The following is a 143,588-nucleotide window of genomic DNA, read 5'->3' on the forward strand; positions in this document are numbered from 1 at the left end:
CCCTGCCCTGGCAATCAGGCTGGGAACCCTCAGTCTCCTACAGAGCGTCAGTGCAGTTATCCTTTTCTTGGGACAGTGTGTACTAGGCTAGCTTTGAACTTGGGTTCATCTCTGTCTCTGCTTCATAAATGCTGGGACTACAGGCAGATGCCACCACACCTGGACTGGGTATTTATCAATTAACAGGTCCCTAAAGGATCTTTGAAAGACGGAGCCGTGGGGAGCTTCAGGAACTTGAGTGTGAAAGTAGTACAGGGTGAGACACTGTGCTGCTCACGCAGATGGCAGTGCGGTGGGAGAGCACCTCACGCTACAGAATGGGGACCAGAAAAAAACAGCTGCACGCACAGTCAGCTCACTGTCCTGAGAAACCGCAACAGGATGAACATCTGGCAGCCCCAGCTGCAACAGGATGAACAGCTGGCCATCCCAGCTGCAGGTTCCTCCTCAATTCTCCTAATTGAACCCTATCCCTTAAAGCAGTGGCCCTCAAAAGGGAGATGACTTTGTCCACAGGGGACATTTGGCAATGTAGGAGACATTTTTGGCTACCGTCACCGTGAGTGGGGTCCAGTGGCATCTAGTGGGTAGAAGGCAGGGATGTTGCCGATCATTACGTAATGCACAGGGCGGCCTCCTACACGGAATTACTGAAAGGCCAACGGTGCCCAAGTTCACTAACCTGTTGTAGATGGGAACTTCTCTCTTGCCCTTCTGAATCTAGCATGAGCCAAGGCCCTTAAAATGACAACCAGGCCAATGTGAACACTGTCTCAAGCCATTGCCACGCTGAGCAGAAAGTCCAGCTCCCCCAGTGTCCTGTAACGTCCAGTCAGTTGCTGGCAGTCTAAGTCCCAGTGAATACAACTAAAGCCGCAGGTCTGTCTGTCTTGTCTCTCGTCTGAACAGACTGTTACTTCTTCCTTAAAGCCAGTGCAACTCCAACTGCCACAGCCAGGAGAGCCACCGCAGCGGCCCCTCCAAAGAGCAGTACAGCCTTGCCCTCGGTAGGCAGGCCACTCTTTGCCCCCCTGGCAGCGATGGCCTCCCCAGTGTGGCTCTTTTTCCTCCTCCCAGATCTCTCCTCGCTCAGCTGAGCGGCCCCTTCCACCCTCTCCACAGCATCGGGTCTCACTGTTACAACTTCCAGATCTTCCTCACCAAGCTCCACAAACACAGACGGAGTGGGGCTGGTTTTCTCAACTCTCATCATTTCTGAGGCTTCCATGGGAGTGACCTGTGGGAGCAAGGGAGCAGTGGCTCCCGGGAAGGCCTCCTCTGGTACCTCCTCCTTCTCCACATGCACGATGTCAGAGTTAGAGGAATTGTTCTCACTCTTCTCTCCAGCCCCGCTGCTATCTAGGCTCTTCACTTCTTCAGGATCCATTGCAATCTGCTGCCAGGACTCAGGCCCGAGGGACACCGGGAGGCTCTCTGTGTGCCAGCTCTGGCTGGCAGACAGTGAGACAGGCAGGCTCTCTGACTGCCAAGACGTTGTCACTGTGGGAGACTCAGGGGGACTAACTTGTCCGGAGTTGTCACTGGGCAGTATATAAATGTCATTGCTATCTTCTGCAATGATTCCAGGGAATTCCTCCTCCTCAGACTCAAGACTAAAGACAGTGCCCTAAAACAGAAGAGGGAGAATCCACACAAAGACTCATTAATACTTTAAAATTTGTCAGCCTAGGAAAAACAATTCTTGTCTAACATAAGTTTCAGAAGTAAATACACTGTCTGGACCGCTACAGTTTCGGAACAGAATGTACCCATCTGAAGGTAAATGTGGAAAAGAGGTTTACTTTTTCTTTAACAAAAGCTGCTTCTACTGGGTTTGATCTCAACACCCCTCCTTAAACATTTTTTTAATTGAAAAAAGATTTCCCATACAATATATTATGATTAATTTTTCTTTCCCCAAACAGTCTCATACTTCTGTCACCTCGCCTCAGCCTTCCAAGTGCTGATATCAGACCTGTGTCACCATAGCCTGCTAAAAGATGGCATTTTTAATTTAAAATTTTAGTTTTCTTGAAACTAAAAGGTATAAATTGATATTCAGTGTGCATCAAATACAGCCAAGACAGCAGAGAGAATGAAATGAGATCTTGCATTCTTGCAGGGATCCCTAGGGAGTGCCTTGCCATGACCGAGTATGTCAGTGCGGGCTTAGACAATGGATCTCTGGGCGTGAGGAGAAGGCAGATACAGAAAATCATGAATGGTGCCAGGGATGGCCTTCAGGAAGGAGCACACCAGCCACAGCACAGAGCTACAAAGGACAGCAGGGAAGAGCTAACTGCTTACTCTGCACGTGTACAGGAGGAGGAAGTTCAGTGTGACTGACAGCTAGAAATAAGGACTTTATTCTATAGCGAATGGCTTCTCACTGAGATCTTTCAAGTGAAAAGTAGGATCAGACATCTGCTTTCCATAATACTCTGGGCCACCTACATGGCTAAGCAAACAGAGGTGCTTGCTGCCAAGCCTTATGACTTGAGTTCGATCCCCAGAGGCCTCAGGGTAGGAGAAAACTATGTATGTATGGGTGTTTGACCTCCACACCCATACATACAAAATAAATGAATACAAGTTTTTGAGGTTCACAGCGTAACACCTCTACTGCCTTTAGCAGGGTGTATGTCTTTAGCAGTGGTGTATGTCTGCATCCCAGCACTCCAGCCTGGAAAACACAGCAAGACCCAATCACAAGCAAAGCAAAGCAAACTTATTTGACTACTGTGCCTGCCATGATGAGGAGCTGCCCCAGCCTCCACAGGGAGATGGGATGAGCAGAGGGGACATGTGTAGTCTTTAAAACAAAATTTGTGAGTTCCAGTCTGAGAACAGCACTGTGCACTGGAAAGTGGATGTCCCGCCTGCACTGCAGATTTCAGTTTCCTCCTAACTAAGCTGGAATGACAACGAAGGCAGCATGGAGAACTAAGGAAAGCCATGCAGGTAGCACACCCCCTTGACTGCGGGTACTGGGGTACTCAGGAGGCAGACGCAGGCAGATCTCTGTGAGTGTGAGGTCTACACTGTGAGTTATGGCAACCCAGAACTTCATAGTGAGACACTCCCGGGTCAGACCAGTGAGCAGACACACTGATACTCAGGACAGCTTGCCTGAGCGGACTCCAGAATCCATGTGAAGGGAGGAGAGGACCTTTCTCCTTTCTTGACTCCCACATTGCACGCTGTGTCATGTGTATGCAGACGACAAAAATTTTTAAAAATCACACCAGGTGGTGGAGCACACTTTTAATCCCAGCACTGGGGAGACAGAGGCAGGCAAAGCTCTGCGAGTTTGAGGCCAACCTGGTCTACAGAGTGAGTTCTAATAAAGTCAGGGATACACAGAAAAATCCTGTCTCGAAAAAAATAAAAAAACCCAACCAAACCAAGAAACTAACAAAACAATGGTATATAAGGAAACAGGTATATAATAAACAATGATTACACATTAATTTCTAAACAATACACAATACTATACAGGAAAACTGGAGGGACCACTAGGCTCTACAGAGAGGCTTCTCGGAAGTACACTGTGATGGCACACCTGCGACCTGTGAGTGATTGCTCTGGGCTGCCTTGTGAGACTCTCTCTCAGAAGCAAACAATAACAGTGTCATCGACGTCATTAGGAGGAGCTTCTGAAGAGGAGCCTAGCCTTCCGGACCTTCCTCTGAACCTGAACCACTGGAAGTATGCAGAAGAGAAGTGGGTCCCCTTAGATTTGGGGAGGTGTTGGTTCAGTTCAGAAAGAAAAGAGATGGAGACCTTTACTAGCTGCTGTGATCGGGTATAGGACATGGAAACTGAGCAAGGGGCCGGAGGGCTGGCTTAGTGGTTAAGAGCACTGACTGCTCTTGGAAAAGTCCTGAGTTCAAATCCTAGCACCCACATGGCAGTTCACAATTGTCTGCCAGTCCAGAGGATCCAATGCCATCTTCTGACTCCTGAAGGCACCAGGCATAAAGTAGCACACAGATACAAATGAAGATAAAGCACCCATACACATACAATTAGATTTAGAAAGTGCAAACCTGGGCTGCAGAGGTGACTGAGGAGTTAAGGACTCAGGTTCAATTCCAAGCACTCACATGGCGGCTCACACCCATCCCTAACTCCAGGTCAGGGGCTTTGACACCCTCTTCTTGCAGGCAGACATGTGGTATGCAGACAAAACACCCATACTCACAAGATGCAAAATTCTTTTAAAAAATGTAAAAGTTAAGCAAGGATTTTCATGATCAATTTTCTTCTCCTTTCCTTTCTTTTGAAAATAGATTCTTCCCTTATACGCCCCAACCACAGTTTTCCTCCTTCCACTCCCCCTTTCTGTGTCTGGGGGAGGGGGGAAGTGGGAGGGAGAATATGGAATGCAGAGAATCATAAATGCCAGGTAGACCTGGGTGGGCAGCATGCACCTCAGAGCCCACAGTGTGATCATTAAGCTTCAAAGGACAACCCCCCCCCCTTAGCACCATTATTCACATGGATTCTTTTCCCAGCTTCAAATCCTGCTGGACCAAAAGAGGCCTCCCCAGATCAACTCCAGTGGGAACACTTTCAAATTCATTAGGCCTCCATTAGCATGACTGTAATATAAAACCCAGCAACATTTCCGGACTTCATTAATAATGAATGCTAACAAAAAGCCCTTTACAACCAACTACCTCAGTGGCAGAAGGCACAATAGTGAAGAAAGCACTAATTCTACCTCATCTCTTTCCTCTCTCAGCTCAGCATCTCGATGCCCCTGAGTACAACATCAATCTCAATGTATTCCTAGTGTGACGCTTTTTGTTGTTGTTGTTGTTGTTAAGAAAAGGTTTTATGCAGCACGGGCAGCTTTGAACTCACTATGTAGCTGAATGGGATGGAGATGGTTCAGTTCAGAGCACTGGCTGCTCTTCCAGAGAACCAGGGGTCAATTCCCAGTACCCACATGGCAGCTCAAAACCACCTGTAACTATAGTTCCAGAAGATACTACACCCTCTCTTCTAGCCTCCTCAGGCACTAGGCACATACATGACAAACAAAAATATATGGATGCAAAACAGTCATACACATAAACAAACAAAATATGCCTTAAAAATGGCCTTTCAATTTTTTTTTCACTTTTTGTGACAGTATCTATGTGACCCTGGCTGGCTGAAAACTCATACCACTAGATTTAAACTAATTTTCAAATTATGTACTTACCGCGTGCATATGTGCATGCGGAGTGTGTGTGTGTGTGTGTGTGTGTGTGTGTGTGTGTGTGTGTGTATGTGTGTGTGTGTGTCCCTGTGCACCGACCCCTGCCACACCACCACCAAGCATATGTATCATGGAGGACAATCGATCTCCATGAATACAGGCCTCTCATTCCACCATGTGACTTCTAAGGATTCAACTCAGGTCTCTGCAGTAGCTCCTCTAGCCACGGAGCCATCTTTCTGGCCCTGCACTTCCTCTTCCTCTGCCTCCTGAGGGCTGGAAATGCAGGCTGTGTCACAAAGTCTGACTGTTTTGTTGGATTTTGTCTGTCTGTCTGTTTTGTTTTCTGTTGTTTTTTGAGACAAAGTTTCTCTGTGTAGCCCTGGCTGTCCTGGAATATGCTCTGTAGACCAGGCTGGCCTCAGACTCAGAGATCCACCACCTGGACCCTTAAAGGTATGCACCACCAGCACTCTCACTCAGCTGGTTTTCTGTTTGTCTGTTTTTTAGGACAGAGATTTGCTCCTTAGCCTAAAAAGGCCTGGACCACACAGCCCAGGCTGACCTTGGGTGTGAGACAACCACCTCTGCTTCCTAAGTTTCCTAGGTGTTAGGGTCCTGGTGTACACCATCCTTACTCCACCTAAATGTTTCTCCTCCCACTCCCCCGCCCCCCCGGACTCTCACACATGTGGCCCTGGCTGGCCTGGGACTGGCTATGCAGAGTAGGCTGGTTTGGACCTCACAGGTCTGCCTGCTGTCTCCAAGTGTTAGAATTTAAGGTGTAAAACCCCAGGCACAGCTTCTAAATGTATCGTAATATATCTAAATACAAGTTTTTCTTTCTCGAACATTTTCTGCTATTACTCTAATAAAGTGAGCCCTATTTCCTTAAGAACTGTTTTACACTATTTGTTAATTGGGCGTGGACAGCATGCCATGTGCATGGAGGTCAGAGGACAATTTGCTGGAGTTGGTACTCTTCTTCCACTGTGTGGGTTCTAGGGATGGAACTTGGGTCAGCAGGCTTTGTAGCAGATGCCCCCTACCAGCTGAGCCATCTTGGTGGGCCCCACCACTTCTCTCTCAACAGAACTAATGCAATGACTCCTGCGTGACTATCAGCTAGTCTGGAAATAAAAAGCACCATCTTAGCAGGTGTGGTGGCATATGCTCATCCCAGCCATGAGCTGGGGCAGGAGGATAAAAAAAGGCTAGAGTTGGGAGTTGGGGATTTAGCTCAATGGTAGAGCGCTTGCCAAGAAAGCGCAAGGCCCTGGGTTCGGTCCCCAGCTCTGGGAAAAAAAAAAAAAAAGCTAGAGTTGAATGGCTGGAATAGCTAGTCTTTTTGAGATCCTGTCTCCAAAAAGAAAAGGGTGCTGGGGATGTGGAATGTAGAATGGGGACAGGCAGAAGCTTTTGTACTTAAAAAGGTCCTGAATTCATGCCCAGTGCCACAAACACACACAAGAGGAAAGACACCGATTAATGGAAAGTAAGATGTCAGTCATGTCTGTCTGGGTATCACTGTGTCCGCTCAGAATATGCTAGCCCTCACTGCTACTCTAACAAAGCCCAGAGTTCCCTTAGGAAACCAACTCTGCCTCCATTACAGCCCCTCTTACAGTCATCATAACCCAGGGCAGAAAACCCGACTCTAATGCATTGTCTACCAGATAAGTAAGGTTCAGTTCAATGTTATAAAATTTAGTGCTGCTAACTATCTGACTCTTCCAGTTAAAAAGCCAAGAGGGCAAGACCATACAATATTTAGATGACACATTATCGTTCCTGAGCATGGCCATGCTTCCCTCTGAAACTAATATAATTTTTAATGTAGAGTGAAAGATAAAAGTTTTAAAGTTGCCCCCCTAGACACAAAGTTTAGAGCAGAAAAAAAAAGAAAACAGGTTAGGCCCCAGAACTGTATGTTCCAAGAAGCCTCTCCTAGGGCTATAGAATGGATAATTACATTGTCCAGCTCAACAGCTTTCTCCCAGAAACTAGCTGACCATAAATCTTAGAGAACAATTTTGAGAAGCAGGAAACAACTTCTCCTAGGAACTAGCAGACCATGAAGTTAAACAATCTGAGAAGTAAGAGACAGCTTCTCCTAGGAAACAATCTTGGGAGACAGAGAGTTCTTCCTTGTGATTTTTCACTGTTATTCTATGACGCCATCCCTGCCCCCTCAGGTTGTGGTTTCTCCCTTTAAATACCTCTTCTCCCAGCCTCTCGGGGTCGAACTCCACTGCCCCTGTGTGGGATACAAGTCTCGACCCCAGTGCACTGGTTGCTATCAATAAACCTCATGTAATTACAACAAGGACGGTCTTGTGTGAGTTCTTGGGGGGTTGCGTCATCCCGAGACTTGAGTGAGGGTCTCCCCACTCCGGGGGTCTTTCAGAGAGGAAGAAAGCCTTCCTCTCTACTCTTAGAGTCCAGCCTTCCCACACCCTCCTCTCTTGTAGTACTAGGGATGGAACCCAGGGTTTTCTTTACATCAGCCAAGCACTTGTCCCTAAACTACATCCTAGAGCCATCCTGTAGCCCTATCTGTCCTCACCCATGTTCTAGGCTCTCTACAGCTCCACATCCACAGCCCCTGTAAGCTATGCTAAACTCCCAAATCTCTGCCCAGGTGTTCATGGATATCAATGCTCAAGTGGGTTGGGGTTGAGGGTGGGGAGGTGCACACCTTTAACCCTGGCACTTCAGCACTTGGGAACCAGAGGCTGTTGAGTTCCAGGCCAGTCAAGGCTAGAGACCTTGCTTCAAAATCAAAAATTAAAAATAAAATAAATAATATGAACTATCAATAAGTTGCTTATCTGCACTATGAGAAACAAGACACAGGCTAGGGAGATGTCTCAGCGGTTAAGAGCACTGACTGCTCTTCCAGAAGATCTGAGTTCAAATCCCAGCAACCACATGGTGACTCACAACCCTCTGTAATGAGATCTGATGCCCTCTTCTGGTGTGTCTGAAGACAGCTACGGTGTACTTATATATAATAATCTTTTACAGGAAGGAAGGAAGGAAGGAAGGAAGGAAGGAAGGAAGGAAGGAAGGAAGGAAGGCAAGATATTCTAACAAGAAAAACTGATTTAAGAAGAAAAAAAGAACAAAAACAAACCAGAGGCTAGGTGTGGTGACACACACCTTTAGTCCCAGGGCTCCAGGGACAGGTGGATCTCTGTTGAGTTTGAGGCCAGCCTGGCCTACAAAGTGAGTCCAGGACAGCCAGGGCTATTACACAAAGAAACCCTGTCTTGAAAAAAACAAAAAGAGAAAGAGAGAAAGAGACAGAGACAGAGACAGAGACAGAGAGAGAAACAAAAACAGAATCAAGAGTCTAAACAGGTAGGCATTTTAATGCTCTAAAAGAAACCGCTGGGGCTCTAAGTTTATTGAACTGGAACTTTCATAAGCGGAACGTTAACACTCTGAAATAGGTTCTGCTGTAAAATGCTGTTGTTATAGTTGGTGTTTGTGTGGTGCTGGGAATGGGCCCCAAGCCTCACACAGGCCAAGAAGGAACTGTACTAGCGAGCTACAAACCCCTCATTACTTTAACAATCCAAGCAAAACTAACAGGAGATGTGACAAGAGGCACTGTTCCTCTTAGAGGGCCTTCCCTCCATCTTAGACGTCCCAGCAGCACGTCCGTGCACACAGCTAGGGAGCTGACAATGTGACTTTGCTTTCAGACCCCCTTACCTTACAACTCATTTGTACTGAGACATGCCAGTTTAGTAAAAATTTACCAAGTGTTTTATATTCTTTTACAATTTTCTTTTTTTCTCTAAAACTTGTAACCCATGGAGATTGTGTGAAGGTCAGAGGGTTCTCTCCTACCACATGGGTTCCAGGGATCAGCCTCAGGTAAATACCCAACCATCTCACCGCCCTTATGTGACTCCTGAAAGAAGGGCCAAGCAAAAGAGCTCACCTTTGTAGTCTCAGCACTTAAGAGTCTGAGACAGGAGGATTGCTGTAAGTTGGAGGCCATCTTAGGCTACACAGTAAGTTCCAGGCCACCCTTTATAGCCCACCACCCCATCTAAAAAAAAAAAAGAGCTCTTCGCGCTGGGGGCCTGTCCATACAGACACTGCTCTGGGCACCTAAGCTCAGCAGAGCAGAGTTAACACTCAAAGCAGTTCTAGAACCATCGCCATCACCTAAGCTTGTTCCTAACAAGGCATCAGTCGCACACTTGACCCTCTGCTTAAGGCCAGTTGAAGTCCAGTTTCTTTTTCCACTATGTCACAGTGCCTCAACTCAAAAGCTTATGGCCAGAAGTAGAGAAAACAGGTTATCCTTCTTCAAGCAAACAGACACAAAAAAAATATAGGAAACTAAATATGGAGATAAAGTATGTTTAAACACATGTAAAGAAGCGTCACTCAGCTTAGGAGATGGGGACTAAGGAGAACTGGCCTAGCCAGGTATTGAGAGACTCAGTGGGGGTTGGGAATGCACTACAGAAACCAAGTGTGGTGGCGCAGCGCTGTGACTCCATCTGGAGAAGAGAAAGGAGAACCAGTTCAAGTCTAGCTTCAAGGAGTTCAGCTATATAGCAAGTTCAAGGCCAGCTTGTCTACAAGAGACAAACAAATAGATTAGTTAAAATTGTATACTGCTTCCTGATGTCTAATGCTGAGTTTAATTTGTTTCAAGATTTTTGTGGTTTTTCTCTCACACCAGTTACACAGTATTTGGCCGGCTTGATGTTAATTTCACCTTTTGTGTCATGGCTGCTGATCTAAGTGCTTATGGGTTTCATTTTCCATCTGAGGGTGGGTGGACAGAATTCCACAGCCCATCCTCATTGGTAAATCCATCCAGGCAAGTATGTCCGCTCAGCTGTGCCAATAAACCTTTACCTTTTATCCTCAGACCTTACACACACCGTATTCCATATATTCAGCCTATAAGATAGAAACAGGACACTGACACCCAAATGCTCTTCACCCCCTTCTAACCTAAAATAAGAAGAAGACAGTGATGGAAAGACCCTCCAGAAGTTAATGTTCATGTAATATGATGCCAAGACCCAATGAGCATATCTCAGGACCCAGCTCTGGGATGGGACTGCAGCCAAGAGGCAAAGAGCTCTTGCCCAGTACATACGGAGGCTCGGATTTTCATCTCTAACACTGAAGAGGGGGATAGGGCTCAACAAAGAACCCAATATAATGACCACCCATACCTACACAGAGTCCCCAGAACTTAAAGTAAGCTGACTTAGTTGCAACCACCTATTTAGTTTAAGATCAACGTTCATAGCATGAAACTGTTGTAAGAAGCCCTTACCCTAAATGCTTCCAAGAGAATCCTTAGTCTAGAGTAAAAACAAATAATCCTTTTCGTAGCTGCTACTCTTTAAAACTGTAAGAACAATCTTCAAATCAGGAAACATAAAAGATTAATATCATTCAAAAATTTAAGACTTTAGATGCGAGTTTACAATAATTTTTCTTCATAATCTAAAACTGAACCTTTTTAGTTTAGTACATGACAACAGAGAAGTCAAAGGCCCTGCCACAGTAGCCTTGAACGACTGCCCTCGGAAACAGAAGCTCGAAATGTAACAGCCCAAGGAAAGAGACCAGTGAGAGCAGAGGGAGAAGGCACCTGTGTGACTCAGTCATAGCACAGCTCTTCTTGCCCTCACTGGTACAGGCCAAATACAAGTCACACTTAACAATGAGGAAACAGGAGCCATAGGAACGCTTAGAGACACACCTAGCTTACCATTTACAAAAATGGAAATTTCCTGGGTTTTCTCTTTCTTTTTTTCTCACTATGTAGTTAAGCTTGCCTGGAACTCACTGTGCAGCCCAGGTGGCCTCAAACTAACAATTATCCTGCTTCTCCCTCCCAAAGTACTAAGATTATTTTTTTAGATTATTTTTTTATCTGTGCCACCAGGGTTGGGTTAGAGTGGCATTAAGAGCGGTCAATTCAATGAGTAACATCAAGTGCCTTAAAGGTGCTTAATGCTGACATCTTGTGTCACAGGACATAGGTGCACCAATCAGTAAGCGACCAGTACACAACCTCAGGCCAGTCAACATTCTTGCACAAAGAAACAGGTTCAGGAGCACCCACTCCTAACTGAGGAGCTATGGAGCTAATGGCTTTTGTCTTTAAGGGTGTAGATCCTGGTAGGTCAATCACACTTCAGCATATGGTCCCACACCCCGCCCAGTAGTAAATGGGCAGCACAAATTGGACTTGATGGGTTATATGTTAAAAAAAAAACAAAAGACGGGGGCTGGAGAGATGGCTCAGTGGTTAAGAGCACTGACTGCTCTTCCAGAGGTCCTGAGTTCAAATCCCAGCAACCACATGGTGGCTCACAACCATCTGTAATAAAGTCTTAAAAAAATTTTAGGGGTTGGGGATTTAGCTCAGCGGTAGATCGCTTGCCTAGCGAGCACAAGGCTCTGGGTTCGGTCCCCAGCTCCGAAAAAAAGAAAAAAAAAAAAATTTAAAAAAAAACAAAAAAACAAAAAAAAGAAAAGACATGAATTTGGAGATAGGAAAGTGAGGGGTGGATCTGGGAGAAGAGGAGCACAGTGGGGGTGGGAGAATGTAATCAAAACAATTATATGAAATTTTCAAAGAATTAAAGAAGAAAAAGGGAACTAGTACCTGATTTTTACTTATATTGTCATCATTTTTTGTGTCAGTGTCTCTTGTAGCCCACAAGCCAGCTCTGAGTCAGCTATGCCCACAAAGCTGGCCTTCGACTCCTGCTCTGCTTGCCTCCACACTCACAGTACTGGGATCATGGGCCGATGGTTTCAGTGCCTCATTGTTTGTGTTTGTTAAAGTTTTCTTTTTTTTTTTTTCCGGAGCTGGGGACCGAACCCAGGGCCTTGCGCTTGCTAGGCAAGTGCTCTACCACTGAGCTAAATCCCCAACCCCTGTTAAAGTTTTCTTAAATTTGTTTGCGTGTGTGTGCGCGCGCGTGCGTGTATGTGTGTGTTCTCTCTCTCTGTATTATGCATGTGTGTGCATTAGTGTGTGTGAATGCATGCACATGGTGGTCAGAAGACAACCCTGGACCCTGGCCCTTGTTTTCTCTCCCGTTTGAGTAGATCTCGTTGTTCCATGCCACTGCAGCAGACTAGCTTCTAGAAACTCTCCTCCACACCCCACCCAATCCCCAAAGCAACGGTGGGAGGGCACCTGTGCAGGGAAGCGCCACCTTGTGCCTATCAGGGAAGACACTGGTTCTCCTCTCAGTCCTCCCCCTCCCTTTCCTTTCTTTCCTCAGCTTTAAGTTTCCAGTGATTCTCACAGGCAGCATGCACGCAGCTTCCGAAGCTGTGCTGGTACTTAAGTCTAAAATTCTTTCTAAAACGTTTTCTTTTTGAGACAGGGTTTCTCTGTGTAACCCTGGCCTTGAACTCACAGAGATCCACCCGCCTCTGTCTCTCAGCGCTGGGATTAAAGGCATGTGCTGCCACCACCTGGCAGAGTGGTCTGATTAAATACGAGTTTATTTATTTGGGGGGGTCGGGGTAGAGTTTTATTATGTAGCAAGCCTGGTACTATGTACTATGTAGGTGGCCTTGAACTCCCAGCAATCCTCCTGCCTCAGCATCCTGAGTGTTGAATGCCCTGTCATATCTGGTTCAAGTAGACAGTTCTGCATCCTTCCTCAGAACCATATGCACAACAAATTTAGAAAATCCTGGAATGGATTCTTTTCCTAACTGACAATTTTAAAGTGCTGTTTCTTTTTGAGCTTCTGACACACAGTATTTTAGGAGACACCTGTCACCTGGCTCGGCAACAAGAAAGTTGATGCAGGTTACATGCAAAAGCCACACTGTGAAACTAAGGCAAAAAAAAAAAAAAAGCAAGCAAGAAGGGGTTAATTAATTAAGGTAGAATGCAGTGATGCTAACTGACTAATACAGAAGAAACACAAAGAGCCACAAACAGGAAAAAGACTGAGGTCTGACTGCAGTCCACCATCAACGATCTATGCTCATGAGTAATGAAAAACTAACACAGGTTCAAATGTAACAGTGTCCCAGACAGATCCTAGCACAGGAAAAAGCTGCTATCCACCTAGAGTCTGGAGTTCGACTATACAAATCAATTTTCAGCCTTGACAAAGGATCACAGCTGCACAAGATGTCACTGCACTGGATGGTTTTCTTCACCTAGACAGAAGTAAATCTAATCTCAGATGAAGGACCGATCGCCTCTGTCAGACTGGCCTGTGGGCAAGCCTGTGGTGCGTTTCCTTGGTGAAGGACTGACTGGGAAGACCCAGCTCATGGTGGCAGTGCCACCCTTGGGCAGCTGGCCCCGAGGACTATAAGAAAGCAGACTGAGGGGCTAGAGAGATGGCTCAGAGGTTAAGAGTACTGACTGGGGGTTGGGGATTTATTTAGCTCAGTGGTAGAGCGCTTGCCTAGGAAAGGCCCTGGGTTCGGTCCCCAGCTCCGAAAAAAAGAAAAAAAAAGAGTACTGACTGCTCTTCCAGAGGTCCTGAGTTCAATTCCCAGCAACCACATGGTGGCTCACAACCATCTGTAATGGGATCTGATGCCCTTTTCTGGTGTGTCTGAGGACAGCGACAGTGTGCTCACATACATAAAATAAATAAATAAATCTTTAAAGCAGACTGAGCAAGCCATGGAGAACCGGCCAGTGACCATCTTTCCTGCTTCAGTTTCCCTCAATGGCCTGTGAGCTGAAATAAACCCTTTCCTCCCCATGCTTTTGGTCACAGTGCCTATCACAGCAATAGAAACCCTAACTAAGATACTTATAATAGAGGGAACTGGGTAAAGACTACATGGTAATTCATTATTTTTGCAACTTTATTAAAAGCTTAAAAGTAGCTGAGTGCTTGCATTTAATTCCAGCACTCGGGAGGCAGAGGTGGTCAGATGTCTATGAGTTCGATCCCAGCCTAGTCTACACAGTTCCAGGACACACGGGGCTATGCAGTGAAACCCTGTCTCTAAACAAACAAACTTTAAATTAAAATCTAATTTTAGCAAACTGTTAAAAAACAAAAACACAAAACTTAGAAATCTGTCAATATTAAGTACTAGGGAAGATAAGCGTCATAAAAACTCATATACTGCTAATAGAGCTCTCTAAAACGCTGGGCACTGTTTCATGAACTGAAGCATGCCCAGGACTCGGGAGGTAACTAGGTTGGCAGGTGTTCACCTAGCATGCACGAAGCTGGGTTCAATCCCTAGCACCACATACACTAGGCATGGAGGCAGACATGTGCAATCCCATCATCACTCAAGGAGGGAGAGGTGGCAAAAGGGTCAGGTGTTCAAGGCCATCTTTAGCTAAACAGAGTCAAGGATAGCCTGAGACATAAGAAGACCCTATCTCCAAAAAACAAACAAAAAAACACAGCTACACCATGACTCAGAAATTCTACTTCCACATATAAAACCTCAGAAATGAGGGGTTGGGGATTTAGCTCAGTGGTAGGCGCTTGCCTAGGGGCGCAAGGCCCTGGGTTGGGTCCCCAGCTCAAAAAAAAAAAAAAAAAAAAAAAAAAAAACTCAGAAATGTCCATGTGCCATGTGTCCCAGCACCTTTAGCCCCAGATGTCTGAGTTTAAGGCCAGCATGGTCTAATACAGTGAGTTCCAGACAGCCAGGGTAATGCAGAGAAATCCTGTCTCAAAAAAGAATGATAGACAAAGAAATGTGCATATATAAGAACGCTCAGACAGCAGTGCGTCTAATAGTAAAATGGAAATACCCACCGACTGGACTACAGGTAAATAACGTGAGAACTTATCCTGCAGCGTTGACCCTCAGGACAGCTGTCTGTCCCTGGGACTTGCTGGCTTGGCCAGGCTGGCCAAGAAGCCCAGGGACCTTCCTGTCTCTGCCTCTGCAGTGCTGGGAGCACAAGTGTACACTCCCATGCCTGATTTTATTATTGGGTTCTAGGGATCAAGTCTGGGTCATCATGTTTGCACAGCAAGCAGTTCAAAGACCATCTCCAGCCTCTAACCGCTCCCACACCCTTGCATGTGTGTTTTTGAGACCAGGTTTCTCTGCATAGCTCTGGTGTCACTCTGTAGACCAGGCTGGTCACAAACTCAAAGATTCACTTGCTTCTGCCTCCTGAGTGCTGAGATTAAAGAAACTCCAACTGTGCTTTAAAACTTGCTTTTTTTTTTTTTTTCATGGAGGAAGGAAGCTAGCTAAAAGGGATCACTGGAGAAGTGAAGGGAAAATGATAAAGGCTAAGGAATGACAACCATAGCATTGAGTGAACCACACAAGTTATAAAAAAATCATAACTTGTTGCTTCTATGTCTATGAATCTGGGCTGGTAGAACGAGATATATAAATTCTCAGCGTGCTAAAAGCTCGGGAGAAACCTCCTGGTGCTATGCTCCCAACACCCCTTCCCCTTGGTACTCTAACCCCGATAGCTTGGGTTCTTCCCCTCCTTGGCCCTTGTACTAGCCACTGGAGCCTTGCCTCTCCTGACCCCCTGTCTAATTCAGTTTCTAAAGCAGCAGATGAGTAGCATTGCTAAGGTCACTACCAATCAGGTCTTGGTTCAGCATCAAGCTGTTCCCAACACAGGGACAGTTATTCTGATGAACCTCTCCCTTATAAAAGAAAAGGGGGAGTTGTTTCACAGTAGGCTGTGAAAGGTAGCCTGGTTCTCAGTTGAGCTAAGGCTCGACACCCCGGGAAACCCTGAGGGGACAGTAGGCATTTCGCCTGTTCCTGGGCACCAGGCCTGTCACGTAGCTACAGCCCCTCCACAGTCGCCTGTAGAGAGGTTTGTGGCCTCAGTCACACAGGAGTAGCACCCCAAGCCCTCCCACATAAGGTATGGTATCCCAAGCTCTCAGGCCAAACCAGTAGGAAGTACCTACTGTCAGATCTGACCCACCCCCAAACTGTACATAAGGATCCTGTCCAGAAGGGACAGAGCCTGAGAGCTTGCTTCTGTCTCTGAGAGCTTCTGTCATGAGAGCTGTAACCACGCCTGAGGAAGAGATCTGCTCTCCCTAAGAAGCTGCCAGAAGTTCCCCGGCGGAGGTGGAGGTGGAGGTGGAGGCAGCTGCAGCAGCGGAGGCAGAAGCGGAAGTGGCAAAGACAATTCCCCTCCCTGCTCGCATTCTCTGCCCTTTGCCTGAGGCCTCGCACCTGCCCAGGCCAGAGATCTCCCTGGAGAGCCTCCAGTACACAGGCCCACATCGAGTAATGATGCTATTCACAAAATCCAAGGCAAAATTATTACTGTCTAAGGATATATATGTCATAATTTTAGCAGTTCAGAAAAATCTGTGCTGGAGAAATGGCCTGGCTAAATGCATGCACTTGTCTTCCAGAGAACCAGAGTTCAATTCCTGCACACCAGGTGTCTCAGGATCCAACACCTGGTGCCACCGCAGGCACTGACAGTCTTTGTCTCAGTTATTTCAGTTTTTTGTTGTTGTTAGCATGAAATATTTCTTGACTAACAACTATTTAAAAGCACCACATACCAATCTACTTAAGTAAAACCCTAGCAATTTAAAATGGTATGAGCGGCCTTTTTTGCTTGTCATGCAGTACTGACTAGACCTACACCATTAAAAAGCTAAACACTAAAGGCCTGGGCTAGGACACAAGTCATCAGTAGGATACTTACCTGTCCTGAACAAGAACATAAGTTTGATCCCCCAGCAAATAAAAAAACTATTTAAAACTTTTAAACATAGGCTTAATTATTCTAAAGAAAGAAAATTGTAAGTAGCCTTACCCAGCCACCTTGCTGAATGATGAACTCTGCTCCGTGCTCCTCCAGATACATCACACCAAACTGTAGCAGCGTACTCAAAGGCTCTTGACCACGCCGTGCCAATTCCAAAAGCATTTGTTGTAGCAAAACTAGAGGCACCAAAATCTTTAATGCAAAGATAAAAACATAAAAAACATAAATTGAAATTCTTACAATGGGTTTTATGTTCAAGCGGAGAAATTTTTAATGCAGGCACACCATCATGGCTATTTCATTCTCACTATGTTTATAAAACATCGACTCCTGCTAGAATTTTTCAGGCTATTATATGTGAATTCCATATAAGAGGGGGCAGTAAAAGTGACTATATAAAAATAACCATGTGCAAACATAATACACAGAAATTCACACAATAATTAATTATAATGAAAAACTACTAAAAGCAATTCAACAAAAACAAATCTAAAAACTGTAGCTGCCCCAGCTGTTAAAAAGAACTAGACTGTTTACATACCCATTACCAAAATGTAAGTCAACACGCACATACATATGCACATACAAATATAGGACTTACAGTGTCTCAGGGAAAAATATACACCAAACTAGTGAGGCACTCGCTTAAGGAACTAGGGGACTGAGGGCAGTGTGAAGGAAAGGTCTCATCTTTGATTCCAGTATTTCTGTACCATTTTTCAAGATAGGGTTTCTCTGCGTAAGCCTGGATGTCCTGGCACTCACTCTGTAGAGCAGGCCCACATCAAACTCAGAGATCCTCCCGCCTCTGCCTCCCAATTGGGATCAAGTGCTTTCTCATCCATTTGAAAACAAGGACTTCATGGCTGTTGTCTATGAGTGAGGTTTCCCACGTGTGGCTCTCCTTTTGCCTCTGTCTGCTGAGAGCTGAGGTTACAGCTGAGGGATCACACATGGCAAAATAATACCTTTTCTAGTTAGGAGCTACCTTATGAAAGTCACTGAAAGTCAAATACGAGGAGAGGCACTATAAATTATGCTTAGTAACCCTGTGGCTCAATACTTAAAATAGTAACTCACAACAGAAACCAGCTAGCTATTCCTTCTATCGTGGTTTGAATATGCTTGACCAAGGGAGTGGCACTATTTGGTGTGTGGCCCTGTTGGAGTAGGTGTGTCACTGTGGCCATGGGCATCCTAGCTGCCTGGAAGTCAGTCTTCTGCTAGCAGCCTTCAGATGAAGATGTAGAACTCTCAGCTCCTCCTGCACCATGCTCGCCTGGATGCTGCCCCACAGTGATGATAATGGATTGAACCTCTGAACCTATAAGCCAGCCCCAATGAAATGTTGTCCTTTCTAAGCCTTGCCTCGGTCATGGTGTCTGCTCACAGCAGTAAACCCTGACTGAGACAGCTTCCTTTCAAAACAAACAGCAGCAGCAGCAGCAGCAAACCCAAAGGGCTGAAGACGCAGAGTACCGGAGGCCCTGGTTCACAACTTAGAAAGCCAGAGACAGAGAGGAGAAGGGGAAAAGAGAAAGGAGGGAGAAGGCAAAGAAGCTACGGTCAGGTAGCCATCTGCACGCAGGCTCTTGTCTCAAACATCAAAGTCTGTCCATGACCTAAGAAGGAATGCACATGGAAATAATCCAATTTCAGTTCCTTGGTGCTCACTTATCAAGGAAATAATGGAATGACAAAGTATTTCCTCAAAAGAAAACAACTTTAAAGTGAGTCCACGCTTCACACTAAATCCTTTAGCTTTTACTTCAGGGAATTTACTTTGAAGTCTGAGTGGAAGAATGCAACACACATCTTCATTTTTGACATTCTCAAAGAACTCCAGGCCTAAAATATATAAAGCCTTTCTTACCACTCATGGGCAAAGGGCTATGACAAGAGTAAGATAGGCGTTCACATAAAAACACACCGGGCTGTTTAAAACAAAACCAAAATGACTGTCTATCCAGCCCCAGTACTGTGCCCTGAGCAGGAGCTGGTGAAGGACGGCTTGGGAATCAGTGTTGCAAACTCAAACCATCTCACCTTCAAAGGCCTCACACGTCTACACTGCAAAGCAGTCAAATTCTCTATAACACTCCATAAACGTGTAGCACTTTGAGGCCAGGCATGCTTAACTTCACATTATCTATCTGGAAATGAACTGCAAACATCTTAGCTTATTTACTTTATGAGCCACTACATAAAATAGCATTTCCTTTCATCTGTTACAAATTACCCCTTGCATATGTACCAAAAACAGCAATGTCATTTCATACATAATAAATGAGTGTAAGTGTGAGAACCTCTTCCGCTCCGTCACTGTCAGCTCTGATCACAGCCCCTCTATTCACCAAAGCGTCAGTCTGTGAGTAATCTATCTGCTCTTCACCCAGCTCGCTCCGCTGCTTCCTGATCTGAGTTTTCGTTGCCACCCTAGCTAATCTTGAACGGCAGTAACCAGAATACAGACGCTTCATTTTATGGGACTAGCTGACATTCTTGAGTCATATCTTAGCAGACAGGAATCATATCCTCTCCTTTCATCCCTCGTGCTATTCTGATTTTTTAAAAGTACATGCATTTATTGATTGGGGAGGAGCATATTGTACCGCGTATGTGCAGGTCAGAGGGCAATGCTGAAGAGTCCATTCTCTCCTCCCACCATGTGGGTCCCAGGTCAAACCCAGTCATCAGCTAGGGAGAAAGCACTCTTACCACTGAGCCACTCTGCTGTCTTGTTTTGCTTAAGAGGGGATCTCGTGCAGCTGAGGCTCACTTTAAACTACTCATCTTCCTACTTACACCTCCCAAGTATTAGGATTACATATGCACCCACACACACGCTTGTGATAGTTATTAAATGAGACCACACCAGGCTTACTCATCTAAAAAACTTTTTTTTTTTTTCCGGAGCTGGGGACCAAACCCAGGGCCTTGCGGTTGCTAGGTAAGCGCTCTACCACTGAGCCAAATCCCCAACCCCTAAAAAACTTTTCTTAATGAACCTGCATTTCTTCGCTTTGTTTGAGATAGGTCTCATGTAGCCTAGGCTGGCCCATAGACCATTACATAGTGAGGACAGTCCTGAACTCCTGATTCCTTGCCTTTACCTCCCAACTGCTGGCACCCATAGCACATCGCTCTGCCAGTTTAGGAGCGCTAGCTCTTAAGCACAGTGTAGACTATGTCTATACACTTAAACTCACTTCCCTACACGAGAAGCATCAAGAGCTCTCCTAAGGAGGGGAAGAACGTCACTCAGCTGGTAGAGTATTTGCTTAGCATGCAGGAAGCAACACATAAAACTAGATGGCCGTGGTTCAAGCTTCTAAACTGGAAGATTACATGTTAATAACTGGAAGCTTAGAAGTTCAATCTCACCCCTGGCCACAGAGTTAGCCTGGGCTAAATAAAATGCTGTTTCGGAAAGCAAACACAACAGAAGTTACTTCTACAACTCATCTATACCCCATCGGTACTCTACATAGTCTAAAACCCAATTACTGCTTAGTACTCTACATTTCTTTTCCTTTTTAATGTTAAAAGAAATACTTGTCTCTTAATTTTTTATTCAGAGTAATCTCCTTGTGGGACAAGAGATTCTGCATATGGAATATATTTTCCTTAGGAATTCTTATAACAGAATGTCTAAGAAACTTTCAGCACCAGAGAGGATGACTTCTATTGCCCTGCCTTTATTCATATATTTACTTAATTCACTGATAGATGGGGCAGAAAGACATTTTAAAAAAATGTGCAGTTTGGCAATAAAAAAAACAAACAAATGTAAAGTGTGTGGAAGAGAAGTTGTAATTCTCTCTCTTTTTTTAATTTATATATTTGTTTTATGAATGTGAGGACACTGTCTGACTTCAGACACACCAGAAGAGGGTATCAGATCTCATTACGGATGGCTGGGCCACCATGTGGTTGCTGGGAACTGAACTCAGGACCTGTGGAAGAACAGTCACATGCTCTGAGTCATCTCTCCATCCCAGAAGCTGTAATTCTTAAAGACAAACGTCCTGCTCTGCCCTGGAGGGCAGGACCCCTTAAATTCAAGGCACCAATTTATGAAAAGGCTCATTTGTTTGAAAAGAGAGCTTGAACTAAGAACACAGTTTAAGGGGCTCCCTGCTCAGAAGCAATGGCCTTGGCACACACGGTGCTGTATCTGGTCCAAGGGGCCAGGCTCCATCCTGAGCTGGCAGCAGCATCCATGGCTTTGCAGGCATGGAAGACAAGATTGAGAGCTCATGAACTCTTGGTCAACGTCTTCCTGAAGCTACTGTGTGAGATGTAAAAGTGAAGCCTCCGTTGCAGTGGAGACCCTGGGACACTGGGGATCATTAGACTTCCACCAAGGAAAGATGCAGGGATGGATGGAGTGGAACCGACTCAGGAAACAGGCTACATTTCTGCAGCCAGGAGACACAGTATAAGACAGCGGATAATCACATGACACGGTGGAAAGCTAATCAAGAGATCCTACACAAGTTACTTAACCCTTTCCTGACTAGTCATCAGCTTAAGTAAATAAATACTAAAACAAAAGCCCGTTGTGCTGGGGGGTTTTGTTCATTAGTAGTAGTGGCCTGCACAAAATCCCGGGTTCCATACTAGGGCAACAGGATATCCTACCCCTTTCCGGGCCCAAAATAGGGTAATACAATGCACTGTATGTTCTTCAAAGGAGAGTTTGGAATGATTAAATGGGGTATGACATGAGATGCACTACTATATGAACTATGAAACACAATGGTATGAAACCTTTAAAAGAACCAGAAGAGGTGATCTATTAGATGAACATCCCATTCTTCTCCAAGACATGTTAACTCACATACCTGGAGACAAATGTCATGTTAATACAGAGGAAGAGAGAAACAATGGGAAACTCAGGGAGCAGGGAAAAGAGAACAGCACACTACAGAGCACACACTTTGAGACACGCTGTAAAACCACGCAGCATCTCATTAGAAATAAAGGAGAGCGATCCCCTTAACAGAGTTTGGATTTATGCATAAGTCAGTGCAAACAGTTCGATGCTGTGCGAGCTAACAAGTCCTTCTATACTTGATTATTAGCACTAAGATTTTGTAAGAGCAAAGATAATGTGGTTAATACCTTATTCCATCCGCTGGCGTGGACTGCAGTCTCCACTGTACATTCACGATATGCCTCATATGTCACTGGCCTGTGGACATTTTGTTAAAAGTCTGTGTTACAAAAAAGGACTAAAATTTCAGATGAATAAATATGCAGACATTATTGTGTGGCTGAACTTTTCGCTAACATGACAGAGATAGTTCAACAGATTGCTTTTCCCCACTAAGATGTGGCTTTTACTATTTGGTATGTGTTGTTTCTTCCCAAAACATTCTCTGTATTGCTGGGGAGGTCATTGTAGCATAGAAGATAAATGTGTATCCTAGCCACCATTTCTTAATTACTCGGCATTTATCTGATAGGACTTCTACATTGTAGATAAATGCCTGAATTACAGATACAGAATCATGTAAAACTTATCTCAGTTAAATGAAAACACAATCCAGTCCTTTTTTTTTTTTTTAGTCAAAAGTCTAAGCCTGGAGTGGTATGGAACATCTGTAATGCCAGCACTCAGGAAGCAGAGGCAGGCAGATCTCTGAGTCCAAGGCCAGCCTGGTCTACAGAATGAGTTCCAAAACAGTCAGGGTTACACAGAGAAACCCTGACTCAAAAAACCAGAGGGGGAAAAGGTATAAACGTTAAAAACGAATAGATAGGTCGTGAAAGACTTTTTAAAACTAAGGCCATAGAGAGGGGGAAACAGAAACATAATAAGTGCTGCCCTCTTTCTTACTTGGAGTCTAATATAAAATCCTGGAAGAGGCCAGGCCTAGAGACCCACGCCTATCTGAACACTCAAGGAGCTGAGTTATAGGCTAGCCTGAGCTACACAGTGAATGCCAAACTGGTTAGGGCTATACAGCAAGAGCCTATCTCAAAATACAAAAACAGATAAAGTAACATGGTGTGCAGAAAAGTGAATATGTCTCATCACCTGCACATTAGTCCTAATCAGACCAAGCCCTAAGTTACTGTAAGAAACCACATCTCACTGACATTTGTTGAAAACTTTAAGCACTGCTATTTTTTTTTATAAATTTAAATCAAATTAAAAAAACATAGTACCAAATAATGTGAAGGCAACAACATCTTAGAAAATAAAATTATCCCTCTCATTTGGAGTAAAGTAGTAACAGATTTGGTATTTTTTGAGTGGAAGAGGCAGAGACAGGCAGAACTCTGAGATTTCAAGGCCAGGCTGGTCTACATGGTAAACGCAGGCAGCCAGAGTAATGGAGAGACTCTGCCTCAAAAACAACACAAATAGATAAAAAGGAATCTAAAAAGTGGGAGGATACTTGGGTTTTTTTTAATAGGTTTAAAAACTCCAATTCCAAAAGCATTTCCTGTTCTGATTACTCTAGAGTGATTTCTTTAGCTGGTGAATGCCTAAGAGCAGCAACAACTACCACTTAGCAATGGCCTGCATGTGAGGCTGTATGTTTACTACTGATGTTTTACATTACTTCACATAGTATCACTTAGGAAGCCTGTGTTAGAGGAAGCTAAGAGACTGCATATCCTAAAACCAGGCCTGGCAAACACCCAGCTGGATCTGGCCCCAACAGCACATTACTTCCATTTCAAGTATTCAAGGACTCAGCCAAGATTTTGATATATGCCGCAAAAATGTTCAGATGCCACACATAGGTAAAAAAAAGTGCCATGTGGCTATTATGCTTAAAATATTAACACACGCTAGATTTCAAAGAGTCAGTAAGAATAAAAGAATGTGAAATATCTCACTAATAATTTTCTGGTTTTTAAAATATTTGACTATACTGATTTAAGACATTAAAATTTTCATAAACGTCATGTTTCATCTTCATGTGACATGCACTGTATCTACTGAACAGCACTGCTGTGATGACCTCAGGAACAGTTCTGATGACACAGGACATTCAGGCACAGGCCAGCATCACCCCACTGCTACAGTGCTGCGGAGAGAGGGTCCCACACCAGGCTTCTGCCCAGTGACACCACAGCCTCATTAGTGCCTGGGTTCCTTTATAAGTCTTGAGCTTTAGGATTTGGGGATTTGGGATTACATGAGAATCCTGTAAAGCTCAGACTTCACCAGCTCCTGTACCACCCACCTACCTATGTCTCCCTGAAGCTTCACGGTGGCTATCAGGCCCTTTCCTTCCTCCCTTCCCTAACTGTGTGGTGCTGCTGTGGGTCACTGAAGTCCATACAGGGAGTCTGGCTGCCTACACACTTCATCATCCTTCAGAATCAAACAGGATTTAAAATATTATATGTAAACACATACATGCACACAAACAGATAGCAGGTTAAAACGTTCATATTTTAATACATAGAGAAGCAAGCAGTTGACTAACCAGCCTTCCCCCTATGAGGTCTTAGAATATAGCAGAGAAGAAGGGGGTACCTTTAGCAATCAAAGGTATTTCATATAAAGAATTTAAGAAACTGCATTGTTTCCAAGGCATTAACATCAGAGCTTAAAATTTTCAAAAGTAAACTTCTGAACAAATTTTACTTGCTACACGACCAACTTCGAAAATAATTATCACTATTCAGAGTTTGGAAAAGGTAAATATTCAACTAAATCAGGTTTGTCTTAAAGTAAAAACAAACTCAGGGCACGATGCGCAAACCTTTACCCTATCACTTGGAAAGGCAGAGGCAAGACGAATCTGAGTTCCAGGCCAGCTAAGACTCCACAGTAAGAGACCCTGTCTGAAAAACTGAAGTCATACCATTCTGTTCTGGAGAGTGGGTGATATCACAGCCAAACTACAAGTAACAAATGAAGAAACTGACATATGAAGGACGAAATGACTCGCATAAAGGGGGCTGAAGGGATCAAACTAAGAGCACTTCCTGTTCCTGTTCAGTTCCCAAGCACCGGTCCTGGGGCCTGTCACTCATGGTCCAGGGATCTCAGTGCTTTCTTCCAACCTTCTGGACATCAACATACATGTACATAAAAATAAATCTTAAGGGGTTGGGGATTTAGCTCAGTGGTAGAGCGCTTGCCTAGGAAGCGCAAGGCCCTGGGTTCGGTCCCCAGCTCCGAAAAAAAGAACCAAAAAATCAATCAATCAATCAATCAATCAATCAATCAATCTTAAACGCCAGGCATGGGGGTGACACATGCCTTTAATCAGTACTCGGATCTCTGTAAATTTGGCCAAGCCTGGAATCAAATGAGACCCTGACTCAAAAAAGACAAAGAAAATAGAACTTTTAAATTTGTAATCTCAACATATACAATATATGAATATTTAAGGACAGAGACTCTTAATGAACCCTGCTCCATCCACCTTTCACTCCTCAGGGCACATGGAGATCAGGAACAGCAGCTCTGCCGAACACTTTAGGAAGCCATGCCGCAAAAGTTCCTGCCTAAGTTTTATTTCCTGGACACTCAGATTGTCCTTTCTACACTTCTAACAAGCTTAAAGCGTGTGTCTAAGGTAGAAAATTCAACTACGGTTTTTCATTTCCCTGAGTATAATTATGAATTTTATATATGCTCACTTTACCAACATATGCAGAAATATGAAAAAACATGGCCAACTATAAACCCTGACTGCATGAGAGTAAGGAACGAACTTACTGCAACAGTGATTGGACCTGAGAGTAAGGAAGGTCCTGACTGCAACAGCGATTGGTGAGGAAAAAATTTCCTCCTAAGTGACCCATTTTTATCAACTCATACTAATTGTGTAATTCGTTAGTAATTCCTTAATGACTCTCACTGAAACATTAGGGAGCTGACCTTTGAACCTATCCTAAATGAAGAGGTTCTATGTTGGCACGTTTGCATTTTTTCACTGGCTTCTCAATTGTAGTGTTCTTATGGCGAGGGCCAGAGTTGGAAGGAACCGGCTGTGGGAGTACAGAAGCTACTCACAGACAGATGGGCACTTCCAAAGGATGTCTACGACAGAGCTACAATTCTAAATTCAGACATCTAAAATACCATGGTAAGCTAATCACACACTAGACACAAACTCTAGACATTATATCTAGACACAGGTGAACACTACACGGGACAGAAGCAAAGAGCGACTGGGACAGGGCAATGGCTCGTGTTTTAGCACAGGACATGCATCTGTGGAAACCTCAAAAGGTCAGTAAAAACCATCAGGTCTTTGGGGATATTTAAATCCCTGCTTCGAGGCAAATCTGGCATTCAAACACTAAGCAGATGCTTTAAGCTCAAGGGAAGGGAAAGTGAGGAACTGCCTCAGGCACGGCCTCAGCCATCAGAAGACCCCGGGAAGAAGCGCACTCCACTCGGCAACGGCAACTCACTGGCTGAGGATCGTCTGCAGCGCTTTCTGCAAAGGTTCGCTCAGGTCTTGGGACACTCTCTCTCCAAGCTGGGCCAAGCAGTCCTCTACGGAGCTTTCAGGGTTAGCAGGGCTGAACACTGGTGAGGTGTGACAGTCAAAGCCTGTGCTGGTGAAGGCTGAAGACAAGGCAAGAGGAAAGACCAAAATTAGTAAGCGGTCCCTGGACTGGAGAGATTGCCAGTGGTTAAGAGCACATGCTGCTCTTCCAGAGGGCCAGGGGTGGATTCCCTGCAACCAGTCCCACAGGATCCAAAGCCCTCTTCTGGACCTCCATGGACACAAGGTACACACAGACATACAGGCAGACAAAACACCCATATACACTTAAAATAAGCACTAAAGGCCGTGCTGCTAGCCTATGGGTGTGCGCCTATCACCTGGAGGGTCTCAAGTAGGACACCTGCCTGGGCTGCACTGTGAGTTCAAAGCCAGTTGGGCTATACAGCAAGAGCCTGTGTCAATAAAACAAAATAAAATAAATCAGCCAGGCATGGTGGTATATAAATTTAAATCCTAGCACTAGGAATAGAAGAGGCATCTCTGTGAGTTCCAGGCCAACCTTATCTACACATTGAGTTCTAAGACAGCCAGAGTTGTTAGACAGAGAAACACTGTCTCAAACCATACAAACAACCAACCAACAGCCGGGCATGGTAGCCTACTGGGGAGGTGGAGGCAGGATGACCAGCCTTGGCTAAATGGTGGTCCAATGAGGATGACCTCAAAAAACCATATTAGACAAAGAAAAGAAAGGAGGTATGTTTATGACAGTCCATGAAAATAAGGTATGTACTGGTTTGTTTGTTTTTTTTTTTTCTATTCTTTTTTTTTTGGAGCTGGGGACCGAACCCAGGGCCTACCACGGAGCCAAATCCCCAACCCCGTATGTACTGTTAAGAACAAGAATTATAAGGTACTTGGAAAGATTAGATAATCACTATACATTCTAATCTTGTCTGGAACACAAAATTGATAGGTCCTAAAGGTTGAGGTCTTTATTGCTTTGTTTTTTTAGATGGAGGTCTCCATATATAGCCCAGCCTGGCTTTGAACTCATTCTTCTACCTCAGTCTCTCAAATACTGGGATTATATACATAAACTACCATTCAGTGGCCTGCCTGTCCATCTGTCTGTCTATCTGTCTGCCTTAGCCAGTGTCTGTTCCACTGTAGTTCACCTGGCCTGAAACTTACATGGCTCTTCGTCCCTCTGCTTCCTAAGTGCTAAGACTATGAGCACCAGCACGCCCAGTTTGTTCATAAGTTTCTATTTTCTCAACTAACAAGGGGCTTATTTATAAACACAATCTATCAGTTGTTTATTGAAAGTTATTAGGCTTTATATATTTAGGAACACACACACACACCAACAATTTAAAAAACAGAGGCCATGAATTTGGAAGAGAGCATGGGAGAGGCTGGAAGGAGAAATGGAAAGAAAGGAAATGATGCAATTACAATGCTTCCAAAAATAAAATAGCTTTTTTTGTTTTGGGGTTATTTTTTTTGGGGGGGGGCTTTTTGTCGTTATTTTCCAAGACAGGGTTTCTCTGTGTAGCCCTGGCTGTCCTACTCACTCTGTAGACCAGGTTGGCCTTGAACTCACAGAGAACTGTCTCCAGCTGCCTCCAGAGTGTCTGGCATTAAAGGCATACACCACCACCACCTGGCTCTAAAATATAACTTAAAATGTTTATTTTGGCACACACACAAAAAAGGGATTAAGCTATGGAGACATTTTCTGATGGGAAGTGAAGCCTGATTTACAGCAGGGATTCATGTGGTACTATGAACCTGTGAACACAAAAATAAATAAATCTTTGGAGGAGGAGACAGCTGTGAAAGTTGCTGCCAGATGTGGTGGTAAACCTCTTTAATCCCAGCACTCAGGAGGCAGAGGCAGGCAGACTCTGTGAGTGTGAGGCCAGCCTGGTCTACAGACAGTGTTCTTGGACAGCCAAGGCTACAGAGAAACCCTGTCTCAAAACAAAAAACAAAAACAAAAAAGGAGAAAAAACAAGAAAGCCAACTAAATGACAGCCACAGAATATGCTCACTGCCTGGGAAAGCAAGAGTGTACAGACCTTCAGAGACTTCTTTGTCCAAGGATTTCAGTTCTTCCTCAATCTCAGATTTAATTTTTAATAAAACTTCTGGATTCAGAGACTGTGGAGCGACATCTAGTTGAACTCCTGAAACAAAGGAGGAGATGAGAGGTTGCTATAGTGAGAGGAACAGAAACCCATTAGGATCCGGCGGCATTAGCCACACTTGGAGGCTGCGGCAGGAGGGTCACTTCAGATCAGGATTGTAGAGCCAGCGGGCATCACAGGGATACCCTATCTTGAAACACCGACCAGGAGACAAAAATCAGACCTATTACACTTAGTACTGAGTCAGAAAACAATCCACTTCGTTATCAAGGCTAGAAGGTATTTTTGCCCAAAAGCAGGTGCCCGGACTCTGACCCCCAGAATTAAAAAACAAAGAAAAAGCAAGAAGAAACAGCAATTAACAGATGTATGTGGGCCTAAGCACCGAGAGTAAAGTCTAACACAGAAAAGAAAGCCCTGATCATTTCTGTCAGAAATGAGACAAGAACAGAACCCAGACACACAGGAGACAGGAAGAGGACGGTATCAGCACGCACTGGTCCCAGCTGGGCATCACGGTGCTGAGATACCGCCAAGACTCTGGCTTCAGGTGAGTTTCACTTCGGTCTCCTTTTCTTATCCAGAACCATATGGCAGGGATCTACCTCATCTCTCCATGCTCTGCATCACAGAGCTCTAGGAAAGGCTGGACTTAGTGGTTTATACCCATATCCCAGTATTTGGGAGGCAGAGGCTGCCAAGCTTGATGCCAGCCTGGTATGATAACAAACTCTGGGCCAATCATGACTACATGTGTAGTGAGACCCTGTCTCAGAAGTAAACAGAGCTCTTAGTAAACAGCAAAAACCTCTGAAGAACTGTGCTCAGCCCAGATGAAGTGTTAGAGCTTTCTGTGACAGGGAGGCGATTCCTGGAACAGGTACCCTCTCCGTTCTTGGCTCTGACTAAGAATCAATGCTAATGTGACCTTATGAATAGCACAGCCTGATGTCATTCTCAGTGTGGAAATCTACAGTATTCCTACTTCTCAATTTATGCCTTGGATTTTTCCATTGTATGTGTGTACAGGGGCGGGGCAATGTATACAAGTGTGCGTACAATCATACATGCACTTGTGTGCATGTGTAGGTAGAAGACACCCAAGGCTGACATCAAATGCCTTCCTTGGATGCTTTGTATTATTTTATTTATTTCTTGTTTGTGTTTACATGTATGAGTGTCTTGCCTGCATGAATTTCTGTATACCACATGAATGCCTGATGCTCATGGATGCCCTAGAACTGGAGTGAGTTGCCTTGTTGTGCTAGGAATTAAACCCAGGTCCTTTGAAGTGTAACGAGTACTCTTTACTAATACGGTATTTTAATTGATTATTTGGGAATTTCACATCACACACCCCAATCACACTCACTTCCCAGTCCTCCTACGTCCATCCCCCATCGTTGTGACCCTCCAAACACACACACAAAAATGGGGGAGGGGGGACACAAGTTCAATTTGAGTTGTACATACACTCACTGGAGCATGGTTAAACTCCCAGTGGCCAGCCCCCTAAAGAAAACTGAGTCCTTTCCACCTGTACCCCAGCCAGAAGCCATCAATTGTGAGACGCTAAACTTCAACATCCTTATCACAATATTTTTTGGCATGTTTAGTGTTTGTTTTTAAGATTTACTCACATTTTAATACATATTATAAAATATATAATTTTATTATAAATATATAATACAAATATACATTACATAAATATATGTGTGTGTAAAATGCATGTGTGTGTGTGTGTGTGTGTGTGTGTGTATGCACACTCTCTCTAAATGTATATATGCCTGCATGACAGAAGAGGGCATCAGATCTCATTACAGATGGTTGTGAGCCACCATGTGGGTGCTGGGATTTGAACTCAGGACCTCTAGAAGAGCAGTCAGTGCTCTTAACCACTAAACCATCTCTACAGCCCCTTACCACACTTTTTTTTTTTTTTTTTCACTTTTTCAGAGCTGGGGACCGAACCCAGGGCCTTGCGCTTGCTATGCAAGCACTCTACCACTGAGCTAAATCCCCAACCCCCTTACCACACTTTTTAAGAGTTCTTTGGGGCTGGGGATTTAGCTCAGTGGTAGAGCGCTACCTAGGAAGCGCAAGGCCCTGGGTTGGTCCCCAGCTCTGAAAAAAAAAAAAAAAAAAAAAGTTCTTTGATTCCTTTTTAGGCTGTTACCTTTGAGGGGTAGGAGGGTACAGGTTGTCACAGAGGCCTCTCTGTCCCTCTTTCTCAACTGTTCTCCTGCCAGCATCAGTGGACACCACTGTGAAAGTAGCTTCTTTCCTTGCCTTTACAGTCAGAGGAAGTGTGGATCCCGGGCTTCTACATAGGAACATCGCAGACCACAAACATCCACATGGTTGCCAGCATCAGCACATGCCTAGGACCTCCATTTGGTTTCCAGTGGCAACATGGACCATGGACATCAACTTGGCCATAGGCAGTGTTCTTAACCACTGAGTCATTTCTTCAGCCCATTCATCTTATTTTTTGAAATAGGGTCTTTGCTGAACTGGAGCACAATACCTAGCCAATGACTTTTGAGATCCATTTGTCTCTGCCTCCCCAGAACAATGTCACTGCATCTGGCTTTTTTTTTTTTCTTTTTCTTTTTTTTTTTTTTTCTTTTTCTTTTTTTTGTGGGCTGGGGACCGAACCCAGGGCCTTGCACTTGCTAGGCAAGCACTCTACCACTGAGCTAAATCCCCAACCCCCTGCATCTGGCTTTTACCAAGTGGGTGCCGGGATCGAGCTCAAGTTCTCAGGTCTGCATGGTAGGCACTTTACTAATAGAGCAACTTCCTGGGACCTATCATATACTTTATTGAGAGGGAAGGGGATGAAATAGAGTTTTACTATATAGCCCTAACTGGCATCTAACACGATCCTTCTGTCCCACATTCCCACTGCTGAGATTTCAAGCATGTGTCATCATGCCTGGCTTCACAGTGCATACTAATGAGCCACATTGAATTAAGGGTGGTGAAGAATGTTTTTATGAAGTATTGTAGCATGAGGCTGGAGAGATGGCTCAGTGGATAGGAGCACTGACTGTTCTTCCAGAGGATCCAGGTTTAATTCCCAGCAACTACATGGCAACTCACAACTGTCTGGAATACCAGTTTCAGAGTAATCAGCACCCTCACACAAACACACATGCAAACAAAACACAAACACATGTAAGTGCACATAAAATAAAAATAAATAAATCACAGGAAAAAAATTTAAAAAATAAGTAACCCAGCATGAATCTGCTGAAAGGTCTTCATTATTCAATAAACAAAATACCCTATGCTTCCTTTTTACCTCACTGCCCTTCTTTTTCTGATGATTATTCCTCCAAGGACCAATTTAAGTCTTCAGTGGTGTTTTTTTTTTTTTTTTTTTTTTTTTTTTTTTTTTTTTTTTGGAGCTGGGGACCCGAACCCAGGGCCTTGCGCTTCCTAGGCAAGCACTCTACCACTGAGCTAAATCCCCAACCCCTTCAGTGGTGTTTTTAAAGAGTTATTTATTTATTATATATAAGTACACTGTAGCTGTCTTCAGACACACCAGAAGAGGGCATCAGATTCCATTACAGATGGTTGTGAGCCCCATGTGGTTGCTGGGATTTGAACTCAGGACCTCTGGAAGAGCAGTCAGTCTGTTAGCCACTGAGCCATCTCTCCAGCCCCAGTGATATCTTTTAAAAGACAGAGTCTCACCTATCCTGGGCAGCACCTGAGTTCACTATAGTCAAGGGTAACCTTGAACTTCTGATTGTGTGCCACCATGTGCAGTTTTATATGGTGTGGGGACTCTTCAGCTACACTTGCCATGCCTGAAGGCCAGTAGAGGACTTTCAGGATCATTTAGGCCAAGACCATACAGCTAACCACTCACATGTCCTCTAGCCCTATATCTGATGCTTTTACACTTTGTTCTGACCAGATTACAAACACTTTGAGACACTCACATTCTTTGTCTAAGACTTATGTCAAACATGAACTAAAGAAAGATACTTGGTGGTGGTGGTCAAAATCTACTGTGGTACAGACCTAAAGGTTACAGTGGATAGAAGAGTTTTACAGAACACAGCCCCATTGCACATACAGAACAGAGTGTTGGCAGAAGACCCAAACAAACAAACAAAAAAACTGAATTTCCATAACTTACACAGGCAAAAAATGGTTCATATATAAATGTAAAGAAATGGGGTTGGGGATTTAGCTCAGTGGTAGAGCGCTTGCCTAGCAAACGCAAGGCCCTGGGTTCGGTCCCCAGCTCCAAAAAAAAGAAAAAAAAATAAATAAATGTAAAGAAATAAGTTATTACTTCTTTGAGGCTACTAAAATGGCAAAAAATTTAAAAAGTAAATTGAGAGGGGGGAGGGAATAAGGGAAGGGGGAGAGAAGAAGAGAGAGGGAGAGAGAATCATCCTGTCAAATAATTATTGAACCTTAGAATATGATAATTTTTGTACACAGACTCAAATAAGAAATACGTGACACCATCTGCCATGAGCTTCTTTCTGGAAGACGTGCACGTCCAAAACATACACAGCCCCACACAGCCCCTACCACCACCAGCAGCCCACACAGTAAATGACATTTTCTTGGTTTCCATATGCCTCACACCCCAGCAGATTAAGGAGAAGCAGCTGATTCAAGGAGTGCCCATTCTCATGAAACTGACATGATGCTGATTACACAGGACAAGTTGTCACACTTGATAACAAGCCGTGTGGAAAGACTACACCAGAAAAAGGCTACTGCTGCTAGGATACAAAAGGCTAGCTAGCTACGAAGGACAGACAGATTCTGATCTTCATCTAATTAATCCTCTCCACCCAGATGTAACTACACAGCAGGGCCAATGCAGCATGAATCCTGTCCACTGAATCCAGGAAAAATAATCCAAAGACAAACAGACATCAGCACACTAAAGTCCACCAACTTCAATCCAAACTAAGAGAACTGTGCCAGCACTGAAATTCATCCACAGCTTTTGAATTGAGTACCACTAACACATTTTGGCCAACTGAATGGACTAAATCAAAGAAAAATAAATTCTGTACCTACAAATCTCCAATCTGAGACATACTAAAATTACCTATAAGAGCAGACTGCAGAAATGGCCTTTTGTTGATCTTGTAGAGAATCTGGGGTTTGGTGCCCAGCAGCATCTACATGGTGGTTCACAACCACTCATGGCTAGAGTATCTCTCTCTCTTAGTATTCTCCTATTGACCTCTGCAGGCACCAGGTACATGTAGCACACATCCATATAGGCAGGTAAAACACTCAGATGCATAACATAACATAAATAAATGTAAAAATGGTGTTTTTCGGCTGAGCATAGTGTGCACACCTTTAATCCCTGCACTTAGGGGCAGAGAGAAATGGATCTCTGCGAATTGGAGGCTAGTCCAGTCTACATAGAGAATTCCAGGAAAGCAAAAGCTACATAGTGAGACTGTCTCTATATTAATTAATTAGCAAATTAATTTTTAAATTAAGTAGCTGAGCATGATGGTATAGTCCTTTAATCCCAGCACTTGGGAGGCAGAGACAAGCACACCTCCTGTGCGTTCCAGGTCAGCAAAGCAACACAGTGAGACCCTGCAACCATTTTTTGGTTTGGTTTGGTTTGGTTTGGTTTGATGGTGGTGGTGGTGGTGGTGGTGGTGGTTGGATACAAGCTAGGGTCATTTGGAAAGAGGTGACTTCAATTGAGAAAATGCCCCCACAGATCAGCCTGTGAGTCTCTGGAACCTTTTCTTGAACAGTGGTATATGTGGGAGGGCCCAGCCCACTGTGGACACTTGTCACCCTGGGCATAAGATCACAGGCTGAGTAAGTCACAAGGAGCAAGCCACTAAGCAGCACTCCTCTATGGCCTCTGCTTCAGCTCCTACCTCTAGTTTTCTGCCCTGTTTGGGTTACTGCCTTGGCTCCCCTCAATGACAGACTGTGTTCAGGACATGCAAGCCAATAAACCCTTTCCTCCCCAGACTACTTTTCATCATGTTGTTTATTTATCACAGCAATGGAAAGTAAATTAAGACCAAACAAACAAATATGAACCTGAGCTAACGTCGACTCCAAGTCTGTAAGCTATAAAAAGCGAAAGCAGCCAAGGGTGGTGGCCACGCCTTTAGTCCCAGCACTTGGGAGGCAGAGACAGGCAGATCTCTGTGAGTTCAAGCCCAGCCTGATCTACAAAAATAGTCCAGGACAGCCCGGGCCAGTTACACTGAGAAACCCTGTCTCAAAACAAAAGAGTAAGAGCAAGAAGCCCCATGCACTGGACTCTCGCTGTCCAGAGAATGAGGTCACTCCTTGAGACTCTGTCTCTGAAGCAATCAAAGATAGCAGATTATATAAAACATACAGAATTTAAGGCTACAAATATATTTATGATATTTTTGTATTTGTTACTTTTTAAAACTAAATCTCACTATGTAGGCCAAGTTGGCTTCAAACCCAGCCTTCCCACTTCAGACTCTAAACTTCATAAGGAACGACAAGTGTGCACCGCTGTATCTCATCCTGTCAAACTTTTGAGAAGGGTGTCAAGGCTGTTCAAATAGAGTAACATTTCATGGTGATAGGAGAATTAGATATTCTAAAGGAATCAACTGACTATTACTTCAAACACACACATACATACACACACACACACACACACACACACACACACACACACACACACACACACGCACACACACACGACCTAAATTTAAGAGGTAAAGCTGCCAGTCAGAGTGGCACTGACCTTTAATCCAGCACTCAGGAGGCAGAGGCAGGAGAATCTCTGAGTTTGAGGCCAGCCTGGTCTACAGAGTGAGTTAGTTATAGGATAGCCAGGGCCACACATGTGAGTGAAAGTGAGTGAGTGAGAGGGGGTTGCACGTTATGAAACTTTAGGCAACGCTTTCTGAATAACATCCAAAGCACAAGAAATCACAGACACACTGAAGCTCATCACGAGGAAACTTTAGTAGTAGGAAGCAAACTGTAAACTATGAAAGTAAAAAGGGCAAATCACTAAAAGGAAGAAGTACCTAGAAACACATTGGGTATCCAGAATATACAAAAAGTCCCTACAGCTCAACAATAAAAGAGAAATAACTCAAAAAATGAAAAAATAGGGAACAGATTTCTCCACAGATACACAAGTGGCCAGCAGCACAAAAAAGTGTGTTCAACACGAAAATGGAGAGAATTAATTCCAGAAAGCTGTCCTAGGAGCTCCATATGTACAAACACACACACACACACACACACACACACACACACACACACACACACACTGCCTTTGCATTTGCACACACACACAGCACTGCGCATGCACACACACACACACGCACACACACACCAAGCATGGTGGCTACACTCCAACAACAGTCTTAAGAGAAGGACCATGAGACTAAATAAGGATACACAGTGAGTTCCAGGCCAACCTGGGCTAGTGAGACCCCATTTGAAAAAAAAAAACAAATAAATAAAGTTTAAATACAGACAAATATGACAAAGCAAATCCTACATCTATACTCCAGATAGAATTCAAAACAAAAGCCGGGATGTAGCTCAGGTGACTGTGTGCTTGAGTGGCAGGCAATAAAGCCTTGGGTGCCATTCCACTGTCACATAAACCAGGCATCTTTGCGTGACAGGATTTCCCTGCTCAGCCATCTCATAGGCTCATAAATCTATAATGCCAACACTCAGCCATAGAGGCTGCAGGACTCCAAGGTCACCTCCAGCTACACAGACAGCTCATGGCTAGCCTGGGCTACATGAGACTTAGTCTCAAAACAACAAGAATTCAAAGCAAAAACTTAAGCAAATATTTGTACATCTATGTTCAAGGTAGAATTACTCACAATAGCTAAAATATAAGAAAACCCAAATTTCCATAAACAGATGACTGGATAAACAAAATGTGGTCTATATAAATAATCTGCCTTAAGAAGGAAAGAGACAGGGGTTGGGGATTTGGCTCAGTGGTAGAGCGCTTGCCTAGGAAGCGCAAGGTCCTGGGTTCGGTCCCCAGCCCCGGGGGGGAAAAAAAAAAAAAGAAGGAAAGAGACACACAACAATGCAAAACACAGGTCACAAAATGATAAACACCTAATATGAAATACCTAAGAGAGTCAAATTCATAGAAAATTAGAAAAATAGCAGGCACTAACAGTTTTAGAAGGAATAATAAGAGGTTATTAAAACACATGTATTTGACTGACACGCTACTGTTGACAAAAAAAGAATTATATCAAGCTGGGCTGTAGCTCAACACATAATTAGTATCCATGAGATCCTGGGCTCAACTGCAGGAGAAAAGAATAGAAATGTCTCTTTATTAAAGCTGTGTTAATGAGCACTGAAACAAAGTAGTCTATATTAATATATGCCAAGTTGAATGCAACAAAAGATACCACTTGGCATATAATATGCAAGGCAGAAGGATTCCAAGTAGTCAAAATATATCATTCAAACCAAGTATGGTAGCTCACACTGCTAATCCCGGCCTAGATCAGGGCCAGCTAAGCTACATGATACTCTGTGTCCAAAAAAAAACGAACAAACAGAAAACACAAAGGAGAAGGGAAAGAAAAGAAACAACACAAACTAGTGCAGTACAGAGACTAGTTCAGAAAAACTGTGGATGAGTTAACTACTCACAGAAAAGTACACCCAGAACATGACTCACTTAGGAAATAATAAAAAATACATAACGTGACAGAAAATCCTCAGCCATGTGCAGTTCCACCTTATGTATTTAGCCACTTCTCAGTTATTGCTCCACAAACTTGAAGCCAAACCCTAACCACAGTGCTATAATAAATCCTATTCACAGACGATTACACAAGGGTGAGAGCTACCTTCAGGAAATGAACAGGTAACAAGACAGCCAGAAGACACTCGTGTTTTCCTTAGGAAGGTTCCTCTAATGCGTGGTGGTACAAGCCTGCAATCTCAGCATACAGAAGGCGTGGACAGAAAGGTCAGAAGCTTAAGGCCAAGTGGCCACAGTAAGACTCTGAAGCTCAGTGGTAGATCGAGTGCTTACTAAGCACAGCAAAGCTGGCTCTGGCTGGCTGGTTCAACTCCGCCGTTCTGGCTCAAACTCCTCTCCAAGCTGACTGACTCAATCTGGCTTCTCTCAGCTTCTTACTGAATTGCTCTGCTTGAGCAATTCTTGCGCTAACTCTGGCAAATGTGTTCTAATCTTCTGACCCCTTCATATTCTCCGATTTCAACTGTGTCTTCTGCATGAACTGAATTCAACCCCACTGTACTGCTTCCTGCACTAACTAAACAGCCTGGTCTAAGAGCGAGTTCCAGGACAGCCAGGGCTACACAGAGAAACCCTGTCTCGAGGAAAAACAACAAGGACAGCTACCAATTTTTAAATGTTAGTTCTTGTTGTTATGAATGTATGTTTGTGCTCACATGTGCATGTTATATATGCATGCCACAGTACATACGTGAAGGCCAGAGGTTCTAGATTCCCAGCCAAGGTAGAGTTACAGGTGGGTTCTCATATAGCCCAGGCTGAACAAGACTAGCCTTAACTACTGATGTTCAGGTAGGCCTCAGCTTCTTCCTCTTTATGTGTGTAGGTGTTTTGTCTGAATGTTTGTCTATGTACCACATGCATGTCTGGTGCCCAAGGAGGCCAGAGAGGGTGTCAGATGCCCTGTAACTGGAGTTGTCTCCAGTTGTGATGTCATGTGGGTGCTGGGAATTGAACCTGAATGCTCTAGAAAAACAGCAGTGCTCTTAACTACAAGCCATCTCTCCAGCGCAGGCCTCCTTCTTGAGTGTTGAAGATTGGGGATGTTTACCAACACACAGCCTTCATGTTTAGGTTTAGTGCTTTATTTCATATGTGTGTGTGTGTGTGTGTGTGTGTGTGTGTGTGTGTGTGTGTGTGTGAACATATTCTCTGTGTGGCAGATGCCCAAGGAGTGTCTACTGCTGTGACAAAACACCAGGACCAAAAGCATGTGGGGGAGAGGGGAGAGAAGTCATTTGGCTTACAGGTAACCATCACTGTACTTCTCATGCCACACTCGACTGGACTACCTACTACAACGGCTTTCCTTGGTCCCCGCAATCTGATACCTACCATGTGTCCTAGAACTACCTTGTCTTTAATAAACCACACTTTATTTCTTTTCTCCCTCCCACTCAAATATACATGCAGACAAAAGACATACATATAACATTCAAAAATTTCCAAAAAATAATTTCCAAAACAAAACACCAAAAACTACAAGACAGCCAGGCCTAGAGGCTCACACCTTTAATCCCAGCACTTGGAAAGTGGAGGCACACACATCTGAGTTAGGCCACTGTGGCCTACATAATAGTCCTAAGACAGCCAGGGCTACATAGAGAGATCCTGTCTCAAAACAAAACAGAAAAGAAATAAAGGATGACTCATGTTTCAAGCCTAAGTAGCAAATGTTGTTTGGTAGGTTTAGTTTTTGTTTGTGTTTTTCTAATTACTGCAAAAACAGAGGCTGACAGTATGTCCTTGAGGACTAACAGGAATATCTGAAGTTCAAGGTCATTTTGGGCCACAATTCTGCCTCAAAATAAGAAAGGGAGGAAGAGAGAAGGAAGGGAGAGGGGTTTTTGTTTTAATATTTAATTTCCTGTTTTGCCTGCATTCATGTCCATGAGGGTGTCTGATCCCCTGGAAAAGAAGTTACAGACAGTTGTGAGCTACCATGTGCATGCTGGGAAATAAACCATGTGCTCTTAGCTACTGAGCCATCTCTAGAGACCCAGAAGGGAGATTAATTTTAAAAACAAAAAATTGGAACAAGTATACAAAATCAGCTAAGAAGGTAGGGATAGCAAGAATTCAAAAAAGCTAACAGAAGAGCTTTCCGAATGCGCCCTGGCCACAGCTCCAGACTTGTCTTTATCAGACAGGTGAAAAGGGGACACAGATGTCATTTTAGTATTTGTTCATAATGTTACAGTTTCAATCTTAGTACTACCAAAAAGAAAGAAAAGAAAATACGAACAAATGAACAGGAAATAAGGGCCCAAAGTAAAATTTAACTGGAACACAGCCACCCTCGTCCATGTGTAGCTGAGGGCTGTTTTAGGGCCAGCAAAGATGACAGCTGCAACCCAGACTCTGTTTCTGGCTTCACTGCTGCTTATCACAGAGCGCAGAGACACTGCTGTAACTCTAACTCCTCACCACGGAGCTCCCACGCCAACTAAGACACCACCATTCTCCTCCTTTCTCCTGTAAATGCCGATGTGTCAAACAAGAAAAGGGGGTTTGAATATTCTGGCTTTAAGGCACAACAGTGTAGGTTATGATGCTGTCAAGAGAAGGCAAAGTGTGGTGTTTAACTACCCTGAAACAACAAAAAAAAAACAAAAATATCACCAAACTATAAAACTCATCAAAATACTACAAATTTACAGAAAAATCAATGATAGAAAAAATTAGAATATTTAGATAGTCAATACCAGCAATATTTATTCAAACAGAAAGAAAGAAAAAAATACCCTGTCTCAAAAGAAAGAAAAAAAGAAACAAACAAACACAAAAACACAAAACAAGAAAGGAAAGGGAAAGAAAACAAGACAACGGAAGCGAGCTTCAAAGTCGTTCAGTTGGCAGCCATGCAAAAAGAATAATTTATGATGTTGAGTTAATTAAATCTTAGATCATGCTATATTTAATCAGACTATAATAGAATTAAACTAGGTATCAGTAATAAAAGGACTACTAATAAAAATAAAATCCCTGGGGGAGGGGGAAAGGGAGGGGAAGGGGGTTCTGGAGGGGAATCCGGGAAAACATTTAAAATATAAATAAAGAAAATATCCAACAAAAGAAAAGAAAAAATAAAATCCCTGAATACTTGGAAGATTAATTAGTATACCTATAAGTAACACAAAAGTCAAAGAGAAAAAATCTAAAGAAAAACAAAGCATTATTTTGATCCAAATGAAAACATAAGCCATCTGCGGCAAAAAATGCATGTGATGATATCACAAGTAGTCAGCAAAGACAGAAGTAAGCCAATCACAGAACAACTTGAGAACCCTGAGCACAGGGTCAACCAGTAGGCCAGTCTCTGAAGCCATCTAAATGCCCCTCAGTTTGTAGACCCTGTAAGCTCCAAAGTTGCAGTAGTCCATCCCTCCAGGACGACGTGGAAGTCTTAAAAGCAGCAAGAGCGGGTCTGCAGTGCTGGGGTAGGCCTCGAATCCTAACACTGAAGACACAGAGGCCGGTAGAGTCGGAAGCCTGATGTACATATCAAGTTCCACACCCGTCAGGGCTACATAGAAAGACCTTATTCCCCAAAACAAAAACAAAAAACATAAAAAACAAAATCAAAAAACAAGAAAAAGGGGACAGAGAAGACAAGATTGGCTTGGTTTTGTTACTTTTGTTTTCCATTGTTAAAAATGTTTTTATTACTTATGTGTGCACACATGCATACATGCGCACATCTCAGCTCCCATGCAGAAGTGAACTTTTCAGAGGTCAGTTCTCAGGTCACTCGACTTGTACAACAAGCATCTTTATCCTCTGAACCATCGAAATAGCCTTAATAACAAACCCACTCAGTAACTAACCTATTCCCAGGAAAACAACCTAAGTTCCATCCCCAGTACTCAATGGTAGAAGACAGCCAACTCTCACAAACTGGCTGTCTTCCCTCCCCCTTCCTCTCCTCCCTTTCTCCTCCTTCCTCCCTTCCTCTCCTCCCTCCCCCTTCCTCTCCTCCCCTTTCTCCTCCTCCCCCTTCTCTCCTCCTCCCCCCCTTCCCTCTCCCCCTCCCCCCTTCCTCTCCTCCCTTTCTCCCCTCCCTTCCTCCCTTCCTCTCCTCCCTCCCCCCTCTCCTCCCTTTCTCCTCCGTCCCCCTCTTCCTCTCCTCCCTCCCCTTCCTCCTCCCTCCCCCCCTTCCTCTCCTCCCTCCCCTTCCTCTCCCTCCCCCCCTCTCCTCCTTCCCCCTTCCTCTCCTCCCTCCCCCTTCCTCCTCCCCCCTTCCCTCTCCTCCCTCCCCTTCCTCTCCTCCTCCCCCCCTTCCTCTCCTCCCTCCCCCCCTTCCTCTCCTCCCTCCCCCTTCCTCTCCTCCCTCCCCTTCCTCTCCTCCCCCTTCCCTCCCTCCCTCCCCCCCTTCCCTCCTCCCCCCCCTTCCTCCTCCCTCCCATATGCACACATCCATATACACAAGCACTCACATGAGCATATGCACCATAAGTAAATGTAATAAAACAATTTTAAATCAAAATGAGTACATACATCATAAAAATTATACTGAAAATTAGAGTCTCTCAGACATTTGAACATCTTACATAAATTTAGTATTCAATACTTGGTTATGAGTTGTTTTTTTTAATTTATCCTGCATGTGCATGTAGGCACAGCATGTTACATGTCTGGAGTTCAGGGACATTTATGACTGGCTCATTCCTTCTACCTACTGGGCCACCCTCAACATATTGCTTTTTTTATTTGTTGACAAGGTCTCATGCACCCCAGATTGGCCTTGGTTTCTCTATGTAGTTATAAATGGACTTGAATTCCTGGTCCTCCTGTCACTACCCGCCAAGTACTAGAATAATGGCATGCACCAACATGTGAGACCATGTGCCAGTCTGGTCTACGGAGACCTTTACTCAAAAAACAAAACCAACTTCTCTTGCTCTCTTCCCCTCTTCCCCCTCTCTTCTCACTCTCCCCACCACACGCTCATGACCGGCCTCTACTTCTCTACTGCCTCTCTGCCTTTCTCTGTCTCTACTACCCCTCAACTCCCCGCCCCATGCCTTAAATAAACTCTATTAAAAAAAAAAAAAAAAACCAAACCACAAAACCAAGAGCAGGACCTGGATCTGGCTGCAAATACACTGCATCTAAGAGGCAGAGGCAAGTGTGTGCCTGCGGGTTTAATACCAGCATGGTCTACACGTCACGTTCCAATGACTGCCCAGGATACCGTAAGACCCTGTCACATGCAGAGGTGAAGAGAATCAACTGCCCACAAAGCTGCCCTCTCAACTACAGCCTACTCCTATAAATTCAGTAACTAGAGCTTCACAGGTTCAGAGAGAGAGGCATTATAGGAGGAGTGGTCTTGTTGAAGGCAATGTGTTGCTGGGGGGAGGCTTGAGCTCTCGGCTCAAGCCAGCTCTCTTCCTGTTGCCTTCAGACAGAGATACAGAACTCTCGGCTCCTTTCTCACCACCATGTCTGCCTTTGTGCCACCATGTTTCCCGTATGATGATGATGCACTAAATCTCTGAACTGTAAGCCAGACCCAATTAAATGTTTTCCTTTATAATAGCTGCAGTGGTCATGGTGTCTCTCACAGCAATAAAACCATAACTAAGACACCCACATACAAAAGAAAAAAACAAATCTTTAAAAAAAAAAAAATAAGCACAAGGGGCTGGAGAGATGGCTCAGTGGTTAAGAGCATTTGCTGCTCTTGTAGAGGCTCTAGTTCGGTTCCCAGCACCCATGTGGTGACTCACAACCTTCCGTAACTCTGGTTTCAGGGAATCCATTGCCCTCTTCTGACGTCTGCATGCCCCAGGCATGCATGTGCATGGTGCACATACATGTATGCAAGTTAAACGCTCCTACACATAAATGTTTAAAGAGAAAGGTAGGGAGGGAGGGAGGGAAGGAGGGAGGGAGGGAGGGAGGGAGGCCAACCATCTGCCTACATTCTCAGCACTTGGGAGACAGAGGCAGAAGTGACCCAAACTAAAGTATAGCCTGGTCTACATAACAAGTTTCTGGACAAGCAGGGCTACATGGCTAGACCCTGTGTCAGATAACGTGTGGTAAAATGGCTAAGGAGCTGACGATGTCTGACAAAAAGCCTAATGGCCTGAATTGGGTTTCCAGGACCTCTAGGGCAGATAGAAAGGGTCAACTCACCAAAGCTGTCTTCTGACCACTGCACACATGTCATGGAATGTACATGCCCACAAAGATACACACTCATGAAACATATAAATTAAAGTTTTGAGATAAAACAAAATGAAAGAACAAACCAAAAATCAAAACAAAAAGCATTAAAAGCGGTTTCAACTAGGGACAAAACATGAGCAGGGTAGGTGACTGCTTGTTAATACTGTTGGCTTACACATCTAAATTACTTAGACACACACTTCTACAGAGCACATCCTCATAATGAGCAATATAACCACCATAAACCAAAGACAGTACCTTGGGGTGAGGGACCTTGTTGTTTCTCCTGAGAGAAAAGTCCCAAGTAGCTGAGAACAACATATTTTGTTTCATAGTGGAATCCTAGAGGCACAGTCGTAGAGGATGAGGACGCCATTGACTTGGCTGAAGGAGCTCCAAGGAGGTCTATTAGGGATGTTGGAAATCTAAAAACAAAAGGTTACAAGCCGATCAACTCCTCCAGTGACCCCAATTACTCCCAAAGTAAATGTCTCAACAGCTTTCTTAATTTACAACTGTTTAATTTCCATATAAACGGTAACTTAATTATTCAAATCAAGAGTAGATTTTCCTTCTTTGGTTTTTTATTCTTTCCTACTTAACTCTTGTACTTGGGGGGGCGGAGGGGAGAGGCTACGTCTGCCTCGGTTCGTGTGGAATTAGTTCTACTTCCACCGTCATGGTTCTGGGAATACACTCAGTGGCCAGGTCTGCAGGGCCAGTGCCTTTACCTAGTGGCCATCTCACTGGGGCTTCCCAACTGCTTTATTTCCACACACATGGCAAGCACACTGTAGGCATCCTGAACGCCATCCCCATTTATGTTTTTTCATTTAATAATCTCAACATATCCCTAACAGCATGGATATGTTAGACAAAGATTAACTCATTTCCCTGGCAGGACATAGCAACCTGTGGGATTTCAGAGAGCCACAAAGAATGCCAAGCAACTTAAAAATTATGGGTCATGGGGCTAAACATGGCTGAGCAGTTGAGCGCATACTGCTCTTGCAGAGGATCTATGTTCAGCCCCCAGCACCCAAGTTGGCTCCCAGGCACACGTAACTCCAGCTCCAGAGGAATCTGAGGTCTCTGGCCTCTGTGGGCACTGCACACACACACACACACACACACACACACACACACACACACACACACAATTTAAAATTAAACTTTCTTTAAATTATAAATTGCTAAGTTCAAAATCTTACATCTAATATCCCACAACTTGTCCTCTGACCTCCGTATTCACAGAGGCACATGCAGGACACATATACACAATAAATAAGTAAAAATATAAGTTTTCTGAGGTCTATCATAGATCAGCCAGCAGGAGCACTGTAGTTTGGACATCTACCTTTCTACTATTTTACTTACTTGTTGTCTGGCTTCCGGAAGGCCAATATCCTATTTATAGAGGTGTTTAGAAGGGGAGTTGCAATGGGCAGTACCCTAACCTTTGCACTCTGGTAGCCTGTCCCTAGCTGAGCCTAATCAGTTCCTCTTGGCTCCAGTCTATCCCCCCAGCTAGCTTCCCAGGAGCCCTACTCATTTTTTGTTATTTGTTTGGTTTTTTGGTGTTTTGTTTTTGTGTGTGTGGGTTTTGTTTGTTTGTTTGTTTTTTGAGACGGGTATGTGGCCCTGGCTGTCCTGGAACTCACTCTGTAGACCAGGCTGGCCTTGAACTCTCAGAGATCTACCTTTAGGGGATTGAAGGCATACACCACCACCACCTCGATACCTAGCTCTCTCCTTCAGCAACTCAGCACTCTTTTCCTGAGTAAACAACTTTTCTATCTGTAAGAGCTCTAATCAGTTTTAGTCTTTGATTCTAGGATCCTACTGGAACCTAATTTAAAACTTTCTATAGAAATTCTCTACTAATTAAAAAATGTTTAGACTTATTTTATGTATGAGTGCTTTGCCTACATGTATAAAGATGTAACACATATGTGCCTTGTTTCAGCAGTCAGAAGAGGGTATCAGAACTCTGAAAGTGGAGTGATGGATAGATGTGAGCTACCATGCTGGTGCTGGGAACTGAAACCACAGCCCCTACAAAAGCAACGAGTACTCTTAACCACTGGCCAACTTTCCAGCTCTCTACATTAAGCTTTAAAAATGTATTATGTGTACACAGATGGAGGTAGGGGATAACTTCAGGGTAATCCTGAGCCACCTGGAAGGCCAGTTTCCCAAAAATTACATCACATTACATTACATTATATTATGATTACTATACTAAATTTATAGTTTATAAAAGTCTCTGAATTGTACAAACTCACATATAAATCTAGTAGTATAATTGCATTATTGAAATAGAAGGCAAGGGGGCTGGAGAGATGGCTCAGTCGTTAAGAGCACTGACGGCTCTTCCAGAGGTCCTGAGTTCAAATCCCAACAACCACATGACGGCTCACAACCATCTGTAATGGGATGTGATGCCCCCTTCTGGGTGTCTGAAGACAGCTACAGTGTACTCATATACATAAAATAAATAAATCTTAAAAAAAAAAAAATAGAAAGCAAAAGCTTTCTTCCCTTCTGTTTCTAGACACTGGAGATGGAACCTAGGGCCCTACCCATGCTAGACATGTGCTTGACTACTGTGAGGTCTTTTCCTTTTTTCTTCTTTTTTTCGGAGCTGGGGACCGAACCCAGGGCCTTGCGCATGCTAGGCAAGTGCTCTACCGCTGAGCTAAATCCCCAACCCAGGTCTTTTCCTTTTTAAAGGATTTATTTATTCCTATTATTTTATGGATGTTTTGCCTGCAATATGCACGTGCACCACAAGTTGTCTTTTGACTTCCACATGTGTATCATGGCACACACACCTGCTCCCCCTCCACGTGTGCATCATGGCACACACACCTGCTCCCCCTCCACGTGTGCATCATGGCACACACACCTGCTCCCCTCCACATGTGTATCATGGCACACACACCTGCTCCCCCTCCACATGTGTATCATGGCACACACACCTGCTCCCCCTCCACATGTGCATCATGGCACACACACCTGCTCCCCCCTCCACATGTGCATCATGGCACACACACCTGCTCCCCCTCCACCTGTGCATCATGGCACACACACCTGCTCCCCCTCCACATGTGCATCATGGCACACACACCTGCTCCCCCTCCACATGTGCATCATGGCACACACACCTGCTCCCCCTTAACCCACAAAAACACATTTAGGAACAAAAGCTTTTTTGAGAAGCACTGGGAGTAGTCTCAGCACTAAGGGGGCTGAGGCACAAAACAAAACCAGACAAGAAAACTGAGCCAATGCAGAGGAAACCTCTCAATCTAGCCTGGAGCAGTTAGAAGAGTAGAAAGAAAACCACAGGCTAAGTGTGGCCACTCCAGCCAAAACGAGGCATTAGGCGTCAAGACCTCGGAGTGCTCTGGCTGGGGTATGTGTGCATCTCTTATCTCCAGGGTCAGATGCTGCTCTATCAGCCTTCACCCTGTTTACCGAACTGTGAGTGTGGCCTAGAGTGAAGACTACCATTGAAAGGACCCTCAGAATGTTCTTATCGCTTCACTACAGATCCCTTCAAATGGTTCTAAGGGTGGAACAGCTAAGGTCTACAACTTGGGAAAGACGTCTTGTGATAAGGCTCTGAAGAGTTCTGAAAAGTGTTAAGGCAGAGGACCTTTTACTATATATAACACTGACAAAGATGAGGAAGACATCAACATCAACTCTGACCTTCACATGCACACACATGCCCTCCCCACTCCCCTCATACATATCCCAGCACCTCAATGGAGCAAAGAAAAAGAAAGGAAAATGATAAAGTGGATGAAAGGTACTATATACAGGCTGGAGAGATGCTCGTCAGCCGAGAGTGTTCAAAGCTCTTGCAGAGGACCCTGGCTCCCAAAGCCCACATCAGGTGACTCTAAACTGCCTGCAATTCCAGTTCTGTGGGATCTAATGCCCTCTGGCCTCCATGGGCACCTGCATGTGGTACGCATAAACGCAAAGGTACATTTATGTACACTAAGAACAAATCCTTTTTGAAAAGTGAAAAGGTACTGTATACCTCTAGCTCTCAGGTTTTCTTTTATTGATTGATTTCCTTTATTGGTCAATTGGTTTTTTGTAGCATCAGCTGGCCTGAACTCCATAGCTAGATCAGATTGCCTTCAAACTCACAGAAATCTGCCTGGCTCTGCTTCCAAATTGCTGGGTTTAAAGATGTGTACCATTATACCCAGCTTTACTTTTTTACTTTCCCTTCCCCCGGGAGCTGGGGACCGAACCCAGGGCCTTGTGCTTGCTAGGCAAGTGCTCTACCACTGAGCTAAATGCCCAACCCCCAGCTTTACTTTTTTTTTTTTTTTTTTTCTTTTTTTCAGAACTGGGGACCGAACTCAGGGCCTTGCGCATGCTAGGCAAGCGCTCTACCACTGAGCTAAATCCCCAACCCCTACTTTTTAAAAAAAGACTTATTTATAGGAGCTGGAAAGATAGCTCAATGGGTAAGAGCACTTCCTACTCTTCCATAGCACCCAGGTCTGGCAGCCCACAACTGCTGTAGCTCCAGCTGCAAAAGATCTAATGCCCTCTTCTGGCCTCCAGGTACCCACACTGTGGCAGACACAAACATATACATAAATAAGTAAAGCTTACTTATTTATAAGTGTTTTGCCTGCACAAAGGTCTGTGTACCCCATGCATGCCTTGTGCCTGTAGAGATCAGAAGGCACAGAACTCCTGGAGCTGGAGTTAAGATAGTAATACATGGGGGACAGAGACCGAACTCCAGTCCTCTAAATGAGCAGTAACCACTCTTTGCTGAGCTATCTTACCAGCTCCTGAAGTTTTCATTTTAAATGATGAAAGGGACACAGTTACTTTCACTCTTTACACTGTCTCTAGTAAAACTGTTTACATTTTCAAGCCATGTGGAAATTCTTTATATAAAGAAGTGATCCGGGGGTTGGGGATTTGGCTCAGGGTAAACCGCTTGCCTAGGAAGCGCAAGGTCCTGGGTTCGGTCCCCAGCCCCGGAAAAAAAAAAAAAAAAAAAAAAAAGAAGTGATCCAGGGCTGGAGAGATGGCTCAATGTTAAGAGCACTGACTGTTCTTCCAGAGGTGTGAGTTCAATTCCCAGCAACCAAATGGTGGCTCACAACAATCTGTAATGGGATCCGATGCCCTCTTCTGGTGTGTCTGCAGACGGCGACAGTGTACTCATATAAATAATAAATAAATAAATCTTTAAAAAAAAAAAAAAAGAAGTGATCAAGAGCCAGTTGGAATAAACTGACGAACGAGACAAACGAAGAAGTTGGAAGAGCCAGCTGGAGGCTCACCAGGTGAGCCAACCTTGACAACCTGAGCCAACATGCGGAAGCAGAGAACAGACCCCCACAAGCTGTTCTCTCATCTCCACACATACACAACAGTGCCCACTGACTCACATTCACATACAAAACAAACAATGGGAAAACGTAAATCCTTAGTGTGAATGTTACAAAAATAATTAAACCATGTGTGGTGCAGAAGTCCCCAGCACGGGCTGGGATTTAGCTCAGCAGTGAGCGCTTACCTAGGAAGCGCAAGGCCCTGGTTGGGTCCCCAGCTCCGGAAAAAAAAAGAACAAAAAAAAAAAAAAGAAGTCCCCAGCACTCAGGTGGTAGAGGCAGGATTTAAGAGTTTAAAATCAACCATTTCAAAACAAAAACCAACCAAGCAACCAAACAAACAAACAAACAAAAAGCGCTGATAGCATACTTTTTTTTTTTTTTTTTTTGGTTTTTTTTTTTAGAGGGGGGGACCAAACCCAGGGCCTTGCGCTTCCTAGGCAAGCGCTGTACCACTGAGCTAAATCCCCAACCCCGATAGCATACATTTTTAATCTCAGTTCAAAGGCAGATCCTGGGAATTCAAGGCCAGTTTGCTCTACACTGGCAACTTCCAGGCTAGCCAGAGTTACACAGTGAGAACCTGTCCCCAAACAAACAAACAGAGTTTAAACATGCAGACAGCTTTCTGTATATGGTGAGAAGCTGTACTGGGACTCACATATGGTAAGCACTCTATCCCAAGCTCATGTATGATCTTCTGTTTGGGTGTTTTTCTTTTGGACATAAGGCCCTGTAATGTCACAGTTCTGAAACTTGTTATGTTGCCTCGGCTGGTCTTGAACTTGCAGTTACACTCCTGACTCTGGCTCCCGGGAGCTCAGATAACAGGCATGTGCTACTGCACTCAAATTCTCTAGCTATGATCTTAAATTCAAACAAATGGCAAGTTCCAGGTCATTATAGACTGGGGAGATCGGGAAAGGTGCTTGCTGTATTAAGACTTGGATTCGAAAACCCAGAATCCACATGAATGTGTACATGCACACACAGGAACACACAATGAATGCAATACTCCACCATCTGAGGTCGAATTCTGGCCTCCTCATGCATATGCACATGCATTAATTCTCATACACACATGCACCTACACATATACACACAAAATTAAATTTGTAAAAGTGCAAAAACCAGCTGTACTGCTGCAGAATGAGGTATCAATTTAAGAATTCAGCAGACATCATTATTAGTCTAGTACTAATTGTCCCTTTCCAGTTAAAACATGGGTAATGGAACATTCTGGTTCAATCCTGTGCTAACAACTGCCCAAAATATCTTCACTCAGCAGTTGGCACTCACAGATAATGCACTCATAGGGGAATTCCTAATATGAAACCCTCCCCCTTACACACAGATTCTGACTTTCACAATAAGTATGGTAAGCTTCTCTACAACAGCAAAACAGAATTCAGAAAGAAATACTGTTCCCCTTCTAGGTACATGCTACAGAAATGTACACATGGCTACCTACAATGTGTACATGAGTGTTCAAGATCACTTTATGCCTAACAACCAAAACAGGAAACTTTAAATTGCTTTAAAAAAAAAAAAAATAAGGAGCGGGGGCATGCTCGAGAGATGGCTTCATGGCTAAGAGCACGGACCATGCCTGTAGAAGACCAAGTTCAATTCCCAGCACCCATGTCTGGCAGTTCACAGGCAACACTGCTCACATTCCAACCCAGGAAATTCAACATCTCTGCCTCCTCAGCCAGGTGCACACCCCACACACAGATACATGTAATTTAAAATAATCTTTAAAATAAGCCACTAAGCAGAGACTGCGACATGAGCCTATGTGGTGGTCTAGCTACTCAGGGAGGATGAAATATGAGGTCCACAGGATGTAAGTTAAGACACAGTTCATCTGGGCATGGTGACTCACATCTTTAATCCAGCACTCAGGAGGCAGATGCAGGTGGATCTCTGTGAATTTGGAGCCAGCCTGGTCTACTGAGTGAGTTCCAGGGCAGCCAGAGCTACCGGAAAAACCCTGTCTGGAAACCCTCCCTCCAAAAAAAGAAGATGAGGAGGAGGAGTTGGAAGAGAGAAGAGAAGGAAGAGGAGGAGGAGAAAGGACAAAGATTTAAAAATGGTTACTGCCAAGCATGGTGGCATATACTGATAATTCTAACGACAAAACTGTGGCAAATGTACCAAAAGTTCAAGCCTGAACTACAAAGAGATTTCTCTCAAAAAATAACAGAAACAATACCAGTGCCAAGTGGTATGAGGCTTCTTTTAGAAGTGATGAAAACTCAAATGATCGTTGTGCAACTCGTTGAAAGTCGTTAATTTAAATAACTGAATAGTATAGTGAATTGGTTATATCTCCGTGAAGCTACTAAACAATGAGCTGCTCTCAGCCACAACTCCAATCCCAGCACTCAGAAGGCTGAAATACTGTTGCCACCAATTTGAGGCCAGACGGGACTACAGCGAGTTCCAGACTAGCTTGGCTACATTCAGAGTGAGACCCTGTCTCATAAAAACACTTCATACACACACACACACACACACACACACACACACACACACACACACACACTGCGTTTTATATATATATATATATATATATATATATATATATATATATATATATATATATGGCTAGGAGTGTAGCTCAGCAGGAGAGCCCATAAAAGTCTAAAAACCTGAATTGAAGTTGGGCACAAAAACACAAAGCGAACAACAAAAGTGGCTGGGTGGGGTGTAGGTCAGTGAGTTCTGCACGAAAAGAACAGTGGATTTGATCCCTAATATAAAAGTCAAACTCTTTTTTTTTTTTTTTTTTCGGAGCTGGGGACCGAACCCAGGGCCTTGCACTTGCTAGGCAAGCGCTCTACCACTGGGCTAAATCCCCAACCCCCCAAGCCAAACTCTTAAAATAGTATTGTTGAGCCAGATTTGGGTGGTGTAGGCCTGTAATCCTAGCATTTGGGAGGCTGAGACAGGAGGATCAAGACCAGACAAGGGATGAAGGGAGAACCTGCCTTGAAAAGTCTTGGTGTGGGGTCTGGAGATGGCTCAGAGGTTCTGCTGTTCTTGCAGAGGACCTGGGTTTGGTTCCCAGCACCCACATGGTGGCTCTCAACCATCCCTAACTCCTATTCCGGGAAGTGTTCCCCGTCCTGACCTCTGCAACCACAAGGTGCACATACACTCACATAGAACAAAGTGAATTCATCTAAAAAAAAATTTTTTTTTTAAATCTTAGTGATAATTTCATTTATTTGGGGTAAGATAGGACTCAAAATGATGTCTGAAAACTGAGAAAAGACAATGAAAATACTAAATGTTTAAAATGTTGTCTAAAATATTTCATAAGAAAAATTGCAAAAAAATAAAATGTTTTGGACAGTGCAGTAAGATGGCTCCAGCGTAAATAAAGCCACTTGCTGCCAAGTCTAACCAATTCCCAGAACGGACAGAGTAGAATCAGGGAAGAATCCTACAAGTGGTCCTCTGAGCCCTATATCAGCTTCAGATCTGTAAAACCCGTCATTAAGAGAGAGAGAGAGAGAGAGAGAGAGAGAGAGAGAGAGAGAGAGAGAGAGAGAGAGAGAGAGAAAACTTTGCCAGGCAGTGGCTACACTTTAATCCCAGTGCTCTGAGGACAACCTGGTCTACACTGGTCTACAGAGCTAATTCAGGACAGCCAGAGCTACATGAAGAAACCTTGTCTCAAAAGAAAAAAAAAGGGGGGGGGTGTTAATGAACATTTTTTTTTCCTTTTTCTTTCTTAAAGGTTAAAGACATAATTTACTTTTAAAATTCTGTATTACTTTAAATATGTGTAGGTGAGTATGTGCACAAAAATGCAGTGCCCACAGAGGTCAGAGGTAGGAGAGCCTCCTAGAGCTGGGGTTATTTATAGGCAGTTGTAAAAGTTGTCTGATGTGGGTGAAGGGAACCAAACTCAGGAAGAACAGTACATGCTCATAACCACTAGCCATCTCTCCAACCCCCACACCCCAAAGTTAAGACAGAGTCTCACTTTTAGCCCAGGACGATCTCCCAGCCATCTTACCCAGCCTCCCCTATATTAGATTTACAGAGTGCCCGGTGTCCCCGAGTTTCCTTTTACAAACTGAAGATGTTGGTGAAGGCAATGAGAGAATGGGAGAAGTTAACAGGGGTGGGGGACAAAATAGCAAAAATATAGTATATAACTGTATAAATTTGTCAAATAATAGTACTTTAAAAGATGGTTGGATTTAACCTTACACGTTATTTAGCTAACTTCAATTTCCAGGGTACAGTCCTGAACATAAGACACAGGCCATTTTAAGATAGGTGTGGTAGTCCCCATCTGGAATCCTAGCACTAGGGAGGCTGACTGTAGGTTCAAGGTTAGCATGGAGCACAGACTGAGACTGTTTTAAAACAAAACAAGAACTGATAAAACGGTTCACCCAGTGAAAGTAACTTGAGTTTAATCCCTAGAACCCATGTAAAGATAGAAAGAGAAAGCCATACTGCCCACTGGCCCTGCATGGTGCCACTGGCCCTGCATGGTGCCACTGGCCCTGCATAGTGCCAATGGCCCTGGAAGGCAGTGGCAGGGTCCTATGAGCTTGAGACTATCCTGGTCCATGTAAGAAACTCTAGAACAACCAGGACTATATAGAGAACCTGTATCCCCCCACATACCCCAAAATAAAACAAAGTTGCCTAGTGCCCTACACACATGTGTAACCAAACATACATTTACACCCACAATAATAATAAATTGAACATTTTAAAGGAATAGTCATGGTTGGGTACTCCTGGATCTCTATAAAGGGGAGGTAGAAAAAGTAGGATCTGAGTTCAAGGCCACTTTAGGATACAGGAGATCAAAAAAACAAACCAAAATAAATGTTATTTTAAGGACTATGAGCTGTCTGAAAAAAAATATTTAGAATAGAACCCTGATCATCCAGAGCCAAGAGACTTTGTAGAAAAACGGTTTAAATATTTTCAATTCACTGCTATAAACATCCAGGATACATTTATCCAGCTGTGTGTATGAAATATAAGTGGTTCACAACCCACACACTTGCCCAACTTTTTATGTGTTAAAACAAAATGGAAGAAAGGTATTTCAAGGGTGTGGCAATTCATTTAAGGTCACACAAGTTAGGGCAGAGAGCATCAACAGTCTGGTTTATACCAAGCCTCCAAGGGGAATATTGGAAATTTTGCAAAAACTTTTAATATCAGAAAAAGAGGGGCCTGTCAACATGGTTCAAAACTTCTAAACACAGAAAGTAAAACAGATCTTTTAGATAAACATTTGTGCATGGGAATGATATCTCTGTTAAGCAATTCACCAGTCAAAAGCATGTGAATTTCTGGGCAGATCCCTTCAATTTTTACCCCTAAGTAAAATCCCCAACTTTGAAAGCCTAGGCTTCCTTCTTCACAGTACTATAATGAAGGCAAGAAATGTGGGATCCCGTGGGAATGTGAGGAGGGGTTTTAAAAAGAAAAGAAAACAAAACAAAACAAAACGAATTACTGTGAAAGGTATTGCCTTCATGGGGTAAGAAGACCTAGTTAAGTTTTGTTTTGTCTTGGGGTTGGGGGTGGAGTGGGAATGGGAATGGGTGTCAAAACGGCAGTGCTAAGACCGAGAAACAAGCCTTAACACTGTGACAAGACACCACTAACAGAGCTAATCTATAAACGTTCTCAGTGAATGGCACATGCTTCCCTCCTCCAAGCAAGAATTCACGCTTCCTAGTCTACCCGCCCCCAAACCCCCAAACCAGACCCTGGTTCTCAACACCGAGATCTGTGTGAAGAACAGAATGTAGAGCAAGGGTGAGGAGTTTCAGTGCCTCAGGCAGCCACACAGCCCGTTAAAAAGCCGCCTGGCGTGGGGGCACACTGGATAAGTCGGATTAGTCCCAAATAGCCCCCCAGAAGTTCCAAGATGCCTCGGCGGAGCAGCATGAGCCTCCTTCCCTCCCCTCCTGATCTCTCCCGCGCGCTGGGCAACACGGTGGTCAGCTCGGTGGTCTCTAAGACCCCTTCCTCAGTAGGAGGAAACCGCTCCGCCACCCACCAGGGCCTCCCGGGAGTCCCACTCTCCTCACCTGGCTCCGGCCCTGCCGTAGAAGGGACGAAGGAGACGGTGGTGGCAGCAGGTGCTTCCCACAGGGTACAGGAGCGGCGGTGGCTGGTTCGACCCGCAGACCTAATCTACCGCCGCCACCATGTTGGACGGTGAGGTCACCCTGACGCGCTTCCGTCACGGGCGGCGTGGGGGCGGGGCCGGCCGTGGAGCCAAGCCGGAAGCCGTTGGCTCTGTCAACTGGAAAACAAAAGCAGGGTCACTGATGCTTACTGGTCAGTTTGCGCAAGCGTGACCTGTAAACGAAGTTGCCCTTTGCCTCTCTTTCCAAGAGTGGCTCATTCCTGGATTCCTGGACTTCATAAGTATCCTCACCAAGTCATTTCTGGTGCTTGGTAGGGCAAAGGAAGATAAGGAAGACACTGCCCGCCTGCTCACCCCTGTGTGGGACAAGAAGCAGGTGGCATCTTAGAGGCTCAGTTCTGTAGACTTGTGCATTCCTGAAGAGCTAAAACTCTCGGGTTGACAGTCAAGTCTTCACTTCCCAGTGCTGCCGGCTTTGGATTCATAACCACATACCAGGAGATTGTCCTGAAAGAAAAACAACTTAAAGTCAGGGTGGAATGACTAAGTAGAGACAACTCTGGCACCGTGGTGATGAAGGGAATCTTTTAGTAGTAATCCATTTCTTACTCACACTGCCTGGCAAGCTACCTGGATTATTTGTGCTTATGTTTTGTTTCTTGACTTCACGAAAGCATGGCCAACCTATGGTCCAAGATAAACTGAATGCTTTCACAACCAGAAAGAAAAGAATAGATTTACTTAAAACATGATAAATCTCGTCCAGCAAGAAGTTTTTAGATGATGATCGTATAAAAAGGTCACGATACCTAGGCAAGATAAGCGCCCTGCACTAGGCAGTTTGTGTTCCAGCCTGTGTTCTTGAGATGAAATAACACAGTAACTCAGACGGCACCGAAGATTAGGAGCTAGGAGACCAGTAAGATCAGAAATGATGAATGTGTTCAGCTGCTTATACAGGCCTGTAATCCCAACACTCAGAAGGCTGAGGCAGGAGGATTACCATAAATTGGAGTCTGGCCTGGTCTCCAAAGTTATTTTCAGGCAGTCAAGGCTACACAGTGTAATCCTATCTTTAAAAAGAAATAAAATAAAATAAAATAAAAGATTGATTACAGAGCTGGCCATTGAGAGCCCTGACTGCTTTTCCAGAGGTCCTGAGTTCAAATCCCAGCAACCACAAGGTGGCTCACAACCATCTGTAATGAGATCTGATACCCTTTTCTGGTATGTCTGAAGACAACTATGGTGTACTCATATATAATAAATCTTTAAAAAAAATAAAAGATTGATTACAAAACTAACTGGGGCCATGGAAATGGCTCAGGTTGCAAAAGTGCTTGCTGTAAGCCTAAATGAGCTAAGTAGGATCTCTGGAACCCACATAGTGGAAGACGAAAACCAACTCTAGCAAGTAGATTTCTCTGACCACATTGCCCAACCCCACCTCCCATACACACACATTTCAAAGCAAAACAATCAATACAAACTGATGGAACGTGACTTCTAGTGACTATGTTTGAGGGGGGGGTTAAAATGTTTAAAATTCACAGTGATGATGGCGGCACAATTACAAATATCCCGAATTCCATTTAATTGTATGCTCTTGTTTTTGTTTTTGTTTTTTTTTGGGGGGGGAGGGCTGTGTTCCATGCTGACCTCCAACTTGCTCTGTACCCTCCAATGTCCTTGAATCTCTCATCCTGCCTCTGCCTCCGAGTGCTGAGGTCTCAGGTATAGGCTGGCTTGCATATGTGTTGCTGGGGATAGAACTCAGGGGCACACAATCTACAAACAGAACTATGATCCTAACCCTTTTGAACATTTCTATTTTTTTATTTTATTTTATTTTATTTCCTATGGGTGTTTTGCTTGCTACATGTATGACTGTGCACCATGTGGGGGCCTAGTGTGCAGAAAAGGTCAGAAGAAGGGGTCAGGTCATCTGGAACTGGAGTTACCAATGTTGATGAGCTGTCGTGTGGGTGTTGAGAATCAAACCTGAGCCCTTAGAAAGAGCAAGCCTCAGAAGTGGATAAGAAGGTCACATGTTCAAGATCATCTGCAGCCACATACCAATTTTTAAGCCAGTTTAGACTACCTGACACCTTGTCTTGAACAGACCTGAGTTTGTCTGTCAGTCTGACTTGTTTCTAGTCCACAGCTTGGATGCAGGTGAGAAAACAAGCACACAGAGCCACCCTTTGTGACTAAGCTGACAGGAACTTAGGCCAGCAGTTTGTGATGAAGGCAATAAGATTACACCGAGTAGACTTCTTAAAATTCATCTGAAATTTTGTTTCAAATAGTTTCTCTACAAGACTGAAGATAGGATCAAAGGATCCTGGATTTAGGAAACCATGAATTGGTTAATACTTGCATGATTGGTATGCCCTTAGATTTAAAACAAATCAAAACACTTTTTCTTTTTTTTTTTTTTTTTGGAGCTGGAGACTGAACCCAGGGCCTTGCGCTTGCTAGGCAAGAGCTCTACCACTGAGCTAAATCCCCAACCCCAAAACACTTTTTCAAGACAGCCTTCTTATTTAAACGGAGCTGGCATGGAACTTTCCAAACACTGGCTGGACTTCCCCAAGTGTTAGGATTATAAGAGTATACACCCGTTCTGTTCTGCCTCTCGGATGGTCTGTGGCAACTCGGCTTTCAGGCTCAAAGGTGTGAGCTTTTTAAGTATATAACGAATGAATAAATAGCAAATGGCAGACAGATTTAAAATGCCATTGAATCAGTACTTTATAGCATCCGTCAAGGGACAGCTGAGGTCACACGATTGAGAAAGTAAACAAAGGGAAGGTCATCGCATCAAGACTTACAGGCATCCAGCAGGAACCAACTGCAGGGGTTGAGGCAGTCAGCTGGAATTCCCAGTTAAAATTTTTCTTCACAGATGAGCAGCCCATGGCTCCAGCCTTAGGTACCTACTGCAGGTGTTTTAAATGATGGGAAAAACATTGACATCCGTGGGAAATGGTTTCCCTTCCATCTGTGCCTAGGGACATGATGGTTTAACTCCACCATTTTACTGAGAGCTCCCTTCCATGTCACAGAGTTAGGGGCCATCCTGATGAAGAAAAGGGCATTTTGGAGAACACTTGGAATAAACACGCGGCATTCTGAGAGGAGGGCCCTCTTTATTTACAAAACCTCCCTCAACAAGCTTAAGTAGCACATGGCAATTTACCAATCCAATGTCACCACAATGTCAGTCACCACACCTGAATTATGTAGACTTCTCATGTTACTGTTCTGTGAACAATCTAACACAAACACTGCTTACTTAGCAATAGTTGGTATTAAATGTAGAGATTGCTGAAGGCTGGGGAGGATGTAGATTTTATGTAAACACTTTGCTGTGGCGAGTGAAGAACCTTGGCATCCGTGTATTGTGGTATCTGAGAGGGGTCCTGGAAACAATCGTCATGGATACCCAGGGAGGGCTGTACTAAAAATGTTTGCTAACTCCAGAGATTATCTCTGCAAAGGTACCTCACCCTTATCTGACAAGACTTGGCCTGCTCCTTGGTGAATCAGCAGATGACTGCCCAACTAGTTCTTTCTACACCTTAACACTGGGGAGGAGGCTATACAAAGAGGAGAGAGAGCAAATCTGCAATTCAATTTAATTTTACGTAGCCCAGATGTCTGGGACTCACCATCTTCTTCAGTCTTCCAAGTGCCAAGATTAGCATGTGCCACCATGCCAAAATTCTATCTTTATTTATTTATTTTGGTTTAAGTTTGTTAAGTCTCTCAATGTAACCTGGAACTCTACGTAGCCCAGGTTGGCTTTGAACTTCAGGTTCTCCTGGCCCAGCCTTCTCAGTGTTACGGTTACAGGTAAATACCACCACGCCTGGCTGTTTATTTAGGGTAGGTCCCCTGAAGCACAGACTGGCCTTGAATTTACTATACTATGTAGCTGAGAGTGACTCCACTCCCAAGTGCTGGGATAACAGGTATGGGGTAGAACCCCTGACTTAATTTACTCGTGAAATAGAGACGAGTGTTAGATCTCAGGAAGTTCATGTGTCCAGAAATGACAGTCTTGACTTAGCCCAGGCTAGAACTGTAGATGTATTTCTGGCCTTAAGATGAAGCCAGAATTCCTCAGGAACTTGTGAAAGAGGCTCCCATCCGCCAAAAGTGGTTGTTTCCCTTGCCTCTGGTAGAAGGACTTGTGCCTCTGCATTGACATATGCCTGTGGTTGTACGTCAAACATCTCAAAGTCCCTAACACACACCCTGGCCCTTCTCACCCTCTCCTAGGCTCCCAAGCTGCCCTAGTTCACAGCTTCCCATCCTCCTGGTAACGGCCATGATTTCTCCAGCCCACTTCCGTAGCCCTGGCTATAGCCAGTCTGATCTTTTTCTCTAGCTCTGGACTCGCCCAGATGCCCTTACCCCTAATCATGGAGTAGCCACTCTGAGTGCTTTCCCTACTGTCCCCTTGCTTACAGTGAGCACAGTTATTTGTGCCGGAAGAACACGCAGCCAGGGATTCAGAGGCAGAAAGATCTCCTCCCTGAACACAGGAAAAAGCAAGAAGCCGTGGGCTGGCGAGATAGCTCAGACAGAAAAGCGTTTGCCACCCAACTTGACACCCCGAGTTAGTCTCAAGAGATTATCTGTGCACAGCAGGCGGGGATCATGAGACAGTCAGGTTTCTGATGGCTTAAGCCTGTTCTGTTCGTTAAAACAGGAAACTTTTTAAAAGGCAGAAGGTTGCAAGCAACGAGGATCTGTTAAACAATCCGTGTTGCTGCTCAAAGGCAACAGAGGTCTGCTTCGAGGCTAAAGCCGCCTTGTTCTAAGGTTAAAATAGATCACCCCAGGCAGCCATTTCAGAATAGCTCCTTCAGTCTTGAGTTCGAGGCCAACCTGCGCTATACAAAGAGACTTTGTCACAGATTAACAGGATAGTTTAGAATCTAAATTTTAGATAGTTATACATAATGTTCTGTCATCCAAAACTAAACATTAACTCTTGTCACATTTTTTTTTTTTTTTTTTTTCCGGAGCTGGGGACCAAACCCAGGGCTTGCGCTTGCTAGGCAAGCGCTCTACCACTGAGCTAAATCCCCAACCCCTTGTCACATTTTCTTAAAACTCCTTTACATTTATTTATTTATCTATCTATCTAGTTACCTAGTTAGTTACATGTGTGGTAGTGACACTACCTGTACACCATGGCTTACATGTGGAGTTCAGAGGTAAACTTTAAGAACTTGTCTTTCTCTTTCCATCATGTGGGTCCCAGGGAAAAAAACTTATTCTTCATCAAAATGTGGCGGTATCTGCCTAGCCATGCAGATATGAACCCACACAGGTTTTTCACCTGATAAAACGTAAGAACTTTCCTTTTGCCAGGTGTAGTGATGCCTTTAATCCCAGTTCTGGGCAGGCAGAAGCAGGTGACGCTCTGTGAGGTCGAGGTCAGCCTGATCTATAGAGTGAGTTCCAGGACAACACAGAGAAATCTTGTCTCAAAACAACAACAACAACAAAAACTTTAAAAAAAAAAAACTCACTGTCTTTACAAATTCAAACACATTAAAATCCAAAGTCTTTTAAAATTCAACATCTTTCTTGGTTTTTTTTTGTTTTGTTTTTTTGTTTGTTTTTTTTTTCGGAGCTGGGGACCGAACCCAAGACCTTGCGCTTGCTAGGCAAGCGCTCTACCACTGAGCTAAATCCCCAACCCCCAGAAATTCAACATCTTTCAATTGTGGGCTCCAGTAAAAAAAAAAAATTTTTTTAAAAATACTAGGGGTTGGGGATTTAGCTCAGTGGTCAAGTGCAAAGCCCTGGGTTTGGTCCCCAGCTCCAAGAAAAGGAAAAAAAGTTTAAAAAGAATACTAATAGCGGGGTTGGGCAAAAGCAAAAACAAACACTGACCATCCAATGTCTGGAATCCACTCCCAATCTTCTCTGCACTCTTCTAAAGGGCTTGGGTCACTTCTTCAACTCTGCCCTCTACAGCATACACAGCTTGTCTTTGGGGTGGATCTGCTCCACTGCTGCTGCTGTTCTTAGTGGCCATCCCATGGTACTAGCATCTCTAAACTCTGGAGTCTTCTCTTGTACCTGGGCTGAACTTTCACCAATAGCCTCTCCTAGGTGGGCTGCACCGTCACCAAGTGGTCTTTTCTGGCCTCTCACAGCTGCTCTCCATGACCCCTTCATGCCTTCAAAACCAGTACCACCTGTGTGACTCCTATCAGAGGTGCAACCTCGGCTCTCTGTGCTCTCGGGAAACACTTCCCAAATGATTTTACCGCAGTGATGCTGGTCTCTTCTTAATCACAGCTAACTTCTCCGCTCCGGCCAACAGCACCAATTGTCCCAGTAAAGCGAAGGTCTCACTTCGTTTGTGCTGGTCTCTTGGTAATCCTGGCAGAATCTTCAGCCCCAGTTGACCAGAACCACAGAATCTCAGTTCAAAACAGCAAGTGGCTGTTTAAAGGCTGATAGAGCCTTTAAATTATTTCTGCAAAACTTCCCCAAGCCAGGCCTCCATCATCCACACTGCTCTCAACGGTCTCATCTTCCAAGCTCCAAACGGCATCCCACAGCTCTCCACACTCAGTGGCTTTTCTAATCCAAAGTTCCTTGGTCCCTCACAATCCCCCACCGAGCATGATTGACTCCGTAGAGCAACACCGACCTCACCCCATTGTCTGAGGAAAGAAAAGCCACAGGTACAAGTACGATAAAATCCCTGAGGAAAAATTTTAAGTCCAATTATAATTTATAATTTTAACAAACAAAACCAAAACAACCTCCCACTCCTACCTCCTGGGTGCTAGGGTCACGGGCAGGTGCCACCAAACGCAGTTTACTCAGTGCTGGGAACGGAACTCGAGGCTTGTGCATGCTGTAAGCACAGTGCCAACTGACCTGCAACCCAAAGTCCCCGGCATTTTCAAGTGGGATGGAGGAGGACAGGAGTTCAAGGTCATTTTCAATTACATCACCTGTTTGAGGACACCGTGGACTACGTGAGATTTTTGTCTCAAAAAAAAAAAAAAGGCTGGTGAGATGGTTCGGGGGTAAATGCACTCACTCACCACCAAGCCCGATGATTTGAGTTCGATTCCCAGAACCCACATGGTGGAAGGAGAGCACCAACTCCCCCAAGCTGTCCTCCGACTTCCACACTTGAGCTGCAGCCTATGGGGCCTATGCACATACAGACCACCAACAAATACACACATGTAAACAAACAAGCAAATGGTAAACAACAGCAAAATGCACTGATAGGCTACAGCTTAGTTCATAGCTTTGAGTGTTGTTATTGTTGTTGTTGTTTTGAGACAGGGTTTCTCTCTGTAGCCCTGGATGTCCTGGAACTCACTATAGGTCAGGTTGGCCTCGAACTTGGAGAGAACTGCCTGTCTTTGCCTCCTGAGTGCTGAGATTAAAGGTGTGAACCACCATTGCCCAGCACCGGTTTGGTTTTGTTGTGTTAATTGTTGTTAGTACTTGTGTGTTTGTGGGGGGGGGGAAGGTGGGGAGCTCATGAATGTGACAGTGTAGGTGTGGGAGTCAGAAGACAATTGTGTGGGGGCAGTGTTCTCCTTTGGCTTTTACATGGGTGCCAGGAGTTGAACTCAGGTCATCAGGCTCAGGCCTCAAGTACCTTTACCTGATAAGCCACCTCACCAGCACCCACAATTTCTTTTTCTTTCTTTTCCTTTGGTATTGTCTCAGGAGATGCTTTCTTTTCTTTCTTTCTTTCCTCCTTTCTTCTTTGTTTTCATTGTTGTTGTCTGGGTTTTTGTTTTTCAAGACAGGGATTTTCTGTGTAGCCCTGGCCGTCCTGGAATTCCCTCTGTAGACCAGGCTAGTTTTGAACTCAGATCCACCTGCCTCTACCTCCTGAGTGCTGGGATCAAAGGAATACACGACCATCATCTGGCTCTTTCTTTTAAAGATTAATTTATTTACTTTTATTTATGCGAGTTTATGTGCAGCACATGTGTGGGGGCCTACAGAGGCCAGAGGGTAACGGATCCCCTGGAACTGAGTGGCATGGTGGTGCCAAGCCACCTGATGTATGTGCTGAGAACTGAAACTGGCTCCTCTGGAAGAGCAACAAGTTCTCTTAACCATGGAGCCATTTTCCCAGCATGTGTGTGAGTGCGCACGCGCGCGCGCGCGCGCACACACACACACACACACACACACACACACACTCACCCGAGTGTTCCTACAAAAACACTCACACACAGATGCATACTCATACATGCACACAGGCTCACCTATGCAGACACACCACACATGCACTCCTGCATGCACATACGCACACTCACACACAACACACATTCACACTCACTCGAGCGCACACACACACTGGCACATAGACTCATATACAGGCACACACAAGCACATGTGCATATACACACATGAACACACTTGCACACACACACACACCACACGCACATACACATAATACACCCCCCACAGCAAGTTTCTTGTGCATATGCACACTCACTTGCACATACACCACACATGCGCATACATACATTCACACACACAGTAAGTTCCTTAAAAAGTCCATAGTAACTCTATATGAGAGTCTCATAACTAAAAGTATAAACCACGAACATTTTGGCAATAGTAAAGTTTTTTGAATATACAATGACACGACTAAAACTCAAGTCAGACGGGAATGAACCTAAAGTTTTTCTGGAAGAGTTTTTCTGTGTTGCTTTGCATGTGACCTCACTACTGACTTGGTTCCGAACTCCTAACAAGGGGCATTTCACCTTGTGATGTCTTCCTACTGTACTATACCATGGAACACTGCCTGAGACACCTCAGTTCCCATTCAAGGCTTGCATATTATTAACTGCGGCGTCCTGATTATACACAGTTTTCTGTCACCGAATTATAATGATTTCTTTATGGATGACAAAACCTGTTAAAATATTTCTCCTGTTATTCCCCACTGAGGATTTGACTAGCCGGATAGTACACCTGGGGGCCGGAGGAGTGGTTAGGAGCCTTACTCTCCTGCTCAAGGACCTAGGTCAGCTCCCAGCACCCATATTTTGGCTCATAACCATCTGGAACACTAGACCCAGGCCCTCAAACTCCAATTCGTTTGCCTGTAAGCCTGGTGCCAATAGAAGCCATTGGATTTCCCTGAACTGGAGTTACAGTTGTGAGCTGCCATAGGGGTGGTGGGAATTAAATCTGAGTCCTCTGGAAGAGTGCTCTTAATCCTTGAGCCCTGTCTCTAGCTCTACAGTTTAGGTTTAAATAAAAACTCTCATTCAATCTCTAGCCCAAGCAGGACTGGAATGATCTGGAATTTTCCTGTGGCCATCTGAGTATTGGGATTGCAAGAGTGCCTCCCCAAACACCAGCTCATAGGTAATGAGACTGAAACCCAAGGTTTTTGCACCTGTTATGCAAGCATTCTGCCAACTGCGCTACATTTCAAGCGCTAAGTAAATCTTTGTGTGTTTATTTGAGGCAGTATTTCTCTGTATAGCCCTGGCTATCCTGGAACTCACTCTGTTGACCAGGCTTGGTCTACACTGTAGACTCTGGCCTCTAACGCAGAGATCCACTTGCCTCTACCTCTTAAGGACTGTGATTAAGGGCATGCACTCCCACACCCTGTTTTTATTTATTTATTTTATTTTTTGTTTTGGGCTCTGAGTAGATTATGTAAAGTCTTTACCGTGGCTGAACAGTCCTGGTGAGTGTCCGTAATCTTTTTTAAGGTTTACTTATTTATTTTATATGTGTGAATACACCGTCGCTGTCTTCAGACACACCAGAAGAGGGCATCGGATCCCATTACAAATGGTTATGAGCCACCATGTGGTTGCAGTCAGTGATCTTAACCACTGAACCATCTCTCCAGTCTGGTGTCCATAATCTTAACACTTAGCAGATGGAGGCAGGAAGCTCAGGAGTTCAAACGTTTTGTTTGTAAATAAACAAACAAACCAATTGCTTTACAAAAACAACCGCTGAAGAAGTATAAATATCCTGGTTAAAGTCTGATACAAAAATCCCTAGTAGGGTGGTGATGGAGCACATCTTTAAGCCCAGCACTCGGGAGGCAGAGGCAGGTGGATCTCTGTGAGTTCAAGGCCAGCCTGATCTACAGAGTTCGAGAACAGCCAGGGCTACACAGAGAAACCCTGTCTTGAAAAAGAGACAAAAAAGAAAGGAAGGAAGGAAGGAAGGAAGGAAGGAAGGAAGGAAGGAAGGAAGGAAGGAAGGAAAGAAGGAAGGAAGGACGGACGGACAGAAGGAAGGAAGGATGAATGAATTTCTAAAGCTCTCCCGCTCTCTTATGAAGTATTTTGTCCTTGACAAGCAGTCACGAGTCAGCTTTAAAAAAAAAAAAAAAAAAAAAGAGTCGGTCTGCGCATGAGCCTGGGGCAGGGCGGGGCCAGGGCGGAACTTCCGCGGGCACAGTTCCCGATCTATTGGTTCAGAAAGCTACCGCCTCTTGGTCAACTGGTCGGAACCGGAAGCTGGGCTTATAAATTAAAGGAAGCTGAGTCTCACTGGGTTTTCGTGTCGGGTTTGCTCCTCCGCCACTTTGAACCCAGATTCGAGGCTTCCCCTGGCCGAGCTTTGTCTTCGCCATGGCGCTCAGCGATGCAGATGTACAGAAGCAGGTGAGGGCCGGGTTGGGTGCCGCGCAGCCGCAGTACCGATCGGAGAACTGCGTTGACGTTTGCTCAAGCAGAGCTGGGTCTTAGGGTGGCCTGAGTTCTGCGGGGAAGCCCCTCAGACCACCGATCCTCTGGCGCCGGTAGTTTGTGCGGGAATGTTTCGCAGACCCGGGGGACAGGGCCTTGCACCTCATCTCACGTGACTGCTCGTCTCCAGCTTCCACTTGCCTGTCACAGAGCCTGCAGCTCTCTCCTCTCGGCAACCCTCCTTTTTCCTGGCGCTCTCACGCTTAATCCAGCAGAGTTTTGTGTAGAGGTTGACAATGGGTTGTTTTTCCAGATTTTTTTCAACCCGAAGGACTATCCCACGATATACTGTAGGAAAGGGGCGGTGAGGAAAGAGCAGCCTGCACTTTGAGGATCCTCTTTGTGTAAATCGGGCTTATCTCCAGACATCTTGAACCTCAGGTGTACATTAATATTTGTCGAATGAGAAAGTTTTTTCTGATTGCACTTAGCAGCCACAGAAATGAGTTAAAGTTTATGGAAAATATTATTTAAATAATGAGTTCATGTCAGGGTCTCCTGCAGCCCAGGCTGGTGTACGATCTTTGTAACTGAGGATGAGCTTGGCCTCTTGATTTTCTCTCTATCTCCAATATACATTGGTGATTTGACTTACTTGTATGTCTAAGGGAGGGTGTCGGATCCCCCTGGAACAAGAGTTAACAGACAATTGTGAGCTGCCATGTGGATGCTTGGAATTGAACCCGGCTTGGAAATGCCCTCTGGAAGGGCAACCAGAGCTCTTAACGGTAACCACTGAGCAATATCTCCAGCCCCCCCCCCTTCTTTGATTTTTGTTTTCCAAGACAGTGTTTCTATGTAACTTTGGAACTCGCTTTGTAGAGTAGGCTGGCTTTGAACCCAAAGAGATCCTCCTGCTTCTGCCTCCTGAGTGCTGGAAGCCTGGTGGCCTCCTGATTCTTACGCCATTTCTCTTGAGGGCCGAGAGGCCGGTTGTTTTATACATAACCTGCACGAGGTTTTATTTTCTAAGTGCATATAATCATTTTGGGGAAATTTATTTAATATCTTTTTTTTTTTTTTTTTTTTTGGTTTTTTTTTGGAGCTGGGGACCAACCCAGGGCCTTGCGCTTCCTAGGCAAGCGCTCTACCACTGAGCTAAATCCCCAACCCCTATTTAATATCTTAAATGTGCTATGCATTGAAGTTTTTAAATAGTAGGAATATAATTCTAGTTGTGTGTAGTCCTACATGCTTCAGAAGTAATCTGAATCATGATTTCAGGCCAGCTGGGCTTTGGACTCTTTTAGACTCCAAATCCAATCAAAATGAAGGAACATTATAACACAGACACAGGGTGCTGACCGTGTGCCGTAAGGAAAAAGCGCCTGAACTGCTGACTGGTAACAGGTCTCCTCGGACGGACTGCATTTAGCGCTCACATTACCAGTGGGCTTTCTTGTCTGTCTTTCCTTTCCTCCCTCCCTCCCTTTCTTTTTCCCTTTCTTTTAGGGTGTTTTCCCCTTGGTATTTAGAAGTCCACTCTTGCTTTGCAGTGCTGGCTAGCCTGGTGATGTGTAACACACTTAGTCTCTGCCTCAGCCTCCCAGTGCTGGGACTACAGCTGCTCGCTCACCCACGCCGCGAATGAGTTTTCAGAACTTGAAAGCTTCCATTTAATGTCCACATAGAGAACTAAGTCTTTTTTTTTTTCCTCTAAGGACTGGGAAAATCCTCCGACTAAAGCGCACTTAACTGGCTCGTGAATTTTCCTCGGTGAACTTTGTTTTTGATGCTTCTATCTCTTTTAGTAAAGATGTTTCTCTTTTTTATTTTTAACCAGCTATGTGCCAAGAATAATAGGGTGGTTCTTCTTCCTTGTGAGTGGGTGGAGAAGGAAAAGGGAGCTGTGGTAATTAGAGAAGGGGACTAGCGGGGACATCTGTGGTGAAGGTTAAGAAACTCTACAGCATTTTCACAGAAGATGGGGCTTTGGGACGTGAATCATGGCCCTGGGTTTTAGCCTAGGGAAAACTTGATGCAGTGGAAATGAACAGTGCCCTCACGTGCTCTTAGCTTAGCAGTCACAAGCCAGGCCCCCCCCCTCCCCCAGTTCCCTTCCTTCTTGTTACAGTGTGGGAGGCCAAGGCCTCCACAGGAGAACTATAGTGCAGGAGCAGGGTAGTGTGTTTATCAGGCTCTAGAAAGTTCTTTTTCATATGAAATGAAAATAACGAAGAAATCTTTTGTTTATTGCCTGTACTCTCTCCTGTGAGAACAGAGGCCTTTGGTTGTTGTTTGAGGGTCCTATGGTGGTAGGGCTCCGACCCAGGTCTTGGTGGATAAGTGATCTGTCAGGGAGCTACACTCAGGGCCAAGGACAATGTGTTTTATTGATATTCTTAGGAGAATATAGGCCAAGTGCCAAGCATTATATAGTAGGTGCTTAAGAAATCCCAGATTCCCCCTTTCTCTGTCATTTGTAAATGTTTTTTGTTTTGTTTTTTCAATTTAATGTCTGTTTGGTTTGAGACAGGTGGTGCTGGGTTCAGGTCCTTAACTTGGTGGGCAAGTACTGAGCTGTAAACCCCCTTCCCTTCACTCAACATTTGCTTTTTTTTTTTTTTTCCTTAATCCAGAGAATATGGTCATTTATTATATCAGACTTTCTAAGGGACCAGACTACAGAAAACTTTATTAGTGGGTTTAAAGGTCTGGTTTTTTTTTTTTTTTGGTTTTTTTTTTTTTTTTTTTTCCGGAGCTGGGGACCGAACCCAGGGCCTTGCGCTTCCTAGGCAAGCGCTCTACCACTGAGCTAAATCCCCAACCCCAGGTCTGTTTTTTTGTTTTGGTTTTTTTCCTCTCTCTTTTCTGGCTCAGGGGTGGAGTTAAATGTCCTTAAGGGTGACTCATTTCTTAGACTCTTTGGTTGACTGTAAACAGGCTCCTGCCTGAGTTTAAATGAGTGCCTTCATTCTAGGCTAGGCTGATCAAGGCAGATCTGTAGCTGAGGTCCAGCACAGCTAAGGATGCAGGGAATACAGGTTTGAATTGGTTTCACCCAGGGAAGCCGCATGCATCTTGGAGCATTTATAAACACTGATCACTTCAGTGAAGTATGTCTGCTTTTGACACTGACCCACTCTGCAGTCAGGCTGGTCCACAGATTCCCCTGCCTCTGTGTCCCCTGTGCAGGGGTTACTGGGCACGTACTGCTATGCCCAGATTTTAAAATACTTTTTAAAAATAACATTTATTTCTGTCTTAGGATTTCTATTGCTGTGATAAACACCATGACCAAAGGCAGCTTGGAAAGGAGTTTATTTCGGTTACACTCACACATTCATCTCAGAGGAAGTCAGGGCAGGAACTGGAGGTGGGGGCTGAAATAGAGACCATGGAAAAACTGTCTAGGAGTTTGTTCCCCGTGCCTTGCTCAGCATGCTTTTCTGCATGCTATTCAGCATGGCATCCCAGGACCACCTGCCCAGATGAGGCAGCACCCGCAGTGGGCTGAGCCCTCCATAGGAAATCACTAATCAGATTTCATTCAGGCTTTCCTACAGGCCCATCTCATGGGAGACAGTTTCTCAGTTGTGGTTTCCTTCTTTTCAGAGAACTTTAACTTTGGTGTCACTGTGTCAAGTTAACAAAAACAAACAAACAAAAAACTAAAAACCTAAAACCCAACTGGGACAGCCGGCTTGTTGGGTAAAGCCCCTGACACCAAGCCCGATAGTCTGAGTTCACTCCCTGGGGTGCACAAGGTAGGAGAGCGCTGACCTCTCCGGTGGCTGAGCCTGTGGCTTGTGCACACTCACAAGCTCACAAGTGAATGGGGACGGAGAATCCTGACGCTTAGACGCTTGGTAGAAAAGGTACAAAGTGTCCTGGGAATACAGCAGTGTGGAGGTTCAGGAGATGGCCTTAAGCTGGGGCCTGAAGTGTTACCAGGGGGAGACTGGTTTAGAGGAAGGTGGGGCAGATTTAAACACCCTCAGGTGAGGAGGAACTGAAGTGAGCAGCCATAACAGCTGCATCTGAAGAGGCTTCAGCTGTTGGTTTGTTCTGGATGGCGCTTCAGAGGGAAGCAGCAGTCAGGCTTGTACCTTCTACAGTCTGCACTGGCCATATGATCCTGACTGCCATGGAAAGTGACACGTAGACAGGCGGGCCCGTAGACAGGCGGGCCTGTAGACAGGCGGGCCTGGAACGTGGCGATCCTCTTGTGACTACCTGATGACTGTGAAGTTAGATGTCACTGTCTTCTCTTACTGAATTTAAACATAATGTCTTTTCTTCTATAGATTAAGCACATGATGGCTTTCATCGAACAAGAAGCCAATGAGAAAGCAGAAGAAATAGATGCAAAGGTGAGATGATGTCGTTGTTGTTTTTCTCAACACAAGGTTTCTCTGTGTACCCCTGGCTGTCCTGGAACTGGCTTTGTATGCAGACCAGGCTGGAGCTCACAGGGATCCTCCTGCCTCTGCCTATGTGTGTGAGACTGCATGAGTTTAAATTGGCACCATGTACATGCAGGTATCCTTGGAGGCCAGTGGGTGTTGGGTCCCCTGTAAGTGGAGTTAGAGGAGGTCGAAAGCCCTTTGCTGTGGTTGCCCAGACCTGAGCCCAGGTCCTCTAGTAGAAAATCGAGTGCCCTTAACAGCTGAGTCATCCATCAGTCCAGTACCACTTACATTTTTTCCAACTGCACTTTTGTTGTGGGGTGGGGCTGTGTGGAGCTTAGAGCATAACTTTCTGACTCAGTTCTCTCCTTCTGCCATGTGGATCCCTGAATTCCCCCACTTTTTTTTTCTTTGAGACAGGGTGTCACTCTCCCAGGCTGGCCTCTAACTCCACAATGTAGTCAGAACTGCCCTTGGACTCCTGTTGCCGCCCATGTCCCGCGTACTGGCGTTAAAGCTGTATAACCATCTCACCTAACCCTTGCCGTGCTGGGGTCCAGTGGCATTCGTGCAGGCGCTCCACCAAACGACTAGATCTTTTCCTAGCATTCATTTTAGATTGTTCAAGGGCTAGAGAGATGATGAGAGCCACTGAGAGCACTTACTGCTCATCCAGAGGACCTGAGGTAGGTTCTCCGCACCCATAACAGGTAGCGCACAACTGTAACTCGAGCGTGAGGAGATCAGATACTTCTGGCCTCCATGGGCAGGAGCACACGCACACCTACACATAATTTAAAGTAATGAAACGCAGGTCATGGCGGCTCATGCCTTTAATCCCAGTACTCGGGAGGCAGAGGCAGGCAGATCTCTGAGTCGGAGGCCATCCTGGGCTACAGAATAAGTTCCAGGACAGCCAGGTTTACACAGAGGAAACCCTGTCTCAAAGGAGAAAAAAAGAAAAGAATGTGAAAGATCAAATAGCTGTTCCAAGCCTTGAATAATTAAATCAGTAACATTTCTGAAGTCATAATTCTTTTGTCCCTATTTGTAAAATAGGGTGACCTCGTGTTTCTAGGTAGGTTATAAGATGCCCTAAAGTGTAGAAACAATTTGTACACTTAGTGTGTGCACATATACACTCACGCTCGTGCATTGTGTTTTTAAATAAAGAAAAAGCACAAGAAATATATGCACACAGAGAAACACGGGTGTGCACACAAAACCTACAAAACACATTAAGAAATGATAATAGCTATGCAAAGGACACATAAGGCTAAAAAACATGCCCTTAATATCATGGGACAACATCTCCAAAGGTACCATTCAGTTTGTGTTGGCCATCTCGGCCAGGCATGAGGCCTCCCTTGAGTGTGGTTTGAGTAACCCAGTGGAACATTGTGTGAAGGGGCACCATGACCATGCCAGCCTTTATAAAGGAAGACTGGGGCTGCTTACAGTTCAGAGGTCTAGTCCATTATCATCAAGGCAGGAAGCATGGCAGCATGCAAACAGACATGGTGCTGGAGAGGGAGCTGAGAGCTCTACATGTGAATCTGAAGGCAGAAGGAAGAGACAGTGAGCCACTAGGCCTGGCCTGAACTTCTAAACTTCAGGGTCACCCCACCCCCCAGTGACACACTTCCTCCAACAATGCCGCTCCCTGTGATTGTGGGGGTCCTTTTCATCCAGACCACCACAGACTCGCATGGAGAAAACGGATTGTTTTCCTTTGTGAGCGGTTGTCAGTTGGGGATCGCTCTGGCATAGGGATGAGAGCTAGTGTTCCCTTCTGCTGGCTGAGACCCTGCAGGCTGCCACAGTCTCTGAGCTCACATGTGTGGCAGTCTGTTGTATCTAGAAGGCCTTGTTTCCTTGGTGTCCTCCGTCCCTCTGGCTCCCCCCACCTCCTCTTCCACAGGGTTTCCTGAGCCTGGAGGGGAAGGGTTTGATGAAGACATCCCACTGAGGACTGAGTGTTCCAAGGTCTCCCTCTGCACATTGTCCTGCTGTGGGTCTCTGTACTTACTCCCTCTCCTGCAGGAGGAAGCTTTCCTGAACCTGGCTGAGTGAAGCACTGACCTGGTTCCATGCACGTGTGTGCCTGCACGTGTGTGCCTGCACATATGTGCCTGCACGTGTGTGCCCTGCACGTGTGCTGTAGTGTCTGTGTGGAAGTCAGGACAGCTTCTGGTAGTTCTTTCCTTTACGTAGGCTGTCAGGTTTGCAGCAGGCACCTTTACCTGCTGCCATCTCACCTATCCCAGTCTACAAGTTTGTTTTTGTTCTTCTTGCCAATATTTTGTTTTGTGTCGTCATTTTTGAGACAGGGTCTCGCTATGTAAACCAGGCTGTCCCCACACTCAGAAACCTGCCTGCCTCTGCCCCTGAGTTTGGGGATTAAAGACGTGTGCTACCACACTAAGTTATAGAGTCTTCTTTCTCTCTCTCTCTCTCTCTCTCTCTCTCTCTCTCTCTCTTGCTTTATGGACTTTTTTCTTTTTTTAATTTTTAAAAAGTTTTTAAAGATTTTTTTTTTGTTTTGTTTTTATTTTATATGAGTACACTGTAGCTGTGTTCACACACCAGAAAAGGTCATCGGATTTCTTTACAGATCATTGTGGGCCACAATGTGGTTGCTGGGATTTGAACTCAGGACCTCTGGAAGAACAGTCAGTGCTCTTAACCGCTGAGCCATCTTAACAGACCCCAGTTATAGAGTCTTACTGCTTGGAAACCATCACCATTTGATTCTCTACCAAGAGCATTTACAGGGATCTGTGGTGGCACCTTCCTGAAATCCCAGCATTCAGGAAGTAGAAGCAGGAGAATTCCAGCCTGGGCTCTGTCGGCATCAGTCTCAGACAGACAAATTGATGATCACAGCATCTGAATGTAGAGCCAGGAGGATTGCCCACAGGAGGATGACCAGAGAAGAAAGTACTCCTAAGTAATGGCATATAAACTCTAACTTTAAAAAGACTGCCCGGGTTGAGAGACAGCTCATTGGTTTAGAACTTTGCTGCTGTTACATAGGATCAGAGTTTGGTTCCCAGCACTATACGTCAGTGGCTCAGGGCCACCTGTAACGTTAGCCCCAGGGGATCTAATGTCCTCTTCTGGCTTCCATAAGCACATGGATACACATGGCACACATTTAAAGAGACAACAGACTTTAATCCTAGCACTTGGGAGGCAGAGGCAGGTGGATCTCTGTGAGTTTGAAGCCAGCCTGGTCTACATAGTGAGTTCCAGGACAGCTAGGGCTACACAGAGAAACCCTGTCTTGAGAAAACAAGAACAAAATAAACAAAAAAACCACCAAGTAGTCTTTGAGGATAAGTGTTACAGTAGATTTTTCTGTTTCACATAGGGACTAAGTGAATGTATGAAGTATTCTTGGTTCCTGGGAGCTCCAAATAAAAGGATCAGCCAAGTCCAGTGTAATAAATTAACATATGCTGATTCTTCATAGGCAGAAGAAGAGTTCAACATTGAGAAAGGTCGTCTTGTGCAAACCCAAAGATTGAAGATTATGGAATACTATGAGAAGAAGGAAAAGCAGATCGAGCAGCAGAAGAAAATGTAAGTAGATGGTAGTGAACTAAAGAAGCTCGTGTGCTGTAGCCCAGACTGGCCTGAACTTGCTGATCCTCCTGCTTCCACCTCCCAACTGGGTTATAGGCCTGTCCCACCATAGGTGACTTATGCAATGCTAAGGACTGGAACCAAGGCCTGGGGTCGCCCATCTGCTCCGCCAACCAGCTGAGCTATCCTCAGCCATTAAGCTGTAAGTCAATGAGACAAGGCCACAGGGAGGAGCTCAGTGGGACAGTGCTTGCTTACCCTGTGCTGGACCCCAGACTCCATTCCCTGAGATCTGCTCTTCATCCAAAGGAAAGTTCAAAATGCTGGAGACAAGAGAGAACAGGGGAACAGAAACCTTAGCTGGGGTGGTAGCTAGTGTCTGAGACAGCAGGGTCACAAAGTTCACAAGTGGCAAGAACAAACAGGGTCCACAGCCCCACCTTATCTCAAGCAAACAAGGAGACAGCGAAAGAGAGCTGGGCATGTGGTGCGCTCCTGCAGCCCAGCAGAGGCAGCTCTCGGAGTTCCAGGCCAGCCAGAGCTACACCGTGAGACCTCGTCTCAAAAAGCAAGAACAGAACAGCTGAGGGAACCTGAAGGTTATCTGTTGTCTGTCAAGGGCCTTTGCTCCAACTGGGAAGTTGTGTTTGTCTGCAGTCACTGTTTTTAATGTTGTACTGATATATATTCTCCCATCCCTTTTGCAGTCAAATGTCCAACTTGATGAATCAAGCAAGACTCAAAGTCCTCAGAGCAAGAGATGACCTCATCACTGTGAGTAGCTCCTGGTAGCTGTGAAACTATAAAATGCTTATTCTCTTGCCCCCTACAGAGAATCACTAGGTAACAGTTTTATTTGTTTGTTTGCATTTGTGAAAGTGTCTCACTGTGCAGCTGGCCTAAACCTTGGCCTTCTAGTCTGAGCCCAGGGTAGGGAAATAAGCGTGTTCACCATAGGGTCATAACATCACCATGCTCAGGGTCATATGTCACCATAGGGTCATACGTCACCATGCTCAGGGTCAGGAGCATTTCTAGAGAGAAAAGCATTTGTTCTATGTACTAGATATTAACAATAGACACAGGCGTGATAGCAGTCTGGCCTTGCATTGGGTGAACTCTAAGCTAATGGCATGGATTAGATCATACAATGGCAAGAAGCAAACCATAGAGTACAGGAAGGAGGAGCTGAATACAGGGCCCCGAGTGTGAAACCAAGAGCCAGGCCTGCTTTCAATTTAAAGAAATTAGTTTTAGCTGTGCGGTGGTGGAGCACACCTTTAATCCCAGCATTCAGGAGGCAGAAGCAGGAGGATTTCCGAGTTCCAGGACAGCCAGGACTGTACAACAAAACCCTGTCTCAAAAAAAAAGTTTTTTGTTGTTGTTTTATTTAGTGGGCAGTATCACAAACAGCATATATAGTATGAGAGAGTATAGACTCCATTTAATAAGAAAACTGTCCTTCAGAAAGCATTGTGGTCTGTCCGGGAAGAAAGCCTACAGACCGTGAGCCTTGCCTCAGTAGTGAGGTCTCGACTTAAGGTTAGAGTCTGAAAGGATGCTAACTGTGTCGCTACTTGCTGTGGACACACAGGCTTCTTCCAAATGGAAACACCAGAGTTCCACAGCCCAGGGGCACACCTGTGACGTCGGCACTGAGAAGGGGGAGGTAGGAAGTTCGCTTGGGTTTAGGTCAGTCAGGGTTATAGTTTGAGGCTAGCCTCGGCCTCAGGGCTAAGATCCTGTCTCAAAGGAAAAAACTTTTCTCATGCCTTGTCCTCATGAATTTCTTCTTAAATGTGTGGATTTTGTATGTATGTCTGTGTATCATGTGCACACCTCGTACCTTTGGAGCCCAGAAAGGGAGTCAGACTCCCTAGAATTGGAGCTACAGTTGGAAGCCAGCACTGTAGGTGATGGGAATCAGACCTCTGCAAGACTAGTCAGTGCCCTTAACCACCAGGCCCTCTCTCCAGTCCTCTCGAAGTGTGTGTGCGTGTGTGTGTGTGTGTGTGTGTGTGTGTGTGCACATGTGTGTGCACATGTGTGTGCATGTGCGCGCGTGCATGTGTGTGTGCGTGTGCGTGTGTGTATGTGTGCGCCCTGGCTGTCCTAGAACTCACTCTGTAGACCAGGCTGGCCTCAAACTCACAGAGCTCTGCCTGCCTCTGCCTCCTGAGTGCTGGGATTAACAGCGTGCACCACCACCACCCAGCTGTATGTGTGTGCTTCTCCTGATAGTTTGATGTCAGATTGACCCAGAAAACTTTGTACAATTCTTTGTAAAGAACTTTATTTTAGTTATTTTATTCTACAGCAAAATACTCACTGGGGCTGTGAGGCGTGGAGACCGTCTTCCTTTGTGGCAGAATGTTTGAAACTGGAACAGTGAGCGTGCCTCATGTCTGGGAAGCTCTGGCACTGGTGTGGCTGGCTCCCCGGCACCACATGATACTGGGCATGGTGGTGCACGCCTGCATCCCCAGCATTCAGGTGGGGGACAGGGGATGCATTGAAAGTTTGAAGTCACCCTGGGCTACACTGTGAGTTCCAGGTCAGCCATGGGTACATAGTGAGACTGTCAAAAACAAGACGGGAATTAGATGTAGAACTGTTTTGAGCAACCAAATTGTGCAGGACCACTGGTCACCTAGGAGAGAAGCATCCCCATCTTCCCTGGGCTTGTCTGGAGAGCTGCTTCAGAGGGGAAGCTGGGAGACAGTGGTCCAGCTTGGTTGTCCCTCGCTGACCTACATACATTTATACTGCGATTCACTTGTTAGCTTGTCCTTTTACAGCCAGTGACAGGACCCAGGGCTTGTGCATGTTAGCAGTACTTCACTGCTGAGCTGGATCCCCAAACCCAGCTGTACTCAATAAGATTGCTTGGTTTGTTTTTGGTTTTTGTAGTTTGTTTTGTTGGGACTGAAACAGGTGTGCCACTCCGGCTCTTTATAAGAGTGTTTCATAGTTGAATTGTCTACATAATTACTGTTCAGGGCATGAATCCCACTCTATGCCAAGTACCAGCGTGTAGCTTGGCCTGGCTTAGATGTTCTTGTGTAGCCAAGGATGACCTTAAACTTCTGAGCTTCCTGCCCCCACTAAGTGCTGGGCTTCTCGGGAAGCACCACCGTGGCCAGTGTTATGTAGTTTGGGGTGCAGGGGGTGGTGTCCAAGCCCAGGGCTTCTTACACGCTAAGCAGACATTGCCAACTGACCTACATCCCCAGATGGTTGCTGGTGTCACTGGTCGTGGTTGCTTGGCTTGTTTTGTTTTTTTCAAGACAGTGTTTCTCTGTGTGGCCCTGGCTGTCACGGAACTTGCTCTGTAGACCAGGCTGGCCCAGAACTCACTGAGCTCCACCTGCCTCTGCCTCCCAAGTGCTGGGATTAAAGGTGTGTATGCGCCTGGCTGTTTTAGAGACCAGTAGCCTTAAAATCTGGAACTCTCGATGTAGTTGAGTGAGGCCCTGGACTCAGTCGTTCCACTGACCCAGCATGCAAGCATAAACCACCATGCTGGCTTCAACACTCAACAGCCCTTCTTCCCCGTCTGGATTGGAATCGAAGGCTTGTAGATCTTCCAGGTTTTGGGGCCAAGCAGATCTAGCATGAACTCTTTAAGAACAGGAATGGTGTTTCCCACCAGCATTTAGCAGTGTCTGTGGCACAGTCACATACGCTATCTGTGTGTTTAGTGAAAACCTAGGAGTGAGGTGTGAGGTGAGGACACGAGCTGGATGGCGGCTGTAAGGTAGATGTAGCTCGGCTGTAACAGGGATGTACGTGGACATAACACGTCTTCTTTCCACTCTTTGTAGGATCTGCTAAATGAGGCAAAACAGAGACTCAGCAAGGTGGTAAAAGATACGACCAGGTACCAGGTGCTGCTGGACGGGCTAGTCCTCCAGGTACGTGTCTATGCCCGGTCTGCACGCACAGCTGCAGTTTAAGGCCTTTAAAAACGTCTGCCAGAGAGCGGCTCCGTTCCCCCTAACTGCTTTCTTCCTCTTTCCTGTGTCTGGTGTGTTGCATAAGATGGCGACATCTCGTCTGTCTAAGACTTGAGGGTGTTACTATTTTTTTTTTTTTTTGGTTTTTTTTTTTTTTGGAACTGGGGACCGAACCCAGGGCCCTGCGCCTCCTAGGCAAGCGCTCTACCACTGAGCTAAATCCCCAACCCCGAGGGTGTTACTATTATTCCCTCTGATTGTACGGTTCTTCCTACCTTTCTAGTTAAATCTGCCAGCCTGCAGTTTTACTCTCCCGCAGTGATTCGACCTTTGAAACACTTGGCTTTAACCTCACGGTTAGTGCTGAGGACATAGTTTGGTGGTAAACGCACAATGCTCAATGCTCGTTTAACGTGTGAGACCCCCGCAGGTCCAATCCCTAGCACTGCACAAACAGAAAAGTCAGGCAGTTGTTTGCTCCTGGGTTATGGTCTCTTTCTCTTACTCATGTTAATCCAGAGTGCTTGTCCTCACTCCGGCTAACAGACTCCATGGGAATTTCGTTGGCCATTCAAAGTCCATGGTTCCAGTCTGTGTCGATGTTAATACCAGGCCGTGTTCTCGTGTTGCCTGTGGTCTTTGCAGCTTCCCGGTGACACCGGAAAGAACTGCAGGACACTGCTGTGCTGTATTTTCCTCTACAGACTCTGCCGCTTTTTACAGGGCTTGTACCAGCTGTTGGAACCTCGAATGATTGTGCGCTGCAGAAAACAAGATTTCCCTTTGGTGAAGGTAAAAACTTTTGTTATTATTATTATTAGCAGTAGTTGTCGTTGCTGTTGAAAAAAGGGGTCAAAGTGTTACAGTTGGTAGAATGATATCACTTAGGGAAGTCAGGGCAGGACCTCGAGGCAGGACCTAAGGCAGAGGCTGGGGAGAGTGATGCTTACTGGCTGGCTTGCTCACCCTTGAAACAGGGTCTCAAGTTCCTGGTTGACCCGGAGCTTGCTATGTAGAGTAGACTGGCCTTGAATTCAGAGGGATCCTCTTACCTCCGAATCTAGCTGGAATTAAGCGCATGCGTTATGACACCCAACTTTCTCCTGTTTTCTTGTAGAGCTCAGACTACCAGCTATGGGTGGTAGCACCCACAATAGGCTGAACCCTCCTATATCAACCACTAATTAAGAAAATGCCTTGCAGACATTCTTACCTGCAGGACAATCTTACGGGGACATTTTCCCCGTTGATAGTCCTCTTGCCAAGGAACTTTAGCATGTGTCAAGTTGACATAAAACTAGCCAAGACAATGATATGTATGTAGTATTATCCAGTATATAAAACAGACTGGGGGGGCTGGAGAGATGGCTCAGTGGTTAAGAGCCCCAACTGCTCTTCCAGAGGTCCTGAGTTCAATTCCCAGCAACTACATGGTGGCTCGCAACCATCTGTAAAGAGATCCAACGCCCTCTTCTGGTGTGTCTGAAGACAGCTACAGTGTACTTATATATAATAAATGAATAAATCTTAAAAAAAAATACAGCAAATACATAGGTGAATGCTAGCAGTAATCCACTGAACTGAGAACAGGACCCCGTTGAAGGAATCAGAGAAAGGACTGGAAGAGCTTGAAGGGGCTCGAGACCCCCATATGAACAACAATGCCAACCAACCAGAGCTTCCAGGGACTAAGCCACTACTCAAAGACTATACATGGACTGAACCTGGGCTCCAACCTCATAGGTAGCATAGGTAGGTGCCTAGTAAGGGCACCAGTGGAAGGGGAAGCCTTGGTCCCTGCCAAGACTGAACCCCAGTGAATGTGATTGTTGGGGGAGCGGTAATGGGGGAGGATGGGAGGAAGCCCATATAGAAGGGAGGGGAGGGACTGGGGGATATTGGCCGGAAACTGGGAAGGGAATAACAATCAAACGTAAATAAGAGGGGTTGGGGATTTAGCTCAGTGGTAGAGCACTTGCCTAGCAAGTGCAAGGCCCTGGGTTCGGTCCCCAGCTCTGGAGAAAAAAAAAAAAATGTAAATAAGAAATACTCAAGTTAATAAAGATTAAAAAAAAAACCAGACTGGGCACAGGAAAATGGCTCCACAGGTAAAGCTATGGAAGGACGGAGGTACTCCGTATAAGTTCTCCTCTGACCTTTGTGTATTCGCAAATGAAGATGGTAAAAACAAAAGTTTTTAAAGTGGCCCACGCTTTGCTTGTTTATTCTCGGTAGAAGCACCTGTCTTTTGGTGTCTGTCTGTCTGGAGCTTCCTATATAGACCAGGCTGGCCTCAAACTCACCTGACTCCCAGGTGAGTCACAGTGCCTGGCCTTCACCCTTTTACTTAAGATTCTTGAAGCTGGAAGTTTGCTTTTATTGCCGCTCCAGTGAAGCAGCCACAGTTGAGAAGTAGTGTGTGGCAGGTCTCTGAAGTGGCTGCTGTGTGCCAAATGCCTGAGGAAGCTCTTGAGGAAGCAAGGGCTGTACAGTTTCTGAGCGGTCTTGCTGTTCTCCATACCTGCCCTCAGTGACTGAAGATTCTCGTGTCCTCAGACTTGGCAGTGCTTTAGTTAAATTGTTTGTGTGTGGGTCTTCTGCCTGCACGTACGTCTCTGTAGCATCTGTGTGCCTGGTGTCCTCCCAGGCCTGAACAGGGTGGTGGGTTCTCTGGACCTGGACTCTAACGGCTGTGAGCTGCCTTGTGGGGTTCTAGGAATCATACCCCAGCGCTCTGGAAGAGCCTTTGTTCTTAACCTAACCAGCTCTCCAGCCAAGCGAATTCTTCATTGTTGCTGTCTCAAGGGCAGTGAAGCCTCTTAGGAAGCTGCCAAAGCTCCACCCCCACCATGCCGCTGACACCACCCTGCCGCCCACACCTCACACCTGAGCTGGTTGGCACTGTCCCTGGAGTCCCTGGTTTGTCCAGTTGCCAGGCCCATTGAGTAATCTTTACCTATGTCTCTTCCTCCACCTGTGTGCAGACTCCCATTTCCCCCTCTTCCTCAGGAATGGCATCGTTAGGACCTCAGCAACAAAACTTGCTTTTACTTGAAAATCTTTCATTGTTTTCTGTTTGTTTTCCCCAGGCTGCAGTACAGAAAGCAATACCTATGTATAAAATTGCCACCAAAAAAGATGTTGACGTCCAGATTGACCAGGAGGCCTACCTGCCTGAGGACATGTACGGATCTCTGTTAACTCTGCTTCTGGTTATTGGAATGACCTTGGTGCTAAGCCTCTCAGAAAGCGTTTAATCTATTGTTACTGGGGTTGTGGGGAGCAGTTGGTTTCTATCACTGCAGCACCATGACCAAAAACGGGAGGAAACGGTTTGGCCTACACCTGGCCAATCACATCCCATCTCTGAAGGAAGTCAGGACAGGAACGTAAGCAGGGCAGGAGCCTGGAGGCAGGAGCTGATGCAGAGGCCAAGGAGGGTGCTGCTTACTGGCTTGCTTCTTACGACATACTCAGCCTGTTTTCTTATAGAACCCAGGCCCACCACCTCAGGGATGGCACTAGCCACTACAGTTGGGCCCTCCCACATCAATCCTGTTGAGAAAATGCCTTACAGCTGGATCTCATGGAAGTGTTTCTTCAACTGAAGCTCCTTCCTCTCTGCTAGCTCTAGGCACAAAACCAGCCGGTACAACAGGAAAGCCGGTACCTGGGTTTAATCCTCAGCCCCGACTGAGTCAGTTTTCTTGGGTGAGGTCTTGGCTGCAAGAGGTTGTATTCTTCAGGTACTTGGGTCTGTTTCTGTCAAGGTTCCAGTTCTCCCTCATTACTTCAAGCAGGTTCTGAGTCCGGGCGGCAGCACTTTCTGCACGGGAGTGTGGAACGTAATCCTAGGAGCTGTTGGATCGCTGCCCAGAGCCGTCTGTCTGTCTGACGTCACATTGCCACCACTGCCTAAGAGCAGGACCTTGGGAAATTCTGAGCTAAACTGAAGGAACATGAGGCTTGGGAATGTGAAATGGTTGAGAACATTGGCCATCAAAATTAGATTTGGGGGTTTGGAGTTTTGTTTCATTTCTTGCTACGACACCAGGTAGAACCCAGGATGTCCTGAATCATGAGTCAGATGTGGGTTTGCTTTACCTTGCCATGGGCTGTCTGGGCGGTGTTGCAACACTTACTTTGTCTCACTAGGCCTTGACTTTAGTTTGGGTTTTTTGTTTTTGTTTTTCTGGTGGTCAGGGGATGAGACAGGGCCAGTTTTGTTCGCAGCAGTTGGAAATCAGGAGGCTGGGGTCACAGGCTTGGCTCACCATGCCCAGCTGACTTCATTAAATGGGAGCAATTCCAATGAGATCATGTCTGGGCAGCACTCAGTGGAAACTGAGCAGACAGTGCAGACATCAGGTACAGGGGCTGATTATCCCTGGGGCCTTGTTGTCAGACATGCCCTGAATTTCAGAGAGCGGAATAGCAATGGAACGGGCTGGCGTGCAGCTCGGTAGTTGAAGGTGTACAAACAGGTGTGAGACCCTGGGTCCCATGCCCCATACCAAAGAGAAAGAAAGGGCCTATGTTTCCCATTGAGTAGTGTCTTCAAGTCGGAGACGCCACTGCCATAGCCAGGTATACTAATATTTCTGAAGAAACACAGTGAAGCTGGGCATGGTGGCACTTGCCCGTAATCTCAGTCCTCAGGATGCTGTAGCAAAAGATTGTCAGGAGTTCATGGCCAGCCACATGGAGATGCACATCCTGCCAGCCATGAAACTGCCAACCTGGGCAACAGAACTACACCTTGTTTGAAAAAAGAAAACGAAAATTGTAAATTTTGACACCATGTAAGATAAATAATCAAGATCTAGTTTCTGCCAGATGACAGGAGACAGGCACTTGTTGCAGGATGCATGGATTAAATACTGTTTTCAGAGCCCCTTGAGTTTTAGTATTACAGTTAGGCGATTGCAGACTTACTCCTTTGGGCTAAGTGGTATTTGTTTATTGTGGTTGATACACCTTTTCCAGGTTCTCAGAGTGCATTTCCTCATCCACGACATCTCGCTGTACATAAGACTCGGGGGTTTCTGGGAAGAAGCCGCAGGCTCGTCGGGCGTGGTGGGCTGGCTCAGGAGGCCGAGGCAGGGTAGATAGAGCTGCTCAGCCTGTCCGCTCTGGTCAGTGACCGTGTGTGAGGCCAGCTTGAACCATAAGGGAGACCCTGTCTCACAACACAGGCAGAGGGGAAGAGGAGAAAGCCTAGACTGACATCCATGCTTGCTGAGGGCGGTTTTACTTCTCTCCCTTACTGTCCTCACATTCATTCCCCATCAACCATCTTAGTGCTGTGGAGACTGGAGAGAAAGAGGTCGACACAGAAGGGAAGATGGGTGCAGCTGTGGAGAGAAAAGTACAAAACCTCTCCCAGCTTGTGCATAATGGCACTTGCCCGCAATCTCCACAGAGGCAGGAGGGTTTTAGATGCTAAGTCCCAGCCTAGCCTGGGCTACCTAGTGAGGTGTTGTCTCTAATAGCCCTTGTCTGACAGTCCATCTATCTGGGTAATTGACAGAACTTTTTTTATAGGTGAATCTTGTTCCCTGTGGTTCCTTGAAATATAGTTGACCTGTGTAGGCCTCTTGAGTGCCGAGAGGCTGTGAGGAGTGTGGTGACATGTGAGGGTGGCCAGAGGCAGCCAGGAGGCAGTCAAGGATGTTGTCACTGTCCTTCCTTTGTCAGCAGCATGCAGGTGCCACGTCTCCCATAGGCTGCCTGTTGACTCATAGCTCAGAATTGAAACCGGTTTCCACCTTCTGGAGAGGGCTGGCCAGAGTTGAGCAGCGTGCTGTAACCCCATGGCTGTGCTCATCAATCTCTTGTATCATGTGTGAGAGCACCGTGAGTTCTCACCGAGGCTGCGGAATTAGTGTTGTCCTGTTGTACACTCTACATGCCTAGGCTGTCTTGTGCTGGGGGAATCGGGTAAGTGTCATGGATGCACACCTTCTCAAGCCTGTTACTTTCTGTGTTCTCTGTAGAGCTGGTGGAGTTGAAATCTATAATGGGGACCGCAAGATAAAGGTTTCCAACACTCTGGAAAGCCGACTGGACCTAATAGCCCAGCAGGTGAGTGCGGACTCTGGTTCCTGCTCCAGAGAACACAGGCCCTGAATGTAAGGCGTCTCCATGTTTGCACACTGAACTCCAGGAAACAAGCCTAAAATGCTGGCATCTTCCAGGCGTGGTGGTCAATGGCTTACCATTAACTCTCTTAATCCCTGACTTAGAAGTATAGTTTTGACCTGGTGTGGTGGTATCAGGTGCCTAGCACAGGTGCACAGCAGGCAGATCTCTGTGAGTTCGAGGCCAGCCTGGTCTACAGAGTGAGTTTCAGGACAGCCAGGGCTACACAGGCAAACCCTGTATAGAAAAAATAAACATGGGGTTGGGGATTTAGCTCAGCGGTAGAGCACTTGCCTAGCAAGCGCAAGGCCCTGGGTTCAGTCCCCAGCTCCGAAAAAAAGAAAAAAGAAAAAAAAAAGAAAAAATAAACATGCAGATAAAGAGTAGGTTAGCCAGATGTGGTAGCTTCTTGGGAGGCTGAGGTAGGATTACTGAGGCCAGTCCGAGGTGGGGGTTGGGACCTTGTCTCGCAGAAGGTGCACTGTGCTGCAATGAAAGTGCTGTCTTGTAGCCTGAGCACTTACCTGCGTCATCTTCAGGTGACCTAGAGCTAGTCGGCCTTCTGTGGTAGCCAGTCCTACCAATGGGTCGTTGGTGGAAAGGAAAGCTTCAAGCCCAGGTCGGGCAGATAAATAGCTCCGTGAGTAAAGTGCATGTCTCGTAAGCCTGAGGACCTGCGGTCTCCTGAGAGGCTTCATCAGCATCAGCAAATAGAGACCCCAGCTGCACACCAGGCAGAGCTCGGGGACTCTGGGAGTGAGCAAGCTGGAGAGGTCAAGGGCACAAGAAGGCCCACAGAGTCAACTAACCTGAGACCGTGGGGGCTCACAGAGTGTGGGCCCCACCAGGGAGCAGGCAGGAGCTGGACAGATGTGTGGCTTGTTTTTCACCTAAGTCCCCTAACAAGTGGACAGGGGCCATCTTGGTCTCTGTTTCCTGCCATTGGATCCCTCCCCTATCTGGACCACCTGGTTAGGCCTCAGTGGGAGAGGATGTGCCTAGTCCTGATGGGACTAGAAATTCCAGGATGGGGTGTATTCAGGTGGGGTTCCCGTTCTCTAAGGAGAAGGGGAGAGGGCTATTGGGGAAAGGATCTGTAAGGGTGGAATTGGGAGGAGGGGGGCTGTGATCAGGATGTAAAGTTAATTAAAAAAAAAAACTATAAAAAAGGAAAGAAAAACCACATAAATTCAGGCATGATGACATGTTGGTAGTTCCAGCTGTGGGGAAGCAGATGCAGGAGATTCCTGGGGCTCCTTGGCCATCTAGCCTGGCCGAGTCATGCAAACCCTAGGCCAATAAAAGGTGGCTGGCTCCAAAGGAATGACATTTGAGGTTGTCCTCCAGCCTCTACAGCATATGGGCATGGTGTCTCCCTCCCCTTCCTTCCACCCCCTCTCTGTCTCCTCAGGAGAGGAAACAACTTCAGGCCAGATATAGTACACACCTATATAATCCTAACATTTAGGAGGCAGGAGGATAGCCAGTTACAGATCAGCCTGGGCTACACAGTAAAACCCTGTTCCATCTCTAGCCATACCCACCCAGAGAGAGAGAGGGGGGGGGGAGGGATAGAGAAAGAGAGAGAGAGGGAGGCAGGCAGGCAGATACTCCTTTCAGTTCTTGACCAGCACTGAATTTGTGGGGGCACAGCAAAGAAACTGCTGACCCCACATGACATGGTTAAGGCTTTTATTGTAGAAACAAGCACAGCCAGAGGCATCCAAGGAGTCCAGAGCAGAGGGAGAAAGAAGTAGACTGGACGTGACCAGGGCTAGAGTGACAGGACAGAGAGATCTGTGAGAGAAGTGGGGGCAGAGGGGAACAAATGGGTATCTGGGAGGAGGGGACCCTGGGGAGGAGAAAGGCTAGAATGTTAGTGTGGGCTTTGAAATGTGTAACAGGTATTTGTGATACTGCGGGAGCCTGGAGGCCTGCAGGGGCTTTGATACACCCGCAGGTAGCGGTGTCCTTTCTGCCGCAGTGGGAACTACTCGCACAAGTTCCTGAGCAATGCTGGCTTCTGTCTCACCACCGGACGGGTGGACTGCCTGCGACCTAACTAAAGCCAGTGTGGTTAATCTTAGGGGTCACACCTATCCTTTGAGGCAAAGTAACTATCTGTCAGGGCGTCAACAGACTCTAAGTGCCCTTTGCAGTCACTCACTCTCGGAGTCACAGGCTGTGTACAGTAACGACAAGGTCTTTCTCTTTCCCTGTCCCTTTTGTAAGCAGTAAGCCCACAGTCTGACTGCTGAAGTGTCTGTCGCAGTGCTCAGATGGACAGGTCTGAAATGCTTGGCCCAATGCCCCTGCCCCACATGGTGGGTAAGATTGTCTGCAAGTTCACTGACTGAGTCCTTGCTGACTTCTTTACAGATGATGCCAGAAGTCCGCGGAGCCTTGTTTGGTGCAAATGCCAATAGGAAGTTTCTGGACTGAGCCTAAGGAGGTGCAGTTCACCCACGGCTGTACTCTTGGAGAAACAGATTAACTGTGTGGCTTCCTCTTTCTGTTCTAATACTGGTAATCAGTGGACACCCTCTACAGCTACTGCCCTTGGCTCAGTGTCAACAGAAGGGCCACTCGGTGTGGGCAAGAACCCAGCCCATCTGACGCCACAGCTGTGCACTGGTTTGCAGTGGGATGGGTGGGGTCAGATGTGTGCAGCCCTCAAAGACCCATTCTTTCCCTGCTCCTGCTCTCGTCTAGAGTGAGTCGTGCATGCTGTCCCCTGCTCTTTGGGTGTAAGGTGCATGTGGGGCGCACATTCCTCCAGGAACACTAGCTGCACTGTTATTTAGGTCTAGTCTTCCTTATCTGTAAATGTGATTCAAAATCTAAGCCACAAATATTATTTATTAAAACAAAAGGTTTATGTGGATTTGGTTGTTGTTCCTTCTGTAAGGCACTGAGTTTGTGATTTGAGAGTAAATTCTACTGGGCACACATCGGTAGTCCTAGCTGTGGTGGAAGGATTGTTTGGGGCCAGCCTGGGGTCCTAGCTGTGGTGGAAGGATTGTTTGGGCCAGCCTGGGCAACAAAGAAGATCCACTGAGGAACCCAGAGAGGAACTGCCCCAAAGCCCCCCATATAGTAACCACTCAGAGGCTCTCCTGCGGCTGTGACCAAGTGGATACACACCCAGGTGTCGAGTACACCGGCCCTGGAGGCTGGACAGCTCTGTGTACGTGCGCTAGGGTGGGTCCCAGAGCCTCACAGGGTAAGCAGGGGCTGCACCGCTGAGCCATACCCCACAACCTGTGGCCTGAGCTTTGGGGTTTTAGCTATCCTGCCTTCAGAGAGTAAGGCCGTTCAGATGGATTATTTGCATGCATATCTGCCCACTCCCCCATACCCAAGTGCTAAGTTAGGTGGGTCTAATGGAGGTTCTTTTCAGTTTTGGGGTTGATGCAGTGTAGGCTGGCCTAGAATGTGCCCATTGGCCTATTACGACCTTCAGTTTCCTGCCCTCCTCAGCTCCCGGCTCAACTCCTAACTGCTGGGACTATAGGCATGTGCCACCGTACATCTATGTGGTGTTTATGTGGTGCTGGGGATGGAACCCTCTGCCAGCTGACCTATGTACCCAGGCTTCGTCCCTGTTCTTCAAACAGAACTGTTTTCTTAGGACCTGATATTTGTGTGGCATTATTCCATTTTCGTATGGCAGGCTATGGAGGAAGGAATTGAGGTCCAGAGACTTGGGCTTCTTAGTGTTGACATGGTTATGAAGTGACAGGTAGAGGCAACACTCAGTGTAGGAGCTGGAGAGATGGCTCAGGGGTTGCCAACGCCTGCTGCTCTTCCTGAGGACCTGAGTTCAGTTCATCGGGCTCATGTCTGGCGGCTCAAAACTGCCTGTAACAGCTCCAGGGGATCCAGTGCTCTCTTGGGGTCTCCCAGGGCACCCACAGAGACACACACACAGACAAGTAAATTAGTGCATAATTATTTCTTAAAAAAGCCAAACTCCTTCACTGTAAAATTGGCCCCCAACCACTCTCCACTCTTGAGCAGCAGTGGGAAGATAGTAGTGGACTGTGGGGCCCTAGAAGCTACAGCTTGGTTCTGCAGAGGTCACTCATCTGCTGTGCTGATCACAGGACAAGGATTTAACCAGCTTTATTTCAGAGCATGTCGCACAAGCATCCATTCGGAGGGATCTGGGCCCACACTTCAGGATGGGTATCTGGCAGGACAGCTGCCAAGTGCTCATTCAGGCTCACCTGACTATGGGTGATGCTCGGGAGGGCGCACAGTCAGCCCAGCACACTTCTGACCTGTTACAGCATCAGGGCTAGCATTAACAGTAAACCCTCACAGGACGGGTCTGTGCTGCGCTCGCCTACGGTGGGAATGTTAGTGTGGAACAGCCCCTCTGTCTTACTGTACACGGTCCTGCCATAATACACAAGGCCAATTCTATTGTTAGACATAGGTGGTTGGGGCTTCTGAACATCCCTGGTAGGCCGAACCACAAAGCTTAGTTATAAAGGGAGACGAGGGCTCTACTCACTTAGTAAAATGGGTCATTTCTTCTGAGGTAGCACTACAAGTTAGAGACCATGTACTACATCAGGGTGGGCATCCTAAACTTCAAGCACTGCCACCTGGTTCCCTAGGGCCAGAGGTGACAGCAAGAAGTAACACATCAATTATTCAAAGCACTTTAAGATGCGCTCTCCGATGCCGATGAAGTAGACACCCTGGGCAATCCCGAAGAGGGGGGCTATGACCAGGGCACGGCAGCCTGCTCCCTTCATGAAAGCTGCTGCTCCCTCCTGGGTCCAGAGTTTCCTGTGAAGAAAGGAGAGCTTGGTAGTTGAAGGCTACGCTAACATTTACTCAGGACTTTCTGTTGCTGGATTTGGGGAGGAGGTCTCTGGATGTAGCCTGGGCTGCCCTCATCTCCTGAGGCTTATAAGATTACAAACCCTGAGGCGTCAAGCCCACCGCATCTCCACACTTCCTTTGAGACTCACTGTAGGCTGACCTGTGGCCCTCAAGCGCTAGCCAAAGACGGGAGCCTTTAGACCCCATTCGGCCAAGTACTTGTGCATCTGCTTTAGACTGCATTGCAAGAGAGGAAGCCGCTTAGCAATTCCAGATGGTCTGCAGTCTGGTGAGAGGGGCAGGGAGAAGCGTAGAGACTCATGGAGGAATCAGAAGCTCTGATTCTCTGGAGCGTTCTCCAAGAAGTGAGGGGCCCGCACATTCCAAAGCAGTGCCAAGTCCTGCCAGGAGCTGCACCTTGAGCTGGATGGTGTCTGGGATGCTGGGCTCACCTGGCACAGTCAGTGACTCCCCTGTAGGTGTCCTCACCCAGGCCTTTCTTGAGGGTCTGGATTCGAGTCTTCAGAACTGAATGAAGCAGAAGTTAGAACAAGTAACAGACTCCTGAGTTTGTCCTTCTGCACACCTAGTGGCTTTGCCCTGTGAGGCCAGTTGTGTGGTTGTCAGGTGGGTAGCCTTCTTCCTTAGCCTCCCTCTATTGGAAGAACTGCCTGCCGCTGCTCACCTGTGAGGGACTGGGTGTGGCCCTCACGGTCCTCCCAGGGTTAGCTCTCACTTCGAGACTCAACTACCTGGAAGAAAAGGCCTCTGGAAGGGGAGGGGTTGTGAGGTGACAAGGAACACTGGGGACACTTCAGCCTTCGCCCAGGGCCTCTGGTGAGTTTATGGCAGTGGCTGAACACCAAGAGGTGGTTGATGATCGGGGCTTTCTGTACACCTCATTCGTAAAATCAGATGACCCTTAAATCCCAACGCCCAGCCCTCTCCACACCTACCATCCAGAGGGGTGACAACTACAGCCGACACAGAGCCTGCTGCACAGCCTGCCACAAAGGAGTGTGTGAAGGAGGCCTTGCCAGTGAGCTCGCTGACCCCAAGTTGGTTCAGGTTTGCAAACAAAGGGAAGTAGATGATGGAGAAAGGAATGTCTCTGCAGAGGAGAAAGGCGACACTCTGGGTGGCCCTCTCAGCAGCTCCCCAGGACCCGTGGGATGGGAGAAATACCCCCCTTTGCCAAAGAAGTTCTTGCCCTGTCAGGCCCCTCCCCACCGCAATACACACGCTCCTAGCACAGTTCCAAGACTCTTAGAGGCCCTGGGGCCCAGGCACAGGAGGAGGCGCTCACCTGAGGAGAGTAGCACCCAGTCCCCTGTAGAGACCAGAGAGGCCCTGAGTGCGGAGCAGCTCCCAGGCAATGAGGGTGGCCGATGGGCGCCTGTGGGTGGAAGTCGAGCCAGTGCTGTAGGGCCGGGAGGTGGGCGTGGCTGAGGCAGAAGCCTGCTGACAGACAGCTGGAGAGGAAAGGCAGCTGCATCTGCACCCAGCCCAACAGGAGCCCTGGGTGTTCTTGGCGGACCGGACCAGTGTGCATGGTGTCACCTCAATCAGAGTCCACCCAGCCTGACTAAACCCCTTGGATGGCCTGCCGTCTTCAGGTAGTCCTATCCTTCTAGCACTTTGGGACAGAAACACCTGTGTTATCCTTAATGTTAGAAGCCACCACCAAATGCTTTTGTCCTCAAGGGTTGCCCGTTTCACCCAACAGAACAGAGTGTAAATGCAAATGACTAGAGTGTAGTGGTTTATGTCCGTAATCCTAACATTTGGGAGGCTGAGACGTGAGGATTATGAGTTTGATGTCAGCCAACTTGGGTCTTACTGGATGGGTGGGTGGATGGGTGGATGGATACACAGACGATTGACTGACAATTGGTATGGTAGAACTTGTGGGTCTCACTAAAGACCACAGGATTTAATGTTCAGAAACTATATTCAGAAGTCAGTATGTGCTGGGCACAGTACCTGTACATTTGATTAGTCAAGAGCCTAAGGAAAAAGTATGGCTTGAGCCTAAGGGTTCAAGGTCCGTAGGGCAGTATGGTAAAACCCGGTCTGGAAACAAAACAGGCTACAAGAGTGCTTGCTGGGCGGTTATGCGACCCTGGGTTTGGTCCAAATGAAACAGAATTAGGCTCTTTGCTCAGAGGAAGTAATTATGGCTCACCTCTAGCCTTCCTGAGTGTCCCACAGTGCCATAGCAAAGGTGATTTACTGCTCACATCTCATTTTTCCTCTTTTGAGGTGGGGTGGGGGTTTGCAGGGTGGGTTGTGTCATGTGGTGTAGGCTAGGAGCTGGGACCTGGGTGATGGCTCAGTGTCCGAGGGAGGGCTTACCTAGCATGCACACTGCTAAAGTTTAATCCCATTCTGGTTCTACCCCTCTCTCTTTTTTTTTTAAAGATTTATTTATTTATTTATTTTATGTACAGCATTCTGCCTGCATATGTGACTGCAGGCCACAAGAGGGCACCAGATTTCATTACAGATGGTTGTGAGTCACCTTGTGGTTACTGGGAATTGAACTCATGACCTCTGGAAGAGCAGTCAGTGCTCTTAACCACTGAGCTATCTCTCCAGCCCCTGGTTCTACCTCTTAAATCCTGGGTTTGCAGACATGTAAAACCCTCTCCGGCTTTTACACATGCTTCCTTTGTCGTTTGGATGGTTGGTTTGGGAGATTGCTCATTTTTGGTTTTTTGAAACAGGGTCTCACTATGTAGTCTTGGCTGCTTGGAACTCAACAGAGATCCACCTGCCTCTGCCTCCCAAGTGCTGGGCTCACAGGCTTGCGCCACCACCAGCTTTACTTCTTATCCAAGTTGAACAGACAAGGCAGACTCCTCTTGGCAGACAGGGACACAGTGGGTTTCCTGAAGCCACTGAGGCTGCTCTATCCCAATCAGGAACTTGGCTGTACTGCAGCAGGAGCATGCGCAGCTGAGCTGAGGGGAGTGGTGTTGGGTGTATCACACAGTGGCTGATCTACCCAGACACTGGGGTTTATCCTGAGGAAAGGGCCCCTGGCTCTTCCACAGTGCTTAGTTCTTGTTCGTACTGTATATTTGGTCAGCATCCTGGTTTGTTTTTCCATATTTGAGATTTAAAACATTTATAAATATATATACATATATACACACATATATCCATATATACATATATTTACATATATACACATATATACATATATACACATATATACATATATATACATCTCCTAGCCTAGACTATATGATACAACCCACCCTGCAAAATGTTTGTGTGTATATATGTATGTATGTATATACATGTGTGTGTATATATATATATATTGTGTATATATATGTATATACATGTGTGTATGTATAGTGTGTATATATGTATATGTATATACATGTGTGTGTATATATGTATATGTATATACATGTGTGTATGTATAGTGTGTATATATGTATATGTATATACATGTGTGTGTATATATGTATATGTATATACATGTATGTATATAGTGTGTGTATATATATAGTGTGTATATATGTATGTGTATATACATGTGTATATATATTATGTGTATATATATAGTGTGTATATATGTATGTGTATATACATGTGTATATATATATTATGTGTATATATGTATATGTATATACATGTGTGTGTATATATAGTGTGTGTATATATATAGTGTGATATATATATATATATATTGTGTGTGTGTGTGTGTGTGTCATGCATTGCTCAAGGAGGCCAGAATATGGCATTAGACACCCTAGAACAGGATTTATAGATGGTTGTGAGCTGTCATATGTGTGCTAGAACTGAACCCCAGTTTTCTGGAAGGACAGCAAGTGCTCTTAACCACTCAGCCACCTTGCCAGCCCACTAAGCCCTATTTTAAAGAAGCTTTGGGAATACAGTCAGAGCATCAAGGCATCATGGAAGTGTGATATGGCCTTTCACCCCCCAGCACCCACCTCTTGTTTCTGCTCCTTGGGCTGGAGCTGAAAGGGTTACAGGCATCGCCATAAAACACAGTTCTATTGACCTAGAAGCCAAGTGCCCGGAGAGCCGGGCTGGGAATGTACAGTGCACCGAGCTGTGCTGACCAACCCGGCCGTGCTGATGTTGTGAGCGAGTTGGGATGTGCCTCACCTAAGCGGCCGGCATCCTGCAGCTGAATCTTGAGCATTTCCATGGGACAGGTGATCACCACCTGGCATATTCCAGCCCCACATCCGGCCAGCATCTCCATCTTCAGGTTCCGCTGGGTCCTGTGGAACCAGGAACAAGGTCCTTAGTCTCAGGCTAGTTCTGCCCCATTCTGCCCATTCACCCTCCTTCGTGGATGGAACTGGTTTGTTTGTTTGTTTGTTTGTGTTGTTTTAAGACGGGGTTTTGGGCTGGTCAGATGGCTCAGCGGTTAAGAGCACTGGCTGCTCTTCCAGAGGTCCTGAGTTCAATTCCCAGCAACTACATGGTGGCTCACAACCATCTATAGGGGATCTGGTGCCCTCTTCTGGCCTGAGGATGTATACACAGCAGAGCAGAGCACTTATATATTAAATAAAATTTAAAAATAATGATAATAATAAAGGACATGGTTTCTCTATATAACCCTGGCTGTCCTGAAACTTGCTCTGTAGACCAGGCTGGCATCAGACTCACAGAGATCTTCCTGCTCCTGCCTCCTGAGAGCTGGGATTAAAAGCATGTGCCACCAAGCCTGGCTCTTTTTGGTTTTTGAAACTGTGTGTAAACCAAGCTGTCCTCAGTTTTGCTGTAGTCCTCCTGCCTCTACCTCCTGGCTGCTAGAATTACAGATGGTGCCTTTCCAGCAGAGACCATGGTCATGTAGCATGCACATCCAAGGGTGGAGTCAGGAACCATCAAAACCAGTGCGATGAACACCAGTGCGATGAACACCAGTGTGATGAACACCAGTGCGATGTCAGGTTCTTGCTCCAGCCTTTTAAGTACCATCCCTTAGGAGGGGGGACACAGAAGAGAGGATTTGGGGGCGGACGATTCGATTTTGTCAGCTTGTTGGGTGTGGCCACCCAAGGTTATAATTTTGAGCACTCAGGAGGTAGAGGCTGGGGGATCACTGTAAGTTCCAGGCCAGACAGATCTAAATAGGGAGACGCCGTCCCAACAAACACCACCACCACAGGAAGAAATCCATCTGCTAAATACATCTGCATATATGCTGTATGTTCCCTATTCCCTTGAACATGCAACCTCTCCCACCTTACCCCAGCTCTCCCTCCCCTTCACTTCCTCTGTGTGACCTCAGCCGCATGTGCACATACACACATATAGATGCGTACAGGTAAACTGAGGCATGTTTGCAATCCTTGGCACCCAAAAGACAGACACATAGTGAAGCCCCGCCCCATCGCCTGTCCTTACCCATCTTGCATGAGCAGCTGCCTCAAGAAGTCATTGGCTGCCAGCTTGATTGCTTTTTCTGGAGTGACCAGGGTGAGGTTCACTGCAGCCCCTGGAGGTGAGAAATGAAGAGAAGGAGCTGCGATTGCTGCAGAAGTGACCGACCTTAGAGCCCACCACTGACAGGCACAGCTCTGGGATAAACGGGGTTAGGGAAGCCAGGCAAGGGGACCCCATCTGTCTTACTGAAAAACAGGTATTTTTCATTCTTTCCCTAACATATCTTCCTCTTTTATTATTTTTCTTTTCTTCTTCCTTCCCTCCATCCCCCCTCTTTTATTTTAGCCTATCTATTGTTATTTATTGTGTGTGGGCATGCATATGCCCAGGCACACAAGTGGGAACCAGAAGACAACGTTGTGGAGTTAGTTTCCCCCTTGTATGGTTCTGGAATCAAATTCAGGCTGCCAGTCTTGAGTACAAGCACTTTGCCAGACACGGCTTGTTTTTGGAGTTGGGAGTCCAGGATGACACAGAACCCACAATCCTCCTGCCTCCTTGGTACAAGCATGACAGGTGCACCCCTGGGAAACATATTGTCCCCCAACGCACTATGCAAGATGCAAGCGGTCTACTCCACTGCATTTCCAGTTCCATTCTCCCTCTCCCCTTCTCTCCCTCCCTCCCTTGTTTAAACTTTGAGGCAGGATCTCACTATGCAGCCCTGGCTGGCCTTGAACTCACAGAGACCCATCTGCCTCTGCCTCCCGAGTACTGGGCTTAAAAATGTGCACCACCATATCAGCCTGCTTTTTAAGGTTTTATTTTGTAGCCAGACAGTGGTGGTGCATGCCTTTAATCCCAGCAATCAGGAGGCAGAGGCAAGTGGAGCTCTGTGAATTTGAGGCTAGCCTGGTCTACAAAGTGAGTTCCAGGACAGCAAGGACTACACAGACCCTGCCTGGAAAAACCTAAAAAGAAACAAAAAGATTATCTTTTGTAAATATTATTTTATTTTATGTGTATGAGTGTTTGCCTGCATGTAGGTAAGGGCACCATGCATGTCTGCAGAGTTCAGAAGACATATCTGAGTCTCTGGAATCAGAGTTATAAGAAGCTGTGAGTTGCAATATGTGTGTTAGGAATTGAACTCAGGACCGATGGAGAACACTCAATGCTTTGCTGTTAAACCATCTTTCCAGCCCCAAAGATCTTACTTTATTTGCATGGTGCGTGTGTGTGTGTATGTGTGCTGTGTGTGTGTGTGGGCACAGATGCATATGTGCGGGGTGGGAGGGATGGGGGAAGCAGTTTGTGCGTCTTGGTGTCTATGGAGGAACAAAGAGGGTGAGGGATTTCCCGGGAATGAAATTACTGGTGGTTGCCAACTACCAAATGTGGGTTCTGGGAACCAAACACAGGTGCCCTGGCAGAGCAGTTTGTTCATCTCTCTCTCTCTCTCTCTCTCTCTCTCTCTCTCTCTCTCCCTCCCCCCCTCCCCCACCCTCCCTTTCTTTCTCTCTTCTTCCTTTCTAATTTTTTCAGACAGGGTTTCTCTGTGTAGACCAGGCTGGCCTTGAACTCAGAGATGCGCCTGTCTGTCTTCCAAGTGCCTGAGTTAAAGGCTTGCTCCTAACTGAACCGGCTAGCTCTGTAGTCCCATTTCCCTCCTTAAACTCCATTTTGCTTTATGGATACATGTGTCCCATTATGAAGAAGTCATGGTTTTGTTTTCTTGTTTCCCTTTTTGGTTGGTTTGAGACAGGATCACATGAATTCCCGGACATGAATTCCCTTTGTGACTGGGGTGATCTTGAACTCTTGATCCCCCTGGCTCCATCTCAAATGATCCCAAATGCTGGGATCACAGGTGTATATGACTCCACAAGGCTAGGAAGTCACCATATTCATTCTATCCTGTTGGCAGGCTCTTCCACCTCTGATGGTGCGTAAGCAGCCTGAGGAATTGGACAGCTCTCCTTTTTAATGGGACCTTCGCAAACCACACAAACTTTTGTCCTTGTTCTCTAGGGTCCCTGTGTATCATCTCTTTTTCCAGCACCAACTGATGGCCCATTTTCTGAGGTCTCATTGTGGATGTGGTCATCATGTGGTGCTGAGCTCACAGCTCTGTCAGTCATTCTCTATGTCAGGGAGAGTAAGAGGCAGAGGAAGGCTGGGAGCACTTGCTTTAACATAGCACAACCAGGCACCTTGAAGGAGGCCTTAGCTAGAAGCACCTGCCACTACATCAAAGGCTCTTGGAATTTGGCATAGTCCAGATCAGCTCCCTGAGTGGAATGAACACCTCTGTGCTACAAGCTCACAAAGTGTGGGTTGTATGCCCTGGCCATCATCCTTGATAGAGGAGTTTGAACTCCTCTGGGTGTTCAGAGGCCCACCTCGGTACATTCCTAAGAAGCCCTCGGCACGTGCAGTCTTCACCAGGCAATCTGTCCTAGAAGCAGAGGCCAGAAAGGAAGTTAGTAGTGTCTAACTGGACCTCTTCCCCTTCCTGGGCACACCTCAGTTGGCTTTGTGATCCCTCCAGATCCCTCCCTGCCTTCACTTCTCCCACCAATACCTACATTCCTTTGTACACATCTTTCCCCTGCTGGTTCTGCAGTCGGGTTTTGGCAAGGTCAATGGGGAACACGCAGGTCACCCCCACGAGACCTGCTATACCTCCATTGATGAGTTTTGCAGTGATGCTAGGCCATGGGGAAGAGAAAAAGAGAAAGTGTGAGAGAAAGTTCTTGGCCTCAGCCAGCTTGGGTAGGGAACATGAGAGCAGGGTTAGGCAGAGGAAATCAAGGCTGGCAGCTGCTGGGCTCCCAGCTGTCCAGAGTGCCCCCTCCTCAGCACCCTCCCTACCCAGCTGTCAGACCCTGCCCCCTCCTTCCACACAAGCTAGGAACCTCTCTCCAGGAAGCCCATGTGTACCTGCCTGATCGGCTCACACTAACCCATAGGGCAGGGTTCCCCAAGCTAAGATATTGCAGACCTGCTGGGAAGGGAGCCCACCAGGGAGTTGGTAGGCCTTAGCTTGGCCCTCCAGAACTGCCATCAAGGTTGGCTTTCCAGCCTCTGACCCTTGGAGGCCTGTGAGGAAGTTTTCAAACAAGTTCCAACTTAACTTTCAGTTGAAGAGAATGTGGTGGGAATGAATCTTAGCTAGGCTGTTGACTTGGGCAAGTTGCCTCAGTTCTCAGAAACTTCATTTCCCTTCTCTAGGGACTGCATGAGGACTAAAAAAGCATCAGGTAAATGACAGCTATTGTTAAGGAGGAGATACCCACCAGCCTAGAAGATGATGCATCGGTTAAGAGCACTTGCTTTTGTAGAGGGCCTAGGTTCGATTCCCAGCACCTCCATGGCAGTTCAAGACCATGTGCAACTCCAATTCCAGTAGACCGACACCCCTTTCTGACCTCTGTAGGCACAAGACGTGTGTACACACACACACACACACACACACACACACACACACACACACACACACACACACACACACACACAGCCATGGGTGCTTCTTAGCAAGAGATACCTAGGACTAATAAACAATGTTTGTTATCTACTCTGGCCTCCATAACCACTTGCTTCAGGCAACATGACTCCTCTTCCTGGTTAAGGATAGGAGTCTGGGAATAGAAAACAAAGTTTCCTCAGACTCTTTGGAGAAGAGTAAAATGTTCTTATCTTTCAGGCCAAAGGCAGACATGAGGAAAATATTTGACACAAAATAACCAGCAACAAAGAGGCATGACTTAAACTTCCCTGCAGAGAGGAGTCAAAACATTGAAAACAATGTTGCCAGAGAGGAGAGTTTAAGAGGGATCTCCTGGAGCCCAGGCTGGCCACAATCTTACTATGTAACCAAGGCTGGCCTTAAACTTAATCCCAGAGCTGGGATATAGGCATATACCATTATGTTATGGCCAGCTAGCAAACCACATTATTGGGGGCCGGGTGTGTGTGTCTGCTTGTTTATTTGGAGAAATGCACATTCCAGGCGATGAGTTTCATTTGCTCTCCCCAATCATTCACTCTGTTCTCATCATCTACAGCTGACACTGGTGGGCTGGTGCCATAGCAACCCTTCTTTAAATCGGCTCCCCCCCCCCCGGGCCTACCTCAGGTCCTGGCTGGACATCCTGCAGGCGATCATCCACGACAGCTCCCAGGACACAGGCTGTGGGGCCTTCACAGGCAGATGCTGTTGAGGCCAGTGGAGAGGGAAGAAATGTGTCTGTGTCCTTGACTCTGTCCCTCCATAGAACCGAGAGGACATGGAATTCCTCATGCCCCCACTTCCTATACCTTTTGGAAATGTGCATCCAGACAGAAATCCTTTTTTGGACTTTGATCAGAAAAGGAAGGGGGATGAGAGTGTAGATAAACTAAACTAAAAAGCCATTCCCAAAGGCTTCTGGGTGAGTTTGGGGGTAGTGGAGACATGGGCTATATATAAAGAGCTATACCCAGAGCACCTCTCATAGCAGACGAGGACTGCAATGTTTTAGATGTCCTCAAGTGGCTTTTTTTGGAAGTATGAGGAGTGAAGGTAGATGTGACACTGGCCTCAACCCCCCTATGTAATAGACGAGGACGATTTTGAATGCCTGATCCACCTTCTTCCATCCAAGTGCTTAGGATTATGGGTATTGGCCGTCCCACCTGGCACATGGCTCTTAACTGCGTTCTCTAAAGTTTCATGTGAGACTATTCTCTGCATTTACTGGGTTAGGTTGGTTGGTTTGTTTGTTTTGGGACAAGATCTTCCTTGTAGAACAGGCTGGCTTTAAACTCCCAGGAGTCTTTCTTAGTCGCCTGAGGGCTGGGGTCACAGGTGTGTGCCACTGTGATTGGTGTTGCATTAATGTCACATACTAAAAATACAGAGACGGTGGTCTGGAAATGGGAAATATAATAATTGGAGACTGAGGCACAGGATCCAAGTTCTAGGCCTGCCTGGGTTACAAAGTGTTACAGAATAAAATTTGTCCTAAGGAGAAGTGTGTGTGTGTGTGTGTGTGTGTGTGTGTGTGTGTGTGTGTGCGTGCGTGCGTGCGCGTGCTCGCACCCCTTTAGCTACATAAGCAAATTCAAAGTCAACCTAACATACTTAAGGTCCTGTCTGAAGAAATAGAGGCTGCACCTTCACCTTCTGAGTCTCAGTTCTGCCTCCAGACCAGTGGAGAGCAACAGGAAAGTCCCCAGTGCTCCTGGCTTACGTGATGTTTCAGGGTCCCCTTCCTCTCTTTTCTTTGCTCTTTCGAAGCAAAGTCTTCTCTGGGTATTTTTGTTTTGGGGAAGGAAAGAAATGAAGAGAAAAGTGACTCTCTGGAGATATGATAATCACTTCAGTTAAAAAGTATTTTTGAATGGGATGGAGAGATGGCTGGGTGGTTAGGAGCACTTGCGATTCCAGAAGACCCACATGGCAGCTCACAGGCATCTGTAGTTTTAGGAGACCTGATGCAAGCAGGCATCAGGAGACCTGTGTAGGCACCAGGCACCCATGTGGTGCACTACATACATACATACATACATACATACATACATGCATACTCACATACATACCTGTAGGCAAAACATCCACAAATGTAAAATAAATATAAGGAAAAAAGGTTTTTCTTTTGAAAAAAATTTAAAATAATATTTTCAGGTCTGATTCTAGTTCTGAAACATAGTATTAGTGAAGAAATTACTAAGAATCGCCTCTCTTGGAGACTTAAATTCCAGAAACAACAGATAATACACAGAAAACCCTGAAGTCTAAGAGTAAGAAACACTATGAGGGAAACAGTGCCCCCTACCTGTCATCAGTACCTGGAAGCCTGGCAAACACGAGCAATTGTCAGGATGACAGTGATGGACGAGGTCACCTGGCTTTGACCTTAGCCCCCTAACCCTATACATGAACAATAGAGGGGGAAGATTGGGAGGGGGAAAGCCAACTACAGTGTCAATGAGGTGTGAGCAGGGTTCCACTGGGTAGGGTCTCAGGCAGGGCATAGGCAGTCATGTGGGTGAGAGGACCAGGCAGAGCCCCCCAGGGGAGGGATGTGACTTATCAAGCTCATGCCTGGGCCCTGAATTCCTTCTTGGCCCTGCCAGAAAAGTAACAAAAGAAAAACACGATGGGCAAACAGAACCCTGCGGCTGAAGGGACAGCAAAGCTAGGAAAGCAATGTCATAAATGGTGATGGGGACACTGAGCAGAGGGTGAGATGCTCAATACTGACCCACGTTGACTGCCGTGGCTGGACTGGCAGCATGAAAATTGATCAGGCGTCTAAACAGAAAGCAGGTCTACAGGAAGGACAGGCAAGAACCAGACACACTGAGAGGAAGCCCAGTGGAGCCATTCCTGCTTCAGGAACATCCCTTTCCATTGTGAGACAGATTCTGAGACAGTCAACTGACCTCACTGCATATCTTACCAGAACTGCAGTTGAAATCTTAGTGTGTATTTTATTTATGGTGTACACACACACATACCACACACACACACACACACACACACACACACACACACACACACACACACACACACACACACACAGAGTTGGGCGTGCTCTGTCTCTTGTCACAGAGTTTCTGTATAGCCCTGGCTGTCCTGCAACTCACTCTGTAGACCATGCTGGCTTTGAACTTGACCTGTCTGCTTTTGCCTCTCAAGTGCTGGATTAAAGTTGTGTACCACCACTGCCTGGCTTATTTTGAGACAGGGTTAGCCTTGGCTGTCCTGGAACTCACTCTGTAGACCAGGTTGGTCTCAAAACCAGAGATCTGCCTGCCTTTACCTCTTGAATGCTGGGATAAAAGGCATGTGCCACTATACTCAGCTTTGTTTTTATTTTTTAGACAGTCTTACTCTGTAGCTCAGGCTAGCCTATAATTCACTATGTAGCCTGAGCTAGCCTTCAATTTGTAGCAATCCTTTATTTAGCCTCCTAAGTCCTGGTAATACAGGTCTGTATGATCACAACGGGCTTTATATGGGGTTGAAAATTAAATCTAGAGTTTAAGGCTTGTTAGAAAAACACTATTAACTAAGATGCTTTCTCAGCTTATCTCTAGTTTGTTTTGTCTTATTTGTATTATTTGCTGGTCTGTGTATGTGGAAAATTCTGTGGAAGCCAGAAGAGGGACATGGAGTCCCTGAAGTGGAAGGGGTGAAGTTGTAAGCTGCCTGTTATGTGTGTTGTCCTCTGCAAAAGCAGCATGTACTTTTAACCAGCTCCTCCACTGTGTGTGTAAAATGAGTGTGTGTTTTTGCACTACATATCTTCTGCAAGAGGAGGCCAGAAGAGAGGGTCAGAATCTCTAGACTGGATTTACAGTTGTATGATGCTGTGAGTGCTGGGACTTGAACCCAAATCCTCTGAACAGCTAAGCCACCTCCCCAACTCTGGTTTCTTGATATCCCCAATCAAAAGTTAATACTGAAAGTCAGCAGTGCGAGCCTGGACTCCCATCGTCTGAGATCAGCTTCTCCCTGAGAGGTGGATTCATGCTGCAAGTCCTCATCCTGCTGAGGAGCCTGCTCCTGCCACCTCTTAAAGCTCAACCCCTGTGGTTTTCTAAAAGCCAAAACCAAGGGACACTTGGTGGCAAAATGTCATATTAAAGTGCCAGCCATTCTTCAAGATGGTAAGTTACAGGCTGGAGAGATGGCTCAGGGGTTAAGAGCACTGACTGCTCTTCCAGAGGTCCTGAGTTCAAATCCCAGCAACCACATGGTGGCTCACAACCATCTGTAATGAGATCCGATGCCCTCTTCTGGTGTCTGAAGACAGCTACAGTGTACCTATATGTTGTAAATAAATAAATTAAAAAAAAAAAAAAAAAAAGATGGTAAGTTACCATGAAACGAACAAAAACAAATCCCAAGAGGCTACTTGGGAAGTTCAGAACTTAACCTTTCTCTATGAAGTCAAAGGAAAGAGTAAAGTAAAGGCAGCCCTTTGGGCCACATTCCTGGTGTTTCTAGAGCAAAATTAGATGTCGGGTCAGTGTTTTTTGGCAACAGGAATGAGCACATTTGAGATAAGTCAGAGAACAAGGAACACACTGAGCCTGGACATTTCACAGCAACTCTGTACAGTGCTTGCTGGAAGGGTGATCCTCTCTCTGTAAATCCTAGCCCCAGGTTCCCTTTAGCAGAAAGAATTCAAACATGACTTCACAAGATTTCAGCCGTAGGTAAATCTGTGAGCCAACAGATAGCAGCCAGGGTTTTTAATTTTTTTTCTAAACTTGTATGTGTGCCTGTCTGTCTATGCACCATGTGTCCAGGTGGTTGGACCTGGTACAGATAATAAACTACTTAACGTGGATGCTAGGAACCGAACCCAGGACCTTTTTGAAAGCAACAAAGCTTATGTCAAACCTCAAACCTTTTGTACCATGCAAAAAAATTAAAGATTTATTTATGTATATGAGTGCTCTATTTGCATGTGCCTGTATGACAGAAGAGGGCATCAGATACCATTACAGATGGCTGTGAGCCACTGTTGGTGCTGGGAATTCAACTCAGGACCTTCCAGTGTTCCTAACCACTGAGCCATCCTCCCACCCCCATTTTTTTTTTTTTTTTTTTTTTTTTTTTTTTTTTTTTTTAAATTTAGCCAGCCATGGTTTTAAAGGAATCTTATCAGCAAAGTCCTAAACTTGGCAACAGGGCCCATACTGCCCCATCCTGCTGAATACCTGCAGTGTGATAGGCGGTATTTAGGCATCTGGGTTGTAGCTGACTTTCAGGGAATTTAGATATTAGTTTCCAACACCTCTAGGAACAGTGACAGGACAAGGCTGGCCGGGTGGCTCATGGAAGTGGAACTGCTCTGACCTCACGGGCAGGAGGCCTTTCGGTCAGTCTTGAGCACTAGGACTAGTCTTACCTCATCTCCACCAAGGACAACAAAGCAACACTCCAGGCTCCTTCTAATGAACCCAAGTGCTCTTGTTAGCCAGTTTTACGACTTGTTAACTAGTGTTTTAACATACTCAGTACTCCTCAGAGCTCCTTCTACAGCGATAACTGCTTAGTGAGCTTTGTAAGAGTCAGAGGTGATGACGGGCACTGTGACTCCTGAAGGAGCAGAGAGCAAAGACTGTGTGGGGTTACTCCTTGGCCCTGGCTAGTCTAGCTCACTAATGTGGGTGTAGCACGTGTTCCAGAAGCACCACTTTTGTGGCAGTAAAAGACTCTGAAGAGGACACACCATGTGCCCTAAGACTAGTTACTCTGGAAGAAACCAGCAGAAGTCCTGGAGTTTCATGGTAACGTAATGGGATGTACAGAGACTGGGGTGGCAGAGGCAAGGAAGGATGAGGGTAGAGAAGGTTAAAATGTTGAGGCCACCCAAACCTTAGATCTGACGCCAAAGGGACTGGAGGATGAAGAAGGCACCCAGGAAAAGAAGCTCCCTGCAGAAATGGGCAGAGCAAGGGGCCGTATGGGGTTCACCTAATGGTCTAGCCCCTTGACAGTTCTTTTTGTCTGAGAGGCTAAGAGATGGCTTAGTGGTTAAGAACCTGGGCTCAAAACTCACGTGGTAGCTCACAACCACTTATAATGCAGGTTGCAGGGGATCTGACACCTTCTTCTGGCAACAGAAGTTCATGTGTTTCACAGACCTATGTGCAGGTAAAATACACATAAAAGTCTTTTTTGAAAGTATTTGTCTGATGTGTATGGGTGTGGGTGTGTGGGTGTCAGAGAACAGCTTTTGAAACTCTTACTGTGGGTTCCAGGGACTGAACTCAGACTTCAGGTTTCTTCAGCAAACATCTTTGCACACTGGGCCATTTTGCTGGTCCTGCTTTATCTTGGGACTTAATTCTATTTCACCACTAATTAGTTCCTATAGTAAAATTTCAAAGGTACTGCTCCATTAAGGGCCAGGAGCAAACCAGTTTCATCAACAGAAAAACCCTGACCAGGGCTTGACAGAGAAGAGAGCTCAGTAGGTTAAGGTGCCAAAGCTGACAGCTTCGGTTCAATCCTGTGACCAAATAGAGGAGGGAGAGGACTGACTCCCATATGTACCTTACGGTAAGGGTACGCATGCGCACTGCAAATAAGTATAAACAACAAAACCTGTCCCAAATGTCATCACCTCGGGGGATTCGTCATCTGCCTTATGGCCAGGTCCATCCTCCAGGGTGGGAAAAGCATGGAGGAAACCTTGCAATGTGCCCAGGATGCACTCTGCTCACAGATCAACAGTAGATTACAAACTGTTTGGTAATAAGTGATAGCTAAATCAGCGTCACTTCCTCTCAGAACTAAGAATATGTTTGTATGTACCTGTGTGTGTCTCAAAGACAGGGTCTACGTAGCCCTGGCTGTCCCAGGACTTGCTATGGAGTCCAAGCTGACCTTGAACTCACAGGGATCCTCTGGCCACCTAAGTGCTGGTGTTGGAGGCAGGCACCACTATTCCCAGCATAGTTTTTAAGACCAGTTTTTACTTTGTAGCACAGGCTCCTCTGGAACTGGAGGTAATGTTATGCCCCAGCCTTCAAATTGGATACTGAGTTTCAGCACACACTGCACAGTACTGACCTGTTCCTTATCCAAATTAGAAACTACTTTGAGAGTTAGGACCACCTAAGTGTTGTATCTCCAGGCCCAAGAGGCTGTCATAGACTGCTCAGTAACCCACAAAGGTAACCGCTACCTTTGACGTGCAGTTGACGTGAGCATTAAGATAGTCTTCCTGAGCTGCTTTCTTTACATTTTTAAGAAGCTGAGTGAGGGGTGGGTGTGAGAACCAGGGCTGATTCCTCCTAGCAGAGCACATGGTTCTCCCAGGACTAAGCACCTCCTACCAGAGTGGCCATTAGCTTTGTCTTGACCCGTTACCCAGGAAGTATCCCATTTTGAGATGTTCACCTGGGATGCCAGAAACTTCCTCTTAACCGTGCTTGCAGTGGGTGACACGGAAAGCCCTCTTCCCAGGCTTCCTTGCCATTTCTTCCTACAAACTATGCTTGACAAGGACAGACAAGACAACTCTTACCAGCTCTCAGGAAGGACCTTCTTTCTGCCTTCTCTGGAATAAAGGACAGAGGCTGGGTTTCCAGTGAATTGTGGGCAGAGTTGGCATACAATGCTGTCTGCAGGAGCTGCTCTGTCCTTGGGGTTTTATCAGAGTTCAGTCCCTCCCTTCTTGTCCCTGCTGCAGCTCTTTCACATGGTCAGAGGTGCCAGCAGGCGTTAAGTCCTCCTTCAGTCCTTGCCACACTGCACTTTACAGTCTGAGTTTGGATCAGGCTTTAGAGGTCGTACACTGGACCAGACGTCCCCTCACCTGGTTGCTAATAGGGTATTAGACACAGCTGAGAAGTATTAGGACTAATACAGTCATAGGGCAGGGTAAGTGGGGACTCCCTATCATTCAGATGTCAGAAAGATGGACAAACTCGTGGTAAAGACTAGTGTGTATCCTGCAAGGCCTGAGCAGCCATCTCTGTGAAGGTCCAACAGCCTTGTTAGCTAGCAGAACACACTAGGGCAGATGGCAAGTGTGAGGAGAGGGCTAGCATGGGATCTAAGTCAGCGCTCTGGCCGGATGAATGTGGCTGTTGACAACTACAGCAGCAGCAGCACCTGCAAGAGATGTTATGTACAAGAAGGGTGTGTGTGCCATTTCCCACACGCTGTGATCACTCATATGCTTGTTTGCATACAACCTTTTGTTTTCTGAAATAGGGTCTCACTTTGTAGTCTGGCTGGCCTTGAAACCCACTATGTAGGCTAAGCTCGTCTCAAACTCACAATCCCTTGCTTCAGCCTCCAGATTGCTGGGAAGCCTGGCATGTACTACCAAACCCAGCTAATGCATTCCTTTTGCGGGTGTGTGGATGGAACCCATTCTGTATGTTCATGCTACACTGGGCAAGCACTCCACTGTAGAGCTACACACCGCGACATACCCTTTATAACTACAGGTAAATGTTATTGTTGGTCTTGCAAAGAACTGGAGTTTGGTTTCAAGCACTGGCATGGCAGTTTACAATTATATGTAGTTCGATGATGACCTCTGTGGGCACTAGGCAAGGACATGGTATATATAAAGTCAAAACATCCATACACATAAAAGAAAAACCAATAAATTAAAGAGAGAGAATTTAGTGAATATTAATGGCTTTTCCTTGTAATCCTAGGACTTGAAACCTCAGCCTTCAAATAGTGGACTACATAATTTGTCATAAACCTGAAGCCAGTCCTCACTACAGAGTGGCCCTGTCTCAAAACCAAAACCCAAAACCCCCAAAGAAAAAAGGAGGGCTGGGATGTAGTTCAGTTGGTGCCTGCCTAGGACCCATTAAGTCCAACCAATCCCTGGGCACAGAGTAAGTGGCAAACAGGAAATAGAGGCAGGAAAAACAGGAAATGAAGAGTGTATTTGGCTAGAAAGCACATTCTGGGATCTGCTTGGGCTTCAATGAAGAGTTTGAAATGAATAAAAACCCAAGCCAAATCTACCAACCAACCAAACAAACAAAAAACTGGGATGACATCACTGTCTAGGAAGGACCCCTAGGAAGTGAAAGCCAGGGCAGAAGGAAGCTTCAGCTTTGGTTCGGTTACAGGCAGAAAGAAAGAAGGGTGATGGATCTGGAAAAGCACATGAAAGTTAAATGCATCATAAAAACCAGTCTCTTTAAGGCAGGTTTTTTATAGCCCAGAAACTCAGTAAGAGGCATTCTGGATTGGCAGGAGCTTGTGTTGACTAAAATGTTGCAGCAGCTAATGGGCTGTCATGTCTTAGTAGACTGTTAGATAGCAAAGGACTACAGTTTTGATGTGTTAGGGCTATAGTTTAAAAACTGTGAGCTGCAGAGAAAATGGGAAACTGAACTGGACTGAGACCAACGAAAGGAAGGCAGGAGCAGGTAGCCTCGGATCAGGTGGACAGTAAGGGAGTTAGTTCCTCAGCTTTGCTATTTCTTCCCAGGAGTAGAACAGAGCAGCATAAGCTGGATTCCATAGTTCTTCAGGAGACTCTATCCTCTAGGTATGAAGGTAAAATTCTGCTCAGATCAGAAAGGTGCCCTTCCTCTACGGGAGTGCTCTTAAACTCTGAGGCACACCACCACAGGGTATCTCACATCAGGGGGCAGGGCCCTTCATGGGGCTGATCAGGCAGAGTGAGGAAGGCATCAGAACCCAGATTTTTTTTCTTTTCTTTTTTTCAGAGCTGGGGACCGAACCCAGGGCCTTGCGCTTGCTAGGCAAGTGCTCTACCACTGAGCTAAATCCCCAATCCCAGAACCCAGATTTTAACTGACTTCTAGGTGATGTTCAGTTGTTCATAATGTAGGGCCCCATCTGACAAACATGACAGGTCAGAACCAGCCTGTGCACTGACATCTGTCCAAGTCAAATGGTGTGAACACACCAGGAACCACCTGCTGCGATGAATAAGGAACAAACCACTCTGCACCCCCTTCACCTCTGGCTAAACACCTTGCTGGAGGCCAGTTTCCTTCAATGCTTTCCCCTCTTTACCAACTCCAAGGAAAATATTTTCCTTTGTATTCTGAATAAGCAGACAGAGTGCCAGGCAGATGCTGCACATCAGTCTGCTTTGCCTCGAGTGGATTCAGCAAACTGTACCAAATATGTGGGGGATGGGAGTGGGAATTCAGTGCTGAATATGCAGACATTTTCCCTTGTCATTAGTGCCAAACAGTAGAGTTATACATATAGATTATATACAGAGGTTTTATAAGACACTTAGAGATAACAATACACAGGAACATGTGCATAGATGATATGCAAATATCATGTTACACGGGGACTTTAGCACTTGCAAATGGGAGTCCTGGAACTAATCCCTAAAGACACCAAGGGCAACTGTACTTACTGACAAGGTGGTTAGGAGTCACTCCACATCTCAGTTTTTGGTATACTCCAGGCCAGGCTGTGCTGGATCTTGTCTTTGCCTTCCTATAAAGACTTAACTCCTTCTCATGGTGAAAACTCTTGGTACAGTCTGAGGAGCTGACTTCACTGCTTCAAACAACTCTGCCCAGCTTTAACTGGACAGACTAGGGCGAATGGTCCTATGTGGTCAGAAATGAGCTGACAGGATTCTAGGAGCAAGTTGTGGTTTTCCACTCCTCACAAAGTCTCAAGGCACCTGAATTAAAATTCGTGTCATGGAGGCAGAGGGGCAGGGACTCCAGCACACAATAGCTCAATCTGGGCATTTCCCAGCTGCCTTCTTGGCTGCTACTGCACAGTTCACTTTGCACTGAAAGCTTTTGCTAAAACTGCTCAGGAAACTAGAGGAGTGAGCCTTGTAAGCACAAAGGAGACTGAAACAAATGCACAAACACTGTCCTTTCAAAAGCTCAAGGAACTGAATCCAGGGCAACAGACCAGCAAGGCCAAGCTACCAGGGCTTAGTGGGGGGTGAGGACAGTGAAGCCTGCCCAGACAGGCAGCAGCAGCTGCAGCATGGGCTCCACCCCTGGCTGAGCTGGAAGGATTTACAGCCACCCAGGAGAAAAGAGCCCACAGCCAAAGAGACACCACTTACATAATAACCACAGGTCATAAGCCATTCCCCTTCCAGATGATTCCACCTAGGTATTTCCCCAATCATTAGTAATACTTTCAGGGAGAGATTAGAGCAAAACTGCCCCGACGGGGTGCTTGTAAGTGAGGATGCCTTATTTCCTGAAGGGGACACCACAGCTGAGACAATCTCTGAAGAGATAATAGATGTACCTTCAGTGTCTCCAGTGGTCAAAATGGAGTGGCTCACAGGTGCTTTACAGTTTCCTTTCTTCCCTAAGCCACCTTCTTGTGCTTTGTTGTTTGTCATTGTTCCAGGTTTTTTTTTTTTTGGTTCTTTTTTTCGGAGCTGGGGACCGAACCCAGGGCCTTGCGCTTGCTAGGCAAGTGCTCTACCACTGAGCTAAATCCCCAACCCCCATTGTTCCAGTTTTAACAAGGAAGTTCATAACACAGGATCTTACGTGTTACCTGCTAGACCAAAAATGTTATTATTCAGAGATGGGTGGCATCAGGTAGGCCTTTAATCCCAGCACTTGGGAGATAGAGGCAAGAGGATCTCTGTGAGTTCAAGGCCAGCCTCATCTTCAAATTCTAGGAAAGCCAGCATCATTACACCGAGAAACTGTCCCCAAAAACAAAAGCTATCCAGAAACAATTTCTAAAAAGCTGAATTAACTATCTGCTCTAGCAAGTTTTAAAATCAAGCTACTAGAAGACTTTTTTTTTTTTTGTATACAAGATTTAGCATTGTTTGGTCAAAATGATTTGTGTAGAATAGATGCTGTAAGACGGAGTCTTGTGTATCCTAAGCTGTATGTAAGCTATGGAGACAAGAAGACTTTACTTTTGACCTTTCAGCCTCTCTGCCTCTGTAGTGCTAAGATTACAGAGACACCAACACACCTGGTTTCATCAGGAGCTGGAGTTGGACCTTGAGGCTTCACTCATAGTACAGACACTCTTATCGACTGATCTACATCAAGTTCTCTAAGAATGAAGTTCTATTTTGCTAAAGACCTGTTTTTAATTAATATACATGATTATACATGTAAACGACTGCCTGCACAGTGGAAGTCAGAACTGGGCACTAGATCTCTTAGAACTGGAATTCCAGGCAGTTGAGTTGCTATGTGGGTGCTGGGAGAAGCAAGTACTTTTAAATCCTAATTCCTCCAGGCCCAGAGCTAAATTCTAAGTAATCTGGCTTTCCCTATTAAGGAATTATGTAACATGGGGTTTTTGGTGGAGATTATCTAATCAGAAACCCAAGCTTCTGTTTTTTAAGGGACAGTAGTATGCACAAGGAAGCAGCTGTGAGGATGTTTAAGGCAGTGACACAGACAGGCTGGGATCTTGAGAAGCTAGCACATGGGCCTGGAAGCCAGTGTCTTGCCATCCCACGTTAGGCAAAGAGAAACCACCACTAAAGAGAACAATGTGACTAGCTAATTGCAGACCTAGGTTTCCTAAATGTTCACCCTAAAGCGTACTTTGTTCCAGAAATTACAAAAACCCATAACCACACTAGAAAATAAAGTGACACAGCATATTTTATAGAAGAAATGTTCCTTTCTCTTATGCAAACGTTCTCAGGACTGGGTTGTTTTGAGTTTGTTGGTTTGTTTATTTGTTTTGAAGAAACCTTGGGCTGGACAGATGGCTCAGCAGATGAAAACGCTTCCCCTTTTAACTCCACCAATCCGAGTTTGAGCCCCAGAGCCCATGTGAAGGAGGAGAGACAAGTCCTTGCTGCACTAGCTGGCCTTAAGCTACTAACTGTCCTGCAGTCTTAAGAGTTCAGGGCTGGTGAGTAGGCACATGTATGGTTGAGTTATTATGGAATAAGGACTACTTAAGTCTAATAAGAATAAAAACAGCTAGGAGCTTTGGTCCAAGACTACAGTTGACTAAAAAGAACCTAGCTACTTGATCAAAACATGCTTCCCAGGAACTAGAAGTAAAAACAATTGGGTTAGCCTAAGCTTCCTTGGGCTTGCAGCTCCCCCTTCTGGATATTTGTAACTTGGATGACTGCAGACTGCAGATGTCTATGGTCCCTGTCAACTGACTGCTCACCAAAGGTTCTGCAAGGAGAGCAGCCAATGCCAAATATGGCCATCACCTTTGGGAAGAAGACACCTGCAACCAGCTGCGCACTGTGGCGGGGTGAGGATAAAGGCCGAGGTGGGTACCACAGACTAGCTGTAATGGGTTGTGTAAGACTGCACCACTGTGAAGATCCTTGCCATCTCAGTGAGATGGAGATGAGTCCTTAGGTGGTGGGCACTGTGGCTCAAATCTGGTGAAATAACTCTGACCTGATGATAGAAGTGGCACATGAACACACACCAGGCACAGACACCAAAGCCTTACTAATTTAACAATGTACTTTATACAAAATAACCAGTTCATACGTAAATAAATCTACAGATCTCCAAAGATCAAAAAAGCTTTTAAAAAGTTCTTTCAAAAAGTTATCCAACACACAGTATCAAACTAACTATTGAGGTAATTGTTGCTCTCAGTGAAACAGCAGGGACCCAGCAGACCATGACAAATATATACAATATAAAAATAAATACCATCCCCCTTTCCGACACTGGCCAGGACAGTTCGTAGGGCATTCTCTTCCTTAGCAAGAGACCAACATCCAATGTCATATACTGTGTGCAGACTGGCGATTCAGGGCTAGGGCCCCAGGGAAGCTGCCCACAGTCAAATGAGATAAGCATCCCCTGCCTAGAGAAATGAAGGGGCAGAGGCTACAGAATGAGGTGGAGGGAGGCAGCATTTCAATAAATTACTCAGTATCCATGCAGCTGTTCCCACTGACTCCAAGGGGAAGGACGGAATGAGAGCAGCTAACTTAAGTCAAGCTAGTAGAAAGCTTCTTGTCCCACTTCACCTAGAGAGTATGTTTAACCCAAGACTGACAGAGAGGGGTCCAGAGCTTAGCACCAGGGCTAAGCTTGTGTCAGCTTACCGTGACTGGGCATGCAACCCATCTACTCAAAGGGAAGGTCTACGTCAGGTCCTAAGGCTCATGGAGTTCAGTGCACTCAAAACAGAAAAAGGTAGTCAATGTTGTTCACCAGCAAGTATCAATCACCTTTGTCACATTCATTCTTGGGGTTTGTTTGCTATTTTAATGGGGGTCTCACTACTTAACCTTTGGCCTGAAGCTAGACCAAGCAGGCCTTGAACTCAGAGATCTATCTTTCTGCCGGAATTAAAGGCCTGTGCCACCATGCTGGGCTTACATTTGAACTAAGGCAGTGCTGTAAAGTTTATGGGGGAAGGGAGAATGCCTCTGCATGTTCCTCCCAAATGCCAAGTGTCTTTGCTACAGGTGCTGATAAGAGCTGCCCACATTCTAGAAACCCCAGGACTGAACACTCACTGATACACCTTTGTGAAGGGAACTGCACAACAGGGGTAAGTATATAAGGAACGAGGCCAAGGAGGGACCAGTAAAGAATGCTAGGAGATCAAATGAGGTCATCTGAAACACCCGAGGATTCTGACACCTGACCTTGACTGTGGATTAAGCCTTCCCTTTTTTTTTTTTTTTTGAGGGTTGGGGTGATGGTGGTAACTAAGGATTAGAGCTAGAGCCTCAAGGAGGCTGCACAAGGTCTCCACCACTGAACTATACCCCAGCCCTCTCTTCACTTTGGAGACAGTGTTTTACTAGGATGCTCAGGCAAGGCTGAACTCGCCATCCTCTAGCCACAGCCTTTAAGAGCTGGGATTACAGGTCTATTTCACTAGACTTGCCTTATTTCAACCTGCACATGTTAGGCAAGTTCTCTGCCACACAACTACATCTTCAGCCTCTCCCCCACCTCCAATCTGGTTTTAAGAACAGTTTATCATTTATAGATTTGAACATTCGTTAAGTGGTGTGACTTGAAGTCATGTTGGTGGCATACATGGCGAGAACTACACTGGGACATCTGTCTGTCTAAGACTACATTCAACATGCACACCTTTTAATGCCAGCAGAAGTTAAAATAGAAAACAACCATACAGCAGACAAATGCCACTGGACAATAACACCAGGTGGCCAGTCAAGGGACAGGCTAGAGTAACTGACATTTAAAGTTGAAATTTGATTGAGCTGAGACCATAGGTGGAGGGGTGGAGACCATAGGTCTTAAAGTTTTCCATATCAGTTAATATATGGACTAGTATGAGGTTTACCCTTTGAGAGCAGCTGGCCTAGGGTCTAGGCTCATTGTGAACTGAAGAGCAGTTCACAGGCTCAGATAGGTGTCAGGTGTCCCAAAACCAGTCTGGCTCAGAAAGCAGAGTGGCTGTACATTTATTTTTAAGACAGGATGGAAAGTTACATGAACAAGAGCCCTCATGGTACCCTATTTACATTCTTCTAAGGTGAGAAATTTTAGCTTACAGCTCTTGCCATTGTTTCTTTTTCGCCCTTTAAAGAAAAAGATTTCACGGTGGGGCTGGGGTTGGGGTACAAAGACACACACTCAAAAGCCTTCTAAAAGGTTCCACTTTGCTTTCTGAATCTTTTATTTCTTTTGGGCCCTAAGGGTTCTTCTAAGTTATGACTCAGTCTGATAAAGCTAGGTCTAACACTAAATCAAAGAGTGCTTCTAATTATGCACAACTATGTCCTCCTGGGGACCACTGAGAGTCAGCATACTAGCAAGGTCTCAGTGACCAATGAATGATCCAGGTCCTAGCCTAAAAGCGAATCATTTAAGACACCCTCTACATACTACTTTCTAAGTATTCCATCTTCCAAAACCACCATTTCCCTACGGAGAAGACTGCAAACACAATTATTTGCATCTGCTTTTAAGACACTGCATCTGTGTAAGAGATCTGGAAGCAGAAAGGCAAAAACCAATAATCTTGTCTGCATCTGAGTGGGTGAGGGGCTTACAGAGGCTTAGTACTGTGTTCTGGGTGCTTCAGGAAACCTAGCACTTCAAAGACCAATAAAATTTGGGGCCAGACCAGAGGAGAGAGTACTAGGCCCTGTAAGCACTATGCACCACCAAATTTACACACAGGACACAACAGGCTCTTCTTATAGTGTTAGAACTTAATTCAGTAGTTCAATTTCCTATTTAATTTCTGCCATACACTAAGAAGGGATGAAGGAACTCACCAATTCCTCTCTCCCAGGTATTGTTCACAGCATTTCTTTAGGAACAGGTAAGGGGGGTGAGATGGGAGTGGAAGCAGCTTAGCAACCCCTAGTTTTAGCACCTTGAAAGAGGCCTGATAGCTGCTGCATTCCTAGGGAGATTTACAGGCCTCCACAAACCGCAGTAGTTGATTAAGTTGGCTTATCCAGCACAAGAGCGCAATTCTGCTTTGTTGCTCTTCTAATTTGAACTGCAGAGATGTCTGGGTTCTGACTCAACTGACCGGAAAACACAAATTAAAAGGAAAGAAAACTTCCTGCTGTGTGTGCCAGACACGCTCTAGGTCCTCGGCAACACCAGCAGGTTAGTGAGCAGCCACTTCCATAAGAGAGCAGGTGTCCTAGGGTCCAATTGTTCTGCTGCAGCCCTCACACGTCTGGCAGACTGGCCTGCACTTCCTGAGGATGCTGGGACTGGAGGGAAGTCTCCACTGACCACTCCCACACCTACACTCTAAGATACTAGGGCAGATTAGTATTTTATGAGATCTCTATTACCCCAAAGCATATTTAAAAGTTATATCCTTTTACAAAGACTTGCAACTCCAGGGCATTTCCCTTGGTTTATTCTGTGTGGGATTTTCAAAAATTTAAACATAGAACCTAACTTTGGTGACATCTCAACTAAAATAAAATACAGAAGGCTAAATAGGGAGAATCCAGTGTAATTCACTTCTAAATCCATAGTAACGTAATTTAATACTGTAAAATTGTTTCCTATCACAGACACAACAAATAATTCCCAAGAATTAGCCCTTGACAGCTACTTTAAATCAACATGACTGAGTCTATGATTCACTTAAACTGGATAAAAACTACACATACTGAAATAGTCCTAATTTCAAATTTAAATCTATAGGATATATTTTCCTTATTTAAACCTGTGCAATTTCTTTATTGAGACTAACATACATAACAAACCTGAGTAGTCACTTTCACAAAACGTGATTTGTGCTAGAAAGCGTTGTATGCTGCCTTCTAGATCACAGGCCTGACCGGCCCATGAAGAAGCCACTTTATCGTCTAATAAGTAAAACACTCTAGAGAGCCCAAATTCCTGGCTTACAACTATCTGTACAGCTGGTGGAAAAAGCAGGAAGGGACATGCTTTCCAAGTCCAGAACTTAGGCCACAAGAGCGAGAGCAGCCTGTCCTCTGGCTGCAACACCCAGTAAGCGACATGACAGCGCTGTCCAATCAACTGAGAGTTGGATGCTGAGGACAAGTAGTCTCTGAGGCCGGCGGGAAAGGAGGCTGCCAGTAAAACAAGTTAGGATATACATAAGCTGCTAGCTTCTGGGTCTCTTTTCCAAGCTCCACAAGCATTCAGTGTGACCTGTCTGTACAAAGACAGAGACTACTCCAGTACAGTGTGCTGGCCACAGCTGGGAAGGACTCCCAGCTCCTCCATGTTGCCCACCTGACTGTCCCACTCTATATACAATACATTCACCACAAAAAAATTAAAAAATAATAAAAATAATAATAAAAAAGGCAACATGAAACTTCTGTAAACTGGACCCAGCTCCAAAAACATTAATACTACAAGTAGTCCCTTCCCCAAATATATACCTGAGATTAGCTGCTCATGAAAGTTTAAAAGCACCAGTCCAGCCTTAAATGTACCCTCCACCCAAGTTTAAAGTGATTTTTCCCTGAACAAAAGTCTTGGGATTAGGAGAAGCCAGCAAGAATTCCAGGTACACTTGCTCTTGTTAAGTTTGTCAGCTGTGCAGATGACCACAGCTACAGGCCTGTCACTCATCTGAAGAGTGTGCACCTAAGGCCTATGCAGTTCAGCTCTGAAGATGGCTTGACTCAAAGCAAAGAGGTGGAGCAGGATGACAGACAGAGATGTACAACAGTCATTATTCCTCCAATCCTCCAGGCCGGCCTTCTGTCTTCACGTGCAGCCGTCCATTTCCTTGGGGCTTAGCTCCTCCCTGGACTAGCTCTGAAAGTACAAAAAATTTTTTTAATTACATCAATTTCCTAGCCTAAAAGTAACTGAGTATGTAAAAAACAACCCACACAGGCTTGTGGGGGCAATAGTTTTTTACCCTCAGAAGCTAGTCTGAGTTTTGAAGCTCCAATCTGGACCCAGGCCCCAGTGCTTAGTAACTGGAAAGAAAGAAACAAATACCCAGTATAGTTGTGCACATCTGTAAACCTAGCACTTGGGAGGTGGAAGCAAGAGGGCCAGAGGTTTAGTCATACAGTTAATTTAAAGTGGCTGAGGCCACAGTGAGATTCTGCCTAAAAAACAAAAACCAAAACCCCATGAATGCACTCAAAAGCTATGTGAAATTCAGGCATAACCAAAACCCTCAGGTGAGATCTATGAGCTCCTGAGCTGGATTCCCCAGGATCATAAAACTGAATGTACAAATATTCAGTCCCTACAAAAAACAACCCCTATACTCAGAAAAATAAGTCAGGTACAGGTTGAACATTCTTTTCCAATACTGAGGCCCCCAAATTTTTCTTTTAAGATAATGTCTCCTTTGGCCTGGAGAGAGAACTCATCGGTTAAGAGCATTGGTTGCTTTTCCAGAGCACCCAGGTTCAATTTCTAGCAAGCACATTGCAGTTCCTAAGTCTGTAACTCACCCTGTAGAGCAGGCCAGCCACAAACTTAATGAGTGAGATCTGCTGGCCTCTCTGGCTCTCCAGTCCTGGAATTAAAGGCGTGCACTACCACTTCCTGGTGAAATCCAACTCCATCCACCCACTCCCCAGCCACCAATCAGAGCCATGGCTGTCCTTGAACTCACAAGTGCTGGGATGTGCCACTAGGTGTGCACCAATGTCTAGAGAATCCAAAACTTTAAAAGCCTGGACACAGTGATAAAGTCACATTCTGCAGCATTTTGGCTCAGGTGTTCAGGTTAAGTTTATCAACTTGGAAAGTCTATGTCTATGCTAATATCCCAACATCTAGAAACCTGACACCCTGGGCCCTGGATACCCAACCTGCTTTTACTGCTTACACCTGTCAGGAGTTGGGAAATACTCTAGTTTTTAGTAATTCTTACCTGATCCAGAGGAAGTGTTGGGGCCTTATGTGGTGGCAACTGTTCTGGTGATGCTGCAGGTGCTGGGGTCTTTGGGAATAAGGACTGTGACTGGATTGGATGCATTTGCAATCTACAGCCAGAACAAGGCACAGGTAAGAGTTAATGAAGAACTACTAAGAGAACAGATACTTATCAAACAGATCACAGCCTAAACACAAGGGGCCAATCAACAAAACCCAGCACTAGGGAAAGTACCTGGAAAACTGGCCCAAACTAAGAAACAAGTCAAAGATATTAAAGATACAAAATATTTGTATACAGAGATTATATAGACACCACAACCAAATGAAAATAAATAATCGAGCCTTGACTAGATTCTGGAGCAGAAAGAAATCAAAACAGAAGGAAGTGAATCTCTGAAAGACATCCCAGGGCCACAGAGGGAATTTAAGGATGTGGTAGTGACCGCCAGGCATGAGGCTGTTTGAGTTCCACACCAGATTGGGCTACCCAGCAAAATCCTGTCTCAAACAGACAAAGACAATCACAAACAAGTCAAAAGTGGGTAGAGATTTTGATGTAAGAAGATGGAGCAGCAGTAGTGGGGCGCTCACCAGCTTTTGAATGGAATGGTTTGGTGATTAGGCTTTCTATCTTTTTTTTTTTTTTTCTTTAACTTTCAGTCTTTTGAGACAAGGCCTCTCTGTGTAGCCTTGGCTGTCCTATAATCCCTCTGTAGACTAGGCTGTCCTCTAACTCACAGAGATCCACCTGCCTCTACACCCTGAGTACTGGGATTAAAGGTGTGTGCCACCATGCCTGGCTAGACAGTTATATGTAGTTCAGCTGGACATTGTAAAGTGATAACCTCAAACTCTTTCCTCTCCTTAAAAAAAGGACAGGGTCTTATTTATGTAGCCCTGGCTGACCTCAAATTCACAGCCTGCCTGCCTGCCTGCCTGGGTTAGAGCTGTGCACTAAGATACCTGGCTGACCTTGTCTGACTTCTAAGTGCTAGGATTATAGGTTTGAATCCACAGCCAGGCTTATCTTTTATACTGTGAACTTGTTTTCTTGCTTTTTTCCTGTGAACTACTAATTTGGATATCAGGTAGATCATTTTATTATGTGTAGCCACCCCCCCATCTTTTGGGTGGTGCTATCAATGGGAACAAGTACCCCATGTGGGCTGGTGCTCTGAAACCCCAATACACCCCACCTCTAATAAATTAATTTTTGTTGTTGTTTTTTCTTTTGGTTTTTAAGGACAGGGTTTCTCTGTGTAACAGCACAGGCTGTCCAGGAACTCCATCTATACAGACCAGGCTGCTCTGAGGTCCGCCTAAAGGCATTAAAGGCGTGAACAACCACATTTAATAGGTTTCTTTTTTTTTTTTTTTTTTTTTTTTGTTCTTTTTTTGGAGCTGGGGACCAAACCCAGGGCTTTGTGCTTCCTAGGCAAGCGCTCTACCACTGGAGCTAAATCCCCAACCCCATTTAATAGGTTTCTTAAAGGCATCACCACTAACTCTCACGAGAACATTTGATTTATTACAACTTTTTTTTAGAAAATTCAGCAATAGGGGAAGAATGAGACAAGCACACCTTTAGCCATACAGATTCAGGCTTCCCAAAAGCAGACCCTCTTTTACTTCGGTCAGAAATGAGTCAACTAGGCAACAATGCTGACCAGCCTCTGCCCACAGCTTTCAAACTGTAGTTATTAAGTGTGCAATATCAGTATCTTTCCTGACAGGCCAGGCACAGTGGTACACACTTAATAGTCCCAGTACTTAGGAAACTAAAGCGGAATGGTTCCTCAGAGTTTGAGGCCAGCAGGGGCTACACTGTGAGCCCTGATTTCAAAGATAAACAACCACCCCAATATTTTCTATTTTTTAAAATTAACATAAAAATATAATAATTTAAATACTAATTCACAGAGGTACTTATCTACAACCATAAACATAAACAAAAACCAGTCCAAATGTTGATTCATTTTTACCAGGGGAAGAAAATGGCAAAGACAATTGTCTAGGTCCCCGTCAAGTCTGTAATTCACATGTTTCTTGATATTGTTCAATCGATTTATCTTGATTCCTAAAGCTATTGTTATTTTCTCAGAGAAACCTAATGCAACCTTACCCTGGCGGTCTGTGTGCATCTTGAAATGAGCTTCTTAGTCCGCTTCCAGTGCCAGTCTGCTCCATCATCGCAGCCTGAAAGTGACCTAAGCCCTCTTCCTGACAGCAGTAGAGGGGACCCTCTGGAGAGAGGCCATTGGGCTGGGTAGCCACTGGATGGGGAGGTGGATGGGCAGGCACAGGGGATGCATATGCCCTGGGCTGAAAATGACTGGCTGACCGCTGAGGAGTGTACGGAGACCCTGTCTGCAGCATCACACTGTGGGGTGGGAAAGCGGATGAACCAAAAGTCATCCCTGAACTCAGAGGTGGTGGTGGGGCTCCATAGAGATAGTCATTGGTGGACAGTGAGCTCTGACGCTTGGTAGCTGCATTATGGTTGTCCAGATCTAAAAATTCTTTGGGACTCTCTGGCCTCTCCATAGATTCATCCATCTTTTCTTCTTCTGGACCAGAATTGTGTCCATCAGGTGGAACAACTTTAGCAGCCACTGCATCCATTTGAGTTGGTGAAGTTAAGGCAGCATTTAGTGTCTCACAACCTTGCAGACTAGACAAGGCATTCTTATCTGAGAAGAGGGGACGTGGAGGGTGATTTCCTGGGGGTCCACTTGGGCTTCTCTGGGAAGGGAGAGATCTCTGCCAATCAGAAAAGCCCTGTGGACATGTATAATAAGGAGTCCGCTGATAGGGGTGGTAGGAAGGCTGAGAAGAAGGCTGGTAGGAATATCTCATTCCCTGTTGGGGGCGGTACCGGGGAAAGAGTCCAGGATGGGGACCGTTAGCCTGGAAACCCCTGGGAGAGAAGGACTGAGGCTGTGATCCTGGGGACTTTGCTCCCATCATAGAGCCCAAGCCTTGCAAGCTTGAACTCATAGGGTAATGTGTAGCTGAGTTAGAGTATTCTATGCCAGGCATGTATAAGGGAGAAAACTGGTTCACAGTGCCTGCCATCAAATTGGGATCTGTGCAAGGAGGTGTAGTTGCATTCTGTCCTGTACATGGAACGGTTTCTTGCAATGTTTTACCCCTGGGGCAGAGTGGCTTTTCTGAACCGCTACCACCAAGGCCCTTCCCCTCTGATCTACAGGGAGATGCCTCATCAACAACCCCATTTTCAGGTAGATTCCCTCTTTCTGTCACTATGGCGAGGTCTCTGCCACCATGGAGCGCTCCTTGCACAGCTGGGCTGTTGTAGCTATTGTCCAAAGGCCAAGGGTTTTTATTCTTTGATGCTTTGTAAGTGTCTGCAGAGTCTGAAGCATCACTTTTGAGTTGGGAGTCCTCTGTTTCCCTTTCATGTGGTGAACTTTGCCTGGTACAGCTGGCTGACAAGGGAGGTGCTGGGTGAGGTAGCTGTTTGAGGTATAGCCCTTCTGAAGAACAAATGCTTGCTGCTTTCTCCTCAAGTCCAGGCACAGGCTCTGCTGGGGGAGAACAGAACAGTAGTAACTTGACGCTGAAATGGCAACATCAAGGAATAGAGTAATGGAGGACCTTGGCAAGCAGCCAGATGAACTGGGTCAAGGCTGAGATAAACCTCAGCTGAAACTGTGACGCTGTGAGTCTCTGAAAGGTGCAATGGTTTGAAGGTCTGCACATTCTTTTGTAGGCAGAACACTGCACACATCTAAGCTACAAACAAACAAACAAACAAACAAAAAAAGGATACATCTGGGTCTCTCCTGTGTTGTCCCACTCACATTAGAAAGAGGCCAAGAGATAACCCATAATTCCAGACTCCCAGGTAGAGGAATCTGATATGTGGAAGAGAATGTGGTCCTTTCCCAGGAAAAAATAAAATAAAATGCTTAAGCTCTAATATCAATTTCATGTGGAATTTTTATCATCTTCCCTAAAAGTTCAAGTGAGTCAGATCCCTAGCAAAGTATTAAACAAAATCAGATACTAAGCATACACACAAGAAAGGATTCCTTTCTGTTTTTCAAGTTTTATCTTTATGGCCTTTAAACAACACTGCTGAAAAACTGTTAGAATTCATTAGAATTCAACCATTAGAATTCATTGTTCTCCACAGTTATGTTCAAGGCATGATTAAGAAATAATTAAAACAATGAAAACATTTCATAACAATCACTTTCAAGACTGTCATGGTCACAGTGTACTATGAGGTGCTCCATCTAAGACGACAGTGCTGAGGCTAGACAGACGGTTCAGGGTTCAGAGTGCTCACTGCTTTTGCAGAGGACCTGGATTCAGTTCTAGTACTCAGATGGCAGCTCATAACAACCTGTGACTTCTGCTCCACGTAATCTGATGCCCTCTTTCGACCTCTACAGGCCATCGCATGCTCACACACAGACACAGACACAGACACAGACACAGACACAGACACACACACACACACACACACACACACACACACACACGGAGCACACAGTAACAAAGTAACAAAGGAGTGACAAAGGCTCACAACTTACACATGAACTACACAAAGAACATGCATGATGTTGCTCTCCTGTATGGACTCAAACTAAGCATTAGTTTCTCACTATTGAACAGCAAACCACTGTGCCCTCAATTTTTCAACTTTAAACAAAGATGCTGGGTAGAGGATTAGGAACAACAGCCTTACAGGGCTATCAGTCGCAGATTTTCTGAATTATTCTGAAAAAGTGTAACTTTTTCTTCTATCTCTTCTCTTCTTTTTCCAAAGATAGGGCTTCTGTGTAATAGACCCAGCTGTCCTAGAAGTCACTTTGTAGAGATCTACCCTCCTCTGCCTCCCAAGGGCTGGAATTAAAGGTACCCACTTGGAAAAGCCACCACAGCTCTTTTATCTCTTCTCTAAACACACTTTTAAGATCCCCACCCCCAACATTTAGGGCTCTCTTAACTCTCTAAAGCCTCCCTCCTCACAGCATTGCCACTATTGCCATGTGTTTGACAGTTTCTATCCCAGATTAAATGACATGGTTTTCCTTCTCTATTCTTCTCCTTTGGATAGCAGCTGACGCTTAACAGCTAGGTTGTTCTGTGGTTTTTCTTTTAAACTATAAAATTATTCTTGAACTCAAAATGAAATACCACACAGACACACAGATACACACACACACACACACACACACACACACACACACACACAGAGGAGGGGCATGGTGTTAAGAGCCAATGATCCCAGCACTTGGGAGGCAGAGGCATGAGGGACCACGAATGAGCTTGATATGCAGAAAGAGCCCAGACCAGGGCAATCAGGATGGCTCTTCTGGTAAAGGCACTTGCTGCCAAACCTGAAAATCTGAATACAGTCCCCAAGACTTACACAGTAGAGAAAACCAACTCTCTACAAGGTATACTCTGACTCCCCACAAACACCCTCCTCCAATTAAAAACAAACAAAACAAACCTAAGAATATTGGTAACAGCTTGTGCAAAGGCTAATTACTCTACATAATTAAATGAGTTTACATAAAAACATCTCAAAAAGAGGCTGGGAGGGGTTGGGGATTTAGCTCAGTGGTAGAGCGCTTGCCTAGGAAGCGCAAGGCCCTGGGTTTGGTCCTCAGCTGGGGGGGGGGGGGGGGCTGGGCATGGTGGACACCCCTCAGAAGTAGAGGTATGGAGAATCTTGTTTGAAGCTGGTCTGCTCTTCTATAAAGGACCCAGAGTCAGAGCGATTCTTTCTTAAAAACCAACCAAGCAAAACAAAAGAAACAACAACAAAACAAACCTAAAAGTGTTTCTCAAATGTAAGTGCCTTTTAGCCGTATGTAATCCATGTAAATTCATGAATTGTTTTTGATATCTCTATACCTAAAAGGACTTCAGTTATTCGGAACTTGAATAGTTTATGGGAAAGGCTTGACATCACTTTATATGTTATCTCCATATTCTACATGAAAAGACAAAAGTCAGGGGAAAAAAATCCAAAGACACTGTAAGTTACCTCGGTCACCTTCAGGCTCTTGTGTCTCGCTGATCTCCTGTGTACTCCCAGGGTTGTCTAGCGCAGGCTTGGGCGCTGACACACATACTGATGCAGAATGAGCTACCTGCGGAAAGGGACCAGGTAACTGGGGAGGAGTGGGCTGGCGGGGGTGGTAAGGCACACCCGGGGGACAGACTCGGGAGGAGAGCTGCTGCATGGCAATCATCTCAGGGCTGTCCATCATGGATTCCCCTCCTTGTGCCCCCCGCAGGGCCTGGGAGGGTCCTCTGAACCGAGGACTTGGTGCTGGAGTTGGAGGAGGCTGCAATCGATGTCCAGCAGACTTACAGGGTGGCTGCATATACCCCGAGGAAGGAACTCCGGGAGGTAGAAAGCTTGATTGTTTAGTCCACTGGTTTGGTGGAATAGGTTGTCTCATCACTCGGCCATCCATCATATGACCAAGGGCATGAGGGTGGTGAGAGGCTCCTGGCCCCACGTGGGGCTTCTCATCTGGCCCCAATCGTCCAGGGTTTGTAGTACCATGGTTCCCATTCCAAACAGCAGGGTGTACTCGATTCAGATACTTGTATGAGTGATAAATGTGACTGGGAGGAATTTCAGAGCTTTCAGGAAAGTCTGGTGGTCGGGCTGGAGTCCCACCATGCCGAGAAGGAATAAATCCTGCCTGGAATGGAGCTGGTGGATATATGTTTCCATCTTGACTGTTACAATTCATCTGCCCAAGCTGCAAGGATGGGACATGTGATCCCATATTGGAAAGGTGTGTCAGCCCCCCACACATCTTCTCTTCTGGAGCACTGAGCCGGGATCCTCGGTGGTTACTAATTCCAACTGGAGCCTGACAACACAAAAGGAGAGAAGAGTGAACCACAGAACAAAACAGACACGTAAGAGGCTCTCTCCCAATACTGCTGCAGGACTTTCCCAGCTGTCTTTTTGCAGACTGCTTACCTGTATAGCAAAGGGCGGGTGCTGCAAGGGCTCTCCTGGAGGCACCTCTGGGATTCGAGAGGAGCCATGTAAGTTGGTGGGATCTGATCCTTGTAGAGAGCCAAATGTTCCTGATGCTGCTGGCCTCTGAAAGCAGTAAGTAAAGCAGAAAGGGGGTGAGGGAAGAATCATCAAAGAAACAAGGGATCCCCTAAGGATTGCTATTAATATATTAATATGCACCATGGCCAGGAACAGCCTCCAATTCCAAAGCAGCTTCTCTCTCCAAGAAAAAGACTAGTTGTTCTCTTACTGTTTCAAAACAAAACAAAACAAAACAAAACACAAAATAACCTTCCCCACTACAATTAGAGCAATTTTAAGCAATCTCTATATTATTCACTTATACATGTTTAACATAGGGTCTCATGAAGCCAGGCTGGCCTCAACCTTATTGTGTAACTGAGCTTAATCCTTCTGTCTTGTCTGACTATCTGTCTGTCTCCCCCTCTCCCTCTCTGTTTTTCGAGACAGGGTTTCTCTGTGTCTGCTTCCCTAGTGCTGGGATTAAAGGCCTGTCTGACCCACTAGCCTGTCTCCATCTCTTCCGTGCTAACATCACAGGTGTGCAACCACAACACTCACTGTTTGCTGTGCTGGGATCAAACACGTTTTCATATATGCTAGGTAAGGATTCTACCACCTGAGCTGCATCCCCAACTCTTTCTAACAACATCTCAACAGTCTAAACATAATATGGAGTTTATGTTCTGTGCTTCATATCTTTTATGCTTCTTTTTGAGATCGAGCTCTATGTGGCCCAAAGATAGCCTCGCTGGACTCAAGTGATCCTCAAAACGTAGCCTTCCAAAGTAGCCAGGAATACTGATAAGAACCCTATCATCAGACCTTTCTAATTTCAAGTTTTGCTCACTTTGGGAACACACGATTCAAAGGACTAAGAGAAAAGAGGGTCTAAATGAAGAGAGAATAGCATAGGGCTAGGGTATACGATAGAAAAACCATCTCATTTGTGAGGTAGAGACAAGAGGACCAAAAGTTCAAGGCCAGTCAAAACCTCTACTACATATAGCAAGTCTGAAGTCATCTTGTGTTAGATGAGACCCTGCCTCTAAAACTAAAACCAAACCAAAATAAACTATCAATGGCAGTGGTTTTCAACCTGCAGGTCATTAAATCTCTAAGGGGTCACCTAGGACCACCTATCTGCCTAATCAGACATTTACACTAAGATTCATAACAGCAGAATTCATACAGTTATGAAACAGCAATGAAAATAATGTTGGGGGTCATTACAACATGAGATTAAAGGTATTAAAGGGATGCAGCATTAGGAAGGTTGAGAATCACTTCTCTATGATTATCTGAAGATTGTAAGTTACTAGCCTTTAGATTCCTATAAATGCAGTGTCTTGGAGACATTGCCTTAGAAGGTGAGTTTTTCTTACCATCTGGTTTAAAGGGGGTGCCTGGCTAGGCACCCTACTATAGTGCAGGGGGTGGAAAAAGCCTCGGCCATTTGATGTGCCCACCTCTGGAGGGAGTTGTATAGAACTGCTACTCTGATCATCCCCTGAGGAGGCAGCTCGGCGTGCCGGAGGCAATGATTTTCCTCCATTTTCCACTGGTGGCTGTTTCCTGCTGGACCCTTCTGTGTCTCTGGAGCGTGTCCAAACATGGCTTCCACTACTTCGACCAGCCCGACTCCTCCTTTTTTCCCGTTTTTCATCCTCTCTGATCCAAAATTCTTCATCTGTGTCTCCATCTTCACCAGGAAAATGTTTTGTCATGGCCCGATGGAAACAACGCTCTAAATTTTCAGACATCTTGGTATATTCTAGAAGGAAGACAAGAAGACTGACCACCAGGGTACATTCTTTATTGGACACAAAAGACAATTATGGAAAATAAGGAACACTATACTCTTCTGAGTTTAATTTACCTCTGGAAAATATTACATTGCAAATCTATAGATACAATATGAAGATCTGGTTTCTGTAAGTGTTCTGCCCAAGGCTGTATGGCTGTGACACATATTAACTATACTATGTTATTTCAAATTAGTGGAATTTTAACTCTTTAGGCTAAGTTACTGAAACTATTACACGCTATAATTGAAATTGCTTTGTTTTACAGGCTGTAGCATTTTTGTATCGATGCATTAACCATTAGGAAGCTATAGCATGGTTTAAGGGGAGCAGCCCAGGACATTGCTCAGTGGTAACCCTGCTTGCTGAGCATCCAAGAGGCATGAGATCCCATCTTCTATGTAAACAGAATGACATGAGTTCACGGTGGATTTGATCCTGTCTGTGGTAAGGAGGCCCAGTACAACACAGACAGACCTCTCTCTGCTAGACTGTTTATCCGTAAGGGTGAATGAGAACTCAGTATATATTTTGTCTGTAGGCCTAAGGCAAAATAGGAAACCAGCAAGGTGGCACACCAGAGATTCTAATACTTGGTGAGACAAAAATTCAAGTTAGGGCAGGAGAAGTAATTCAGATTAACTGTTGCTCTTACAAAGGACCTGGGCTTTCCAACACTTGGTAGCTGACAATTATGATATATAATTCCAAGATCTAGAGGATCCAACAGTGGGTAGCAGGCACAATAAAACACTCATACACATTTTTTTAATCCAAGATAAATTTGACTACAGAGATTCTATCTCAATAGTAAAATCTGAAGGACAAAATATATTGTGTAGAGAGCATTTCATCTCCACTGTAACAGTGCAAAAGACATGTCCAGCAAGAAGGCCCTCAAGCCACCTACCACTACTGTCCCCATTGTACTTTCGGCAATTTCTGAACATGGTCTTCATGTCATTTACAAATTCCTCCTTGGTACAATATAAACCTCCATTTAATTTCTTCTCCATGCTTGAAATATCCATGGGGATCTAAACAGAACACACAACACTGTTTAAGTGGCATAGTGACTTTAATCCTAGCATTGGAACTCAAGGGGACTGACACGAGTTTGAAGCTAGCTTGTGCCTCCTTCATACACAGTGACTTCCAGGCTAGTCTGGGTAACAGAGTGAAGCCTTATCTCAAAACAAGATAAAACCAATTAACTACACGCTCCCTCCAATCACTTTCTGTAAGGAAGAGTAGTGGCCTTTTAGCTCTCCAAGAGTCTGGTACAGTTGAGAGAACTAGCACACATTTTTAATCCCACAACTCAGGAGACGGGCAGGCAGCAAATCTTTCTGAGTCTGAAGGCAGTCTGGTCTACATAGTGAGTTCCAGATTACCCAAGACGACATGGTGTCCTGTCACAAAACAAAACCTAACAACACATACACACATGCATGTGTACATGTATGTACGTGTGTCTGTCTGTCTCCTGGATAGTAAGGAAGCAGAAAAGCAAGAGGGGGAAAAAAAAAATTAACTTGTTATAGAACAGTGAGTTTGACTAGCTTGTCCTTCTCTGAGCTAGTAATGTGGCTTTATGAGGCTGTAGAGCATTAGGAGGTTGGGCTTAGCTGGAGGAGTGAGTTAAAGTGTGGTGGGGCCTTAAGAGTTATACCATGAGCCACTTCCAGTCCTAAGTTCTTGTTGGCCACCAAGATGTAAAAAAGTTTCTACCACCACAGAGCTGCCTGTTACCATCAGTACTTAGTCAATATGATGGAAAAATAAAATCCAAGCAAGATACAGATGCTTAAGTACAATTTAAAAGATACCTTAATAATCTGGTAATAGTTGGGGGCATAAGATTCATCCACAGGTTCCAAGAAGGGCCAGGAATCCTTGTGAGCCTTCACCACATCTAGAACTGAAAACCACAAAGGAGAATATAACTGATACATTCCTATGCAAAGATGTTCATCAGGAACACCACAGCTGAGAATGGAACTAACCTTTATACATGGCTGTGAAATCGTCATCCAGTTCAAAGCTGTGAAAACACAAAACACAAAATTAGTTTAGCTGGGACCACCATTTTCCCTTAGATTTTTTTAGTTCAAATACAGATTGAGCAGTACTTTTTACTCTTCATAAGTCCAAACACTGATCCCACCTCACTGGAAACATAAGGATGGGAGATGGTGACCGTAGCAAAAAGAGGACTATGATTCCCTACAGTGAATTCCACCTATAATGACAGACTGGCTTAAACGATCCAGAACTTTATTATGACTTTGTAACTATTAATATAATATAAAATATTAACTATTTTTATGAAGTTAGGGTATTGTTATATAGTCTAGGCTGACTCAAATTTCAGATTCTGCCTCAGTCTCTACAGAGCTGGGGTTATTGCCATGCCTGGCTGGAAACATGGAAATAATTGTTTTGGGGTTTTTTTTTTGTTCTTTTTTGAGATGAGCCCTACCTGTCCTGGAATAAACTATCTACAGCAGGTTGGCCTAGAACTCACAGAGTGAGTGATGAGATTCAAAGCGTGCACTTTCCTTTTTTTTTTGGTTCTTTTTTTCGGAGCTGGGGACCGAACCCAGGGCCTTGCGCTTCCTAGGCAAGCGCTCTACCACTGAGCTAAATCCCCAACCCCCACTTTCCTTTTTAAACCTTGATTTCCCCTGCCATGGTTCTATTCCGGCATGCCTTCATGCCTTGCTGGTACTTTGTGCAATAGCCAAGGTAACTATTTTAAAAAGTGAAATACTTACTAAACATGGTGGTATACTTTTGTAATCCGAGCACTGAGGAAGCTGAGGGAGCGAGATGGTAAGTCCTAGAGTCTTAGGGCTAGAGCTCTGTCTTACATGCAAATGAAAGTACTGGGGTTCAATACCTAGCACTGCCAAACGTAAAATGCACTTCCAATAAACAATGTCCCATTAATAGTCAATTCTGATGTCACTGAGATGTTGGGACATTAAGAACCATCTTTTCCTGTGCCAGCAGGGTTCTACAAGGAGGGAAGAGACTCACTTAAAGGGTATGTATGTACACGCTGCATTTGAGTCAGGTCTGGTTTTTAAGGTCTACCACTAGCACTTGCTATGCTTTCTTAGCATCGAAGCCATTGTCTCCCAAACAGGCCTTTCTGTTACAAGGATTAAATGAGAGATGTAATTTTGAAAAAAAATTTATTTAATTTCTATGAGTACACTGTTGGTGTCTTCAGACAACCAAAGAGGGCATCAGATCCCATTATAGAGGGTAGTGAGCCACCATGTGGTTGCTGAGATTTGAACTCAGGACCTCTGGAAGAGCAGTCAGTGCTCTTAACCACTGAGCCATCTCTCCAGCCCGAGAGATTTAACTTTTTAAAACTAAGAATTTTATTTTTAACCATGTGTATGTGTCAGATGCCCCTAGAGCTAAAGGTACTTGTGAGTTGCCACATGAGTGCTAAGAATCAAACTCCAGTACTAGAAAGTTTTAAATGTTGGGGCTTTTGGTTTTTCAAGACAGTGTTTCTCTGTGTAGTTTGAACTGTCCTAGAATTAGCTCTATAGACCAGAGATGACTTCAAACTCACAGAGATCCACCTGACCACTGCCTAGCTTGATGCATTTTACAAATTATGCTTGTTTATTGTGTGTGTACTCCTGAGCCGTCATGGCCCATGTATCAGAGGACAGTTTGCAGTAGTCCTTTCTCTACACCATGTAGATCCAGGATACAACTCGGGTCATCAGGCTCTGCAGCAAGAGAGAGGCACATAGGTGGCCAGCTGCTATTGCTGCTGTTACTAAATACTCACATGTCCTTGGTCTTCTTTCCTTCCCTCATGGGAGAATTCAGGTCCAAATGGGAAAGTTCTGGGGGTAGCTCCTTGCCTTGAGCCAATAGCCACGCTCGTTCTTCCCTGAGCTTTCTCCTCTTAGCTCGATCTACAATCAACACACAAACATAATCCTAGTGAGCATCTGTACTTGCTGCTCCCTGGGACTTCTGTGAGCACACCCTCAGTCATACACCAAGTTATACACATGGACTTCTGTGAGCACACCATCAGTTATACACCAAGTTATACACCTGGACTTCTGTAAGCGCACCCTCAGTTATACACCAAGTTATACACCTGGGACCTCTGTGAGCACACCATCAGTTATACACCAAGTTATACACCTGGGACTTCTGTGAGCGCACCATCAGTCATACACCTGGACTTCTGTGAGCACACCATCAGTCATACACCAAGTTATACACCTGGGACCTCTGTGAGCACACCATCAGTTATATACCAAGTTATACACCTGGGACCTCTGTGAGCACACCATCAGTTATACACCAAGTTATACACCTGGACTTCTGTGAGCACACCATCAGTCATACACTAAGTTATACACCTGGACTTCTGTGAGCACACCATCAGTTATACACCAAGTTATACACCTGGGACTTCTGTGAGCACATCATCAGTCATACACCAAGTTATATACCTGGGACTTCTGTGAGCACACCATCAGTTATACACCAAGCAACTTCATTTTATTGAAGTACCACATCAGACAGAATTTGTGACAATCTCAGTTAATGTCACTTTATCACTCAGAAGAGTCATGAAACTCTTCTGCTATGCCTCCCCCCCCCCCTTTTGAAGACAGGGCTTCATATACCCCAGGTTAGTCTCAGCCTTATTATATACCCAAGTCTTAAACTCTTGATTCTGGTCTGATCCTTCAAAAAAGAATAGCCGTTGTTTGTTATCATAAAATACCTAAAACAGAGCCTGATATAGAATGGGTACATAAAAATAATGTCATTTTGGGAGCTGGAAAGATGGCTCAGTGGTTAAGAGCATTGTTTGCTCTTCTAGACATCCTGGGTGTGCGGTCACACATATACTTAAGAGTGCTTGAGAGGCTGAGGCAGGAAGGTTGCTACAAATTCTAAGTCAACTTGGACCATATAATGAGACTGTATTAGATGCAGACACATACACACATGGGGCGAGGGGGTGTCTTATAAGTATTATTAATCTTACAAAAAAAGTCTTAGGGAGGGAGAAAGAGAAAGGGAGAAGGTTTGGGAGGGCACGCAGAGAGAAAACTTCAAAACACGTTCAGCTAGCAAATGCTATCACTGTCCAAGAAAGCAACTAAGGCTGCTATCCTTTGCTCTGTAAACCTATATATAAGCACTTGAAAGACAGAGACAGGGGGATCCCTGTGTGGTCTATGCTGTGGTATCCGTGTCAGTTATAGCTACAGTGAGATCCTATCTCTAACAAAAACAACCTATAAACAAAAGAAAAATCTTTACTATAGCAAGACTGCAGTTTGAGTGTCAAAAAGCTACCCGATACAGTAACATCAATGGCAACATTCTGATGCTATATGAAAGAAAGATCTGGGCTAGAGTTATAATTCAGTTTGATAAACTACTTGCATAGCACGTAGGAAGTCCTGGGCATGAAGCACCACATAATCTGAGTGGTGCTCCTCTGAAGGTAGAAACAGGAAGCTGTTCAAAGTGAGTTCAAGGCCAGCCTGAGGTACACACAACCCTGAACAAGAACTACCACCAACCCAAACCAACCAACCCAAACCAACCATTTCTTAGGTGTATACCACTGTATCTATGAAAATAGTTGCCAATGTCTTAATGCCCTTTCTTTAATTCTATCTAAAGTGTATAGGACACAGCAGAAATCCAAATAGAAAGTAGGGTACTGAAAGGCAAACTGAAAATGACAAATACAATTGGATTGTAAGAATGTAAAGAGAGCAAGACTGAATGAACTCAGATGAGTAACCATGACACAATACAAGACAAGACCTTTAAACAGAAGTGACCAGAGATGCTGAGATGAAGAATGATCTGGCCTTGTGTTCTCACCCTTGAACCAGGACATACCTTCCACTGCCTTGACCTTTTCCTCCAATTCCCGCTTTCTCTCCTCCTTTAACATCTGCTCTTGCTCCTTCTTCTGCACTGCAAGAAGGAGCTGTCGTTCTTCCTCCTCCTCCTTGCGCTTCTGTTTTTCTATCTTGGTGAGCATGGGTGTCTCCTGTAAGGGCCAAAAAGTGCACGGAGGTCAAAGAGACAACAATTGCAAGGCTTCTTCATTGAACTAAAAGCTAGTTTACAGATTCTAACATATACTAGTAGACAGAGGATCTATACCTCATATACAGACTGACTTTATTACCTGTGACTATGTGCATCAATGTATAGCATACACACATGAAAACATAATGGAGATACACTCCAGATCACCGAGGACTATGAGTTTAAGGAGAGCACAGGCTATCAAAAGACTCCTCAAAAAACCAAAACAAAATGTACAGAGTGGTGCATGTCTTTAATCCTAGAACTTGGGAGACAGAGTTCAAAGGTGGCCAGGGCTACACAATGAGACCATGGCTCAAAACAAAATGGGCTTGAGATGGTTCAGTGGTAAAGAGCATCTGCTCTCCTTGCAGAAGACCCAAGTTCAGATTTTCAGCACCCACAAAGCAGCTTACAACTGTAATGCTAGTTCCAGGGGATCTGACACTCTATACTATACTCAGGAAGCATAGACATACACACAGGAAACAACGGAGCTGTGGTGTTATGTTTTGGGGTCAATAGTTCATCTTTAGTCCCCGCCTTTCTTTTGGGGGGGGGGAATAGGGTCTCTATGAAGTCTAGGCTGGCCTCAATTTGACAGAGATCTTGTCCGATGGAATTAAGTTGTGTGCTACCACACCTGGTTAACCTTTTGGCATTTGGGGGGGTGAGGGGGGGTGAGGGAAGGGGTTGTGAGGAGAGGAGAGAATTTTATCTTATAGTATAAGGTAGCCTGAAACTTTCAATGGAGTCCAGGCCCTCAAATTAATGCTCCAACTCAGTTTTGTCCTCCCCACAAGCCCAATACCCCACAAAAGGGTTCTACTGTTCACTGGTTGTCTAAGAACTTGCTCTTCAGACCAGGCTGTCCTTGAACTGAGAGATCCACCTGTCTCTGCCTCCTGAGTGCTGGGACTAAAAGTATGCACTACCGTGTGGCATATGTGTATAAACGTGTGCCTGAGATGCCATCTACTTTCTTTGGGTTAGGATTTCTCATGTTTTGGAGCTCACCAGCTAGCCAGATCTGCTGTCAAGGGAGCCCCAGAAATAGGAGCCCCAGAAATCCTCCTATTCCCACTAGCCCAATGCTGGAATTATGGTGCATGTCACCATGCTCCACAACTTTGTGTCAGGGATTAAAGAGAAGTACTTGAGTTTATGACGTAAACACTTTACTGACTGAGCAATCTGCAGTTGATGTCTCTACCCTGGCTGACATCAAACGTGCTATGCATTTGAAGATGACCTTGAACTTCTGATTCTCCTGTGCCCACCTCCCAAATGCTGGGATTACAGGCATGTGCTACCATGCCTGGGTTTAGGCAGAGGAGGGGATGGAATCCTTGCATTCTGGACAAGCATCTGTAAAGTTCAAGGTCATCCTCAAATACATAGTGTGGGTGTGGGGTCATGACCAATTTCAGTAACAGAAGAATAACCTAGGTGTCAACAGAAGAACTAAGTATAACCAAATTGAGAATGTGATGCTTAGACTTAAGAATCTTCTACAGCCAATTGTCTCAAGTGTTAGACTAGAAACTGTTCAAGTGGTCTTGGCGTTGGGGACAAAGATGAATGCAGATGGCTGGTTAGAGAAGTTAACATTTAACATTCCATTGCTTTTGATTGAAATTCTTTTATTCGTTTCCTTGCTTTTGTAGTTCTTGAAATCACTTTAAAGACTTATATTTTTTTTATGTGTGCTATGTCTATGTGAGTGAATGTATGTGTGTACAAGGGTGCCCTCAGAAGAGAGTGTTGGAGGTTCCAAAGCTGGAATTCCCCACATGGGTGCTGGGAATTCAACTGAGACCTCATGGCAGAGCAGGAAGCACTCTAACTGTTGTATCATCTCTTTAGCTCCCTTGGAAAAAAAATTTAGATGGACAACTGATTCAGAGTTTGGATGTGATTTTGTCTGGGGAGTGAGTAGATCTTTCAAAGGCTGCCTTAATGATTTTGCTTGAGATCAAGTCTCAGTCTAGGCTTGCCCAGAACTCCTGGTCCTTCTGCTGCCACTTCCCAAGTGTCAGGTTCAGACCGATCGCCACGCTTGGCTTGATGGCAATGTACCTACTTATTTACTGTGTGTACGAGGGCACAACTGTCTATAGCATGGATGTGGAACCTGAGAGGTCGATTCTCTCCTTCTACCATATGGGTCTCAGGGACTGAAATCAGGTCAATAGGTTTGGTGGCAAGTGCCTTTACTCAACAGACCATCTCGCTAGTTCACTGTCATTTTATAACTTAAATTCTTTTAGCTTTACTTCAAGGCGAACTGGGCCACACAAGATCTGACCTCATAAAGTCAAGGTCAAACCAAAATAAAATGTATATTTTCTTTTCCCAAGAAAAGAGTTCACAAGGTGGTTCATATAACACTGTATATTGACAAAAGAGCCTCTGCAGATGAGACAAAGTGCTCTAGAATTTCAAAACAATCTGCTTCCTGATAACTGCCATGGACATGTCTTTCAGTATGGGACTTCTGGTCACGGCCTCCTACTGTCACTGTCCATGTTAGCTTTTTGTTCACTCAACATAAGCAAGTCATTTAGGAGGCAGGATGCTTGCTTATGGGGCTGCCTCTATCACACTGCCAGTAGGCAAGTCCCTGAGGCACTTTCTTGATTAATAATTAATGTGGGAGGGACCAGCTTGCTGTGGGCAGTACCACCCTGGGTTGGGGTCCTGCATTGTATAAGAAAACAAGCTGAGTGAGGCACAAAGAAGCAGTCAGTGAGGAGCACTCTTCCATGGCCTCTGCTCTGTTCCTGCCTAGACTTCCTGCCCTGATTCCTTTATGGTGGATTACAGGCTGTAAGATATAATGCCCTTGCTTCCCCAATGCTTTTGGTCATGGTATTTATCCCAGCAATAGAAAGCAAACTGCAACAGCCAGGTACCCTTCCTGCACTATACCAGTAACCCTACACTGCTAGCCTATTTCCTGGGTTCTTATTTCACCTTCTAGTAAAGTCACACCACTGATAACATGATTGATCATTACCATGCATTCAAGGCAATGCTATGTGCAAGACATAAGTGACTATAGTGGAAAGACAGAAATTGGGAGCCTGAGTAAAAGGAATTATTTCATTCCAAGAAAATGAACAGCTGCAATTCCCCAGCATCACCTAAACTAAGCCTGGAGGTGCAGGCTTGTAATTACAGCACTCAGGAGATAGAGGCAAGGCTTTAAGATCATCCTCAAATATGTAGTGTGAGACCAACCTGACATACACAAGATACTGACAGTGAGTAAAATTGCTTGTCACTTAGCCTGACAATCTTAGGTTCAACCCAGGGAGCCCACATGGTAGGAGAAGAAAATGGACACCCTCTAGTTTTCCTCTGATCTTCCAATGATTCTGTAGCACACAAACACCCCACTACTAGAACTCAATAAATAGATGTTTAAAAAGAGCATTTTATTTTTAAAGAAGAAATACATCCTAAATCCTCTATAGAGGACTAATATCCAATACATATGAAGACCTCAAGAAGTTAAGATTCCAGAGAAACAAATAACCCTATTAAAAGATGGGGTACAGGGGCTGGAGAGATGGCTCAGCGGTTAAGAGCACCTGACTGCTCTTCCAGAGGTCATGAGTTCAATTCCCAGCAACCACATGGTGGCTCACAACCATCTGTAAAGAGATCTGATGCCCTCTTCTGGTGTATCTGAAGACAGCTACAGTGTACTTATATGTAATAAATAAATAAATCTTTAAAAAAAAAAAAAAAAAAAAAAAAAAAGATGGGGTACAAAACTAAACTAAGAATTCTCAACTGAGGAATATTAAATGGCCTGGAAATACATAAAGAAATGTTCAACATCCTTAGTCACCAGGAAATGCAAATCAAAACTACCCTGAAATTTCACCTCACACCAGTCAGAATAGCTAAGATCTAAAAACTCAGGTAAAAGTAGATACTGGCAAGGATGTGGAAAAAAGGAACACTCCTCCATTGCTGGTGGGATTGCAAGCTTGTACAACAAATGGAAAATCAGTCTGGCAGTTCCTCAGAAAATTGGATATAGTACTATCTGAGGACCCAGCTATACCACTCCTGAGCATATAAACCCAAAAGATGCTGCAACATATAAGGACACATGCTCGACTATTTTCATAGCCTTTTTTAAATAATAATAGGAATGAAAATGTGGTACATTTACACAATGGAGTACTACTCGGCTATTAAAAACAATTGACTTCATGAAATTCTTAGGCAAATAGATGGAACTAGAAAATATCATCCTGAGTGAGGTTAACCCAATCATAAAAGAACACACGATATGTACTCACCGTTAAGTGGATATTAGCCCAAAATCTCAAAATACACAAGATACAATTTACAGATCACATGAAAATCAAGAAGTGTGGATGCTTCAGTCCTTTTTAGAAGAGAACAAAATTCTCACAGGGGGAAATATGGAGACTAAGTGTGGAGTAGACTGAAGGAAAGGCAATCCAGAGATTGCCCCACGTGGGGATCCATCATATATACAATGACCAAAACCAGACACTATTGTGGATGCCAAGAAGTGCATGCTGACAGGGGCCTGATATAGGTGTCTCCTGAGAGGCTCTGCCAGAGCCTGATAAATACAGAGGTGGATGCTTGCAGCCAACAATTGGACTGAGAAGAGGATATCCAATGGAGGAATTAGGGGAAGAATTGAAGGAGCTGAAGGGGTTTACAACCTCATAGGAAGAACAACAATATCAACCAACAAGACCTCCCAGAGCTCCCGGGACTAAACCACCAACCAAAGAGTACACATGGAGCGACCCATGGCTCCAGCTGCATATGTGGTACTGCATCAATGGGAGGGGAGGTCCTTGGTCCTGTGAAGGATCAATACACCAGTGCATGCCAGGGCTGGGAGGCTGGAGAGAGTGGGCAGGTAGGTAGGTGAGCAACTTCATAGAAGCAGGGGGATAGGGGATTTCCAGAGGGGAAACCAGGAATGAAGATAACATTTGAAATGTAAATAAATTCAAGTAAAAGGTTAAAGAAAACAAAAAGTGGTACAACAAACAAAACAAAATATCAACCACTGTGTATGTGTGATGTCATGCTGTTATTTAAGACATGGTCTCACAATGGCTATCCTAGAATTCTCTTATGTAGCCTAGATTGGCTTCAACCTCATAGAGATCTGTTTCCCAAGAGCTGGGACTAAAAGATATGTGACAACATGCCCAGCCAAAAAGATTTTGACTTATGTGTCTCTGTATAAGCAAGCATATAGGGGTTGGGGATTTAGTTCAGTGGTAGAGTGCTTGCCTAGCGCAAGGCCCTGGGTTCGGTCCCCAGCTCTGGGGGAAAAAAAAAAAAAAAGCAAGCATATATGTAAGTGAAGGACAGAAGAGGGCATCTGATTCCCTACAGCTGGTGAGAGGTGGTTGTGAGTTCTCCAGTGTGGATCCTGGGAACCAAACTCTGGTTCCAGCAAGAGCAGCAAGTGCTTGGCTATCCAGCCTTTCTAATTCTCTTAGACTGTAATATTTTCCCTTGTAAAAGAGTCAGCTGGGTGTGGTAGCACAGGAGGCTGAGGCAAGAAAATCACTGAAAGTTCAAATCCACCATGGGCTATATTTTGAGTTCCAGAACAACTGCAGCTTCCTAATGAGACCCTGTCTCATAAAAACAAAAGCTTTTGGTATAAATACGACAGTGGTTGATGTCTACATGCCTTATAAGTAAGAAAGAGACCTATTAGAATCATGAAGGCATTTTAATAAGATGCTAACAAGGAGCCACTGTGAAATTCTCTGAGGAATTATTAGGAAACTCTAGTTGAAACAGTGTCCAAGCTCTGTATCCCAACACATGGGCTCAGATTTACTCTTGCCACCAGGAGCACATCTGAGATTGCACCATCATAAACTGTTCCCTAGACACCTAGTAGGGTCTACTAACAAAGACACGTCAGCAGCCCTAATCCCCAGTTTATCAATGTCTGTGCACAATTAAGACATTCTGAGGTGATTGACTAACATTGGACTACTGGGTGGTTGATGCCTGCACACAGAAAAGGCATCAGAAGACAAGAGAGTTTCTGCTTTGCAGACAGTCATAAACCAATTCAGTTTCTCTAGGATGCTAATTACAACACAAACTCCAAAATGTCTGCATCAGGTAGTTTCCTTTACTTCAAACTAAACAACAGAATTTGAAAACAACCCCTCTAAAAAGGAAATGGGTTTTATTTGGGGGGAGGGGGGTAAGAGGCAATCATTCAGAGGCATTCAGACTGCCAGGCAATCTGAGGTGTGAATTAAAGCACAGAGGACTCCGAAAGCAATAAGCTGAAAGCATTTTCAAGGTAACAAACTGAGCCAGCTAGAGGAGCTGTTAACTACTCAGAATCAAACTGGGTACCAGCAACAAAGACTATCGGGCGGAGGTGGCAAGCCAGTCATTGTAAGGTTTTAACCTAACATATTAAGGTTTTAATGGAGGCACAAGTGGTGGTGTGCACCTCCTAGCACTCAGGTGTCTGAGGCAAAGTTGTGAGTTTAAACAAGCCTAGCCTACATAAGCAGGACATAGTTTTTAAAAATCCAAAACAGAGTTGTAAAATCACAAGTATTATTCTCTATAATTCGAGGGAGAGACGGTTGAGAAAATTTCACTCCAGGTTGACCTTGAATTTATGATCCTCCTGAACTTCCTTTTCTGCAGTAGGGGGACTATAGGAATATTCTACTACATTTTCCCTAAATAAAAAATTACAAAGAGCACAAGGTTTCATGTTGGCACTTTCATTAAGTGCCACAAAAATATAATCTCAAGGCAAAAGAGAATGCCCCAAATTCACAAGGGAGCACATGGCATGGTGACAGAGCAAAACAACTGTTCCTGAGATAAAACTTTGTGTGACCACTCAGCTGACTACACATGCAGTGGTACAGAGTGTCTAAGGAGATGGACAGCTGCAAGGGGGAATGTGATGGCTAGCTAGGCTTTCCAGACAAAGCAGGCTAGCACATGCCCTAAAAGCTTCAAGACAGATGCAGCGGGCCTCCTTCCTGAGCAGAGACACTTCACTCTCCACTTCCCCTTGTCATACATGCATGGTCACCAGTCAGCTCAGTGAATAAAATACACTTGCCATCTCCCAAAGCAGGATGATAGTTCAAACCATGAGCACCTAATGTGTGCCACAGTCAAAACCTCAAGCAAACCTGGCTCTTAGGTGCTCTGTGAAAGAATGCTTAGTACTATTTATCTAGTTTTTGCCCTGACATTTGTGCCACCCAATACTGCACCCAGATTCCCAGCTGATGAAGTCTCTCCTTTGATAAAACACAACCTCTCTCCTGCTCTAGTAAACAGTGATCAACTAGATTCCTGGGCAGGCGTTTCCCTCTTAATCAGCTCATCTAGCCTGAGCCAGCTGCACATAACTAACTTGTTTTTCTTTCCTACTGAAGACAGTAGAGAGCCAGGTCTACATTTTACCACCATATATCAACATGGCTCACATTGCCATCCACATAGATATACTGTTCTTTGACCATACTAATGCACTTTCTGCCTTAGAGCTTTTTTTCACATGGTTCCTGTTTTGAGAAAGACCTCAGGCTTTAATTTCACACCCACTGCGCACCGTAAGAATCCCAGCCACCCTACATACTAAAGACAAACATCTGTTTGCCTAAACCCCCTTTTTTCCCCCTTTGTATTCACCAACTTCTTGTATCTACTACAGAACTTGTCACTTAGATTAAATTGTGTATGTCACCCAAGAACACTGTAAGGTAAAAAGGAATGTGCCCTGATCTCCCATTTTCTAACTTCTTTTCCCAGAACAGCTATACATATAATAATGAACAAATATTTGAGATTTAGAATATTTTAAAGGGCAAGGGACAAAATAGGAATAGAAAAGCATGTGACGGGCTGGAGAGATGGCTCAGTGGTTAAGAGCACTGACTGCTCTTCCAGAGGTCCTGAGTTCAAATCCCAGCAACCACATGGAGGCTCAGAACCATCTGTAATGAGATCTGATGCCCTCTTCTGGTGTGTCTGAAGACAGCTACAGTGTACTTATATAATATAATAAATAAATAAATCTTAAAAAAAAAAAAAAAAGAAAAAGAAAAGCATGTGACATGACATGAACTATCCTTTTCAATGCACCTTTTTACTCTCAAACACTCACCTCTAGCTTGGTGGATTTGATGGACAGGTGGTCAGACATAAACCTATGTTGCAACTCTGGCTTTGTGCGCTGTGGACGTTTTCCCTAAGTTAGAAGTGAGGAAAAGAAAGGAAAAGATAGATTAGGGTGTTCTCAGCTACCGCTGCTGCAACTACAACCAGCAGAATGGCCACTGAGGCACACCAGTAACTAATTTATAGAGTGGGTGGCCAAAGCTGTCTTCTATTTTTTAGGATGATAAGGGAAAACTATTCAGCTGGGTAGGGTACTGAGCTAGTACATTTACTTAACAAGTAACAACTCAAAACCCACTGACAAGCAAGCATTTCCTATGAAAATCTTCATCACTAGCAAAAGATGTCTCAACTTTAAGAAAACTATTTGACTGGATGTGAGAGGCTAAGGGAAGAGGATTCTGAGTCTCAACCCAGCCTAGGCACACTGGGGGACACTGTCTCAAAACACCCATACACAATATCAAGAAAACAAACTCACTTACCCCAACAATCCCCTGCCCCCAAAAAAGCAAACACAAAAACCGAAAAGGGAATAAAAAAAAAAAAAAAAGAAAGAAAGAAAGGAAAAAGGCCTTTTCAAATGACAAAGCAAACATAAAGCAAACATTGTATTTTATCACATTCACCTAAGGGAATGACTCTGAAAAGAGGCATCAGGAGCACCTGAGGTCAGATGAACCACTAAAAGGTGGGCAGGAGCCACCTGGTCCAGAGGGTATAACACCTGTTACCAAGTCTGACTTTGATTCTTTTTTTTTTTTTTTTTTTTTTGTTCTTTTTTGGAGGGGATCGAACCAGGGACTTGCGCTTCCTAGGCAAGCGCTCTACCGCTGAGCTAATTCCCCAACCCCCTGACTTTGATTCTTGAAACCCACACGGTGCATGTACTGTGACACACACGAACACTCGCACACACACTGAAGGAAAAATGTAATAGAAAATTAAAAAGTAAACAAACTCTGGGCCCACGTGCACACACAATTTCCCTGCATGCACCGGTGCACAGTGGGGTAGGGGTGGAGTGGATTTGGTTCAAGAAACGTTTAATACGGGACTGGAGAGATGGCTCAGCGGTTAAGAGCACTGACTGCTCTTCCAGAGGTCCTGAGTTCAATTCCTAGCAACCACATGGTGGCTCACAACCATCTGTAATGGGATCCGATGCCCTCTTCTGGTGTGTCTGAAGACAGCTGCAGTGTGCTTATATATAATGAATAAATAAATCTTTAAAAAAAAAAAAAAAAAAAAAAAACGTTTAATACCAAGTCTTCAAGAATAAGTAAAGTAAGGAACAATCAAAAAGAACAACAAAGCTGTCAACAAGGACTGGTTCAGATAGCTTAGACACACTGCAAATACAGCTTTTCTGTTTCTGAATCGGAATGAACAGTTCCCAGAACAAAAACAATCACAAGTACCAAAGATATCATGATCTACCCTATTAAGAGCTCCCTAGACAGTCTCCGCAACAGGTTTGTATGCATCTCTTTTATTAATGCTCTCAATTCCGGTAGGTGTATGTCTTAACCTAAGATATAAACCCAACACATCACTGTTGGTAAAGGAAACCTTGCCAATTTGCAATGCAAATATCACAAGAAGATAACACCAGTGTCACACCAACTTAGTTACTTCAGATGAAAGATGCTATTCTTGATATAAGGGTGGTTGTTTCCTGCATATATTACTATCAGCTCCTCCCTCCATGCACAGAAAGCTGACTACTTCTGCACTTCAAATGCTAGGAATGCTGGAATAAAATCTGTGCAACGCCACACCCAACGAGTATCAGCTTTTATGGAGACAATGAACATACATGCAGTTACCAAGTTCCTACTGTTGATAAGCCACCATTCACCAAAGTGAATATGTGTCAAATGTTTTATTATACTAAATAAAAACAAAACAAACAGCAAAAAAAGGTGGGTGACAAACAGAACTTAGAGAAACTGGTTCATTTTAGTTAATGTCAGGATAAATCCCTGGATAATCTCCAGCAACTCTGTAGATTTTTATTTTTTTTTTGATGGACAAAAATAATTTACAACTCTAAAAACCTATGTGTCAATAGGTTAGCATGTAAACCAACTAATCTTTGGAAAATAAGGTTTTGAATTCTGAATGTTGTCCAAAGCAATGTTTTACTATCATGAGGTGATCCCACCATCTGCTTTTATTGACACTCTGATTATGTTTGTGTAAAAGTGTATTATACCTAATATTTATTCAGCAAAAGTTGAAGAGTGAGAATAATTTAGTCGGGGGCTGGAGAGATGGTTCAGCGCTGACTGCTCTTCCAGAGGTCATGAGTTCAATTCCCAGCAACCACATGGTGGCTCACAACCATCTGTAATGGGATCCGATGCCCTCTTCTGGTGTGTCTGAAGACAGCTACAGTGTACTTATATATAATAAATAAATAAATCTTAAAAAAAGAGTAATTTAGTCTACATTAGATGCTTCAGGAAGATGTCACATATCGTCAGTTACTAGAATATACCTGTGGAGCAGGAATAAAGAACATCCTCAGAGCATTTGTATGCTGAAGTGGCATGGGCTCATATAGTGACCGTATAATTTACTTATCATTATAACACCTCATAGCCCTGACATAATAGGAAGAGTACATTGGTCCATAGACATTGCAGCGGATCCATGTGCAAACTTATTCTTCTATTCCTACTTCACTTTCAGCTTGTAATCACAAGAGTAGATTCTGTCCTTTTTTGTTATGAAGTTCAGGAGGGACTAGAACTTCTAGCAATCCTCTAATCTCAGCCTCTTGAGTAATGGAAACCTGTGATATCACATACTGGCTTAATTTTAATTAAGAAAAAAAAAGATTACCTTTTACATATTCAAAGCAGACCACCTTACACCTCCACGAAATTTAAAAAAATATTTTTAAAAATTTATGTATGTGCCTGCATGAATTTATACACTACTTACTTCTTTAAGTGTCTATGGAGGCCAGAGGGCACCACACCCCCTGGAATTGTAATCATAACTGGTTGTGAGCTGCCTGATATGGGTGTAGGGAGTAAACTTAGGACCTCTCTAAGAACAGTAAATGCTCTGAAGCAAAGAGACTAAACATTTAAAGTTCACTATTCTATGTCCTTAGATCTGACAAGTCTTCCCTCTACCTGGCTTTATTTTGTTAATACAGACGTTGCTGTACATGGTGGCACAAACATTTGATCCCAGCACTTGGGGAGGCAGAAGAAAGAGCTCTGAGTTTCAGGCCAGTCAGGGATATAGTGAGATCCACTCTTTAACAAATATCATAAACAATAGAAGGAATGAATGGGACTTTTAATTCCTATAAAAGCATCTGTGTAAAGTAGTTTACTTTGCTAATCAGAAAAGTTAGGACACAGGGTCACCAGAGCACAGCAAGACCCGACCCAAAGAGCAAGCAATCTCTTTCAGTCCTCACCACGACCGCCATTCAGCTTGTCCTTCTTCTGTACACAGTGCTCAGGGGTGATTTTAACTACTATTTGTATCAGGTTCTTTTGTATTCATAAATCTTTCAATTTTCAAATTTGACAGATACTTTTCACTGTGAACTAATTTCTGAACTAGGATAGGATATGGTAAATGAAGAGCCAGTTCAAG

General features: G+C 45.1%; 4 protein-coding genes across 9 annotated transcripts in view; 1 reads left to right on the forward strand and 3 right to left on the reverse strand.

Annotated features, from left to right (window-relative positions):
• Positions 1-418: 418 nt before the first annotated feature.
• On the reverse strand, positions 419-43,938 carry Bcl2l13 (BCL2 like 13). Of its 4 annotated transcripts, XM_032905761.1 has the most exons (6): positions 43,751-43,938; positions 28,465-28,572; positions 26,340-26,496; positions 22,068-22,137; positions 16,989-17,132; positions 419-1,627 (listed from the first exon to the last, which is right to left on the reverse strand). In XM_032905761.1, exons 1-6 carry the CDS (start codon positions 43,866-43,868, stop codon positions 914-916), a joined length of 1,311 nt encoding a protein of 436 aa, XP_032761652.1. In that variant the 5' UTR covers positions 43,869-43,938; the 3' UTR covers positions 419-913. The 4 variants fall into 4 exon arrangements, with proteins under 4 accessions (XP_032761652.1, XP_032761654.1, XP_032761656.1 ...); XM_032905765.1 differs by lacking the exons at positions 16,989-17,132; positions 22,068-22,137 and having other exon boundaries at positions 1,382-1,627; XM_032905764.1 differs by lacking the exons at positions 419-1,627; positions 22,068-22,137 and having other exon boundaries at positions 16,997-17,132.
• Positions 43,939-65,456: 21,518 nt separating this feature from the next.
• Atp6v1e1 (ATPase H+ transporting V1 subunit E1) lies at positions 65,457-86,688 on the forward strand. Its single transcript, XM_032905766.1, has 9 exons — positions 65,457-65,685; positions 70,017-70,082; positions 73,594-73,703; positions 74,414-74,480; positions 77,532-77,621; positions 78,387-78,455; positions 80,753-80,847; positions 83,660-83,747; positions 86,184-86,688. The coding sequence occupies exons 1-9, from the start codon at positions 65,653-65,655 to the stop codon at positions 86,244-86,246; spliced, it is 681 nt and encodes a 226-aa protein (XP_032761657.1). The 5' UTR covers positions 65,457-65,652; the 3' UTR covers positions 86,247-86,688.
• Positions 86,689-87,911: 1,223 nt separating this feature from the next.
• Slc25a18 (solute carrier family 25 member 18) lies at positions 87,912-108,160 on the reverse strand. Its single transcript, XM_032905767.1, has 10 exons — positions 107,915-108,160; positions 98,159-98,241; positions 96,614-96,736; positions 96,428-96,483; positions 94,047-94,137; positions 92,790-92,908; positions 89,947-90,112; positions 89,597-89,751; positions 89,093-89,168; positions 87,912-88,604 (listed from the first exon to the last, which is right to left on the reverse strand). The coding sequence occupies exons 2-10, from the start codon at positions 98,191-98,193 to the stop codon at positions 88,463-88,465; spliced, it is 963 nt and encodes a 320-aa protein (XP_032761658.1). The 5' UTR covers positions 98,194-98,241; positions 107,915-108,160; the 3' UTR covers positions 87,912-88,462.
• Positions 108,161-115,166: 7,006 nt separating this feature from the next.
• Positions 115,167-143,588, reverse strand: part of LOC116903327 (cat eye syndrome critical region protein 2 homolog) — a 112,453-nt gene continuing 84,031 nt past the window's right edge. Inside the window, exons 8-19 of one of the 3 annotated variants that reach the window (XM_032905769.1) lie at positions 139,951-140,034; positions 131,568-131,721; positions 129,469-129,598; positions 127,655-127,692; positions 127,478-127,569; positions 126,559-126,685; positions 125,313-125,617; positions 123,781-123,906; positions 122,824-123,667; positions 118,918-120,343; positions 116,791-116,902; positions 115,167-115,709 (exon numbers count right to left, since the gene is read on the reverse strand). In XM_032905769.1, coding sequence (XP_032761660.1) covers positions 115,704-115,709; positions 116,791-116,902; positions 118,918-120,343; positions 122,824-123,667; positions 123,781-123,906; positions 125,313-125,617; positions 126,559-126,685; positions 127,478-127,569; positions 127,655-127,692; positions 129,469-129,598; positions 131,568-131,721; positions 139,951-140,034 — 3,444 coding nt within the window. In that variant the 3' untranslated portion in view covers positions 115,167-115,703. Of the gene's footprint in view, positions 115,710-116,790; positions 116,903-118,917; positions 120,344-122,823; positions 123,668-123,780; positions 123,907-125,228; positions 125,618-126,558; positions 126,686-127,477; positions 127,570-127,654; positions 127,693-129,468; positions 129,599-131,567; positions 131,722-139,950; positions 140,035-143,588 lie in introns of all 3 variants that reach the window. The other 2 variants (XM_032905768.1, XM_032905770.1) reach the window with 2 other exon arrangements.

This window comes from Rattus rattus, chromosome 6, assembly GCF_011064425.1.
Source record: "Rattus rattus isolate New Zealand chromosome 6, Rrattus_CSIRO_v1, whole genome shotgun sequence".
In the NCBI taxonomy this organism is placed as follows: domain Eukaryota; kingdom Metazoa; phylum Chordata; class Mammalia; order Rodentia; family Muridae; genus Rattus; species Rattus rattus.

Bases quoted from the DNA above. Each gene is read 5' to 3' on its own strand.
- Bcl2l13 (XM_032905761.1), bottom strand. From the start codon at position 43,868: ATGGCGTCCTCATCCTCTACGACTGTGCCTCTAGGATTCCACTATGAA. The intron at 22,138-26,339 runs GTGAGTTGCCGT...AAATGTCCACAG, and splicing joins CTGCAGACGATCCTCAGCCA to GCCAGTGACATATGAGGCAT. The intron at 17,133-22,067 runs GTATTAACCACA...TTTGCATTAAAG, and splicing joins ACGCCAGCGGATGGAATAAG to ATTTTGGTGCCTCTAGTTTT.
- Atp6v1e1 (XM_032905766.1), top strand. From the start codon at position 65,653: ATGGCGCTCAGCGATGCAGATGTACAGAAGCAG. The intron at 73,704-74,413 runs GTAAGTAGATGG...TCCCTTTTGCAG, and splicing joins ATCGAGCAGCAGAAGAAAAT to TCAAATGTCCAACTTGATGA. The intron at 78,456-80,752 runs GTAAAAACTTTT...TGTTTTCCCCAG, and splicing joins AAGATTTCCCTTTGGTGAAG to GCTGCAGTACAGAAAGCAAT.
- Slc25a18 (XM_032905767.1), bottom strand. From the start codon at position 98,193: ATGATCGCCTGCAGGATGTCCAGCCAGGACCTGAG. The intron at 92,909-94,046 runs GTAAGGACAGGC...CTGGTTCCACAG, and splicing joins CAGCTGCTCATGCAAGATGG to GACCCAGCGGAACCTGAAGA. The intron at 89,752-89,946 runs GTGAGCGCCTCC...TCTCCTCTGCAG, and splicing joins CTGGGTGCTACTCTCCTCAG to AGACATTCCTTTCTCCATCA.